This window comes from Hydractinia symbiolongicarpus, chromosome 6 (assembly GCF_029227915.1).
Source record: "Hydractinia symbiolongicarpus strain clone_291-10 chromosome 6, HSymV2.1, whole genome shotgun sequence".
In the NCBI taxonomy this organism is placed as follows: domain Eukaryota; kingdom Metazoa; phylum Cnidaria; class Hydrozoa; order Anthoathecata; family Hydractiniidae; genus Hydractinia; species Hydractinia symbiolongicarpus.
Window position 1 is genome coordinate 9,788,336 of NC_079880.1, and position 121,896 is coordinate 9,910,231.

The 121,896-nt window shown below is 33.7% G+C and overlaps 10 protein-coding genes across 13 annotated transcripts; 4 read left to right on the forward strand and 6 right to left on the reverse strand.

Moving 5' to 3' along the window:
* The first annotated feature begins 23,047 nt into the window (after positions 1-23,047).
* Positions 23,048-25,658, forward strand: LOC130646933 (50S ribosomal protein L15-like). The gene is made up of 4 exons (XM_057452606.1): positions 23,048-23,233; positions 24,244-24,404; positions 24,614-24,770; positions 25,261-25,658. Exons 1-4 carry the CDS (start codon positions 23,114-23,116, stop codon positions 25,576-25,578), a joined length of 756 nt encoding a protein of 251 aa, XP_057308589.1. The 5' UTR covers positions 23,048-23,113; the 3' UTR covers positions 25,579-25,658.
* Positions 25,659-27,320: 1,662 nt separating this feature from the next.
* On the reverse strand, positions 27,321-37,838 carry LOC130646932 (glutamate-rich protein 3-like). The gene is made up of 16 exons (XM_057452604.1): positions 37,744-37,838; positions 37,468-37,561; positions 37,263-37,388; positions 36,783-37,025; positions 36,390-36,542; positions 36,243-36,290; positions 35,846-36,005; positions 35,236-35,422; positions 34,325-34,497; positions 33,153-34,063; positions 32,817-32,891; positions 32,333-32,537; positions 30,599-30,780; positions 29,741-29,869; positions 28,798-28,892; positions 27,321-28,545 (listed from the first exon to the last, which is right to left on the reverse strand). Exons 1-16 carry the CDS (start codon positions 37,761-37,763, stop codon positions 28,035-28,037), a joined length of 3,312 nt encoding a protein of 1,103 aa, XP_057308587.1. The 5' UTR covers positions 37,764-37,838; the 3' UTR covers positions 27,321-28,034.
* A 6,788-nt stretch (positions 37,839-44,626) lies between these two features.
* On the reverse strand, positions 44,627-51,051 carry LOC130646934 (glutamic acid-rich protein-like). 2 transcript variants are annotated; one of them, XM_057452607.1, is made up of 13 exons: positions 50,602-51,051; positions 49,662-49,721; positions 49,403-49,496; positions 49,186-49,311; positions 48,694-48,903; positions 48,492-48,575; positions 48,286-48,412; positions 47,602-47,788; positions 47,458-47,509; positions 46,105-47,361; positions 45,861-45,941; positions 45,516-45,610; positions 44,627-45,274 (listed from the first exon to the last, which is right to left on the reverse strand). In XM_057452607.1, exons 2-13 carry the CDS (start codon positions 49,679-49,681, stop codon positions 44,758-44,760), a joined length of 2,850 nt encoding a protein of 949 aa, XP_057308590.1. In that variant the 5' UTR covers positions 49,682-49,721; positions 50,602-51,051; the 3' UTR covers positions 44,627-44,757. The 2 variants fall into 2 exon arrangements, with proteins under 2 accessions (XP_057308590.1, XP_057308591.1); XM_057452608.1 differs by lacking the exon at positions 50,602-51,051 and having other exon boundaries at positions 49,662-49,740.
* A 308-nt stretch (positions 51,052-51,359) lies between these two features.
* On the reverse strand, positions 51,360-56,221 carry LOC130646935 (palmitoyltransferase ZDHHC6-like). Its single transcript, XM_057452609.1, has 12 exons — positions 56,075-56,221; positions 55,586-55,827; positions 55,172-55,263; positions 54,674-54,830; positions 54,188-54,325; positions 53,771-53,824; positions 53,623-53,700; positions 53,465-53,545; positions 52,929-52,970; positions 52,565-52,710; positions 52,437-52,483; positions 51,360-51,589 (listed from the first exon to the last, which is right to left on the reverse strand). Exons 2-12 carry the CDS (start codon positions 55,805-55,807, stop codon positions 51,480-51,482), a joined length of 1,167 nt encoding a protein of 388 aa, XP_057308592.1. The 5' UTR covers positions 55,808-55,827; positions 56,075-56,221; the 3' UTR covers positions 51,360-51,479.
* A 1,263-nt stretch (positions 56,222-57,484) lies between these two features.
* Positions 57,485-62,471, reverse strand: LOC130646937 (solute carrier family 22 member 18-like). The gene is made up of 8 exons (XM_057452612.1): positions 62,274-62,471; positions 61,254-61,497; positions 61,063-61,101; positions 60,742-60,948; positions 59,910-60,124; positions 59,069-59,170; positions 58,450-58,582; positions 57,485-58,245 (listed from the first exon to the last, which is right to left on the reverse strand). The coding sequence occupies exons 1-8, from the start codon at positions 62,469-62,471 to the stop codon at positions 58,079-58,081; spliced, it is 1,305 nt and encodes a 434-aa protein (XP_057308595.1). The 3' UTR covers positions 57,485-58,078.
* A 69-nt stretch (positions 62,472-62,540) lies between these two features.
* LOC130646939 (DNA-binding transcriptional regulator BolA-like) lies at positions 62,541-70,142 on the reverse strand. The gene is made up of 5 exons (XM_057452617.1): positions 68,979-70,142; positions 63,504-63,555; positions 63,218-63,282; positions 62,864-62,932; positions 62,541-62,776 (listed from the first exon to the last, which is right to left on the reverse strand). The coding sequence occupies exons 1-5, from the start codon at positions 69,045-69,047 to the stop codon at positions 62,696-62,698; spliced, it is 336 nt and encodes a 111-aa protein (XP_057308600.1). The 5' UTR covers positions 69,048-70,142; the 3' UTR covers positions 62,541-62,695.
* Positions 70,143-72,603: 2,461 nt separating this feature from the next.
* LOC130646938 (core histone macro-H2A.1-like) lies at positions 72,604-76,848 on the forward strand. Of its 2 annotated transcripts, XM_057452613.1 has the most exons (8): positions 72,605-72,927; positions 73,044-73,268; positions 73,344-73,430; positions 73,822-73,912; positions 74,197-74,286; positions 74,637-74,811; positions 75,480-75,500; positions 76,058-76,848. In XM_057452613.1, the coding sequence occupies exons 1-8, from the start codon at positions 72,652-72,654 to the stop codon at positions 76,230-76,232; spliced, it is 1,140 nt and encodes a 379-aa protein (XP_057308596.1). In that variant the 5' UTR covers positions 72,605-72,651; the 3' UTR covers positions 76,233-76,848. The 2 variants fall into 2 exon arrangements, with proteins under 2 accessions (XP_057308599.1, XP_057308596.1); XM_057452616.1 differs by lacking the exon at positions 75,480-75,500 and having other exon boundaries at positions 72,604-72,927.
* Positions 76,849-78,151: 1,303 nt separating this feature from the next.
* LOC130646936 (uncharacterized) lies at positions 78,152-98,757 on the reverse strand. 2 transcript variants are annotated; one of them, XM_057452610.1, is made up of 25 exons: positions 98,453-98,757; positions 97,438-97,584; positions 96,035-96,080; positions 95,730-95,806; positions 94,282-94,342; positions 92,729-93,759; positions 92,366-92,444; positions 92,054-92,215; positions 90,729-90,985; positions 89,140-89,301; positions 88,148-88,258; positions 87,588-87,729; positions 86,626-86,768; positions 85,898-86,067; positions 85,505-85,636; positions 84,749-85,061; positions 84,186-84,485; positions 83,809-83,948; positions 83,071-83,289; positions 82,703-82,957; positions 81,944-82,159; positions 81,606-81,762; positions 80,929-81,087; positions 79,419-80,728; positions 78,152-78,612 (listed from the first exon to the last, which is right to left on the reverse strand). In XM_057452610.1, the coding sequence occupies exons 1-24, from the start codon at positions 98,585-98,587 to the stop codon at positions 80,519-80,521; spliced, it is 4,824 nt and encodes a 1,607-aa protein (XP_057308593.1). In that variant the 5' UTR covers positions 98,588-98,757; the 3' UTR covers positions 78,152-78,612; positions 79,419-80,518. The 2 variants fall into 2 exon arrangements, with proteins under 2 accessions (XP_057308593.1, XP_057308594.1); XM_057452611.1 differs by having other exon boundaries at positions 78,152-78,644.
* A 6,697-nt stretch (positions 98,758-105,454) lies between these two features.
* Positions 105,455-107,342, forward strand: LOC130646941 (transmembrane protein 41B-like). Its single transcript, XM_057452619.1, has 2 exons — positions 105,455-105,579; positions 105,789-107,342. Exons 1-2 carry the CDS (start codon positions 105,534-105,536, stop codon positions 106,577-106,579), a joined length of 837 nt encoding a protein of 278 aa, XP_057308602.1. The 5' UTR covers positions 105,455-105,533; the 3' UTR covers positions 106,580-107,342.
* A 153-nt stretch (positions 107,343-107,495) lies between these two features.
* Positions 107,496-113,264, forward strand: LOC130646940 (programmed cell death protein 2-like). The gene is made up of 6 exons (XM_057452618.1): positions 107,496-107,976; positions 108,253-108,419; positions 108,723-108,795; positions 110,215-110,279; positions 110,581-110,931; positions 111,826-113,264. Exons 1-6 carry the CDS (start codon positions 107,890-107,892, stop codon positions 112,199-112,201), a joined length of 1,119 nt encoding a protein of 372 aa, XP_057308601.1. The 5' UTR covers positions 107,496-107,889; the 3' UTR covers positions 112,202-113,264.
* The last annotated feature ends 8,632 nt before the right edge of the window (positions 113,265-121,896 follow it).

The window sequence follows — 121,896 nt, forward strand, 5'->3', positions numbered from 1 at the left end:
TTCTGCTTCGTTCTTTTTTATTTTGCAAATCTGTCCTAATTTTTTTCGCCAAAACTTTTGGGGATTAATGTAGCTTTTCGTTTTATTAACTTTAGGCTTGACTAACTTATTTATTCTCTTACAAAGGAGTGACTTAATTTTATTTTCTAGTATCTATATTGTATATGACCATTAACTAATGTATTTGTGGAACACTAACGGGTTGTATATTGTATATGACCATTAACTAATGTATTTGTGGAACACTAACGGACTGTATATTGTATATAACCATTAACTAATGTATTTGTGGAATACTAACGGACTGTATATTGTATATAACCATTAACTAATGTATTTGTGGAACACTAACGGACTGTATATTGTAAATGACCATTAACTAATGTATTTGTGGAACACTAACGGACTGTATATTGTATATAACCATTAACTAATGTATTTGTGGACCACTAACGGACTGTATATTGTATATAACCATTAACTAATGTATTTGTGGAACACTAACGGACTGTATATTGTATATACGCAGCAAGTAATGTATATAAAGAACACGTTAACAGCAGTGATAAATTAAAAATATTACTTTATTATTTAGTTATTCTTACTACCAATACCAAAATAATTAGACCAATAGTATTCGCAAAATAGCCGTTATTTTCCGTATTTTCTAGAAACGCCAAATTGAAATGCGAAAAAAATACTGACAGTTCGCAGGTTAAGGATTATTGTAGTTTTTATCCGTACATGTCACGAAAACGTCGTATATACCCGTATTTTCCTTCTAAAATACGGAGTGTACAATATCTCTGTATTTAAACTCTGTATACATCCGTCTTTGTCCACAAATACGGAGTGTATATAACGCTCCGTTTTTGAAGAGTATCAATACGGTATGATATGGAATAGAAAAACGGAAATAATACGGAAAATTTACTGTCCGTATTTTATTCATATACGGAATGATACGGGCAATAAAAAGTACGTATACGTGGTTATTTTGCGCAGTGTGCTGCCGCTGCAAACTGTGCTGCGAAATTGACCTTATTCTGCTAGAATTCATATACCTGTCCAGCCTGCTATGCGACTTGAAAGGGATCGTGGAGTGTAGGCATTGGAACCTTCACAAAATACTTGGTAAGCCTTGAAAATATTACGAGATATGGGTGTTGAGCACTGATATGTATATATCTTGATGTTCAATCTTGATGACACCGAGAGGACATTCTACCCGCTTCTACTTGTACGTGTACCCTTGAATTAGACAAATAAATGTTTATCCTATCTTCTACAAGAAAATGGAAGCAACTCTACATCACGCATGTCGTCAAATCCACAATCGCTAACGGTTATCTAGGTGAGTGTGCGAGAATCGCTTTAAAGACGACCAGTATTCGACCTACGTAGCTTAACATCTATAGCAACAATGACTTCACCATCAGAGATGTGACTGATCCTTTCAAAAAACCTATCCGGATCAAGATCATGGACAGGTTGTACAGGATCGACGATGTAGCGATTATTATCAACAAACAAGCCAATAGAAAGGTGAAGGTCTATTCGTGCTTAAGAACGACTTATGCAAGCTTCGTGTATATGATGGAATAACGGTGGTCATCCGCAGACTTAAAGGTCTTCCTGAGCCTCCAGTTTGGAACGTTTATCTGAAGCTAAGACTTGTCTAACACCAGCTCAATGATAACACATGCCTATTGAGGGGAAAGAACTCTAAGATTCTGGCCATACTTTCCACCAAAGAAGAAACTTGCTCACCTGGAATTTTGACACAACTGTCTATTTCCTTCTGTCGAAGCTAGATTATATCGTTGATCTAATCTTCAAAGCGATCAAGTATGACACTATGAGTTTAGCTTAATTCTGCAGGAAAAGCAACGCTATATGCTAAAGGGAATAGATGCGACATAAAGTGAAACGTATTGTGAATAACATTGATGAACGAGAGCGTGCGAAGCTAGTTGCGAGAGTTAGAAAACAAGGAAGATCTGTTCAGTATGCTTCTTTTACTTAGATGCCCCGCCAAAGTATTCAGTAGATAGTTATTGTAGATTATGAATTTCTACAAAACTACAGCATTACCATGTTCCTTCGGCACAACCGATCATTTCTCCAGCATCTTGATCTATGAGCAAATACCCATCATATACAACATGCCACGATTCTTCTTTAGTCAGGATTTCGAGATTTCGCTGCCATGCTGCTTCTACACAAGGTCTAAACATCTTCGATTTTCCTCTGATACCTAAAATAGCCGCCTCTTTAGATTGTTCATGTTTGTTTTTGTGGCTCGTAAAGACCATAAAATCGTACCATCCTGAAACACTACTACAACTTGATATTGCTCTCGTCATCATTGTCGGATGTCGCCGGTTTTAAAGGTATGGCTCCATTTTTGCGCATGCGTCATTGTTTTGATGATGTCAGCTGTTTTGGTATTTTTAGGGAACGCTGCGGAGTAGCTGCAAAGGGACTCTGAAGCATGAACTTGACCATGAAAATCAAAATCCCACTTTAAGTGATCCTTTTCTACTACTATCAATTTTTAGGGTTGATTGATGGACTTGCAGTAATTATATTAACTAGTCGATAAAGCCCGTGGAAAAATCCATTGAGGCAGGATAAATTAAAAAATAAGCATCATATGAACTTTGATAACGTCAGCAACCAATGTGCAAAAAAATTAGAATCTTGTTTTTGCGTTGCCTCTATTGTGTAGAGCTTAAAGCGCTGATCAAGAAAATGAATCTAATCACGTGCTATTGATGACAAATCATGTGGTGTTAAATTTTGTAGATAGGCTTGCAAATATGGTACATGATCATTTTCATTGCTCTTTTAAATTTCGAAATTTTTAATCTGTCTTTTCAAAAAAATGTTTTTGCCGAAGCGAATAATACTACAGAGAAGGCTAGTAACAGCTATAGAGCAAATAAGATTTATTAAAAAGTTAATTATAACTACAAACAAAGAATTATGATTAATTTTTCTCTTTCAGTATCACAAAATAAAATTCCTAAGGAGATATTTACCAAGAATTTGAGTTGGGTCATAACGCACCAAAAAACAAACAAAAAATTACTTTGTCGATGCGGAAATACGGGTAATTATCTTTGAGAGTCATCTATATTAGTCTGTCTGTCTGTCTGTCTGTCTGTCTGTCTGTCTGTCTGTCTGTCTGTCTGTCTGTCTGTCTGTCTGTCTGTCTGTCTGTCTGTCTGTCTGTCTGTCTGTCTGTCTGTCTGTCTGTCTGTCTGTCTGTCTGTCTGTCTGTCTGTCTGTCTGTCTGTCTGACTGTCTGTCTGTCTGTCTGTCTGTCTGTCTGTCTGTCTGTCTGTCTGTCTGTCTGTCTGTCTGTCTGTCTGTCTGTCTGTCTGTCTGTCTGTCTGTTTGCTTTGATGTTGCCGAAAAATGCATGTCTAATTAAATGTCTGTGCATGTCTGTTAAAATTTTTGACGTTACGTCGCCACGTCAATAATACTACTTTAACGTCAATATCCTATATTTAATTAATGAAGCCATTACAGTGCACCTAAAATTTTGTGGCCAAATAACTTGGAAACGAGGTAGTGATGTCAATGTTTTTTCACCGCGTGGGTAACTAGGGACCACCTGAAACCAATTTGGGTAAGTTTCCTAAACCTGGGTCCCCGAATCCGTTTCGGAATAAGCGGGTTAGTGACGTCATCACAAAACATTCAAATCCTATTTTCTCTGCAACCGTTTGTCAAAAGTAAATCATCCTGTGCATTTTCTTGATCAGCGTTATAATCTATGCAATGAAGGCAACAGATAAACAAATTTGTAAAAAAAAATTTGGGGTTTTGACGGGCCATTGCTGACGTCAGCAATCTTTTTATCAGCAGTTTAAGCTCTACACAATAGAGGCAAATAGAAAACAAGATTCCAATTTTTTATTGTGGCTGGGTTGCTGACGTCATCAAAATTTCAATGGCACTTGGCTTTTTTGCATTTTTATCCTGCCTAAGTGGATTTTTTCACAGGCTTTATCAACTAGTCTATACAATAATACGGAGCTTCCGTGTGTCTGTGTGTGATATTTGCAAAGTGGATTATATTCTCCACAATTTTCTTTGATAAAGTCTATCAAACATCGCCTATCAATTCGTTCTGTAATTTACCACAATTTGACTTTAAAATAGTATAAACGTCAAAGAAAAGTATATTAACGTTAGTGAAATCATTACACTGCACCTAAAACTTTGAGGCCAAATAACTTGGAAACGAGGTGGTGACGTCAATGTTTTTTCACCGCGTGGGTAACTAGGGACCACCTGGGACCCATTTGGGTAAGTTTTCAAACCTGGGTCCCCAAATCCGTTTCGGAATAAACGGATTAATGAGGTTATCAAAAAACCTTCAAACCCTAATATCTCTGCAACCGTTTGTCAAAGATACATGATCCTATACATTTTCCTGATCAGCGTTTCAAGATCTATGCGATGAAGACAACGGGTATATTTTCTAAAAAAAATTGTTGTTACTTTTTGGGGACTTTGCTAACGTCAGCAAAATTTACCACGCTTAATATCTCATTAAACGTTCATCAAGGGCACATGATCATAACATTTTCTTGATCAGCGTTTTATTAAGCTCTACACAATAGAGACAACGTGAAAACAAGGTCCTAATTTTTTTGTGTGGAAAAGTTGCTGACGTCATCACAACATCTAAAACAACCTATTTTCTACCTACTCAGAAGGACAATCCTTCTGAGTAAGTGGATTTCTCCACGGGCCATAACGACTAGTATGAATATAATTTGCTAGCTTAACAACAAAAACGGATCAATATACAGGCGAGTAGTTAAATGTCAAACTGAAATTCATTAAACTCAAATTCTAATTTAGAAGATATTTATTTTTATTATATTACCTATTTCAACTCCGTTCATGGCGGGCTGTTTGGGTTATCCTCAATACTACAAGGGGAAATTTCTATGTAAATACTTTAAAGCCTTTAGGCTGGCAGTTTAATTCTTAAACTTCGTTTATCGTAACTATAATCTACACGCAAAGTTGTATTATGTGATAATGCGATGCACCTAAGTTTTCCGCGTCATTGGTATTTAAGAAAAGGTTTGTCGTTGATTTTTGTTTCACTTTTATGCCTCATGTTCACTCACAGCGTGCTCCTTTTTTCAAATTTCTGATTTTTGTCTCAAATCACGACTGTATCTATTGTTTTATTGCGGGATTTCCACTGTTGATATCAGCATGCTGAGACCTTCATCGCTATATATATAATCTTTAGGTAACGACTAGCAAAACTTTCGCTTATGCTTTACGCAATGTTTGTCAATGACGTAATTCAATCTGCAAAGATCTGGAAACATCTGAAATTTAAAATTTGAAAAATATTTGTATAATTGCTTGAAATTTAGTCACACTAAGGAAGGGCCCGATATGAGATCTACCCAATATTAGATTTCAAACCACTATAAAATTTCGTTTTGTTTTTTTTTATATTCGTGTTATGTGAACGCACAACTGTGCATATGTGCACAATAATTTTATTTAGGGTAAGTCGTGTTTACATGGATATTTCAAAGGTGTAATCGGCATTAATGGCACCAATAGACGTAAATGGACGTAAATAGACGTAAATAGACGTAAATGGACGTAAATAGACGTAAATGGCGTTAATGGCGTAAGTGGACGTAAATGTCGTTACTAGACGTTACGTAGTAGACGTAGATAGCATATATTTAGAAAATTAAAGGAATTTCTTTTAATTCGTTACCTAAGTCACATGAGTATAAAAAATTTCTCTAAAATATTTAAATTATTTGCATTTAGAACTTGTGAGTCATAGTCATTAGGGAGTATAGTAATTACGTATCAATAAATCTGATGTTATAATTTATTGTTAATTTTCTTCATTTAATGAGGATGAATAAAATTAACAATTAAATATAACATTGTATCCCATAATGAGCGTAGCGTCTTAAAACGATTAAATATTGAAAGATTTAAATGACTCTTGTCAGTAGAAGTTCATATTTTGATAGACGAATAATTCTTCACATCAGGAGAGAACGTTTTTGGAAATAAGTAAGAACATACCTGTACAATCAACCTCGTTCCAAGGGTATTTCGTCTTGTTGGTAAGTAAGAACGGTTCAGGGACCGCAATACCCTGTGAAAAGGTTGTTGTACATTTGCGCATCTTACTTAGGAAAACGTGCAATGTGTAACACCATCTATTTGCATTTCTTACATCTGCATTTCACTTGCGTGTATGGCTTTTTGTAAATTTTTTTTGCTAAATAACTTTATAATCATACTTACAATTTTACTTATTCATACAACAATTTTATTTAGAACCAATCAATATGAAAGTTGAAATCAAGCTTCTGCTACTTCTGTTGTTAATTACAAGTTGTTTACAGCTTCAAACAGATGCTGTGAGATTTTATCGTCGCTTCTTAAGACGAGTGAATAGAGGACACCATCCAACAGGCAGAATGCATCCGCCCTTTCGTTGTCGTTACATTTGGGTGAAAAAGTTATTTCGTTATGACCGTTATAAGATTTATCGATGGGTGAGAGTGAAGCGATGCTCGTGAAGAAAGAAAGGTTAAAAATTAGTGCTTTCTGTATGCATGGACTTCTCTGCACAGTATTTATTGCCTTTTCGAATTATCATTTTCTTGTGATGTCTTGGTTTGCGCAAAGTTGCTAACAGTGACATTATTAAATAAAACAGTATGGAAAGTACAAGATTGAATACTGCGTTTACTGTGGTACAAGCACTAAAAACATGTCAATCTTTTTAAATTTTTTGAAGCTTTTGGTTAACAATTTAAATGGCATGAAGGGTAGAAAGTGAAGTTAGACAAGGAGTAAAATATAAAAATATAAAGTCTTTTGTAAAAAAATAATTATTTCTGCGATTACGATCTTATCATATCATCCGATAACAAAAACTTATACTACATAACCTTATTTTGATCTTAGTTGTAGGAAGGTTGAATTATTTTATAAAATTATTGATAATTGTAAAAAACTAATAAATTCGTTGTATTTATTGTTTAAATCAAAGTATAAGTGTTGGTTTGGGCAGCAACATTTCGTTGATTACCCTTTTTATATTTGGAAATGGCCGACCACGCCATATTGAAGATAAAATGTAACGTAGCTTTTCAATTTAACCCTATTCGGTCCGGGTGGCGGATTCCGCCCCGCTGACGGTTTATTTCTAATAACTCCTTATTGCTATGTTATATGGATATGAAACTTACTGAGTTTCAATATTTATCTATTAGACTGTATGCCAAATTTTTACATCCCATATTTTTCAAAGGCTTTGATATTGGCCATTACTCGAAACTACCCCTAAAAATCTCTATGAAATCCTTATAATGGGGAAAATTTAATAACTTCTGTTAGGATTATCCTTAGAACTTAAAACTTGCAACACGACTTTGTTTTATTAAGAAGAATTTCACATAATTTGGACACGTGATTAATCCGATTTCCCGATTTCGTCGGATTTTACCCGAAAATCTGAAAAAAACGGATTTTCGGACAATTTTTGGCAATTTTTTATGCGATCCACGTAAAAACCGGAAAATATGTTGAATACCTTTTATTTAGCTTTCCGAAACTTCAAACAGAATGCAAAAATTCGCTCTAGAACAAAAGTAATTAAATTTTAAGCAAATAGTGGCATTTTAGCATATTTGAAGCTTCTGATGACGACGCAAGCAAAAATTTATTGCTGCCATTTTGTTCCTTTTATGATGTACTATAAGCGTTTTATTCAATTTGAACAACCCTATAAAAAGTTATTCAGGGGGGGGGGGCGGATTCCCCCCGGTGATAGTATGTTCGAAAAACCCCGGACCGAATAGGGTTAAAACGGATGTGACCACAAAGAGTTAAGTCATAAATCTTTAATATCGTAGCGCTTAAAACGAAACAAAACATTATCTAAAAACGTATTTTTGTTAATTTTTCGCATACTATGCAAAAAACAAATCTTTTGGCAAAACGCCATGTAGCTTGGTTTTAGCCAAAAGTTTTATTGCATGTTTGGGGACTGACAAACACTGTGGTCAAATGTTCCTAAAATATTATTTTTTGCAAATCATTTAAATTCAGGTGAGTGTATTGTTTGCCCCCAGATGTGATGTGACCATTACCACAAGTGTGTCATTCTTTTTTTCCCTTTTCTCTATGCTATTCAAAACTTAAAAAAAATCATTGCTAGGCTAAGTGAAAACATAGAAGCGTTCAACCTTATACCGCTTCAATGACATTTAAAGTCAAAAGAAGGGCGGGGAGGCGTTACAGCTCGTCTTACTACACGGGTGTTTTGAGACGAAATAACCTTGTTACAATTTATGATATGCAATGCCACATCCAGATTATAACCTGAAAAAGATATAACGATTTATATTTCTCGACTCAAATTTGTTTTTGATTGTTTTTTTTGTTTTCTCTATAAAGCTCTACATTTATAAAAAAAGCATGCTTACAAAATAAAAAAATTAGTATTGGATAAGTGTTTATTCAACATAATATATCTAGAACAATGTTTAAAACTCGCTTTTTTCACCAGCAGCGCTTTACTCTCACCCATCGATAAATATTATAATGTCCATAACGAAACAGTCTTTTTATCCAATAATGGCGACAACGGACTGGCGGATGCATTCTAAATTTTGGACGATATCCTCCACGCACTCGTCTAAGGAAGTGATGACGAATTTTCTTTGCATCTGTTTGAAGTTGCAAACAACTTGTAATTAACAACAGAAGAAGGAGAAGCTTGATTTCAACTTTCATGCTTATTCGATCTAAATCATAAAATGTTTTTACATATAAATATTCTTAATTTTTATTTTTAAACTTTTTTAAAAAGCTGTGATCAAGAATTGACGACTGTTTAACATATTAAAGCCTGTTCTACAATTAATTCTTTTATATATTTTTATTTTTTATTTGGTTTTCGCATTGCATACCGCTTATTACTTTCATTTTTAGTGAGAAATGAAATACTTGCAAATGAAGATACAAACGTTTGACATTTTTAGTTTAAAATTATTTAATTTAAAGTTCTATAAAAAAAAGAAATACGGCACAATTATACATAATAATAAACTCGAGGTTTGTAAAATTTAGTCGGGAAAAAGGGATTAGATTTTGTACTGGTGCATTAAATATCTTTACTGACTAAGATGTTATTAAACCTTTTTACAAATACCTTTAACTGATAAAAATGTTCGAATTACGTTAAAAAAACGTGGTGGAGGTGGTTGAAATCATAGCACTCCATGTTCGACCTGGCACTAGTGTTTCCGATAGGACTTGTTTTCCCACTTAAATCCGTTGCTAGCATATATATTTCTATTCAACAATTAGTTTTATAGAAGCCTAACTTTCTAAAAATAAAACACATCAAAATCTTGGGGAGGGAGTTTATTCCGAGGTTATCACATATATTTTATTTCCTACTTACCTATACAAAAAACTTCTGTTTGTACTTCAAGAAATATTTTTCTGTCTTCAAACACCAGTAATTACTTTGATATATTGTTTCGTTACGTAATCAATTGTTAGAGTTAATTGATTTAATTTGCAGTAATTATATTAATGACTCTTAAAGATAATTGCCTGCATTCATACGGAGCGGTTTGGGTACTAGTGCAGTATTTTTGGTTTCATTTCTTGTAAGTTAATGGCCAAATCTGTTTCTTGATAAATTTTTCATAAAGAAGAATTCTTTAACTCTACTTTACCTTTAACTTTTCAACAAATTTTTCTAGTATTGTCACTATTTGAAATACTGCCCATGAAAATAGCAAGCTACTGCATATGAGTGCATGCTAATTCTTATCACCATATTTTTAATCCTTAAAAGTAATTTGATGGCTCAGGGATGACTATATTCGCGGCGAATAATCAAATGTCAAACGGAGACACTTATCTTGAAGAAAAAAAAATATCAATTTCAAGCCTATTCATGCTGGTCTATCTGGGTTCTCCTAAACGCGTTTGCAAGGAGGTGAACTCCCCCTTCTGTAATTTCTACAGGTGATGTTGATGGAACATGAAACTAATCGCAAGCGTTGTTTAGAACCACAAAAGAAAGAGCTTGAAAGAAAAAATCACAGCTACAAAAAGTTTCAGGGGCATTGGGCTAATGTTAAACAAATGTTGAGCATCCCCTCCCATGAAAGAAGTATAATGAGCTCTTTTTCCCCGAGAATTTTTTCAATTCGTTTTCCAAGTCGCATATGTAAACAAATTTCTCCAAAATATTTCAATTATTTACATTAAGAACTTGTGAGTGATAGTCATTAGGGAGTATAGTAATTACGTATTAATGAACTATAGAGATTAAGCGATTTCTAGCGCATCTAAAACAGATTAAACAAGGGGGAACACTAATGGACTTCTAAACCCTAAAAATCTAATAACTAGTACACACCAACATAACTGTGTTTTACAACTTAATATCCAAGTTCCTTTTAGCAACATTCTTACAAAGTCATGGCTTTCTGAAGTTTTAAGAAATAGTTTCAGAGTAATCCTAAATCTTTTACATACTATCTTAGTGCCAACATTTTGTAATTAACGGATACTGACCGGTTTTGATGTTGTACTGCAAAATACAAAGCCTAAGGTCAAACAATTTAACGTTGCTTCCCTCGACTTACGACATACTGCATACCTGTACTTAAGCACTCCACCTGAATGTGCGGCACAGTTTACAGATCTTATTAATCGTATCACAATACATTCAACGCCGGTTAACACAGTCACTTGTAGCTAAACCCAGTGTTTCTTAAAAAAAGTTTAATTAACTAGGCTATGTTTGCTGTGATTTCCTAATTGTATATAATATCCACCTGTAAAGTTTTGTATATATATTCAAGCCCTATTGGTTTAATGGTTCTTGCACTTGTGCAAATGAAAGATCCAGGCTCAAATCCTGGACAGCATGAAAAAGCATATTTATCTTGCATCCACAACCACTTTATATGCCACAAAAATTCCATGTTACAAATCATCCTTTAAGAATAAGACCCACTAAATATTTTCACTTGCGAACCTAGGGTACCTTGCCCCCACGGCTCCGCAATTCTTTCTATATTGCTTGCGGAGCAGAAGAAAGCCGTTTTCCTCATTAAATAAGGAAAGTAAAAGTAAGGTGGAGGGTGTACAGGACTTATATACGATTATCGCACCTTGTCCCCCTACACATCAAAAATATAAAACATTGTGCCATTTTTTTGTCAATTTTCCTGCTATTTAATATAAATAGTCGCTAGCCCGTGGAAAAATCCACGGTTCACCCGTCCTTCTTATACCGCACTGCGCCTCGCTACTTGCGCAGTTAAGCTACCATTTTGCGTGACAGACAGACAGACAGACAGACAGACAGACAGACAGACAGACAGACAGACAGACAGACAGACAGACAGACAGACAGACAGACAGACAGACAGACAGACAGACAGACAGACAGACAGACAGACAGACAGACAGACAGACAGACAGACAGACAGACAGACAGACAGACAGACAGACAGACAGACAGACAGACAGACAGACAGACAGACAGACAGACAGACAGACAGACAGACAGACAGACAGACAGACAGACAGACAGACAGACAGACAGACAGACAGACAGACAGACAGACAGACAGACAGACAGACAGACAGACAGACAGACAGACAGACAGACAGACAGACAGACAGACAGACAGACAGACAGACAGACAGACAGACAGACAGACAGACAGACAGACAGACAGACAAAGGACAGCTCCACACAAGTCGAAAGAATCTTAATCAGATTGTTAGATGTAAGTATACGACGCCACCCTTCACCACCTATACCAGGTCGACCCGCTCCGCCATTCGTCCTAATTGCGTCTTGGCTGACAGAATCTCCATCGATTTCTTTATTTTTGTTACGTTTTTGTTTACTTTCGCACTTTTTTGAAGCGTTACAATTTTTTTTTGTAATTCCATGAACATAAGGCTCTTGAATAAACAAAACACATCATGTTTTGCAAGAAAAAAAACTGAAAATTAAAAAAATTAAAATGTTTCAGACTATTCCTGTTCCTCTAAAATTTTCCACCAAGAGATCTTTAAGAAACAACAAAAGCATTCCATAGCGGTGTTGTAAAAAACACGCTGTTTCCTTTAATCAGCCATTTATGGAAATATGACTAGGTTATAATACTGGCAAATTGATTCATTATGAATGAAATGCTATATTTAATGTCAACACTGTGCAAAAATACAAACAATCCTCTCATTTCCAAAAATGAAAAAAATCTTTTGTGTTTGAGTAAGTCAAAGCTGTTTGATATCAGAGTAAATCTGTTGCGACAAGATAAGTTTAAGTAAAAACCAAACAACAGACAGAGAAGCACATACGAACCGTCAATTTGGTCAAAGCACACAACATAAAACTAAAAATAATAAACAACACTTCATCTACCATGACGTATCACAGCGATCATTTTGATTCGAGGCGACTTGCAGACAGCTTTTCTTGGCCAGCAGTGATAAACACGAACGAACATGCTACTATCCTTTTCAAACCCTTCGGCTGGTCACAATAAACTTGGTGTTGGAGCCAATATTAGTTGAACCAAGGTAAGTGAGCAAGGATAGGGAGGATTTTCCCGGACGTTTATCGCATTAAACAGGTTCGACAAAGACAATAACTTCAATGAGTAACAAAACGTTAGCAGTATCTATAATTAGTTCACTAATTTTTTAAAAATTCTTTCAATGATACTATTCTGTCTCCAGGAGAAGCCAGGAGTAACTGAGCACGCTGCTAATTCTTTATATGGACACAGAAAAATCGAAAACATCACCTACTCAATCCCACGCAAATTGATCCGGGTGGAAATAATACTTAAAAAGAACTAAAAAATCAAAAAAAGATTTTTCAGTAAAATTATTCATGCTACCACAAAAGTAGCCTTACTTACTGTAAAAGATTTAGGATAACAAAAATGGTATTTGAGGTCTTTCCCGACTGCCTATCTAACTATTACCGGCTACCATCTCACTATTTGAGCGTTTGCTATGCAAACCTATTTATTTTAAACTAATTTAAAATTCTCTTCAAAAAAATAAATAGTATTTCAAAAAACACCACTCAATATCGTCTCCTAACAGACCACTAACCAATTACCTAAACAGATGTCAATCACAGTCGTAGCTGCTGAAACGTAGCCTAGAATAAACTTACCTGTTCGTGACATGGCAATGTCTATTTTATTCATGAAAATGCCTTAGCAGACTAGTGGTAATATTTTTAAAGTAAACAGACATACTTTTCAAATGTTCACGCTTAAGAACAGAACTACTACCTTCCAACACAACGTTTAAATTTACAGGCCAATAAATGGCGGTCTTAAGGCCAAGAAATTATTCTAAAGACAGATTATAATATTAATTTGTGCACTATGAACTAGTTTGTTATACTTTTTGTGTTTGTGTGCTTGTTTGTCTTGGGTCTGGAACGACATGGACAATCATGACTATAACGAATTTATAACCAACTTAAAAGTTGGGCAGGTCCCCATAACAGTGACTTGTATATGTTCAGGTGGTACTACCAACAACGCAAGTGCAATTTTTTATGATTAGCTATCATTGCTGTAATCACAAAAATATATTAAACACAAATATATGAGAAACAAAAACATGAAACTTTTTTTTACAATTTGAGAGAAAATATTTCTGGACAATTTAAGTAATTGCACAGATATACAGTCAACGGTCGTTATCTCGACCTTCTCGGGATTTGTGGAAAAGGTCAAAATCACCCTCTTCCCATGGTTTTTTTGGTTTATTGATATGAGAGAAGACGACGAACAATACTCTGGTATCTTTGAGTGATTTTTGGGCCAATATATGGCCAGATAATGCGAACGCGTCATAAGGAATACGTTAATTTATGCGATCAAAAAAATGGCGGTTAGAAAATTTATGTTCCAGCAATAAAAAACATACTGATAATTGTATTGTCTCACGAGTGAAAAAATATAGGAAAAATTATCTTGGCAACGCAATAAACACCAAAATGTTGGAAAAGAAGTCGTGCTGTTTCATGTAAATGTTACATAATACTTTGATAAAGTTTAGCTAGCTGTGCTGAATAGAATTTTATTTAGCTAGATAGTTCATTTTGTTTAGATTTCAATTTCAGTTTATGGAATAAGTTTTTATTTTTGTGACGTTCTAAATCCTACAGAAAGAAACAAGGGAGTGAAGAGAAGAGCAGGATAATTTCTGAATATGTGTAGACAGCTTCAGATTACAACAGCCTGCTTTAGATATATAGCTGCATTTGGAATGGAAATAAAGTATATGTTGTTTTTAGTGGAGTTATGGGTCATAAATTAATTAGAAATGAAGTTTATATTATAGAACAAAAGCTTCTATGATTGGTACAATTGTTGAAGTCTCGCTTCATAGATATTCAGTAATCTTGAAATTTGTTTACCAAATGTTTTAGATAGTTTACGAAAGTTTCTGACCGTTCTGTTACGTGAAAAATCAGAACTATTAAGAAATACTTTAGGAGAATTAATTTTTGTGAGTACTAATTTTCGAAACACTTTTAAACATTTATGAGAACTATTTTTTTGTAAAGTTAGAAGGTTAAAATATCTTTTTAATTTGGATACATTAACAAGTACGAGTCTATGTACTGAAAGAGATAAAGCTAAAAGTAACCATACTTTTTGCCAAAAGTATGATTGAAATAAAGTCTTGAAACTTGGCATGTTTATAGGCTGGTTTAAAAAAATTTGAGACAAAATATTTTCACTATTATCATAGTTTTTGAGTTCATGTTTTAACCAGGGACACCAATAAACGATTTTGACAGTTATATCAATTTTGTAAGTATACAAAAATACATGTACAAAAATTTGAGTCTAAGTGTTATGTTAGGGCCTAAACAAAAAATTGTGCCATGTTTGATTGGTACAAACCAGTTTTATATTCTTCTATTTTTTTGAATCTTCCACAATTGTGTTGTAAAATTGTATTGGAGAAAGCCCATAAAAAAGGTCACTAAATACCGGCTGCGGGTAGGTTGATTTTACCTGCCCCTGCATGAATCAGTTAAGTTAGTTATAAAATTCAGGGATTTTTTAGAGACGCTAGATGATCCTGTGAATCTGATGTGAAACAAATATTGCAAGTCTTTGGGAGAATTTTTATTAAGGAACAAAGAAACAAAGTTTCTAATCTTCCCTGCAAATTTTACTATAAAAAAGATAAGCTAGCTACAATCGTGGTCACAATATGTTGGGACAAGAAAACGAATTTCGAATTTGGCTACCACAAGTAATTGCCTAGGCTCATTCTATGTTAGATTCACACATCTTGAACTTGTCAAAGTTCACTTGTCAATGTTCAGAGTGGACTTACGACTTTCATAAAATGTGCTAATTGTTGCTGACATCATCAAGGCCATTAATCACGAATTTCGGGTTCTTTGTGGTCCCCGACGTGAATTATTTTGATGTGTGAGCATGCTAAAAAATGTCACTAGCAAGTTTTCAAAGCTCTCTGCCTGGCTTACTTGTGTGCAAAGGTAGCAACTTTGCAGCCTGCTGGCTGCAGAGTATTGACTGTTTGACTCTTTCGTCCATATTTGGCCACGATTGTAGCCAATAACTAAATGTAAACAAAATACCAAGCTAAAATATATAAAGATAGCTTTCATCAATACGTCTAAATTAGGTTTTTGATCACCAACTACGTGCAAAACATATTAAAACATTGTTAGCTAGCTAGCTACATAAGACTTGTTTTTCTTATGCCAGTAGCCTACTTTATTATGCCGCTACCTTCTCTCTTAATGTGCAATGCGACATCATGAACCAACCAGTGATGTTTCAATAAATCTGAAAAAGTAAAACCAAACGTTTTTTATAAATGTAACTCAGCTTTATAACAAAGTTTTGTTGTTCACAAAATACAAAATCGCTGCTCAATGCGCCATTTTAATCTTGACCTGAAAATGTGCTGACTAAAGAAAAAGTCGTAATAATTAAGCGAAAATGTGAAAGCCAATGATATTACAAAACCAGGTCAACGATACCAGAGTATTTTTCAACGTCATCTCTCATGTCAAAAAGGCAAAAAGCCCTTGGGGCGAGGGTGGGTGGAGATAAGAAAAAAAATCGAGATAAGGAAAGTTTTTTATTAAATTATTAAAATTTTTAATTTTGGTGAAGGATGGATTATTATTCAGAAGAATCAGTTATTACTATTTTTATGCTATATGTATTTAATCATTTGAAAAAATTCAAAACGCTAATTATTTACAGAGGATTCCAAACGCTGTAATAAAGAGCGCATGTCGTTGCCATTGCCGCCAAAAAGGGATCAAGTTTTTAACGTTTCTATGGCAACGTCAATATCGATTTTTAATGGCTTTTAATGAGTTCATCTTATACTTTAATTTCGTTATCATTATTCTCCTCCTCTTTGTCGTCTACGTCTATTACAAAATGGATAAATTCTTTACTTGTGACCGGGGTAATCTGTTGCGATAGTCAATGCCAACAAATTCCTCTCCTGTTATCAAGTTGGGATCCTCTACTTGTAAATCCGCTAGCTTTTCTTTTGAATCTTTAAAGGGATCATCATTATCTTCAATAGCATCAATCTGATACTTGGTAGAAATTTAAAATAACACAAAATTGTAAATATTCAAAATCTTGATTTTGAGAAAGTTTGAGAGATTCGACGTTCGAATGTTTTTCTGATCGATTTTTTTTGTGTGGCGGAATCCGAAGTTTTTAGAAAAGGTCGAGATGACGTGATAAAATGTACTCAAGGGACCGTAAAATTAGGTCGAGATAAGAAAAGTTAGAGATAACGGGCGTAGTCGAGATATTAGACGCGTTTTAGCCTAGAGGAGGTTGAAATGCCGAGATAACGCGCATCGACTGTAATATTTTTTAGTATGTGATATCGCTAAAAAAAATTAACGCGTAGGTTGATATATCTATTGTGATGAATAGGTGTTTCTAGGACCTAAGGGGATGGAGAGAAGGAAACGAAACTCGAATTAAAAGTGCCACGAATCTATTAAATTCTCTATTGTTTTTCAAAACAATAGAAACATGAGCCCGAGGTTGGCGACCCAGTTTTTCTGCGCAAAATTAATGAGATTCCATTTTCTCCTAACTAACTCCTCAGAATAAATCATTTTTGTTTGGCTTCAATACAACACATTATGCTGCTATTTAAACTTCTAATTGAGGGTGTGCTGATTGTGGGCATGTAGCTAGGACACAGGTCTTGGACACAGTTAAACTTACAGGGTTAATAGAGAAGCGTGTACGAATTTATTCGCATCTTTACTTGTAGTAACCTTTTACTAAATAACTAAGTTAGTTTATGACACTATTACGATACAAGAAATATTTTCATGATATTAGAATGCAACGTAAAGTCTAAAACTAAAACTAGTGTAATGTCTAAAGTGGACTTGATTTGTTAACGACAACTTGAATAAAAAAAAGAACGGGAACAAAATTATATCAAAGCAAATCGTTCTGTGAAGACGCTGTCTATCATTCGTTAGATACGTGTTATATTTATGTCATCATCTCTTGAATTTGCGTATATTGAATGCTACGCGACCGAACAATGGTACAAAACCACAAAATCAAGAAAAAAATGCGCATGTAGAAAACAATTCGAGAAGCAGCGTAATCTTCAACAACATCAACGTTTAACGAAACATCAAGCGAAAGCTGCGATACAGTTCAATATAAACATTGGCATAAATGAAGCTAAGCTGATGATTATAAAAGTCAGGTCAAAGATGTGTATGAAAACATCATTTACTTGAACCAAGATTTCTTTAAACTTTTAAAAAATAGTTCAAGGATAGACCTTATTCGATAAATGAAAATGAATGGGTAGATAATTATCCGAATCATGCTGTTTGCCTGATGTTTTTAATTATTATGCCAACTTTACTGTTGACAAAGACATCCAGTAAATCAACAACATCTGAGAATAAGGTCACTCTTGTAGGACGTTTGAAATTATGGAAGTACCATTCAAGAATTCTTAGATGAAGTGATAGTTGTTATAAATCATCAAAAACAAGGCAAAATAAATAAATAATAACGATCCCGAAGAATTATAAAGACGCTTCTTATGTTTAATGATGGCTGACAAAGTTAATCCAACTATGCGTGTATTAAAAGAAAAGGAAATCATGGCATTATCTAACTAACAGAAGATATATTGGAATGTCTTCTTGCAAAACATCCAGTTGTACAACCTACACATAACACTTCGTTACTTCAGGGACCAGTTAAAAAGGTAAATGCGATGATATTTGATTGCATGGAGATTTGGTCAGAACATGTGCTCTTCAAACGACGGGCGCATCTGGTCCTTCTAGTTTGATGCAGATAGTTGGGGAAAAATAGTAAGTGAAAATGTATGTGGATTGGTTTCTAGTGAATTGTGCCATGCAGAATGACACGCAAAATTTGTTTTAGGAAACCGGAGGGAGAAAATTTATTCGCTTTGGTTTCTTTTAGACTTATTCCACTCGGTAAATCACTAGGTTAAAGGCCTATTTGAATCGGCGGAAGTCCTGCATCCAGTTATGGGGAAATCAGTCATGCATGTGGTAAAGCGAATATGCGCCGGTATTGAGGCAGGGTGTGGGGCGGCTGTTGGTGATGTGTTTCAAGACGATATTGAAGGATTCATCCAAATAGATGCTTCGAATGCCTTCAACACGATTATTAGAGCTGTTCTTCTTCATAACTTGAAAATATTGTGCCCGGAAATTGCTACTTATCTGTCAAAATTCTATAGGGAACCTGAAGGACTTTTCGTTGTTGGCGGGAAGAAAATAGCATCCAGGAAAGGAACAACTCAAGTTAGCGCTGTTGCAATGTATGCCAACGGGTTTATGTCATTGCCTACGTCTACGTCGGCCTAGGCAGACGATTTGACCGGGATAGACACAGTGAAAAATATGAGGCAATGGTGGGATCAAAATCTACAATATAGCGAGTATGTGGGATTCTTTCCTGGCTCAAACATAAGCAGATCAATGAAGAAAATCGTCATCTTGGAGGGGCGATTGGCACGTTCAATGAAAATCGCTTGTGGAAAAAAAGCATAGAAATAGTGTGCCGAATTTCGATTATTATCACAGCCACAACGCAACCTCATTCAGCCTACACTGCCAGTTGCCATGGTCTGAAGCATATTTATGTTTATGTGATGAGAACTGTACGAATAATTTTGAATCTCTTGAAGCCAGTTGATGATATTATTGATAACTTCATAAAACACCTTTTAGTTGATTATTCATACGATGCAAAGGAACGGTTAATATTTTTCTATCCCCAAAATTTGATGATCATAACATTATAATTCCATCAATAGTGCCAGACGATGACGATAATAAATGATGAAATTAACACGGGTTTCTTTTTTAATTATTCGCGTTAAGTTTATATTATTTATTCGTTAATTTAGTCACCTCTTAATTTTTGTGTTTACGTTAATTTCCCGCGAAAATTTCAAAGCTACATGTATTTAAGACTAATAACAAAATTAACTGTTGGTAACATCAAAAGTTCGAGATTCGAGCGCAACAATGATCTGACTAAAAAGAATACAATCAAACTGGAAAAGAACAAAAAGTCCGAGGAAGAATTGAACAAAATACAAGAATCTGTCTCTTTTTTCGAAAAATTTAAGTCGTTAGAAGCATCCCTAAAGAATGGATCATCCATTTGGCTGACATCATTAACATTAAAAGAACATGGATTTGCTCTAAATATACACCCCTTTGCGCTACACATTTGTGTTTGTGGCGTTGCTTTCAACGTATAACATACATTTTACGTTCCCAAGAGGTTTGACTTATTATCAGCCGACACAATAATATTAGAGATATCAATGCTGAAAAACTAAACGAGTCGTGCAAAGAGCTGACAAAAGAACTAATTTTCCAGCCACTAACTGGTAAATCTTTTCGGAAACTACCTAAGCTGACACAGTAGATGATGCGCGTGCTGCTGTTTTAGCAAGAGGTTTTTGTATTCAGGGCGTTTTCTGATATGAGGGCATTTAACCCATTAGCCAAATGCCTCCGAAGTCAAATTCTGGATGCCGTTCACAGAAAAAATATAAACGAGAAGAAAAAGCATTATAATGAGAGAATTTTCAATATGGAATTTGGATCGTTCACGCCGCTAGTGTTTCGTGTTTTGGTGGAATGTCTCGTGAGTGCAGTAGGTCCTTCTATCTAATGTTGTTTTTATTGTTTATTATAATATTTAAAAATATATATATACTATTCCACGGTTGAAATCTAACATTTCCACTATAAATCGATTGATTAATACAGTTTAAAGCAAGGTTTTTGTTGTCACCTTTTCTGTTATGTCGTAACTGGGCCACTGCATGTTATTCGAGAAAATCCATATGACAACCACTTAACCGCTTCAAAAAATTTCATTCTCCTCACCAGGGTGGGTAAATGTAATAATACTTCCATTTGATTGGTTATTTCAAAAGAAATTGTTTGCCCGTTGTTTCTATTGTGTAGGAAGTTTTTTTGTACATTGACGGGTCTTTGATGACATTATCAAAATTTTTAAACCCTTATATCTCCTTAACCTGTCGCTTAAAGCACACGATCCTGTACATTATGTTCATCAGAGTTTTAATCTCTACACAATAAATGAATCAGGTTAAAAAAAATTTGCACTGACGACGTAATTAGGATTGCTAAAATCTCCTGTCTTTTATATTGTTCTTCTGCCTAAACTTAATGCATGGTTATTCATTTACCCTTATGCGCGGATAAAACTCGCTTATCTTGTGGACAGAAAAAAATAAAGACTTGATCATTGAAAGGGAATAGAAAAAATTACATAGCATTAGATTTTTGCAAACTCGCCCCAAACACCTTTTGTCTCTTTTCTTTTTTACATCTTCTATATTTGCATCAAAAAGCAATACGAATGCAGAAATTTTGACTTTGTTATCTTACCGCTTCAAAAATAAAGAAAGAACAAATAAAAAGACAAAAGTAGATAGATGTTTGCGTTTTTTGCGAGACATCACGTTTATATCCCGGATATTTCTGTACTTTGAACGCACCTTGTGGTCCCCTCCTGGAAACAATAGACAGGGTATATATATCCCTCGAGGTATTACAGATTTCCGTTCGCAATGTAAAAGGACATGGGATGAGGTTGCTGATATTAGTGAGGCTAACTTTACCGTCGTCCTCGTTCATGACATTCGTTTTTTGCCTTTTTTATACCAGAGATAACGACGTTGTCTTTTGTCATATCAAAAAGGCAAAGAACCTTGGGACGAGGATGGAGTCATTTAAAGTCACTTCTGTCGGCTGTCGTGTACATTAGAGACTACCAAAGTTTAAAGATGGTGTGCCAGTTGCAGCAAGGTCCACCCTCGTTATTTTATTTTTATTTTCTTATAATTCTTATTAAGAGCTAGCTAGTAGCTAGCTTGATAAACTAGCAAGGTCATCTTTGAAAGTGCAGTTGAAACCTGTACCACCATTATATTGTTTATCTATATGCCAGTCCAACGAGTAGGGAACGAGGTTTAAACCAAATGATAGAGATGGATAGATAGATGTGCATATTTTACATGGCTAGCCTCACAAATATCGATAGATATACCCTGTCTATTATTTCCAGGAGGGGCCATGCCTTAGATGGAGAGTCCTATTTAATGCTCATTTTGAGCTACGCAGACCCAATTAGGGCCCGCGCTCTAACTAGACAACTCCCGGCAACATCCAATGTGCTATGGTAACATTCACTCACCCATGCTGAATCACCGAGAAGAGGAATCGAACCCCGATCTCCCGCACAGAGTTATTGATTTTTCTAATTTTTTCAGGCATATGCAAGAGTCCCTTTAAACTGTATGCATTAAAACTTAGCTATAGAATTTTTTAAAGGAGGAAAAGAAATCTAGACAAAGAATAAGGAAAATCTTTGGAGGTTATTATTTTTAGCAAATCAATTTTAAAAATACACCTCTTCACAATTTAAGTATAATATTTATTTATTATAATATTTCTCATTTTTTAAAGACATAATTAGTATGTTATTGGCAGTCCCCTTCTTTAAAACAAATGCAAAGGAATTGTATTTTCCACAAAAAATTATTTCATCATGGTAAGAGCCTTTTTCCTTTTCACGATTCTTGATTAAGAGCATTGTAACAAAACAATGGTTAACTGAAACTGTGAACTCATGTATTTGCTGAAATATAGGTGAATATGTGAAAATGTTTTGAGCTTTGCCCCAGACCATACTTACAGTGCCCTTGAGACCCCTATCTGTTCCTTTACTTTGCTGTGGCGTTTTTGTTTTCCTCAAAAATTCACCTCAGGAGTAGCCAGGAGACCCAGCGTAATTTTTCTTACCATGAGGAAATCGGAGTAGTTAAGGTGGAAAAAATTACACTGGGTCTCAAACGATTTTTCTGCAGGCAAAATCTGGCCACATTTTTTATTGGCTAATTCTATTGTTCTTTGCTCACATGGTCCATGTCGGGGAAAGCCCTTTTCATCCGAATATTCCAACGAGTGATTTCACTCACCCTAACAAACATTAGTAAACTATTAAAGTTTTTACCATAGTAAGATGTGGCCAAGCTTGGTAAACAACTCAGATAAATTAAAGTGGCCTCCGAAACGATTAGTTATATTTGTATATTTAAACTCCGGGTTTACGCTGAGTCATTCGTTCGCGTCTAAGCTTTTGTTTGAGAGAAACTCATTTTATCAACTCGAAGAAGAAAGCTTAGTTAACTAGGCTGCTTCAGGAGAAAAAAACCTGAAATGTCCTCCTTGGTGTATTCTACTTTATTGACCAAAGTTTTGCGAGTATAAAACTGTAACAGGTGGATGAAGCATTTGATACCATCATTACGAATATACAAAATTTAAACCTTATATATTATGTCTCTGTTAATTATATTTATGTAACAGGTAAAAGACAAAGGATAGTATATAGAACTTTTCTTCAACGTCATGGTATTAAATGAAATAACAAAGACAGTATGTCATGTCGAAAGAAATTTGAAATATTTAAAGGATATGCCGAGAGTGGGTGTAAACAATATCAGAGATTTCAAAGGTGCATTTAAAAAGGTAACTAAGTTATCAGCTATATATCTCTATAATAATAGCCGCCGTCTGTCTGTCTCTGCGCGGATCCCCCGCTGAGTTAGAAAATGATGTTACGGAAACACGAATATCAAATGCGATATATTTTTATCCACTTTGTTGTGACGGGTAAATATAAAGGACGGGCGAACCCGTGGATTTTTCCACGGGTAACGACTAATAAGTATAAATATTGTAAGTTTTAAACTGTGAACTTGGTCTTTTTTTGACATGGCTTATTATACATGAACGATATACAAACATATTATCCTTTTGTATTGGTTGCACGTGGTGTAGTTGGTTCGTCTCCAGCTTCCAATTCTGGGACCGCGGATCGAATCCCGCTCACTGCTTGGCAGTATGTTAGTGATGAACAAAGTAGTTCTTCTTCTGACTTACACGCATGATGCTCGCTCGTCATAATCAAAGGTCTGATCGGGGTGAAGCATTCTCTGTTGAGAATGAAATACGAATGTGCTATGATAAATATTCACCTATATAAGTAAAATTAATATCTGGTTTTACATGCATAAAATCTATTTGTTTTTACCAGTTTTTTTCATCAAGCTCATAAATTATTATTTTTTTAGTCAGCTGCATTTATTTTTTTATAAATCGGGTAATAAAAAAATCAAAACATTGAAATTGACATCCTGTGCTACTCTTACAAAAATAGTTCATTGTGTGATTAGCTCGTAATCGAACGTTTACTCGTGCAATTGGAAATAATCGAACTCGTAATTTTTTACATATACATGTATATTATACTTTGCACTCTAACCGCATACTTTTCTGCACTGGAAAATATTTTTTTATTTTAAAAAATGTTTGTGTATACTAAAGAAAAAATTGTAATAATTTGAAAGTCAATTTTTAAAATGTAAACCTAATGTTTCAATAGACTGTTTTCTTTCAGGGAAACGTATAAATATTTTGTTGTCTGTGTACTTTTAGTAAGATTCGGTAATTTGTGATAATTTTATGTTTTTATTTAGAAAAAACGCGTAGGGCGTGGTCCTGGATCCGGTAAAGGGAAGACTGCTGGAAAAGGTCACAAAGGTCAAGGTCAAAGGGGAACGTTACCTCGCATAGGATTTGAAGGTGGACAGACACCCTTTTATCGGTTAGTTCCGAAACATGGATTTACTAACAAACGGTAAGTAATCCGTTTATCCGGTTTTATTGTCGGTGATGAGAATGTATTTGTTTATAGTTGCGAAAGAGATTTTTTACACCGGTTGTAGAAGATAATCTGCTCCTACAAATGTTGACTGGATCAGTATATTCCTTCCATGTAATTTTAAGATAAGGCCTTTTTTCATCTTTAATTTTAATTTCGCGTGTACGTCACATTTAATTTTTCAGTTTCAAAAAAGAATACAATCCCGTCCATCTGAACACGATACAGTACTTCATTGATAGCAAGCGTATTGATCCGGATGAAAAAATTACCATGGAAACCTTATGGAAGTCCGGAGCAGTATCCGGACGCATTAAAGATGGAGTGAAATTACTTGGAGCGGTAAGTGCGACCTGGTGTTTTTGTATGCCTAAGGTTTTTTAAAAGGCAGACATATATTTGTTAGTTTTGTGGTTTTGTAAAACACTTTTTGCAAATGCGACCACAAAAAGGTAGATAATCAAGGCACAAATATAAAAAATGGCGGCGTGTTGATAATATATTGCTTTGCAATGCTATGTAGCTTCGGTCATTGCAACAATTGGATTAAAATTAAAATATTTAAAGTCACGTAGTACACTTTCGGCTGCATCTTCCATTGTATTATTCCATGTAAAAAAAACCCGTAAATTTAAACACTAAATGATACCAATATGCATTTTAAAGGTACTATATGCAGAAAGTCGGATGCTTTAAAAAAAAAGCTATCGCGGTTCTAATGTAGCTAGATTTGCTAAGTAAATGTGTATTTATTCGTTCGCAGTGTATATATTCGCTCGAGAGTGAATTTTCTAAAGAAAAAATAAAAATTAGATTTAAATTCTCGTTATAGGGTTGCACGTGGTTTGATGGAACGATTAATATCGAAGTGAGTCGTGCATCACAAAACGCCATTCAAGCAGTCGAGCGAAACGGAGGAAGAGTAAAATGCGTTTATCACGATCGAATCGCACTTAGAGCTTTACTTAAGCCGGAGAAATATGACATTATACCAAGGCCTGCGAGACCTGGAAATAAACATATTTTATTTTATTCCGATCCAAACAATCGAGGTTTTCTCGCTGACCCAGTTGAAATAGAGAAGAAGAGAAATGAAAATCTTAAACTTGGACGAGTTACAGAACAGCTGTCGAATGTAAAGCTAAATTAAATATAATTGAAATTTTGGCATTGTGCATAGATATTTTTGAGTACTTCTAAAGAGAAACACAGTCAGAAAATATACAATAATCTCTATAATAATAAATGCCGTATTCTGTCTATCTGTCTGCAAGAAAAAGCTCACACTACAGGTACACGAAATAGTGTGGTATTTGAAATATTTGTTTTCTATACGTTGCTATACGGATAAGGGGAAAAGTTGAACCACTTTGCTGGTCTCTTGAGCCAAATTACACACTTATAATTAGAACTTTTACTCGAATTTCAAAACAAATTCCGGAATTCCAACGTTTAAACGTGTTTTTTCTTTACATTCGAATAACGGATTTTTTTAAAACTAACACGTGCGTGTGTCACCACACATTACAGACGCACACATTACAGCTAAATTTGTAACACCAACATGGCGTCCGTACATGCATCGAAAAAAAGATTCAATCTAAAAGTTTGCTTAAGTTCAAAAGAGATTAAAAAAGGAAGATCGCCTCAAAAAAGATTAAAGAAGAAGATCGACTCAAAAGAGATTAAAGAAGAAGATCGCGTCAAAAAGATTAAAGAAGAAGATCGACTCAAAAGAGATTGAAGAAGAAGATCGCCTCAAAAAAGAGATTGAAGAAGATCACCTCAAAAAAGATTAAAGAAGATCGCCTCAAAAGAGATTGAAGAAGATCGCCTCAAAAGAGATTGAAGAAGATCACCTCAAAAGAGATTGAAGAAAAAGATCGCCTCAAAAAGATTAAAGAAGAAGATCGACTCAAAAGAGATTAAAGAAGAAGATCGCGTCAAAAAGATTAAAGAAGAAGATCGACTCAAAAGAGATTGAAGAAGAAGATCGCCTCAAAAAAGAGATTGAAGAAGATCGCCTCAAAAGAAATTGAAGAAGATCACCTCAAAAGAGATTGAAGAAAAAGATCGCCTCAAAAAGATTAAAGAAGAAGATCGAATCAAAAGAGATTAAAGAAAAAGATCGCGTCAAAAAGATTAAAGAAGAAGATCGACTCAAAAGAGATTGAAGAAAAAGATCGCCTCAAAAAAGAGATTGAAGAAGATCACCTCAAAAGAGATTGAAGAAGATCGCCTCAAAGGAGATTGAAGAAGATCGCCTCAAAGGAGATTGAAGAAGATCGACTCAAAAGAGATTAAAGAAGAAGATCGCCTTAAAAGATTAAAGAAGATGGACTCAAAAAGAGATTGAAGAAGAAGATCGGCTTAAAAGAGATTGAAGAAGGGCAAAGCTGTATTTTAACTGCTAAATCAGTTTTTTTACGGAATTAATTTTTTTAAAAAACTTTTAGATTTAGATTTAACGTTCGCTAAGTGGAACCTATTTTTTTATGGTTCTTGAAAGTTCCACTTATCGAGCGGCAAATATATTCCATAATGGTAGTACTAAACTAAAAAAAAGATTTGCAGTAACAAATTCCGCCTATGCGAACAAAATTTTAATTTTTTTTACCCCATGTTTGTCCCTTGTGTTTCTTGAAGATAATCGCATAGTAAAATGAACGTGAATTGAATTAGTTAATTATGCTTAAATACTACTAAATGCATGCCATGAAAAAAACTCAAAATCGCAAAAAATCTCACTTTTTCTTAATGCTGCCGATACCATTAAACCTAATATTTTAGGGGCCAAAAAGGCTGTAGTTTGTCCCTCACTTTCTCGTGTTCGTACTTTTCACACCCTTACCCCTGCCACAGGGCGCCATAGTAATACAAAGCAGTTTGCGATTTACATTTTCAAAAAAAATATATTACTTGTGTTAGCATTATGTACAATTATGTGGAAAATTCAATTCGGCTATTTAAAGGGAAGAAATCCTATGATTTATACATAAATACTTACACATAAACCTTCTTAGGAAGGACACACAAATGTAGTTAAACGACAGAGAGACAATGCACAGGGGGGGGGATAGATGACACAGCGTAAAACGTTATGAACATCCACGCGGCATTACAATTTTTTTCCTGACCATTCTCGTACTGTCACTGAGCTACACAAATTCGCGGGGTTGTTTTATATCCAGTAAACTTTAACATATTCGTTTTAAGGGCTAAAGTTGAACTTAGCGTAAACTTTCAAATCACCCTCTCCCCATCCCTGACATTCAGAAATATTCCTCATAATGTTAATAGTATTATAAGTACACTCACCGACATAAGATATTTTATAAGGCCGAAATACGAACTCTAATGTTTTACCCTCAAAATGATTTTCAGTAAACTCTGCTTAACCAATCTAGCTTACAGTTGACTATAGTTGGAGAGGTTTCTTATGTGAACGTGCACTAAAGAATAAATATATATACAATACTAAATGAAAATCGCATTTGCGCGTATACAAGAAATGACGTAAAAAGGAAAAGCAAAAATGGCGGGAATTTGCAAGTTTGTTTGAAACCACCAATGTACAATAGGTTCCAATACAGCGGAATCCGATTCTCAAGAATTCACTTTCTCCTCCACGCGTGTATAAATTACCGAACGAATTTTGTTAATCATCTCGTCCGAAAAATTATTATCTGGCAGCAAAGTCACATCAACTAATGTCTCACATCTTTTTATAGCCTCGTATATCATTTCTCCAGCTACGTCATCTATGAAATTTCCTTCGACGTCAAGCGACACTAAACTTTGGTTCTCGCTTATTCCGTCACAAATAGCTTTGACTCCGTCATCCAACATGTTGTTGGAGTCTATTGATAATGTTTTTAAAGAACGATTTACTTTTAAAGCATCTGCAATATACTGCCATCCAATGGCAGTCAGCCCGTTTTTACTTAGCGTTAAGCTCATAAGCGACTCATTTTCTTGAAGATATGCACCGATCGCCTCTGCTCCTTCATCGTGCACATTACAGTTGGCTATATCCAGGTTGGTTAATGTATTGTTTTTACTTAACGCATGCAGCAATGACGTCACACCTTCGTCACCAAGAGGATTTCCATCCAACCTAGAAATAAATCCAAAAGATTACAACACGAAAATTAAGTATGATAATATACACACAAGATACTATTAATCGGACAAAATTTCGCGCAGACAAATTTTGGTGATTTTGGCTAACTTTGCCAAAAATATTTCGAAATAGTAAATTTTTAAACATGCTAAATTCGCGAAATAAAATCTTCGAGAAATACGATTTTTTGACTTCGCGAAATAAAATTCGTGCAAAAAATTTGTCTAGTTAATAATTTCATCTTACATCAACACTTTGATTTGATGATGTTCGCCAGACAGACTTTCAGCAACATGTTTCCCATCCTCAGCATCAATGTTGGTCAATGTTAGATTTAGTATCTAAAAAAAGTATCAAGTTAAGACAATTTCCAACCAAAAAGGAGACAAAGCGACGATTCAAACCCTACCCAAGTCATGCCATACTATAAAAGTGTGAATCGATCCTTACACTAATACTTAGCGTGAGAATAGGGTTGATATCTTAGGCAGTTGTCTAGTTGAGAAGCTGTTGTACTGGCACGCCTTCCATAGCTCAAATGGGACCTTTAAATGGACCAGAACCCCCTCCGCAGGAACATAACTGATAACAGTTCTATTAGGAACTAGAGACGCTATTCTGAGTACATAATAATAATAATCCATATACATTTTGTGCGCACGTGCGAATTGCAATTTGGAGCAGAGTGACATGCATTAACTGGATTAAAGCTACATAGATTTTTGTTTATTGTTTCGATTCGATGACAAAATACATTATATTTCGCAGGATATACTTTTGCAAATCAAATATCAAACTTTTTGCGATCGTATGTTGTTACAGATAGGCGGTTTTCACGGAAACTTTTGCAGAAGAACTATTTTTCTTATTTTGACGAAATTTTTTTAACTTTGCGAATATTGAACAAATTCGCAAAATAGGTCCAGCAAATATTAATTCCGCAAAATGTAATCCAGCATTAACGACTTAACGTTTTCAAGCTTCTTACCTTTGTGTCCATGTATGTACAAATTGATATACAAAAGAATTGCTGACACCAAGAGTTTTACAACAAAACATTTCTTAAAATGTTAGAAATAAGTTTGCCATAAGATAGTTTTCAGAAAGTGTATTTTTGACAGAACAGTAACTTTTAGGATCCAGTACCATGAAAATTTTAAAATCAAAACAAACAACAAAAGATTATAACCTTTAAATTGCCAGCCTTTGAAATGACATCTTTCAGTTTTTCTACGCCACCATGGAGAAGAGTGTTACGCAAAGATATAGATTGAATTTCCCCCAGGTTGTCGTTCATTAACATCAACAATTCATCGGTCTAAAGATGAAATAAAATTAAATTTCTTTTTCACATATATTCTTTGTTTACATTTACAGGAAAAGGCGATATAATACTAACTGAACGGGCGAATAAAAAACGCGGACGACAAACCTGTTCAGAAGAAAGTATAAGATTTGACAACTCGATGTTTATATTAAATTAATGAAGCCACTACAACGCACTTAAAACTTTGAGGGCAAATAACTTGGAAATAACTTGGAAACGGGGTGGTGACGTCAGTCATTTTTCACCGCGTTAGTAACTAGGGACCACCTAGAACCAAATTGGATAAGTTTTCCAAACATAGGTCCCCGTATCATTCTCGAAATGAACGGGTTGATGACGTCTGTAAAAAGCCTCTAAATCACAAATTTCCGTAACAGTTTGTCAAAAGTGCACGATCCTATACATTTTTTAAAGCGTTTTGAGATCTACACGATCTAGGTAATGGGTATACGAATGTCTAAAATAATTTTTTTGTACTTTAGGGAACTTTGCTGACGCCAGCAAAATTTTAAAACATTTATATCTCCTTATACATCTCCTTATATTTGATCCTATACATTATTTTAATCAGAGTTTTAATCTCTACATATTACAGGCAACGGATAAACTCAATTTCGCCAATTTTTTTGTATATACATTGCTGACGTCAGCAAAACACCGTAAACAACCTATTCTTATGCCTCAGTTGATTTTTCCACGGCCCTATCAAATACAACAAACCTGTTCAGGTGAGAGTAGAAGATTTGACAAATCTATGTCTTTCAAGCTCTCAACCAATGACTTTACTGGACCATCATGTACACTGCGTTTCGTGATATCAGAATTATTGCTAACTTTGTTTGCCTCAAAGCCATCCTCAGATATATTGTCAGGATCGTTGCCTTTGTCCATATACTTGTCATCTAAAGAAGATAAAAAACACGCTCATAATGACATTAGGTTGATGGACACGGTGCTAAAAACAAACCTCAAATGAAGCAAAATTTGCGGAAGAAATTTCGCGAGAATAAAAATTTCACGAAATATTTCCCTTATTCGCGAAAATAAATACTAAAAATGCCTCCATTGAGAAAAATTCTTTTTTGCGAAAAATGACATTTCCCTAAAGAAATCTTCCAATTACAATAACATAGCTTTCTAACATATTTTTGAAAATATAAAAAAAATAAATGTATATAAAAAATATTCCCTAAGTTTTACAATTTTTTACAGCTTTGAGACGCAAAAATTTCTTCCGCGAAATTCGCAACTATCAGACCCTTGGTTCGCAAAAAATTTTTCTCGCGAAAATACCTTCCCTTAAGGTAGCCTTCCGCAAAAGATATAACGAAAACGTAGTGTATGTAGTGTAAAACAAATATATTGCTTTAGAAAGCGATACTTCAGCTTAGTGTCCGGGAAAGATTGCAGTAAATAAGTTCAGTTTCAAATCATTAAAACAACAACAACAAAAAAAAAAAAGTCCCTATGTTTAACAGCACAACTCAAAACATGAAACACTAACAACAAAAAGTAAAAACACAAAACATAAAAACAAAAATAAAAAATCTTACATTAAAGCAGCACACTTTGTTTACTTCTATTCTTTTCTTTAAATGTTATTTTTCTTTTTTGTGTTAGTTTTATTAGTAGCCATATTTATTAGTCAGTGTTAGTTTTAATTTAAATACATTATTTAGTTAATTACGTAGACAGTCGCACCACTTAATATTTAATGGACCAGTAACACATCCTCCTGTGCAAAGTTTCTATCAAAGAATATCAGTAACAGGTTTGAAAAAAATGTTAGTAATGAGATTAGTAAGATTAGTCAAAGATTAGTGAAAACGTGAATTTTAAGATTTCGCATCAGATAGCAACAGCCGGCATCATGCAAAAATAAACACAAAAAGAATTATAACATTATCTATTTTCAATATTTATGTAGTGTACATTGTATGATAAAATGTTCTCCACGGCGGAGAGTATTCCGACTCTCTTCCGCATTGTTAATTATTCGGATTTATACATCTGCTAAAAAATTATTTGAGAAATTTGTATACAATATTTACAAAAAAAAAATAAAAATGTTGACACGGAATCGAATTAAGAAAAAAAAGTTAGAACTTTTTACCCTTACTTTAAGTTTCAGAAGCATTAAAAGATTTAAACCATGAGAGTAGGTGAAAGGTTTAACCTGTTTGCTTACACGCATACGTAAACCGCTGTCAACATTTTCATCAATAACTTACGCCGCAATTTTGCATATTATCATAAATCAAAAAATAACACTAACGAAAAATGTTAACTAACGACAAAGGAGGTTGCTAGTATGTGTGTTTAACACAAGATCTTTACAAATCCAAGAGGTTTATGTCTCTTTAAGTTTTGGAAAACAATTACGTCTTATCAACGATTATTATCTCACATGGCGAAAAAAAGTTACAGCAAGAAAATTATGCTACTCTGTTATACCTTCGTCTACGTTCTTTTGTTCTATTTTCTCAACATCAATATCAATATCCTCCTCATCATCATCATCGTCATCATCGTCACCCAGATCTGTCAGCATGATTTTTTGACTAATATGTTGCATGGCGTCAAAATCTTCATCAGAGTCACTCACATCAGAACGAGGCGTGCTCTCGGGTGTTGGTTCCACAACCACTTTCTCGTAATGCTAAAAAAATTAATCCCTCGCGAGTTATGTAATCCACATATTGCTACAGTGGTTTTTGGGTGGTTGTGAGTTACACCTGCTTTGCCACCACACTGCTTTGCCACCAGGCCACACATTGGGGTACTCAAAGCAAACGACGTAAATTACATCAAAAAAATCCTATATTCTGTACAGTTGCCAACTTGAAGTAGATTGTTTTGTGCCTTAATCGGTCTCAGAGAATCCAAAACCGTTTTGTGCACAGCTAAAATACTAATGGTGAAAAATAAAGTCACTTACAACTACGTCAACTTCTTCGTTAAACTGTATTGTTTTATTTTCATTTTCGCATTCACCATCTTCATTGCCAGTCAACTAAAAAAAATTGCAAAAGTTTATACGCAAAAGACAGTCAGACACGTGCACAAGCTGTGAGTGTTTGTAAAATGACGTGCGCAAGTTGTGAGTGCTCGTAAAATGACGTGCACGAGTTGTGAGTGCTCGTAAAATGACGTGCACGAGTTGTGAGTCCCGTAAAATGATGTGCACGAGTTGTGAGTCTCGTAAAATGACATACACGAGTTGTTAATGCTCGTAAAATGACGTGCACGAGTGGTGAGTGCTAATGATACTCACCATTGTACTCTCTCGACTGATGACGGATGGTAGACTGTCATTCTTTTCACCAGCGTTCTCATCTTCCTCCTCATTGTTTTCGTCATCATGTGTAACATCTGAATGCTCTACAACGACTTCAGGACCTTCTTCGTTATGCTCATCTTCCTCCTTTTTATTAGAAGTGCTTTCGCTTTCAACTTCTTCTACTTTCGCCTCGGATTTCTCGGAACTGCTTTCTTCGTTGTTTTCTACATTGGCGTCATTTCTATCTTCGTCAACATCTTTTGGTTTGTCGTCCTCACTGTCACTATCGGAACTTTTTGATGATCTTGAAGACTTGGAAGAAGTGCTGCTATCGCTGTCACTGTCACTATGAGAGTCATCTTTAGCTGCATCATCCAAGTACACGTGACTTACAGTGTCTTCACCCTCCTTCGCATTATCGCTTTGTTCTGTAGTCTCTTCTACTTCGGTTGATTTTTCAGCTTCACTGCTCACATCATCTGTGGAGTCTGGTTTCTCTTCATGTTTTTCACTGCTGTTATCTTCTTCACTGTCATCTTTTCCATCAACATCACTGTCAACTTTCTTATCCTCGTCTCTATCACTCACATCTTCACTTTGAATTTTTCTCTCCTCAATGTTTCCTTTTGTTTCTTCTTCTTCCTTTCCCTCTTCTTCATCTTCAGATGATGAGCTTGCACTACTGCTGCCAGTATCCACATTTTTACCTTTTTTGATCTTTTCTCCATCCAATTCATCAGCAGAATCAGAATCTGACGACTCACTCGAACTTCGCGGGTCTTCTTTTAAATCAAATTCTTTCTCTTCTTCCTCTTCTTCTTCTTCAAAATCATCATCTTGATACTCTGCTTCATTTTCATCTATATTTTCGTCTTCGCCAGTTTGTGTTGTAGCGTGTGCAGAAACTAATAGATAACAACATAAATATGCATTACATGGGCTTTTACCTTTATCTAACAGACAAGAAAACAACATAAAAGCAAACATTTACTCCGGGACTGTCACTGTGGGAATACAGGATTAATGATAAATTAATGTAAGAATAACAGATTGGTTATTTAGAAACACAAAAAATGAAACCTAATTTTAAAAATTTTAAAGCTACGCTTCACAAAAATCATATCAATTTTTTTTCCTTAACCAGAAGTTGCATAATTGGTCAGTACCTGGTCTCTCTTTTTGTTTTGTTTCCTCTTCTCCTTCATCTTCTCTTTTTCCACCTCGACTAACAATAATGTCATAACTTCTAACAGCTTCTTCTTCATCACTCGACGTGTCTTCTTCTTTATCTTCTTCTTCTTTATTTTTCTCCTCGTTCATATTAAGTCGTACTTGACACCTTTAAATAAAAATTTGTTGAGCCATAACAACAACTTTGATCAGTTTACAGTAAGAATATTAACAACATAGTACATAAAGACGGTAATAACCCTAAACGAGTACTATATGTTTTGAGCTTTCCATAAACTTCTCTGACGTACAGTTTAAATTGTAAAATAAATCCTGAACATACCACAAGAAAGTAGCAAGAAAAAATTGAAAGAAAATAGCTTGCTAGTTTAGTCGAATGTTATTTCCAAGAATACCATTTCGATACACCAGAAGTAAAAAAACAATTTAATAACCCTAAATGAGTACTATTATGTTGTATTTTTATATGCATAACGTCTTAAACCATATAAAGGCTTAGGTTAAGTGAAAAAATAAGCATATGGTTAGCACATCATCAGCGAGATTATTCTCAGTTGCGCTGAATCGCTATTGACAATCACTGTAATATTTAGGACTACTTTTACAAAACTTCAAAGCAGCTTAATGATTAAGCACCGAGAAAAACAAGTGTGGTGACCAAAATCTACCTGGTTAATTTTATTACAAAAGAATATCGCAAGCATAATCTGAGCCTTTTTTGGAAATTAGGATTAGGCTTACACGAGCCTGATTTCGAAAATTATGTATGCTTATGAAGAAATAACATGTATATGTTCTGAGCTTTTCACAAACTTTCCTGAGATAAAGTTTGAGTTGTGTATAGTACTTGCCGAGCTGGCACTAAAATGATAGCATTTCTTTTTACCTATAACAAGGTGCTGCTCCCTGCACAGAAATCAAAGCAAACTGGCTATTCTTTCCACCAATCTTGTTTCCAGGTTTGTGTTTATACTCACAACAGGAACTGACTCTAATGTTGATAATGCCATTTATATAAATCGTCAATCCAAAGGGAGATCCGCGATGTCTTCTTGATACAAACGTGAACACAGCTACAATAATAATAATAATAATAATAATAATAAAAAATAGTGAATGCTATTTTTCATCGTTGGTGGGAACAGTTTGGATCTCAGTTAGAGTAGTGAGTAATTTTACTATCCCATTTATGTGCCATTCGTTTTTTAAAATTAAATTCCCCAGAAGTAATTCCATGTTTCTGATCTATTTCCAGCAGTAATCTCGTCCGACAAAAACAGAAATTGCTATCATAAATAGAAAATGCAAACAGTTCCCGTAAAATGACGACCAAAAAAATGAGAACCTAAAGAATACATTTAGAATTTTTGTTTTTTGTTTTTTAAGAGTTTTTGCAACAATTTTACGTAAAGTCGTCAACACAGTTTATTTAAAACAAAGGATACCAGCAAAATTTTGGGGAATCAAGTCATGGTTAAAAAGCACAACAAACTTACTGTTAGCAGGTAACAATTCTCTAAACACACAGACTGTGCTAGCTCCACAATGTTGTTGAATGACTTGTACTTCACTTAACTTGCTTGATGGAAACATATCATTCGTCAAATTGAGGGGTGATCCAAGGAACTTCATTGTCACTTCAGCCATGGACTGAACCTATTGGAGATAGCAGTTATACTTCAGTACAAAGAACCATAAGTATTATTCACGAAATTAATACCTGTTAAAAGGTAATAAAAAAGTTTGTGAAGGTTTTAAATATTTGACAAAATTTTTATGTCATTTGCGAAAGTTAATACTGTTGACCTTCTATCTATATATATTCCTAATTAACAAATACTACATTATTTCTTGCAAAAAATCATCAGTAAAGATTTTAAAACAAGAACATACTTGAACACGATGTGCAATTAGTTGATCGCTTTTCGCCAAGATTAAACCCTGAAATTAAACATATTTATATGTAAATGAAGATAAAATTATCATAAAAACAGAGCATGTCAATAGAAAAATTGAAAAAAGTGAAAGTGAAAGACTCACTCTATGAACTTTTCTTTTCTTTTTCTTCTTAGTAGCAGGTGGATGTGGAGTGAATGCTTTTGCTGTGCTTGAGCGTGGTTTTTTTAGTCTTTGTTCAGGGAAGTGTTGATGTCGATCTGACATTACACTATCAGAATAAAGGGATTCATTTGTCTAAAAATGAATGAAATATATATAAGGCAGACGAATAGAGCTTAGCATCGTGAGGGAACCCAAAGAAGTCTATGGCACACCGCAGAAGTTGTAAGAGGAGAAAACGTGTGATGCTGGACACTCAAAATTAAAGAGCAATAGAGCCCTTGCCCTTGTTTTGCTAGATGTTAAAGTTATAGACTAGAGAGATGGATGAGTCAAATTCCAGCCACATGTAATTATCAGCATCAAGTTACTTACATCATAATAGAGATTTTTAGATTTCCCATCAAAGTAAATATCAGGCAGTTTTGTGTTACGATCTTCTCCCCTCACTACAGCACTTTTTGCTTTACGGTGCTTAGCACTTTTCTTTGATCTAGGGGAAAGCAGTGCTATCAATTCTTGGTTCGATTTTTGACAACGCTCTGTTCGTACTTTTTGCACCAATTCAATTTTGTACAACTCGTCCAGTCTTTTTCGGATTTCATGCTGACGCATACGCTAAAATAATCAAAAGAAAAATTCTTATCAAATTAAAAAAGAAACATCGTTTAAAAATACAAAGTAGCTAAGGTAATATTGGATTTAACACTGCTGTCTTTGCCATCTCAGCAGTTTATTTGACATATTTAGGCACATCCTTTTTACACCAAAATAAGGCTAAAACTAAGAATGCACTAACCTTGCAAAAAGAGTAAAAAGCAAAGTAAAAATAATAAAACAGGCATAGATACACACCTCCATGTCCAGGGCCTTTTCTACAATTGCATTGGCTAGGATATCTCTGACATGTTTACGGTGTTCCTTCTTCGCCATTTTCAAGCGGTATGCATTCTCACTAGTAATGTGACCAGATTTTGTGATCTGTAAAAAGATGTATATATCGGAAAAAAACTTGCCAGAAATAACCAAAAACAAGATAGCAGGAATTCTTAAAACTTACCAAGCCCGATTTCACAAGATGCTTTTTCATTTTTGTATTACCGAAGTATCCACTTAGGTTTTTATCAAGTAAGCTGTTGTAGTTGGCAAGTGGACTAAAAAGAAATACATCAGGGCAGTGTTCACATTAACATTCGCCTTTATATTTGAGTTTTGACTTACCAACAACAATCAGGCTAGAAAGTCAATCACACACACAATCATAATGACACAAATCAAGCCACCAGTTTTAACATTGAGTGTTAGTCAGCAGACAATGAATGTACAGTTCACTTACCCTGCATCAGAGTGACTCATGTTGACTATTTGCTCTTATAACTCAGTTTTATTTTTATATGTGTTTTTATTAATCTAAAATAAAAAAAATTTTTTGAAAGGTAAAAACATTGTGGCATAATGATTTATTCGGGAAATTTTAAGACCAACAACGCAATTTTATAGAATAATATATTTCCAGTTTTCGTAACTCATCATCAGATTTGTTCTGTATAAAACAAATAAATACAGTTTAATAACAGTTTTATTAAAAAATAACCTAAGAACAAATACTAAAAAATGTTATGACACATCTTAAATCAGATTTTAAACAATAATTATATTAAGCCATAGCTAACATCCCTGAAGACACCATTAATTATATTTTAATAAGTAATGTATGATTTTTATATTTATCCTTTGTGTTCAAAGTTAATTTAATTTCACAAATATAAAATGCTTCCAACACCGTTAAATGATGGGACGATCTGCTTGATGAAACAAGTATAATAGCGTCATCCATTGTGAGTGCGATGTTGCATGATTTGAAGTGACTACCAACGGGACTTGTTGATCTTGTATGCTCTTTTACGCGGGTTAGTAAATGCCGGGTTGTTTGCATTGAAATCTACAACAGAGAGAGAATCCAATGGTAGTCTTCCATTTCTTGACATTCTCATTAAACAAATTGGGCGCAAATTGTCCTCTACTTGGTACACCAAAGCCACTGATACAGGTCCAGCTATGAATTTTCATTCCCTCGCAATGCGCAAGTATAAACGACCTGTAGTCTCTAGTATGGTATGTCCACGGTGTAAATTGTGCTATGTCGGGAAAACAATCTGGCATTTACTAACCCGCGTAAAAGAGCATACAAGATAAACAAGTCCCGTTGGTAGTCAATTCATATCATGCAACATCGCACTCACAATGGATGATGTTATTATACTTATTTCATCAAGCAGATCGTCCCATCATTTAATAGTGTTGGAAGCATTATATATTCGTGAAATTAAACCAACTTTAAACACAAAGGACGAAAATAAAAGTCATACATTACTTATTAATATAATTAACGGCGACTTCAGGGATGTTAGCTATGGCTTATTATAATTATTGTTTAAAATCTGATTTAAGATGTGTTATAACATTTTTTAGTATTTGTTTTTAAGGTGTGCATATATTTTTTAATAAAACTGCTTTTAAACTGTTATTTATTTGTTTTATACAGAATGAATCTGATGATGAGTTACAAAAACTTGAAATATATTATTCTATAAAATTGCGTTGTTGGTCTTAAAATTTTCCGAATAAATAAATTTTTGCAACAGAAAAAGAAAATATGTACATTAATGATAATAATATATTTATAGTAAAATATCTAAATCTCTTTTACTCCTTCTCCCAAATAATTAAAGAATATATTATTAAATTTTGTGCTCCCAATTGAAGATTTGAAGCTCAGATGGGCTATTTTTTGAAAAGAAACAGCAATCAAACTACTCGAATGGACTTAAATTATTGCTAAAATGTCAAAATAACAATATGTTTTGTATTTAAGCCATAACAGAGAATTTAGTAACAGGGGCATTTCTGGAGATAAATAATGAATCACATTGCTTTTATTACAATTTTATCATTAGTCTCTATGTCCTTTACAAGTAACAAAATTTAAAAATTAAATTGTTACTTTTTATAATCAGAGGACCATACAACTTTGAAAATCAGTATTGTAAGAGTCCATGAAAAGCCTGTTTTCCTTCAAATTCTTCTCAAAAGAGGTAAAATGAATTATAAGAATAGAAAAATAAGATATTATGAACATGTCTTTAACAATATTTTATCAGATATAGCACATTATTTTGATCAGTGATTCAAGGTTTATACAATAAAATGGACCGTCGCAGATGTGATTAAAGCAAGGATACAAAATCAATTTAAATACATTATGGAAATTTGTTAATCAACCATCAACAGGTTTGTTTCACAATTTTAATAATAATAGAAACTTCTTTTATATCTTCGTATCTGCTTCTGCATTGCATAATTTATATGACGCTAGCATAATTCTAAACTTTACACGTGTGTCTCTGCTTTGCAGCAACCATCAAAATTATCGTTCTTTATAAGTGTGTGTCTACGTTGAAAATTTAGAAAATGTACACAAAAAATTTTAGCAAAATAAAAATGCAACGCAGATACACACTAACAAAGAACGTTGCATTTTTATTTTGTTAAGTTTAATTGAATGTTTGTATAGGTTGCGTTAAGTGTTTAATTGAATTTCTTTGTATGCTGCTTAAAACAAAACATCATGTAGAATCAAGTCAGAAACGTTGGCTGTATTAATTCAACCCTACATTTCGGCGGATGGAATTCTAAAAATAACCCTAAAAAAGTTTTCACACAATAATAGAGAAACATTGATAAGGAGTTATGGGAAATAAATTATGTTGGTCAACATATTTACCTGAAACGTATCCCGTCTTAAGAATGCCCAACCTCTGCTGATTATAGCCAGCAAGCCTTCTGAAAAGATTGCAGTCAAGAATGACTAGTTACAGATGTTCTGCCATTCATTTTGGGTAACAGTTAGCAAACTAGGCAACATACTATAATGTACTACAAATTTTCTAATAGAAAACTATATATGGACGAATTCATTGTTTACATTTTCAGTGATAAGCTCTTTCGAAGCAACTAAGCTACGCAGCTACTTAGCAATACAGCAATGTGGATGCTCAGCTACACAGCAACGCAGCTACTCAGCAATACAGAAATGTAGATACTTAGCTACACAGCTACTCCGCTACACAGCAATACAGCAACATAGATACTCAGCTACGCAGCAACACAGTTACTCAGCTATGCAAAAACTCACCTACTATTTAGAAAACTATTTAAAGAACAAAAAATTTGTCATTACAAATGTATACATGAAAGCGAAGTCGTTATATTGTGAAATGTTTAGTTATGCTTGTTGATATTTTACTTTAGTTTAATTGTCCAACTGTGTTTTAATCTAGAAATAGTGAGCTTTGTGTAGCTGTGTTGCTGCTGCTATATTTGTTAGGTTATTTATTTTTTATTGAGTTGCTGGGTTGCAGAAATTTATAGTCTTAATTTTTTTACCGGGGGTTTCTATAGTTTAGCCGCTCTTTCGCCTTTGGCATTTGCGTGGCAGGAAAATAGATGGGGGCGCAGGTAAAGCACACAAAGACATTCTTAGCATTTTCAATGAATTCAAATAAAGCAGAAGGCATCGACCTACATGGATAATAAACCCTAACGATGTTCCCGTTGGAAGAAATCGAAAGTAAAAGACATTTCTTCATCAAATCCTAGTATCTTTTTTTCTGCTATGCAAATGCCAGAGCCAAGGAGCTTTCAGTACCGCTGAAAAGTAAACAAATGACGTTGTGGTGGAATTTATCTATACATTTCCTAGCAAGTTGATGGTTTCCCTATGCATCTTCAAAACTGATCCTCCAACCTAAAGTTAGGAAATCACATTAATTATGCAGTCTCCAACTACCCCAAGAGAGTGGTTTAGTAGTCAACATTAAAAAGTCGAATAGCTAGCTAGCTAGCTATAGCTAGCTAATACGTTTTCATTATATAAAAATCAAAAGCAGTTCTTAGTCCTTCCAATCGCAAAGAATAAAGTCTAAAGTGAACTAAAGTAACAGTGCGATGACATCAAGCGTCGCATAAACCCGTCAAGAGAAATAAATTAAAAATTATGAAACACCGTTGTTTTGATTTCCCATTCCTCGTCAACAAAATGGCCATGTTTCTTGAAAATAACCTCGTTTTGCGGTTGCTATGAAAGTTAATAAATATTTAATTTCACCGAACAAAAACACAGTAGATATTTATTTATTCATGAACTTAACAACTTTGGTTTCATACCTCTTTCTTAACAACTTTGTTTTCACACCAGATCAAAGTTCAATGATTTATACCAGTCCAAATCAATATTATTTTTTCAATAAATTTATACAATTAATTTAGACAAAGGCATCGTCATGGAGTGTGGTGTGTGCGATTTTTCCGTAATATATTCTCAAGTTGATTCTTGTTTTGCCTTAGCCTTATTTTCTCCAACAATTTTATGTTTGCGCACATAATCAAGAATACAATCTGCGTTCGTTTTATTTAAGTACTTTATCATTACTGAGTCATTATTTAAAATATTTTAAGGACTAAAAAAATTCCCATTTCAACAGAACACAAAAAGCTACAACAAAAAGTGATTTATTTGATATTTTTTATTAGACTCGCGATGGAGATTTCGTTCTTTTAGGAACCGAAACTTTGTCGTCATCAAATTTTAATTTTATCTCTTATATAAAAAGTGACTGATTTTTCTTCCCATCAGAAAATTGGAAGAGTAAGATTGGGGGATGAATAACACTGAATTCTAAACGCATTTTTGCGCAACATTAAAAACACACAGAACTTCACGACATTTTAGAAACCACACAAATTTAGGCTGAGCTTTAATGTTGCTTAAATTTCTGTATTATACTATTGCTATTTTCATGATTCATGTTGTTTTCTTTTTTATATTTACTTTGTTGGCCGGCTGTTGCTTAGCTACAAGTTGCTTCGTTCATTTTAGGAAATTTAGCGCCCCATAATGTTTACAAGCAGCCATTTACAAAAAATGTGTATTGTTCTACGCTTACATCGTAATTATAAGGAAACCTTTTCCTTCTTCGATGTTTTGAGTAAATAGTCGCGATCAAAAAACAAATGCTCGCGCTGTTTAAAAGAGTAAATATGTGGCCACATTTGATTTTTACTTAGCCAATTTAAATTCAGGGTTTGACATGCGAAGTAAGTTTGTGTTCTTTGGTTAACAAGAATTTGGAATTTGCTCTGGGTCATTGATTTTCATCTCTTAGTTTGAAGAGAACTCAATTTTGATATTTTTGTGCTTTTAGACTTAACGCCATGGCAACGTGAGGGGGGCTTTTTCTCTTTTAACGCTAACCAAATCGCACTATCCTTAACGCCAACCGAAATATGAAACATGTTTATAATAATCAAATCCCGCCAAAAACGGGTCCAAAAAGTGTATAATGCGTCATTATCTATTAAATCCAAAACGTTACGCTTTTCTTAAATACTAATTTTAACACAGTTTCCATCATTCAAGAATTCACACAACCTGGTCCCCAGGGCATGTGGAAATTTTTAAACAAAAACTTAATATTACTTTGAAGAAAAACCTTGATGATGCAGAATGTAATTCCAGCAACACAATTTAACAATCAAGGTAATTTGATACCACTTATGCTGTGATTTTGACAACAATGTGTGATTTTTGTACTGTAGTTCTTACAAGGCGTGTTATTGGTGCGTGGTGCTGTAATTTTGACAATGTGTGTTTTTCGTGTTGTAATTTTGACAATGTGTGTTTTTAGTGTTGTAATTTTGACAATGTGTGATTTTAGTGTTGTAATTTTGACAATGTGTGTTTTTAGTGTTGCAATTTTGACAATGTGTGATTTTAGTGTTGTAATTTTGACAATGTGTGTTTTTAGTGTTGTTATTTTGACAATGTGTGTTTTTAGTGTTGTTATTTTGACAATGTGTGATTTTAGTGTTGTAATTTTGACAATATGTGTTTTTAGTGTTGTAATTTTGACAATGTGTGTTTTTAGTGTTGTTATTTTGACAATGTGTGATTTTAGTGTTGTAATTTTGACAATGTGTGTTTTTAGTGTTGTTATTTTGACAATATGTGATTTTGGTGTTGTAATTTTGACAATATGTGTTTTTAGTGTTTTAATTTTGACAATGTGTGTTTTTAGTGTTGTTATTTTGACAATATGTGATTTTGGTGTTGTTATTTTGACAATGTGTGATTTTAGTGTTTTAATTTTGACAATGTGTGTTTTTAGTGTTGTTGATTTGACAATATGTGATTTTGGTGTTGTTATTTTGACAATGTGTGTTTTTAGTGTTGTTATTTTGACAATATGTGATTTTGGTGTTGTTATTTTGACAATGTGTGATTTTAGTGTTGTAATTTTGACAATGTGTGTTTTTAGTGTTGTAATTTTGACAATGTGTGTTTTTAGTGTTGTAATTTTGACAATGTGTGTTTTTAGTGTTTTAATTTTGACAATGTGTGTTTTTAGTGTTGTTATTTTGACAATATGTGATTTTGGTGTTGTAATTTTGACAATGTGTGTTTTTAGTGTTGTAATTTTGACAATGTGTGTTTTTAGTGTTTTAATTTTGACAATGTGTGTTTTTAGTGTTGTTATTTTGACAATATGTGATTTTGGTGTTGTAATTTTGACAATGTGTGTTTTTAGTGTTGTAATTTTGACAATATGTGATTTTGGTGTTGTTATTTTGACAATGTGTGTTTTTAGTGTTGTAATTTTGACAATGTGTGTTTTTAGTGTTGTTATTTTGACAATATGTGTTTTTAGTGTTTTAATTTTGACAATATGTGATTTTGGTGTTGTTATTTTGACAATATGTGATTTTGGTGTTGTTATTTTGACAATATGTGATTTTGGAGTTGTAATTTTGACAATATGTGATTTTGGTGTTGTTATTTTGACAATATGTGATTTTGGTGTTGTTATTTTGACAATGTGTGTTTTTAGTGTTTTAATTTTGACAATGTGTGATTTTGGTGTTGTTATTTTGACAATATGTGATTTTAGTTTTGTTATTTTAACAGTGTGTGATTTTAGGGTTTTAATTTTGACAATGTGTGATTTTAGGGTTGTAATTTTGACAATGTGTGATTTTAGTGTTGTTATTTTGACAATATGTGATTTTAGTGTTTTTAGAAGCCAGTCTAATATTGAGACAAAAATTTTAGCATTATCTCGATAACATATGTAATTTTTTTTTCTCAATTTTATTCCCTGTACAACAAATGAATCCATTTAACAATATTTGAATGTCAAACGGTGGTGAAGGAAAAAAGATGAGAATCTTCTTTATTAAATATGTTTTTTATAATGAAATAAATATAGATATACTATATACAAAATGATCTTTGCTATGAACTAGCTTCTGTCTTTTCTTCAATACGTTCATATATTAGTTTTCTTATTTTATTTAAAATTTGGTCCGAAAATTTATTATCTGGCAGTAAAGTCACATCAACTAATGTCTCACATCTTTTTATAGCCTCGTATATCATTTCTCCAGCTACGTCGTCCAAGAAATTTCCTTCGACGTCAAGCGACACTAAACTTTTGTTCTCGCTTATTCCGTCACAAATAGCTTTGACTCCGTCATCCAACATGTTGTTAGAGTCTATTGATAATGTTTTTAAGGAACGGTTTACTTTTAAAGCATCTGCTATATGCTGCCATCCAGTCACCGTCAAACCATTTTTACTTAGCGTTAGTTCTCCTAGAGACTCATTTGCTTTAAGATAGGAACTGATCGACTTCGCTCCTTTATCGCTTACATTGCAACCACCTATGTCCAGATCAGTAATGCTGTCATTTTTGGTCATTGCTTCTAACAATAGTGTGATTCCCTCGTCTCCTAGAGGATTTCCATTCAACCTAATGTACACAAAGAGTAAATGACTGATTTTTTTCCCACGGTTTTTCTGCCTTTTTGATAGGATATCAAAAAGACAAAAAACCCTGGGGACGAGGGTGAAAGCTTCTTAAAAAGCTCCCCTTTCGTGTGTTTTTTTTTTAACTTTGTTATTTTTATTTATATTACTTTATGGAACCTTTCGGCATAAATTTTTCTTAAATTTCTTACTTTCTAAATCTATGTAACAAATAAATAACTTACGCCAGCGATTTGAATTCGTGCTTTGGATCTGATATAACATCAGCAATGTGTTTCACATCTTCTTTCGTTATACTTGTTGATGGCAAGTGAAGTTTCTAAAATGCAAAGAATACCTTAAAATTGCTTAAAAATGTTTTTTAGTGTTTTTCAAAATATGGAAATACAGAATAAAAATGAGGAGTCCCTTCACTTTGGCAATGGGGTAGGTAATGCCGGTGTTTACCAAATCTATTTTGAACACAGGGCACACGTTGAAAACAGTTTTGCAACACTGAAGTGGCTATATCCTTTATAAACAATTCGGAATAACTATAATAATAATGAAATCTAAATTCAACAACTAACTTCAACTTTGTTGACATCTTTAAGAATATCTTTTAACTTTTCTATTCCGCCAGCCAAGATTTCATCGCGTACATCGTTGGTCTACAAACAACAAGAACAATTAAAAAGTCCATTGCAATGATGCATAGGTAAAAAACTCGTCCAGTGGTTTTGAAAGCTCTTTGTATAGATTCTCCTATCGTCATAAACCTATGTCACCATCATGTCACTGTTATGTCACTGCTTTGTCAGTAAAAGCACTTACTTTTTCTTGCGTTAGTGTGACATTTGAAATTTGTAAATCCAACCAACTGTCAAGAACTTTTCCAACACCACTTCCATTTGCGTCCTGTTCTTTGTTATTATCCTCTACGGTAACCTTTTTACCAATACTCTCTTCTTCAGTAGAATTTTTTTCTGTACTTTCTTGGGTACCTTCTTCTTCTTTATCTTCTACTTTATCTTCTTCCTTACTGATTTCTTCTGTGCTGTCCTCCTCAATACCCACTTGATCGGTATCTCTTTTCTCCCCACTTTCTTCTTCGCTGTCCTCCCCAATACCCACTTGATCGGTATCTCTTTTCTCCCCACTTTCTTCTTCGCTGTCCTCCCCAATACCCACTTGATCGGTATCTCTTTTCTCCCCACTTTCTACTGTGCCGTCCTCTCCAATACCTCCTTCAACAGTATCATTTTTCTTACTACTTTCTTCATTATTATGTTCGCTTGCATCCTCCTCTGCGGTATCTTCATCGTTACCATTTTGTTCAATAATCCCCCCTCCGCTACCCTTTCCTTCCTTATTTTCCTTACCCTCCAGTTCTGTATTTTCTTCATCTGTACCTGCTTCCTCGTCTCTATTACTTAATTTTTCAATAACTTTTTCATCATTGGAGACTACTTTGGTAGTCTGTACTTCCCCATCCTCTTCTTCAAGACCTTCTTTTTCACTGCCTTCTTCTTCAGTACTCTCATCCTCAGTATCCTCATCGGGGCTCTTTTCATCATCTTCAGAGTCACTTGTTGATGAAGAACCATCTTCAGTTGTGGTGAAATCGTCATCATCAGAATATTCGTAGTTAGCTGAATCAAGTTTATTTCTTTCATTATCGGCATCCTCATCTTCTGCTTGTTTCGCCACTACGGCAAGCTCATCTTCAGCTTTCGTTATGTCGTCGTCCTTGCAGTCCTGATCGAAATTATCCTGTAAATCCTCTTCCTGATGTTTTCCATCGCATGGTTCTGTCACAAGTACCTCACTATCATGTTTGTCCTTCTGGCCCATATGGTTAGTACTTTCTTCTTCCTCTTCTTGTTCTTGTCCTTGTTCTTCTTCTTTTTCTTCTTCCTCTTCTTCTATAGCCAAATTTCCTTCTTCTTTTTCTTCCAACTTTTCTGTGGCTTTACTACTTTCAACGTTTTCTTGTCCCTTCATCTCTTCTTCATCATCAGAGTCTACATCAATGTTTGAGGTGTCCTTCTTTTCTATGGGTTTGTTTGATTTTTTAAATTCTTCTGAATCCTGAAACAGAAATTGTATTTGATGTAGAAACTCAAAGAAGAAACTAGATTTGTATTCAGCATAAGAAAATCGATGACACATTAAGGTAAGGTTAACCTTTTCTTCCTCTTCTTCTTCTTCTTGTTCTTCATCTGCATACAGTTGGCACCTGAAATAAAATATATTCCTATTTAACTTAAACTTGTTTGTCTCAATTTTGTTGCTGCCCAATAATTCTTATGAATATCTTCATTTATTTACCTAGAACAAAATACTGGTCCCTCAATCGACACGAGATGAAACTGACTATTTTTGCCACCAATCCTGCAACCCGGCTGGCATTTGTATTCACAGCAAGCATTAAATCGCACGTTTACTGCAGCATTAACAGCGATGGTAAAGTTTAGTCGAGATTCTACTGGGCGTTGTAACGTGAATGAAAACACACCTAAAGATGACGAATTTCTGAATCTTTGACAGCAATAAAAATAACAAGAATAACAACAACTAATAGCAACAACAACATCAATAACAGTAACAACAACAACAACAACAACAACAACAATAACAACAACAACAACAACAACAACAACAACAACAACAACAATAACAATAACAACAACAACAACAACAACAACAACAACAACAACAACAACAACAACAATAATAACAATAACAATAACAATAACAATAACAATAACAATAACAATAACAACAACATTAACAACAACAACAACAATAACAATAGCAACAACAACAACAACAATAATAACAATAACAATAACAACAACAACAACAATAACAATAGCAACAACAACAATAACAACAATGACAACGACAACAATAAAAATAACAATAACACCACCATCAACAATAACATTAACAATAAGAACAACAACAGCGACAATGACAACAACCATAACAAAAACAACCACAACAACTTACTTTTCGTTGACAAGGATTCTTTGAAAACACAAGTATAGCTCGTCCCGACTTGCTGTATTACTTGAACTTCTCTAGGACTTGTTTCCAGTGGACGTGATACGTATTTAACTGTAAATTCAGATGATAACTAAAAAAATCATGATTATGAAATTTGATAACGTATTATAAATAAAAATAAGAACAAGTAACTATAATAAATCTCTTACGCCTTTTTTCTTCTTGGATATTGGTGGTAATATTGGCTTTGAAAAAGTTTTGTTTCCTGATGTTTGTCGATGGTTGTCTTTCTCCTAAAAACAAATAAACAAAAAATAAACAACAACTATCCTACAAACTACAAAATTAACCGCTATAACTAAAGTGAGTACTGGGTACGAGTTTTGAATATTTAATTGGTAAACAACCTACCTTTGGAGTTTTCTTTTTAGCTTTATTATTCGCGCCTATTTTAGGCAACTTAGTACTTCTTCCTTTTTCTGTACTATCGGGTCTGCCCTGGTGGAGATATGAAATCAATTCCTTCGAACTTTTGCACTGTCGTTCTGAGCGCATCTTCTTCACCAATTCAACTTTCAGTGCGTGTTCCAATTCTTTTTGCGCTCTATGTTCACGCATGCGCTGAAAGATTAAAAAGATTACGTACAGCAATGGAAGTTATCTTTGAAAACTGTAAGTTACTTGAGATATCTGAGAGATATCCATCTTTAAAGTTTTTTAACCCCTTCCGCATGTGTCAACCTTATTATCAGGGTCACTTATCGCCGTTCCGATGTCAGGCGTCAGATGATATAGGGTATCTCATATCATCTGATATCGGGGACGGGGAAAAGAGCACAAAAAGTTATAATTAATCACCGGAGCAAATAGGGCTATGATTACAAAACATCTTTTCCTACATACTTGTTGATGTAATGCTCTTTCCGTTATTTGTTTTTCTTGCAATAACCTCATTTCTTTTTGACGTTTTTTGAGTTTCAACCTCAAACGATGTGTGCTTTCGTCTGTGATATATCCATCCTTAGTGATCTAAAATTGAGTGTGGCCACGTTGAGTCAGACCATGCTAGTTTTTCTCTTACCAATTGGTTTATATTAATCACAAGCGAGGTCATACTTACCAGGCCAGCTTTAAGAAGATGTTTTTGCACTGTTTCGTTAGCAAAGTAGTGTGCTAAGCTCTCATCTTGCAAACTGTTGTACTGGTCAAGAAGTCTGAAAAATATTTGTTTATGGTAACAAGAAGAAACAAGAGGAACAGTAAAAGTTGTTGAAGACGTTTTTGTTGGGAAGGAAATCAGTAGAGGGAGATGAAAGTAGCAAACACAGATGTCCTGTAGAAGAAACGGAAAATCAAAAGCTTCAAAATATTTGATATACCTTCCCTCCTTATGATTCATTGTGTTGTGGAAATCTTGTTTCGATATTTTCACATTCAACCTAAAGATAATAACATCAACTATTCTTGGAAATTTTTTGAAAACTGATTTTACCTCGAAGACGAGGATATTTCAAAAGGGTGGCAACAGTCATGGGTGTTATAGTTGAACAAAATATACTCATTATAAAACTCTTATGAAAAAATGTAGTGGAATATGCAAATCTTTGGAATCCAATCTATTTTTTCAGATTTGCTTCATAATTAAATTTTACATCTAATAACATCTATCATTAAAAAATATTTTCATTCATTTCTGCTAGCAATTAATATCTGGAAATTATAATCAGTAAATTTCCACCAGTTAACTTTTTTAAAAACCATATATTGTACGTTCTGGCTAATTAAGTTCTTGTATCCGATTGAAGAGAGAAGCATTGTATTCGGTAAATTATTCATTTGATGTTGTTGAACGAATCAAATTTTATTATGACGTCTTCAATATGTCTTCACAGTTTTTAAAAAATATTTTCTCTTTGCTGTTCGCGACAGCACTGTTGCTCGTGTTGTCATCACGACTCTCACATAATAATGAAGGTTTTTGGACTTGGACAGGAAAGGTGATGTGACAAGCAGGAAGAAAGAAAAACCATGGTGGCAATATATAAGTATTGGTGTTTGCAAAACTAAAAGGTTTTTCGTCAACAATTTTCTAAACTGTCGCAAATTGCAGACCAGCCTTCACCAAATATAATTATTTAAATTCCGTTAAACCATTGAAGTATGAGAAAGATCTATTCGAATTCTGTAAACGGTTTTTCTTTATCGGCCTTCTTTTTAGCCGATAACATTTTCTATGTAATGGTATCCAAAGTTTCGGCAATCGGTTGAGCATATCGTTACATAAATACATACCAAAATGAAAACAGTAATTATACATGCCTTTAGAAAAAAGTATGAAGTAAAACTCGAGGTTTCAGCCAGGATAGGAAATGGTTGATTATGTTTTACACTGCTTCTGATTTTCAACAAAGTGATTTCGTTGCATTGCTTTGTGATGACATTGCATTGGAAATATTTTTTTTTTGTTTTTCGCGCTTTTGAAGTCGTGTTTTGTGTGAATTACTGTGCATTTTCTACGGTATTTAATTTTTTGCAGAAAATAGATATTTAGGGAGGCAAGACAATTTGCCGAGAACGCGGATTGGAATTAATTTATTACGACGCCAGCTACTGGCATTCATGGGTCACTTTCCGTGGAATACAATAATATCAAAGTTGTTGTTGTTGGGGAGAGTAACACTTTTTTCTATACCAATATTATATTTTGTCGTTCGTTCTTCAAAGTGTTGATCGTTTCTAATTTTACCTCGACACAAACTTAAACGCAGACGTAATGCAGACGCATGCAAAATTAGTTTTTGCTTGGGATGTTAATTCCAAGTCCTGTTAGTTATTCATAAAATCAGGCAGAATATGTTGAAATAATTTCCTCTTCTTTGCGCCCAATGCCATAACATAAGTGTTTGGCTATATATACCAGATTTCCAACATTGTTTGCAATTTCAGCAAGGAATCCTCATTTTGCATAACCTTGAAATTTTCGCTAGAATAATTGTTAAATATTTAAGCATTTCTGCTAACTCCAACACGGGGGCCAAATTCACCTTCTCACGGACAAGCAACATAAAAAACATACGAACAGTACATGATGTTAACAATACTTCAATTAAATACAAGATATATAGCTATAAAAAATTCGCCTAGGATAAAAAATTCAAAAAAATATCAGTGTCAGAATATTCTACGCATGCGTGGCTTCAACTCGTTTTTTTGATCAATGTGATACCATCTTCCACGAGTTCTTCTACACAACATCTCGGAATCCATCCTTTTAGTCGATGTTCTTGACCAAGAGTAAAGGTTTTGTCTAATGAAATAAAAATGTATCAGTGCTGTCAAGGGTATTGATAGTCCTTTCTCGAGAAGGCCAGGTGAGCAAAAATTTACCTAAGCAACTAGTGAACACAACTAGTAAAAAATTAAATTTCAAAAAACTTTTTTTAAAACATATAGCTTACACGAGCTCTGCTTTCGAAGTTACAAAATTAAATATATAAGATCTAATCGTTAACCAAGAAAAAAATCCACGCGTTCGCTCATCTTTCAAATATCGCCTTTCGTGTGTTCGTAGCATGGCTATAAATTGTGAAGAGACAAAACACGGGTATTCATGTATAGACTAGTCGAAAGCCCGTGGATAAATCCACGGGTTCGCCTGTCCTTTACATACCGCATTCCGTGTGTTTCGCTACTACCGTTACCTTTTTGCGCAGAGACAAACAGACAACGGCCATTTAATACTTTAACATACAAAGAAAATGGGGGAGTAGGGTCAGAAAGATTGTGAAAAATGACAACCGGGTCAGCTTTCCCTCTCCCAACCTTTATACTAAAACGCCAACAAAATAAACTCCGGCGGATATTTTTAAAGATTTTATTTTATAAGGCGAGGGTACACTTAAGATAAAAGACCGAAAGCAAAGTATATTTTTCGAAACTTGAAAGCGAAAAAGGAATTTTTTTTAAAAGGAGCGCTGTATGGGTGAGATTAATGCTTCAGAAAGGGGCGTGGTGGTTTCCAAATCACTCGCAATCAGTTTCTTGCACGTGAATTGCGCAATTTTTGTTAGCTAAATGGGAATAAAATAAAACATTGGAAACGATAGGGCGGTGTTTTGACGCCCGATTTAAGAAATGAAAATAAAAACGCATACTTTTCGTTTTCTGAAAATCCTCTTGTTTTTCACCATATACCCAATATCTGAAAATGAAATGGCAGAAAATTTCACGAAAGATTGAAAACAAAAGAACGAAAGTCAACTAAAATGAGAGAAGTTCTTACTTTTTGAAACGTGTTGCATGAAACACATTCCCCACTTCGATCGGAACACGAACTTCGTCCGAACACGGTATGTCACAAAAAACTCGAAAACCAAATTTTAATGGAAACCAGGTCCCAGTGTATGGCTTTATTACTTTATAAATGATCTGAAAAAATGAGAAGCAAATAATGAACAAGCAACAAACAAAACAAAACAAAACAAAACAAACAAAAAACAAAAAAGAACAACGAAACAAAACAAAACAAAAAACTAATAAACAACAGTAAACAAACAAAACGAAACAAGCAAACAAACTAAACAAAACAAGCAAACAAAACAAGCAAACAAAACAAGCAAACAAACAAACAAACAAAAATTACTCACAGTTCTATCCCTTTTAATATCCTTTTGTTCCAACTGTTCTACCTAGGAATGAAAAATTCCGCGTGATTTTTATTTGGGTTGTTGATTTTTGTTGTGAATTAATGTTTGACGGATACAAAATTTGAGGTAGATTTGATTTGGCTAGTGACGAAAAACGTTTTCTTTAACTTTAGTTATATTGGCAAAGAAAACTTTAAAATCTCATGTTCATTTTGCTTAATCGATAATTTTGTCGGGAAGGATTGTGCCCAAAAATCCACTTCAACAAATTGTTTTCGATATTGGCAGGAATTAATGACTTTTGTTTTTAATTCCACGTATTTTAACAAAATCCTCTCCAAATTACTCCACGTCAAAATTTCTCCACTTAAGTTATTTAGAACTACACCATACAACGACAACAACCACTGTAAAGTGGTAAAATGTTTTTGACATTTGCGGTAAAAACCATCAGTTTTAGGCCAGCGTGAACTGTGTGCTCACACAAATTTTAATACAAGCAAAATAAAGACGTTACTAACTAATGAGTTACTTACAGTTAAATCGTACTTCCCGCACCCTTCAAATACTGGCCACGTGATTCCATCTCCAACATAGTCATGTGACCAAGTTAGAACCTATCACAAAGGTTCATAACGTGATATAAAATAAAGCAAAATAAAAAAACGCATGCTCAATGAAATGTTTGTGCTACCTGCGAGATGTTTTCTGTGAGACCAAGATCGTACGGGTAAACAAACACTTCTCCATCATAACGGTTTCTAGCTGTCGCCTACAAAAAGTAACGTCTTATATTAGCACTTAAAACAATGTTAAACAATAAGAGAGTTGAATTTCCTTACCTTTTCAACTATCCAAGATTCAATGCCTGTTTCATTTCGAAATATATTTCGAGCCTGAAAAAATACGGAAAAAATAAAAATTTCCACAATGACGTTGAATTACCAGCTTCATATAGTCGGATATTTCCTGTTTTTACAATTTTTCGTGGAACGAATTTTCATGGTCCAGAGATGTAAAAAGGAGATAGGGTTTAGCAAGGCATTAAACTATTTGCCTCGTTTATTTCCAACGTTTATATTAAATCTTATATACAAATTGTTTAATTTTTGTTAGTACCACCTTTAATACTCATCTTAATAAACTCTCTATGTCAAATAAAACATCGGACCACACTTCTTAAGGGATCGCTGTAACAATTAAAAATACATCCATTGAACACGCTCATGGGTGTCTTCACAACATAGACACAACATTACCTGATAGAACAGGAGGATAGCAACAGCTATAGTCACTCCGAGGGACAGACCGATACCAAAGAATAAACAAAACATAATGAAATGGCTCATTGGAATGTTAGCAGAAGGATTCACTTCCAACAGCAAACGACCTCGTATCTGAAAAAATAAAAAAGATAGATATGTAAATCTTTTGTATTTTTCTGAGAGGGTGTGTATCCACCCCAATTTTTATTTTCTTTTTTAATAAAAAATGTGGTTTGTTTATTGCTACGTTATGGAATATAATCACGCAGCGAATGGACGCTATTTCGTGTGTCTGTTGCACGACACCTTTCTTGCGGACAGACAAACAAAATACGGCTATTATTATAGAGACTAGGCGTATATTAGTTCTGTATTAGTTTTATTTTCACTCACAAAGCATATGTCAAGTAGAGCATGGTACCAAAATCAAAGCGAACAATAAAACGACAAACAAAACAAACAAACAAACAAACAACCCACCCAAATTAAATGATCAATGACACAGAACAACATCATCATAGCAGCATGGAAACAACCAAGTACAACAAAAAATAAAAACAATGTGAAACTTTTGTGGTTGTAATGGCCAACACAGTTGTTTATCCATGGACAATGATGATCCATTTTCATGATACAGCTACATGAAAACAGAAAGAAATAACTTCAGCAAAAAGTACTAGCTGGAGAAAAGTAAAAATTTTTTTTTGGCTTATACTTTAATTGACGCTTAAGTTGCTCTCATTAGAAGCCAGATTATATTACATAATTGACTTTTAAAGTTGTTATTTTATTCAAGAAATAATCTATCGCATGATTTACTAGTTATTTTTACAGTCCAAACTTATTTCTCCTGATTTTAAAAAACTAGATTATAAAACAAAGTAGTGCTAAAGACAGCCGGAGAGGGTATTGTCCAAGTAAGGGGGGAGATAAGAATCCAATGTATGCATACTTGATAAGAGAAAATTAGGTTCCTACCTTTTACACTTTTTGCAGTGATGAGCACGAGGAGCCTTGTAGCCTTGACAAGGTTTACAATATTGAAGAAATTCTACATCTTCTGCATTCTCCTAAAAATCCCCATTCTTACACAATTTTTTATGTTGGTCAACTTTAAACAAACATCCAAGAATCATTTTTATGAAATACATAGCAACTAACTAACGCCTTCTTAACAGTACAAAAAATATCTCCAGGTTTTTCAATTTTTTTGCTGACGCTAACATAGCTTTGAATCAGACTAGCAACTATGTTGTGACTGTGGGGAATCATATATGTTTTTTTAAATGTCAAAAGATACAGCACTGAAATGAAAAACAATTCCCAATATTCCTAAATCTTGATTTATACTCTCCGTCACAAATAAATAATCAATCAAGTAAACATATTTACCGGTTTCCATTGATACGGAAGGTGACCAGGACCAAGAAACGCTGCTTTCAAGAAGTTTTTCAAAATCAAATAAAGCCATACGCACAATAATATCAGGTTAAAAATCCCAACTGCATTATCAGGCGGAAACCAAACGAACACGGTCAGTAGTGAAAACAAATACAAAACAATTATGATCGTCAGCGCAACGATAGGGCCCCAGTGGAGCAAACGATGGCCCATATCTTTCAAAAGGTATGTTTCTATAACAAAAAAATTGTAGTTGTTTAGAAAAATTGTACCTTTGTTTTAGAGAATACTATTCAAACGCAAACTTTTTAAGAGTATGGCAAAAACATTACGAGACATAAGAACCCATATTGAGTCACTTTTTGGAAATGACTATTTATGAGTTTATTTAAAAAAAGACACATAATCAAAAAGGGCTACCACATTGCTCAAGTAGTCTGTTTTTTGCACAGTTTAAAAAAAAAACAGTTTTTTACTTACTGATATGGTAGAAGAATTCATTTGTATAATCTGTGTTTAAGTTTTTCTTTCACATCTTTATTATTATTATTATTGTTACACTATCTTTTCTCAACGTCTGAACAAAAAAAAGAACCAGCACTGGAATAAGTTACAAGACACGCAAATACATAAAAAAATCATATTTGGCATTTCATTGCAATACAGTCTGGGATTCTTATTTAACTTTGACGTATTAAAATATTTCGAGAAAGTACAGCAAAAAATCATAAAATTAGCATTCGTATGGAGTTAAAAACGTGAATTATTCTCAAGTTTTTTTTCGATAAAAATTTGTATTGTAGATTTTCAATAAGGGTATTCTTATTACAGAACGTCCTCTGTGTAATATTTTGAGTAAAAGAGTGAAAGTTTTAACCATGAGAGTATAATGCTTTAAGTTATAACATATAAAACATCTTGTGCACGCAATTCAAATTATATTGCTTAAAGATACAATAAAAAATTGTTCCATTTATATATATATAAATATTTTTAGCTTAACATTGCTAAAATAATTTATGATCTAAATACACTAATATATAAAACACATCTGGAAAATTTGCACAGATGTCTTTACAACTTGCACCGCTTACTTTTGATTTATATTGTAAAACTGCTCAAAATAATATTAACGTAAGTTTAGTGTAACAATTTTTTTTGAAAAAAATCTAATTTGAGTGGTATGATAGCAATGTGTAACAAAGTTAGAAATATATATTCGTCTGTCTGTCTAACTAATAATAAAAAACGGCTTGTTTACAAATGATGTCATCCATTTTTTGAAGATTTTTACTTTGTTCGCCTCCATCAACTTGTGTCATCTTTCCCCTTACCCTGAGTTGATGTCAGCTTTTGGATAAATACCCCTTATAATAGCAACTCATCACATTCAATGTAAACATTTTCAAAAAAAAAAACTTTTGCTTGATTAGAAAAATCAAAGGTTTAAAAATTGTAAAGGTTGACATCAACAGTATTGTAACCTCCCCACCTCCCCTATCCACCAGTGTTAACTTTAGCATACTTCCCTCCCAACAACAATTGACATCATTTTGTAAACAATCTTCAACAAAAGATGGATAAGTAGACCTAAAAAATCAGTTGAGCAAATTCATTTGTGTGAATGAATTACCAACATTATTTTATAACTGTTATGTTCCTGTTTGTGTTTTATATGCTACGTGCCATATCTGCTTTGTATATTACATGTATCTATATGTGTATGTGTGCACGTGATAGAAAAGATAGAGACTTCGTTTGGTATTCTCACTCGTGTTTTTATCTCTGTGACACATAATAACGACTTTCCACTGGATTGATTTAGTCAACCACTACTTCAATTATTTCAACAATAAAGAAAGAAATAAACAACATTTTGTTAAAAAAAACAAAAAAAACAATTAAATTAGCTGATCATGCCACATAAATAAAACAGCTTCGACAAAGACTGATAGAAAAACAGATTTAACAAAAACTTGTAGTGTTGTCAATGGGACTATGCAACAAAATGCAAAGTTTTAACACTGTACAAACTTTTGCGTTTTTCACAGGTAAAAACAACATTACTATAAAAAAAATACATCTCATACATACAATGCAATATCAAACTTTTTACGAGGACAATTTTCGGCATACTTTAGATTACTAGTCCATAGACTGTAGCAATCAACATTTCAAAAGAAAAACAGTCATCTATTATTTCAGATTGTTTTAAAACATATTTAAGAAAAGTAATCTGTACAATTCAACATAGACATTCTACCTTTCCTACAAATAAATTTTACTTTCATTCTTCAAAAAATAGTGCATAAAAATAGAATAATAAATAAATACAATAAAATCAGATTTCATAATGCGCAACTATACAATACAAAATTTACATCAGGTCTCTGAATTTTGATTGTTTGACGAGGTGGTTATTGTTGTCTGTGATAAAATCTGAAATCGTTTTTTTATGAAAACTCACCATCCGACAAAAATCAGTTATGATGATAAGCTCTCTTTTCCATTGACAAATAAATAAACAAATAACAACCCATTTACAAGCGTGCCACTAACGCCAAACACAGGAAAACCAAATGTAGTATACAATAAACCACCTATTGTTGGTGAGATGGTTCGAATCAATGAATTAGTTGCCATGGATAAACCTAATAAATATAAAACAAAAACAATCTTTAAATAATTTACGTTATAAAAACTATGAGACAAAACGTCCAACCCTTTGTGGTTTCATAAGAAATTCACACAAAAAATCAAAATATTACGCAGACATAATACATGCTTTCTTATTGACTATATATTTGTCCTCGACATAATAAGTTTGGGCTATTATTATGCATTTCAAAACATACCAAGAGCTGCACCAGTGTCTGCAGATGGAACTGTTTTCGTGATCACACTTGTTATAATAACAGTAAGAACAGCACCTCCACAAATTAACGGTAGTAAGATAACCATGAACACATAAATGTTTTGAACAAATGTCTGTAAAAAAGAAGGGCATGCAAGCGATACAACAACCTGCTGTGTTAGTGCTCTCCAAGCAAATATTGTGACACATCGCACACATAGATTTTTATGCAAACCCTTAAATTTGCAAGATTATAATTGAATTAAGAGCTTACGAGGCAAAACATGTATATAGTTAATGTTATCATCATAGTTCCAAACACCAACTGGTTGGAAGAATGCTTTACTGCAGAAACTTATATATGGTAACTACCCAATTAAAAGATACTTAACGTAAAAGATTGCAAATCAAACATTTTGATTGCACAATTTTATTTGCTATTTAATATGCAAAACAAGGATTTTAATCCTTTAAAATAAATACGTGAATTTAAAATTTAAAATGCATAAATTTTAATGGATTAGACCAGTCAGGAAGATAACTAAGGAACATAATAACTTTTGCATACAATCAGTACTTATACTTTAAATAACAAGTATATTAGAGCATAAAAAACCTACCAACAAGAAATACCCAACAGTGGTTGCAAGAACCGAATATTTTATCAGATTGGATTCTGAATGATTTTTTGTAAGAAAAGGAATGCCCACACCTTGAACAATCTAAACCATTTGAAATAAGCATTATCTAAGGGTATTGTGTAAAAATATGACACACATTCACACGAAAATCATTCCTGTTCAAGAACACTTTTGCAATAACTTCCCATGGAAAAACCTATTGGGATTCGCAGGTCATTGCTTACAGCTACCCTCTTGACTATTTATCATGTGTGTGGGCGTTTTTTTAGGATAAAAGGATATCACAATAATGAGATTTTCTAAAAATTAAATTTTACTGTCTTTTGTTTCCATTTCCAATGCAGGATGTAATCTAGAAACTTAATATAGGAGTCGTTAAATCTCAAATAAGAATTTAATTAAGATAGTTTAAAGAATAAATGAAATCTTATTCTTGCCTAATTTCTATGAATTGGATTATAAGTCCAATATTTTGGGAAAACCTTCTGTAATGAATTGGGAAATTTAGAATAAATTTCAGTTGGGAAATAGCTGTTTAACAGATACTGATAACGCTGGATAACACCCTGTAATGGCCCAAAAATGTCCCGGCCCAAACCATGGAATTCTTCGGATCAGTTACACAAAGAATAAACATAAGAGTGACATTAACTGTAGGTGAAATGTGAATAGTTTGAAATTGAACATGTAAACAAGTGCTCTTCTACAATTTAAATTGGGTTGACCAAATTGTCATATTTTAAAATAATTGTACCCCATAAAATAATTGACTGATTGAGCAACGACCCGATAACCAAACTAAATGACAACAACACCTTACCATACTCATCACTCCTACATAAGATAAAACCATTCCATTATGTTTCGCTTCGAGATGAAAATAATCCATTGCAAAAATTGAGAACATTGCTTGAAAAATGCCAATTGGCAAGCCAGTAATAATTTTTATTGCAAACAGATATGTGAAGTGTGGTACTTGAAATATGCTTGCATACTTTTCATAGTCGAATAGCGATCCAGATGATTTTGATTCTCCTAAATGCAGTCACAGTTAATTATTTCTACACTAACTGGGAAACCTCACCTTTTTATTTCCCCAAGTTTTAAGATTTTTAACTTGCACAAAAGCTTGTCTCACATTAAAAGAACTGCACAGATTTATAAATATTTTTGAATTTTTATACAGGATAGCCACATCAGTTTTAGGAAAACTGTTATCAATAAGAATGTATACAGTAGGAATACATCACCACTGACAACCCAATTTCCCCCCACAGGGCATGGGTCAACCTGTTTTGGTTGGAACTACAGACCTCATGATTACGAAGCAAACATCATAATCACTTAGCCACACTTTCTTAGAATTTGGAGTGTATTTTAAAATGCACCTCATTTATTAATCAATGCATAGTTGTAAAAACATCAGATTTTAGTAAAAACATTTTTCATTTTCTGGATACTTATTAATTCAGTTAAAATAGTTTCTGTGATCAAAAGGCTCAGTAGAAGCAAAAAAGCTTTAGCTGTCAGAATTAGGATTTCAGGAAGTTCATTCAGACTAAACATAATTGCATCAAATTACCAAGGAAATAGAAAGTGAAAATTTTTTTTATGTTTAATTTCCCAAAATAAAAAATAATTTAAGCACTGACCCTTTTTTCTGTTATCTGGATTGTAATCTTTTGTGTTCTCCGGGACAGTCCAAATTACAATACCAATACTTAGTACTGAGCCCAAAGCAGCCATAAAAGCAGCTGCTTGTTCATTAAAATGATCAGTTATGAAGCCACCGAGAAGAGGACCTATGACCATCCCAATGCCGTAAGAGATACCAAGTTTGCCAATACCGCTGGCACGGTCTATAAATATAAAATCAAGATCTTTAATAAAGAGAAGAATCAAATGCAGTTAGACGACAAATATGTTGTTAATATTTAAAGATTTATTAAATTTAATCAAGGATTATGAAGCACCTTCTTTTGTAGTGACATCGGTAATAACCATTTGAGCACCTAAAAATGGAAACAAATTGATTACTTTCGCAAACGTCATAATACATACACAAAAATAGCTCTGCCTTCACAAAATGTATTGTTAAGTTGAGAGAATACACATATAAATTTACATAATTATTATTTTCTTTATATCAGTAAAAATTATTTACCTTGCATGCAGTGCATTAGAACAGAAGGTAATCGAGACAGAAACAAAACAGGAATGGTAGCTGCGACAGATAATAATCCAAAAGACGCAACGCATGACATAAAAGCAATAATAAGAGCGTATTTTCCACCAAATAAATCACCAAAACGTCCATATAATGGTCCACCACATAACTGGACAAATGCAAAAACTGACTGAAGATATCCAAACATTTTAGCATCAACACCAAGATTTCGTGTCAGGTACTAAAAAAAAGGTAATATCTTATAATAATATAAAACTTTAGTGTCTGACTGTGACTTTTGTAAAGTGGATTAATATTTTTCATAATTTTTTTTAACAAAGTCTATGAAACATTACTTTATAAAAATTTTCGGTCATTTACCAAGTTTATTTAGATTATTGAGGTTATTACATAGCATTTTTAAGTTCAAAGCAAAATAGCTTAGAAATAGGTGGAAATAACTGAGGTCATTTCCTGTGTGAGTAATTAGGAACAACCTGGGACTAAATTAGGACCAATTTCCTAAAGCTTGGTCAACCAAAACCGTTTTGGAAGAGACAGGTTTATGACATCATCAAAAACCCTTTTCTCTCATTATCTCCTAAACCGTTCGTCCAAACATACATCATCCAAACATACATCATCCCACACAATTTCTTGATCTTCATTTCAAGCTCTACACAATAGAGGCAATGAGTGAACAAAGTGGATTTTTCCACACGCTTCATTGACTAGTTCACTCTAACAAAATTAATACCTTAAATTAAATTATCACGCAACAAATGCAGAATTTCACATCAGACAAAATTTTTTTGTTACCTATTCGTATTATGCGTTTGTTTGTCTGTTTTTAAAATTTCTTTAGACTATAATTATTATGCTAGTATTTTAATAATCAGACAAAATTTTGTCACCCCAAAAAATAATTTTGGCACTTGTTTCAAATATTATTATCTAATGTTATTGCCACTTGGCATTTCAAGCTCTACTAAACTATGTCAATATTTAACTACTTACTGGCATGACGCCAATTTGTATCCAATAGCATAGCGCATACAAGGTTATAACTGCATTAGTAGCCAAAACAATGTTTCTTCGTTCTTCTTTAGAAGGTTCATTTCTAACAGGTTCCTGTGAATCGATTTTATCATTAGATTTTGTCATTCTTTTCATTTTGTTATTATATTTTTGTATTCTAAAAGATAAAAACAACATAAAATATAAAAGGGTATTTTTATTATTGATATGTTATAAAAAGTACACAAAATCTAATAAGGCTTGGTATATAGTTAACTATTTTTTCACAGTATAACGTAATTTTTTGGCTCAAAATACACTAGCTTAAATAAGGACCAATGAATTTAAAATGTTCTAAAATGTTCTGTCTCAATAAAAATAATTTTGTTGTCTTGGAAGTGGTTGAGATAAGATTTAGTCGACTATTTTTTACTTCCACCCATACACTGTGGCGATTGAGACACTTTGTTACCAGTTTTCTCCCACTGCTCTGGAGTTTTTGCCTAAAAAAATAAGGATTTTGTATCAAAATTAAAATTGTACACCTTCTGTTTTAATACATTAAGTATTTTTCCAGGATGTATTTTTACCTGTATTGATAGCGCATGTAAACCAGCATCAAATTCTTCTTTTAATACATTATTTACAAGGCGATGACGCTAAACAAAACAAGAACAACATATTGTAAGACTTCACTTAGCACATCATAAAATGCTATGGAAAAGGCCCAACCATCCACATGTTGGAGAAAAAATGTGACAAAAGCAGACTGCCTGAACTCGAAATCCAATCTCAACAAAAAACTTTTTCACTTAAATTTAATGTTTGTATTAAGATTTTAATTATATTTGAAAATTTTTAAACAATAGCATACTGACTGGTTATTGTGCAATCACTGTTGTGTGCAATTACTGGTTGTTTCACGAGCTAATGAGAAGACGTACCTGGATTAAAGGCTTTTCTTTAAATTCATCTGACACGATTACAACTTTGAAATGTGTTTCTGAGTCTAACGAAAATCAATAAACAAAAGGAATATATAGTCGCGTCCACCTAAAGTTATTTATTAGTGTTTAATTAAATTTCATAAAGTAATGGTTTTATATTTTTGCATAGTTATACATCAAAATATTGGTTAAACATCCTTTTAAATCGCTTTGTGTATTTTTGGGTGATTTCATGTCACCACCAATATTTATTTCATTGATTTATTCTGAAAGTAATTCATACCTTTCGGTACATTATGCATAAAGCTCTCATTTATGACATCTAGATGGGATGGCTAAAAAACAACAAGAGAAACATTACCAAACAAAATTATAATTTTACAGTTTTTTAAAATGATTGAGTGACGTTTTATAAATGCTTTGTGTTGCTTTTCACATTATTTCTGTTTTTTTATAATGTTTTAACAAGAGGTTTCCTTTGTGGATGTTTAAAAACCACCAGACTAACATCCTACCTGTAAGCTCAATCTTCATATTCATAATAAATTTATATTTTCCCCCTTTCACCCACAGCTCCAGTAAATCTGAATAAAATCTGTTTAACATGTCCAGGGTTTAAAATATTGGGTGATATATAGCCTGAAATAGATATTTGTGCTTGCTAACTTTTCTCTAAAAAGAATTTTCTAGTCTTTTTCCTCCCATATTATGTCAAATGATTATTTGAAAGTGAAATCTTTTAAAAATAAATTTGTCAAGCCATAGAAGGATAAAGATTTGAATGAAGGATTGGAAATTAAGAATTGATATGTACATATGTATTCAGATTTTGTCGATTCAACAACATGGGCACAATTCTAACAAGTTCTCTAAATACATTTATTTTTTCTTTCTAGCTACGTGATTTTTTTCTGGCTGAAATATAAGTAGCACCTGTAAAACTTAAAATATATATACCCTAAACAAATTTTGGTCCCAAAAGGCAATAATTACATCATTGCTGATTTGTGACATTAGATCAACAAGATTTGTAAGATGATGGATGAAGTCTCACTAACATCTATCCTCCTTGCTCACATTGAGTAAAGAGTTCACAGTTTCTTATGCTCATGAACCAGAATATACCAAGTAGTTTAAAAGTGCCAGGATGCCTAATTTTAAGAAAAGTGATAATAAGTATAGATGAATTTCCATGTGACGTCATTTGTTTACATTTTTGCGGCGTGAGAGGAACTGCCAGGGATTATAACAAAATTAGGTTAAGCACGTTTAATGCGACCTAGACATGTGGAAGAGATCTGAATATTATGCCTCTATGCAGGAGGATGATAGAAAACAATATAAAAATAAAATAACTTTATCAGACAAGACAATATTGCCTGATCCTTATATACTGGAGAACTGGAGTAATAATGTTGCTTTAAAGGGATCCCAAGGTACTTTTACAAGTTGGACTCATCTGAAAGATTTGCATGAGAAATGCTAAATGATATATTTACTTTTTGTTAAAACTTTATGTAACTCCAGATATAGCTTTTTAAATATTTGTTTTTCTTGTCGCTCGATCGTCATCTTGGTTATCTTCGACCTTCTTCTTTGTTAAAAATTTTCATTCTAGCTCCAGTCTTCTTTAGTGGCATGTGACCCTGTTACATATTATTTCAGTAGCGCTTTAATTATTACTGACTGCATAGCCAGAACATATACCTTCGCACTGCAAAGTGAAACGAAATCTCTCTATGAAAAATTATTTTATTAAAAAAAATAAAATAATTCTGCATAAAGTTCTTTATGAACAATTATTTTTTTTACAAAAAATAGAAATAATTCTGCATATGTTCTCAAATTTCTGAGCAACCAAACGAAAAATAAAATGTGCATGATTTTTATTTCAAAGGACTTTTTATTTGAGACACAAGTTGTTGTGCATGATTCTTATTTCAAAGACTTTTATTTAAGACACAGGTTTTGAAAGTTACTGATCATTCAACATGTGACACATTTGTGTATGGTTTTTATTTCAAAAGGATATATTTTGGAAGGCGAATATAAGTAACAAAATATCAAGGTGTGACTATAAGCCCATAAAAAGTTATAGAAAAAGTTAAAGGGGGAAGGGAAAGGGGGCTGCATCACCCCTCACCTTCCAGCACGAATAGGATTAAGGGCGGTTACCGCCTTTGTAATTTAAGACGGCATTCGCATTTGCTGAGGTAATTACTGACATATTGTCAAATTATGTATATTCACGTCTGCAATTATTTGATGTGGTAAGATTGCAAATAAAAAGTCCGTAGGCCTTGTTCGATCAGACGTGCAAAAAATAGCCAAAGATATAACAACAGAAAAAAGTATTTGTTTTTCCACAGCATAGTTCAGTTGCCTCCTATGGCAATGCACGAACAACAAACTCTTAGCAAAAAAAAACAGTTAGTTTTGCGCTTCAACTGCATCATTAAAAACAGTTTGTCACCAATGTAGTTTGATTAAATCATTGCAGAATACTCTAAAATATATTTAATAAAATGTTGTTTTTTCTGCATTGAACTTTAATATTTACGCAATTAGCTATTATTATTTTATCTTTTAATTTTCTTTGCTTTTTTCCGGTAAAAATAATATTTTTTTATTTAGGAGGTAGCTAAAACATTTTTTGTGTTTTGTTAAGTTTAAAAATTTAGAAGCTGCCACAGTATTCTAATAAGTGCGAATATAGCCAGCAGTTATTTGTCGATGCTAAAAATGGCGAATAACGAGGGTCTCGATGGACATTAATGTATAATGTATGCTTTAAAAGGTCTAATCATGGAGGTGTAGAGCCGCGTTGATGCTAGACAGGATACCTGTCTTTCTTTTCTGCTTTCGCGCTATTTATATCTAAGAGAAATCTTTTAATAAAACATATATCCATCTACTGAGTAACTTAGGCAACCTCGTCATCAAGAATTCTTGAAAACAAGGTTGACAATACTCACTTGAGCATCATACCTCGCCTAGGTCGACAGGTTATAGATCAGTAATTTTTACAACCTGTTTGTTGAAATAAATTTTTTAAATTTGAATATGCTAATATATTATTTTTTTGTTTAATTGCTTAGATGGCTAGAATATCATGTTGAATTATTTTTTAAAAAAAACAACAAATCATTCGCATAGAAATCAATGTGGAAAGTATGTTGAATTTTTCTAACTTTGCTGCGACAGTATATTAATTTTTTTTTTGGCTATGAAAGTCATTAATAATAGAGAGTGAAAGTCATTAATTTGTGAGCGCTACTCAAATGCTACGTAAAAGGGTCACGTGCCACTAAAAAGGACTGGAGCTAGTCTGAAATTTTTAACAAAGAAGATCAAGCGGCCATCAAGGCGACCAGAAAAAAAAATATTTAAAAAACAATATCTGGGGTTACATGAACTTTTAACAAAAAGGGAATATGTCATTGGGAACTTCTTATGAAAATCTTTCAGGTAAGTCCAACTTGTAAAAGTACCTCAGGATCCCTTTAATGCCTGATTTAACTTGGGCTGATATGTACCAATATCTGATCAATACTTCAAGTGAATTTTCACATGAAGCTATGAAGGCATACAGGTCGTTGGAAGCCTATAACTTTTATGTAAGTGGTCATGCACAGGACGTATTTTACAATGCAATTGACAATAATTGTAATTATTATTTTACTAAATCTGAGGTAGGTATCCTTTCTAAATACAGCTAGCTAGCCATATGAAACTAAAAAATATTTTAAACATGTTTCTTTTGACTTTCAAGTATCGCCTAGTCAGAGACAAGGACAGAAACAACAATGCTACGAAGTATGAGTTGCAGTAAACAAGTCTGTAGGGTGGATCTATACTGCTTATTGCAAGTGTATGGCAGGGTAGGCATGGCAAACATTACTGACAATTTATCTGCTTCTTTTACATCACATAAAACATTTAACAGAAACATAACTTGAAAATGATCAATAAATTATATTTTATAGATTAGGATCAGTATGCAGTCACGTGGCAGCTCTGTTATTTAAAACTTAAGCATGTACCCAGTTGGGATTAAATAAAGTTGCTTGCACTAGTACTCTATGTAGTTGGATAAAATCAAGGAGACAAGTAATTCCTGCTCAACTGACTGCAATTAATTTCTCCAGGCCAAACATTGCACAAAAAGTTCCAGTAGTAGTTGAAAATGAAAACAGTCAAGATGAATATAGCTTCGACGATCCCATGGCTGGTTCATGTGAATTAAAAAAGAGGAAAATGTTAGAATTAAAAATGATTAGCAAGGAATCAGCTATTTTAAAGGCTATAGATATACTTCGCGATGCTTATGACACAAGTTCAACTGAGGAGCATGACAATGAAAACAAAATTTGTAATCTGCCAGAACCCCTTACCACTCTGTATTTACCAATAGCAATAAATTTTATGATATTACTTTGGATGTTACAGGCAAAAAAAGATTTATTGATTTTGAAATGACACAAAGTCAAAAAATGTACGACAATTTAATACAACAGAGAAATAAACACTGCAGCTACAAATTACAGGAGAAAAATGGAGTCCCTTGCATTAGAACACTATAAAAAATTAGTTAAAAAAAAATCATGAAAATATTTTAAAATGCAATCTAAACTTTTATATTAAATTACTGCAATTAAAATTTTCAAAAGAGTTCGCGCAAAATAGGTTGCTAAAATTGATCTTGCAACCTATTGTGATTAAACAATCAATCGCGTGGGGTCATTGTTTATCAGCGAGGCAATTATTTTCTTAAAAAAACAAAAGCTATCGCAATGTTATTATTCTATGTAACTATTCATGCGAGTTTCGCGTCCGCGGTAGATTACATTCAGACTGTACTGTACAAAAAAAACATCAGTACTACTTTCAAGTACAACAGCAACCATTGCCATTTTTTATCTGGACACAAGGAGACAAGTCAGGTGACACAAATGCTTATCAATATTGAAAAAGATGAAAAATTCTGTGAATTACTGAAATAGTTAGCCGTACAAAAGATGCCAAAAATAAAACGCTTGTCAAGTTATATTGCTAATGGCAGCGTCCAAGTTTCCCAACAATGATTGCTTGTGATGCTAAAGATTGCCAAATAGAGTGTTACAGCTGTGCAGGAATTAAAAATGCTCATCTACTAAACTATCTGGCTACAGCACAGTCTATACCCTTGTTGTTTCTACGTACGTTGTGGTTTCTTTCCTGCCATTTAGTGTGCATGCGAACAATAATGTAAACACAGAATTCATCTATTGTTACTGTAATGTGGCCAAAATGATTTGAGCTTTTTATGTTTCTATTTATGTGTTATTAATTGTTGATTTCTTACATTTTGTGAAAACTTTGAGAGGGTTGCTGTATGAATACTGAATAGCTAATTTTGGTATGACGTGTTACAAACTATAGATTATGTATATTTTGTAATATCCTTTTTTTTTGACCTCACAAAATATGTTTGAGTTTTTGAATGTCTTTGGTAAAAATTTTTCCTGGAAATATCCCTTGATATATCTGAGGCTAGCCATGTAAGATATGCACATCTATCTATCTATCGTTTACATGGATTTAATGAAAGATACAGTGGATTACATCACGACATATATTATAATTTTCTTTATATGATCGAAAATAAAACTTAATTGCCAGGAAATTTGCACGAGAAAAGATTTATTTACCAGGGAAATATACATGAGAAATAATTTTAATAATAAGGCGTCTTACTGGTTCTGTTTATTTGGTTTACCTTGAAAGAGTCTGTTAATTTCCTCAATATTATTTGGCGAACAGTTCCCACAGTTGAAGCAGCCATCATGACCTTCGTTCGCGTCGTGTAATCGGGACATAAATATAAGGGTCAAATTATACTACCAACACTCATTTAAACGAAACGTGCAACTAATTTCCGCAACAGTTTGATTGCCGATGTAGTTCATGCCTTAAGGATGAATTGGTTTGGCGACCCAAGATTCTTTCCTAGAAAAACCCAGAAGCGCAGGCGCATTATGAAATTTTAAAACCACCTGCACGAAAAACAGCAAGACCTCGCTTCTGTTGCGAATGCAAGAAGGCTTTCTGGATTTGTGTTTATTCATTCTTACGTCACTCTTCTTGGTCGCCAGGAACATTTAATTTTTTTCCACCTATTCACTTAATGTTTTTTCCTCTATGTGTCATCATGCATGTTCTATTTTGTCCAATATATGAAAATGGGAGGCTGCAATATTAGATAGATAGATAGATAGATGTGCATATTTTACATGGCTAGCCTCACAAATATCAAGGGATATACCCTGTCTATTATTTCCAGGAGGGGCCATGGCGTAGATGGAGAGTCCTAGAGTATTTAATGCTCATTTTGAGCTACGCAGACCCAATTAGAGCCCGCGCTCTACTAGACAACTCCTGGCAACACATCCAGCATGGCTTGGGTTAACCCGGGGCTATGGTAACATTCACTCGCCCATGTTGAATCGCCATCAAGAGGAATCGAACCCCGGTCTCCCGCACAGAGTACGAGAGCTATAAACACTAATCTACAGCGCCACTGTTAATTGATTTTTATATTGTTTAAAAAATGCACTGAGAATCATTATTATAATCTTTTTTTGTTTATCTTCTCCTAATCAGAAATGTTGATTGATTCTCGGATCCATATTTAACATTGTTAAAATTTTCTAATCTTCTTCAACCAAAATGGGCAGTATATATATTTGAATTCAGCATCAAAATGTGGCGAAACACGCAAATTTTATAGTTAATACACTTAATACAACTGCCTCTATTAGTAGCCAAGCTTTGCTGTTTTACGAATTTCTTCACCACACAAATCAAATATACAGATATAAACTTTAAATTACAATAAATCATGTTCTAACAATTGCATGGTCTTGCAATTTTCTTGTGTATTTTTTGGTCATAAATCCAATATGCCACTCATTTCACTCAAAAGTTTTTTTCCTTTTCATTTTCAAAATTTGATGTTGTTAACCCCCAACCCACAAACTCTGCAGCTTAAATGCAACTCTTAAACTGCTTTTGTGGCTGGATAGTTCAACTGGATAGTTGGTGGTTATAACTTTCGCACACAGATATCCATGGTTTATTTTCCCTTGGGTGAGTATGGATGAGTGAATGTTACCATAAGACTGAAATGTTGCTTGTGCAAGTTAAATCAATATTTTAGACATGCTTATTTAATAAAATTTTGTGGATTATTTGAAGGAAAACAAAATGAATAACAAATATTCAGAACAAATTACGAGAACATCATGAGTTTGGCTGTTATATACAGTTGCAATTAGTCCATAATGCTAAATTCTTGCACTGTCAAGTCTTTTTAAACATTTTTTTTTGTTTTCCACCTTGTGAAAGGTTTTATGGCCTAAAGTAGCAGACTTATCAAGCCCCATGTAATTCGCATAAGTCATTGAACAAAAGCAACCTCACAATAACCCCTAGCAACATTAAAGGCGCATAAATAACTATGTTGTTTTTTTAAGGTCCCTATTTCAGTATAAAAACTGGCAGATATAGATCAGAACATGTTCAAATGTTTTACTGAAATTGCAAAGTTATCCTAATTTCTATCTGCCTACAGAGCCACCTTTGCAATTCATTCCTCTTTTCACACATATAAAATCACACAGCAAAATCAACAAGGAGCTTGCTGGATAAATTTCATCACTCAAAATTTAATCAATGAGGGAAAATGTGTAGCTGCATATCCATCGTAATCCTTTTAGTAAATATATCAACAAAGTTCCGACTATGATAAAACAATCAAAGTTTCTGTGTTATTTTCTATAAATTAACATTTTAAATTACTCAAATCAGGCTTCTTTGAAACACCCAACTACCTCTTGATGTTGTTTTCAAAGACAGCTTTGCTTCTCTTTTGTTCTATAAGTTGCTTTCTTATGGAAAAGGTATTGTCTGTACATTTTGTTTTCTGAACTTTTCTTTTTATGCTTTAAACTAGTTATCTCCATAGTTCTTTTAACTTTCTTTAAAGTGTCGCTTTGCGCACTCACCCATTTAAAAGGTTGGCCAAAATTATGCAATAACCCTGGTCATACATTTTAAGAAATGGAAGAGCGTGATAAACATTAATTATTATATAGTGTTTAAAGCAAAAGGAAATACCTACAATTTTTTTTTGTTTTACCCTTGATTTATTGTTTTCAAAAAGCAATTTAGCAATCTCTGCCCCATGCTTATAATAAGGCAAGGCTGTCTGTGTATCTAGAACAGAAAAAAGATTGTTTTGTGACGCTCCACTTCTTGGCTGGGAAAAACTGATCAAGGATATCGTTACACATATTGTGAATTAAAAAAATCAAGAAATTTAAGAAATTACATCAAGTGCAATTGTTTTCAGTTCTAGTAACTTTTAGATCTTTAGTATTTCAGGATAGTCATAACTCATTCTGGATTTTGAAAAACATAAATATATATAAATGTGTTAAATTTTTCTATTGTGATTAAACTTTTATACTTTAAACTCTTATAATAGTTTATAGTATTTTGAATTGCTAACCCTGGTCTGATAGTTACATTATGAAGATACTATGGCAGTTAACAATTTAGCTAACCCTTGTTTTTACAATATTCAGTTCTTGTAATAAGTTGCTTGTTTTGTACATTTTTTTCAAAAATAATTTTTTATATGCACAGACTTTATTTTATAAACTCTAGACTCTCCTAGCTATATAAAAAGATTGAAAATTCAAATTTAAATAGTTTTTTAAACTCAAATTTAATAGTTTTTTGTGTTCGATATATGTAAGACTAAAGGCTGACAGAACAAACAGGCATAAAAATGCTTCAGAGCATGCGATCTTTAAATGTTTACATTGCATGAGTTGAAAATTTTCCTTTTCATTCCATTCCAGAAAAAGTAGAAGTAAGTTCAACTTTTTCCTTGTGTTCGGTGCAGAAATGACAGGTAGAATATTAGACTTGGTTTCCATTAGACGATTTAGTGAAGCGTTGCGTCTCAAAAATCAATGCAATATTTTTGTTTAATGGAAACAGTTTCTATAAATTCGTTTTAATACGGTGAGTGCTGTTTCGATTAGACGTCTTCTATTAGTGTAAGCACTATGATCATTTTCGTTAATGTTCTCCACCACATGGATACTATTGTCAAATAACACGTGTTTGAGTACCAGTCGAAAAATTAATTAATGGAAGAATCCCCATGATTCGATGATTTTTCTGTTTGATATCTGTTTAGAAAGTATATATTACTTCTACCAGATCTTGCCCAATATCTTGGAGGTTTTTGTTTCTTTGTTTGAAATAGCGATAAACGTCCTTAAAATAATTTCTCTTTTGCGTTTAAATTGAAGTCACCGTGGTTTATATTTTGTTGAACATCTTATTTAATCTTGTTTTGTTACCTAAGCAAAAATAATATGTCCGGAAGAGGAAAAAGTAAAGCTCAAAGAGTTTCCATCTCAACTCGAGCAGGAACAATATTTCCTGTTAGCAGAATTCGTCGTTATTTAAAAGGATGTACGCATCACCAAAGAATCGCTGTTGGAGCACCAATATACCAAGCGGCTGTTATGGAATATTTATCAGCTGAAATTTTAGAATTAGCTGGAAATGCAGCTCGAGATAATAAGAGAACAAGAATAACACCAAGACACATTTTATTAGCTGTTGCTAATGATGAAGAATTAAATAAAGTATGGATTCAAATAAAATTTGTTAAAAGCCTTTATTGTCGTTCCTTAATCTTTTCTAATTCTATATCATCTTATATTATGTGTACATACTTTTCACAACTTCTGTTTTGTTGTAGCTGTTAAAAAATGTGACAATTCCAGCAGGAGGAGTCATGCCTCACATCCAGCCTGAGTTGTTGAAAAGAAAAGATGGTGGCAAGTTTGTCGTTCCAAAAAATGATGCTGCAGTTAGGGCAGCGTTGCAAAAAGCTAAGAATGCTGGAATACAAAAAGCTAAAAATAAACCAAAACCAGTTGTAAAAGCCAAAGCTCCTGTTGCAAGCAAATCACCTGTTAAAAAGGTGTTTATTTTTAAATGTAGTGTTTGTGAAATGACATGGTTTGTAAATTACATCTTTTGCTTGTTTTTTTCTTAGGTTACTACTCCGAAAAAGAAGGCAGAGTCAAAAGGCAGCGATTCAATTGCTGTTCTCTCAGAAAAAACTCTGTTTCTTGGACAGAAGGTTGGTGTTTCACCTTAAGGATAAAAATATTGCACAAGAAAAGATTTCAGAACAAAAGATTTCCAATTTGGTCGCAATTCGCAATCTTTTCTTCCACAATTTCTAGCCTGGTTTGCACTATTTTCTTCCGCAATTTCTAGAAATATGCAATTTGCAAATTTCTTGACACAATATCAGATTTCCAATTTGCAATCTTTAGTTTCGCATTTTACGATTTTTCCGACCATGAATATACAATCTTTAATTCTGCCATCTTTTCTTACCCAAACTTTTCTTCCCTGAAGGTAACCTTTTCGATTAATAAAAAAATATTTGCCAGTGTAACAGATACAGAAAGACAGATAGTATGAAAATTATAATGTGTAATATTGACCACTGTACCCCTCTTTAGCTGACTATAGTTCAAGGTAACATGGAGAGTTTGAAATGTGATGCTCTGGTCCATCCTACTAATGCAACATTTAATACAACTGGGGAAGTTGGTATGATTTCATAATTGTCAGCTTAATTTTTCATAAACGAGTCATTACATGTAAATATGTATACCTTATTGTCCTATTCACTGTTGCCCCTAACTGGTGTATAACAAATTGATTGTTTTTCGTTTGCGATCTATATAAGGCTGTGCCTTAAAGTAGAGAGCATTGACCTAAAACACCAATTAACATTATAGACAGTCTAGTCTAAAAGTCGCACAACATGGTTGACCTGCAAAGCCTTAGCAATTTTTAGCTGTTTCATTTATTTACTTTACTTTTCTTTTCAGGTGCTGCACTGTTAAAAGTTGGTGGTGAGGATTTAAAAAAGAATATCATTGCTCTTCATGAATCACATGGTGATTTGGCTTATGCAACAGGTAAAGTCTGCTTGAACAACCTTGTAGGTAACAATATGATTTTTTGGAAAGTAGAAAGGGGGCAATGATATAGTGTCTTGTCTCTGATTTTCTTACTATTTTAAAACAAGTTTAGCTAAGCTTACATGTTAATTCAAAGATTCAGAGCTATTGGCAAAGGTTTGATCAGTGACACCCATCTTGAATTAAAACAGGTTGTTTTTTTTGTTGTTTTTTTTGCATTGACGTTTCAGCTGTTCTTGGTTAAAGAAGATTTCGAGGTTTTTTCTTTCTCTAAGGATGTTTCTCATCTTTGAAATTAGGGCAAAATATTTCACAAGTTTTACACTAATGTGACCTTTTCTTCACAGCACTCGTTGGAGAGGCACCAAACCTTCAGGCGAAGCATATCATTCACGTATACAGTCCTGTGTGGGGTAAAGGAAAAGCAGAGGATGATCTAGAAACTGTTGTAAAAAATGCTTTGACACTTGCTGATGAGAAAAATCTGACAACAATTGCCTTTCCATCAATTGGAAGTGGGGTGTACGTATTCATTTTTTATTGCTTTTTTCTTCGATTTTAAGAGAAAATGGTAAATTTTCTTGAAACCCTCACAGAAAAATTGGACTTTATGCAGGCTTAATTTCTTAGTTTTTCGGTATTTCCAATTTAGCAAAATTGCTTTTCACATGATCGTTAGAATGATGGTCTGGGGTAGTTACGTTTTGAGTAAAACTACTTCCTGATAAATAGGCCTTAACTTGTGCATTTCTTATTTATGTCAAGCATGACATTTCTGTTGATTTTATTGACTTGTAACTAACTTCGTATAGTTTAACAACACACTTGTTTTTTTTATAACGCACATTCAAATTTTAGACTAGCTATATGACAGCACTTTATGTTTTGTATTAATTATTTCTGTATATCATGAATGACAGATTTAGAAAATATCATTTGTTAGTTTACGTTACGTAATGTCGAAAAAAAAATTGAGCGCCGTATTTACTTGAAAGATTCAAAGTAGCTATATTTACATTAAATAGATGGGAAAGACGGGAGATTTGGCAAAGATTCTCAAAAGATACTTCTATCCTGATTTTAAGATTCTTATTTCGCACGAGTATTTATCAACAATGCGTGCTGAATCAGTCATTTATGGTATAGCCTCTCTGTAACCTCTTTCTGATGTGTTTGTTTTCTTTTTGTAGTGGTCCTGTAAAGAAGGAAAGGTACGCAATAGAGTAGCATGTCAAGTTATGCATTCACCATGAAGTTAGGAAGGCCTAGTTTCCACTGGCGATTTTTAGCTCTTATAGTTACGAGATCACCAGAAAGTTGGTTGGTCTACATATTTTTGAAACCAAAATTGGATTTTGTATGTCGCTATTGAAAATGTGATGTGATAGCTAGATAGTTGCACATGCGACTTGTTTGTATATCTATGTTAGCCAGTCCACTTCAGAAACTCCTTAGACCTTAGATTCATTACGAATGTTTGGCGCGTTCCTCATAGAACAGAAGTTTTTTTTCGATTATTTTACTTGGAGGAGCATGTTTTCGAATTTTATAGGGACGATAAACAAACAGATCATTTTTTTTTTAAATTAATTAAAGTCATTTATTGTTATGAAGATTATATAGTAAAAAAAACAATTTGTTTAAAAAGTGCGAAAAGGGCGCTAAATTAAAGAACGGGTGTTAATTTCAGGGAACAGGGCGCTTTTTATGACTTATTTTTCCATTTTATTGAATTTTAATTCGTTATTTTACCTGACTTTCTTTTTAGCAATCAATTCCCGAAGCAAACGGCTGCGCAGACCATATTGAAAGCCATCTCAAATTATTTCGTCACTGTAGTGACGTCATCATTGAGGCAAATTTACTTTGTTCTTCATGACATGGAAAGTATCGGCGTATACAGCTTAGAGTTGGCGCGATTGGAAACTTCTGAAAACAAGTGATTGAATTTGGCTACTAGTATATTGTCGTCGATTTGTCGGTGTTGTCGGGTTTTTAATGGTCGTGATGAACACTTTATTTTATTGCACTCCTCCTGTGTGTTTTTTTCTAGACGATATTTTATTTCACCTTTGTTTTGTTTATTTTTTAGTAGTTTTATATTAATTGCTTTTAATATTCTATATTTTCTTAGCTTGTTTTTGTAAGCTCGTATTGTATATAGCACGTGATGTAAGAAATGACGTGTACATAGTCCAGTGAACGTCAAATTTAACGATGTCCTATTGTGTGTTTCATGAATTGACGTCGTTGATCACGTCATTCCTCATTATTGATGCCATCGAATTAATTTTGCTATATATTGCGTCTGGCTTGCTTTTAGATCCATTTTCATATTATGTTGGTTGCAGGCATGACTTTTAGATTAGCAAATAGACATCTTCAGCGCCCTCTTTGTACATAAGATGTTTTGATTTGTTCAACATTGTTTTTTAGTTTTTAGTCGGAATATTAAAGTGATTTTATTTTAGTATGTGTGAAACAGTACGGTGGTGTGAACATTTGGACTTTATATTGATTTGCTTTAGTTTATTCTGAGAAATAGATTTCCTCAGCAGATTTTTTAGTTTTAACTTCTGTCAGCTCATGCGTCGATCCAAGAGCCCTTATACTTTAGTTCGAACTTTAACAAAGATGCATGTTTGAAAATTATATGCAAACCTTCCTCCTCTAAGATGCAAAGGAAACGAAACAAAAAAAAGACCAATTTCTTCTCGTAAAAATTTTAACTCAAAAGGAAAAAACTTTGTATCCCCTTATTTTTAAAACCATGATTCTTATTCCATCACAAAAAAATAAAAATAAAAGTTGGTAAATAAATTGAAAAAAATAATAAAGTCGCTAAAAATAGTTGATTGGGAAAAGTATTAGTCACTCGGTCAAAAAATTTTTTACCGATAATATCAAAAAAATGGTCAGAAAAAAAAGAAAAACCACTTCTACATGTTGATTGTTTCAGTAAATATTCAACATGCAATGCACTACGGTAACATAGATGTTGAATTACGTATCATTCATTTATCGGATTATAAGGCGCTCTCAGACGTGTCGTCAAACTTTATCCTTCATATGTGTCGTTGAAATTGATAAATAATAGAAAATACTGGCGAAAAAAAGTTTATCCCAAAGAATTTTGGAGATGAAAATGTCATTAGATTCAGTGGAAAAGTTACGAAGTTTCGCGAGCTATTTTGAACAAAATTTTATCATTTTTGGAGTTCGGGCCAAAAAATTTAGGCGATTAAAAACTGCGACAATAATAAAATTACTTACCGACGAAACAGACGATTACGAAATGCAATAATTCTGCATTTCACAAGTTCACACTAGTGTGTTAACAGGTTTAATTAGGGTGTAAAAAGTTAACACGATATATGTACGTGTAAATGGTCAGTGGTAACTAAAGCTATTTTTCACCCAATCTGTTACTCTTAACCATTCTAAAACCATCATCAACGCTAATGGTTTGCACAAAATTATGAAAGAATCTGTTGTTTTCCTGCTGACTACTAATGCATATAGATTTTATTTAGGTTATTTCCCAAACTCGTCCCCAGGGCTCTATGCATGCAGCTGCCCAGGATAATAATAGTAACTATTACAAAGCCCTTCAGAGTATTTAGGCCGTAGAAGAAAATTACCATTGGATATTTTAGCCATTATTCTCCACAGTAGTGAGTGTTGCTGGTCTGCACAGAATTATCAAGGAATCTGAAACCTTATTCTCAACAGATGTACTTTTAGTTATCCTGCTAACTCTTAAAGCAGATAGTTCTTATTTAAGTTATTTCCTGGGACCCGGGTCTGGGTAATAGTGACCATTACAGAGCCCATTCAGAATATCATAGCAGTAGAAGAGCACTGGGGACGAGGTTTGTTATTTCTCGATTTTGCATATGAAAATAATAAAGAATACAATTATACTTTTGTTATGCGTGTGTAGTAATTAATAAAAACAAATACGTGTATAAATAAAGAACACGATTGTAATTGGACAATAATTTCTTCACGTGACCAACATCCAATATGATTGTCCACCACGAAATTCAGTCACGGTGTTTTTGTCACTCACGGTAAACATTGAGCATGTTTTGCGTTCAAATGAAACAAAATCACAATCATGCTGACATAAGCACTTTAAATAACAAGAGAATCTGTGACTCGTTTTCACTTCCTTAAAAGGAGTAACACGTGACGTTGTGGATATGAGTCTGAAGTTTCCATTCTTCTGTGTCGTTGGACAGTTTTCTACCAGTGTAAGATAGAATGCCGGAATGAGCAGAAGGATGAACCATGTTTGTTTTATTTCTTCCATGTTTCATTCTAAAGATAACAAACCAACACCCTCTGATAAACTAAAAAAAATTTTTAACATAAGTAATGGCGGATGTTTCTAGATCGTGTAGTTTTAATAACATACTTTCGATACTTACTACTATTGTTCCGCGTATTTATTCAGGATATAACCACTTCAGTGTTGGAAACACTGTTATCAACGTTGGTCCTGTGTTCTGAATACATTAGGTACACACCGGCATTGCCTACCAAATTTCCCTCACATGGCATGGGTTGACCCGTAGCTGTGGGGAAGACACTTGCTAAACATGCCTGCGCTGTGAACCGAACCGCGGACCTTGTGATTGCGAAGCAACTCCGTAACCACAACGCCACACGGCACAAAGAAGACTCCCGGGGCAATGATGGTCTTTAAATTTTTGTCTGATAAAAATTGCTTTTTAGGGGCTTTTTTTTACAAAATGCAACAATGACACTTCGTTAAAATCTGCATGCTTATTCATTACGCCGAGATGAAACTCGTTTCGTTTTGTGTTCTTCGTTCGTGCGCTCGGCAATAGCTAAATTTTTAACAAAAACTCACTAGCTGCTGTTATATGAGCCTATTCCACTATCTATATATTAGACCACCAAAACATGAAGAATTTCATGCACCAAAAAATAAACATTTTCATATAACAAAACACAACCTCGTCCCAAGGGCTTGTTAAGCTTTTTATATTTGGCTTTTTATATTCTTTATTCATATTCGAATATAAAAAGTCTAACAAGCCCTGGGAACGAGGTTGACAAAAACATAAAAAATTTCATGCACGAACACACGGTTGGCTTACCTTAAGAGCTCTCGTCCATCTTACAACATGAAAACAAGCAAATATTTCTTATGAGCACTTCTCACGTTGTTTACCATTTCACACAATATTCGTGACAAAATTACACGAACTTGTTAAGTAGAAAATAAATTGTTTACCACGTATCAACCGTTGCTACTGGTGATGACTCTTAAAAGCTCTTCACCAGACCCCTGTGTTTTTTTAAATTTAGTACACAGAAGCTTGATAAAAAAACAACAACAATATTTAGATCCACAGGTATTCCAGATACCGTCATACAAATGACATAAATTAGAATATATTATGATATCATTTGTCAGGAAGCAAATTAAACTCCAGTATTTGTAAAAAATGTGGCGAGTAAGAAAATACATTCTCTTCTTTCGATATTATAAGAATGACTTTTTTTAAAAAAAAAACTGCATATTTTATCGTCATGTTAAATTTAATTGTCAATGTCATGCTATGCGAAGCGGAGCTTATGTGTAACGATTTTTAAGCTTTTTAACAAAACTGTGCACATGGCTACATAGAGCACAAAATAAATTATGTAAACAGAATAATTTACATATGATCAACATAATTAAGTATATTTACATATCAATATATAAATATTTATAGCAACACCACACAAATTATATTTGCGAAATTATGTGAAAAAAATCGTGTTTCATCTTCTAATAACTCCCGCATGTGCATGGAGCGCCGTCTTGATTATAAATACAAAACTTTCAAATAGTTCAAATATATACAAGATAAAAGTACGTTAAAAACATCAACATAAAAAATCTTGTGAAAAGCAAGCAACAAATATTATTTAAGTAAGAACACATTGCAGTGTAAATACCAAACAAGAAATGTTCCGTTGATTTGTTTTTTGAACGACAAAGTAACTCTTGTTTTTTACACAGTAGTAAATGAGGCGTTGCTTGCTTATCCAAATATAATAAAAACACATCTTGTTAAAGTGTGTTTTAAAAATGTCCTTTATAAAGGGGAGTCCCTGGTTCCCACCAGCAGAAAATCAGTAGCATTTGTTACACAAAACACTTACGCTACGGTGGACACCAGCTACTTATAAAAAAACAAACTCTAATAGATTAAACAAGTGAGCTACTTGCTGGCACATCTAAAAACGAACCCGAACTCTTTCTTCCAGGTTCGTCTCGCGGGACTGACGATGTCGAACTACCTCGTGACGGACGTCGTTTTCTTGCTCCGTCACCCGTCATCGTTTGAAAAGTTGTACGTTTGATTAGGGCCTGTTTTACACCTTCGTCGATACCAGGAATATTCATCTCACCAAATACCTTTAAAACGGATTAAAATATCACAGCCAGCTTAGAAAAGATTACCAAGCTATTTAAGGCTTAAAGTGTACAAGGAAATTTAAATTTCGATAGATATTTTGAGCAATGCTTCTCTCTCATGATTTCCCAAAATTGTCATAGCTTCAGTGAAATTGTGTAATAAAAAACTTCCCCACCAAAAGAAAGAAAATCCGGATTACCTCCACAATAGCACCATCGGGAAGCTTCAGGAAATGTCTGTACAGTTCTCTCAAGCCATCAAGATGCAATGTGTGAATGGAGACGTGTGTTGTCGTCTCACGTGCTCCTGTCTTGCGACCATGTGCCGCCGTCGGATTGTCCCAATCTTCATCCGCCATCTTGAATAAGATAAAAATTACGTCATCATAAAGTTCTGTCTTTAGCATGTTTGTTATTTTTACTTACAACCTCCTTTTTTAATTGAATAAGTAAGACCATAGAACGTTTTAGGATATTTAAGATTTTAGCAGTTTTTTTAGGAGATTTTTTCAAAAGCGGGGAAAAACATGCAAAAAATTAGAAGATTTTGGGAGAATTTAGTATAGGATAACTGATGCAGAATATAAATATTAAATATTTATTATGAGATTTTTAGCAGCATTTGCAAAAAATCAGGAAATTTTAGGATTTTTAGGATTATTTAAGAGGATTTTATTTGTTTAAGATTATTTAGGATTTTTAGGAGGCGTGGGAACCCTGAACGTACTTATTATATCACATGGTAGATTTTAACGGGCCATATAAATAAATAAGATTTCGTACAAATTCGTGCAAAGTTGGGGAGATACTATCTTCAAAATTTTGCAATTTAACACTACTAGGAGAATCTTTTCGAAAAAAAAATAACAATTTCTACCTCCTCTTCCTCCCAGATATAATCATATACAGCAGTTTTTCTTCGCTCTCCTTCTTCGCCCCTCCACCGTTCAGCTTTTGAACATACAAAATTTAACTCTTCATTCGATATCTCGAGATCGTACGCCATGAAAAAATCACCATGTTTTCCGTGTAATCTAAATGTCCAATGAATAAGACCCTGATCACAAGAGATAACTGAGTAAACATCACGATTACCGTGCGATTCAGTATCGAAGATTTACGACAATGTCAGTACTTTTCCGCGATGCCAAATAAACCAATGAACAAACAATACAAAAACAAATAAACGAATAAACACAAACAAACAAAGCATACCTCCAATAGACATCCATCAATCGACCGTTGTTATGGATACGCAAAAAATACATATACAAAATGGTGCATGCGGAAAACATGGTGACGGTGTATAGGAAAACCGTCAATGCTATACTGACGAATAAAGTGACGTTATCGTTGTTATAGTAACGACTAAAATGCCAGTAAAGTTTGAACGCATCTCCAATTGGAAAGTCACCACCGCGATTACGAAATCTAAATAACAAAGGACACATAAACTCTATACATTTTCTACTTCGTACCATTATTGATTTCTTGTCCACCGCCTGCTGGTTTTACACAGAGTCAGTTTTTTGTTCAGGAAACTATAAGGATAGATTAGCGCAGTCGCTTCGTAATCATATGGACAGTGGTTCGGTCCACAGTATATCATTACCGCTGTTACGAGTCAATCATTGTCTTCTCAATGTCCTTGCGTGTGACACAATGAGAAGACAATGCTAATGTCCATCTAACTTATACATTAAAACTTTTACAAAGACAGCAGTTAACGCTAAGTCTTTTATAATATCATGTCACAAATCCAAAATGTTATTTTATTTCTCTGAGTCTTACATAAATAAAAAAAATAAGTGCTTTATTTAAAAAAGATTAATCCTTGCATTCGGTTTAACACTCGTTACAATTTAATCAAACCTTAACACAGTTCCCCCAGGCAGTCCAGTTTTCCTTGTGTCTTATGTAACTGCCCCCCCCCCCCTGTGTCCATACCAGTCCCAATCCTTAAATAGCACAAACCTTTCTAATGCACTATCTGTAATTAGAATCCAGATCGGGTCGAGTAAACAATGAATTCCAAACGCGATAATAAACCGTGAAAAGATGTTTGAGAATCTTCCGAATAAAAACTGGATAAAAGCTGATATAACGACCATCATTAAGAACAATATAATGTTTGTAAACGGACCAATCACAATCAAAGCGATCTCTTCACGCGTGCGTAGTAGCGTGTTTTGATAATTCAAATTCACTGTGTAGGGTAGAAACTCAAACCTGAAACAAAAGCAGAAGATTAGCAAGTATAAATTTGAGGTACGAAGCTAGCATAAAAAAAAAGACACCAACAATGGAGTATATAGCATGGAAGACAGTCATTGTACACTCACTTGTTGAGAGGGATAAGAAATCCCAGCAACGCCATCCACTGACCAATATAATGACAGTACAATCGCATCCAGTAGGTTATTAACAACATCAATATCATCGCCCAAAACTCTCGACTTTTTACTTGTGAAATACCAAGCTCAGATAGTAACATACGTCCCATGTATTGCACCTTCTTTGTTCCTTTATGTTGAATGTGACCTTTGTTTGACCACGGAGATCTAAAACAAAAGCAGCAGGGTTGGCACAAACAACTAAAGTATAAGGAATTCTGTAACGCTGTAATGGAGAAAGGGAAACAGTCTTCGTACTGAACCATCTCAAATCTTTTGTACGTCGATCAACTGTGCGAATATACTTGCAAATCTGGTTTAAGGGTAAAGGTGGTTTTCTAGACTTCGTTGAATAGGTACACTAACCTTATCCACAGGCCAAGTTCCTGATCAATTGAGAATTTTATTCGCTGTTATTTCCTAATCGCTTCTCTATACGAGTTACAAAAATGCTATACTGGACTCACAATGAACATTCGATTAAAATTGATTTTGTATTCGAGTTGAAAATAGTTCATGGCTGAATTAATGTAAAAAAAATTTTCTTTGTTCGAAATGGTGACCACAAAAAAGTAAAATCTTAACTTCGGTTTTAACAGAGCTGCGAAAATTAATTAAACATTTTTTTCTGTCTGTCATATATATATTAGTTAAATCATAACTCAAAAAGCTGAAAGATTGACCTACTTAACAGGAAACGAATGTGTATCCAGCTCTTCTAAATGAGTGAGTTTCTTCTTTCGCTTTTGTTTGGATAATAGAGCCGTTTTGGGCATCATGGTATATATTTTCTTAGCATAGACATCAGACGGAGTGTTGTTATGTATCTATGAAGTAACAAAAAAATTTACAACAAAAAGCACAAAAAATTAATCGAAAAAAGTCGAGTTGAGAAAAGTATATTTCAAACAATAGTTCTCTTGAAAATACAGTAAACCATCATATACCAAATCGAGTAAAAAAATAAATTATTCTCATCAAAAAGTGCGCAAATGCGCAAATCTTGTTTTTAAAAAGTAAGAAAGCAGATCAAGAAGATAACCAATAAAAGTAGATTTATATACCTTGTAAAACATTCCTGGTTGTCCTTTGACGGGTTTAAAGCCTTCGTTTTTCTTCAGTGCTAAAATATCATGCTCACCATAATCTGTTCCACTCGAGTCCCCATCATCATCATCATCCGATAACTGCAAACCTTTCTCTTCCACCAGTTTACGTGAAGCTGCTACACTAGTCATTGGACGCAGCAACGGATCAGTCACAGCTACAGTATCCTGACCGACTGAGCTCTTTCGTTTCCGTAGATTTGCTGATAAAGATTCTGCGCGGAACATTTGCACCTCGGAATCAAGAACCATTGAAGACTAAGAAAAAGGTGAGAGCTTTTACAAGTTGAATTGACAAAAAAAGAGATTATGATTTAAAAAAATCACAAATAACCAAAAGAAGGCATAATTCTACTTGCTACCCAGACTGATAAAAGTTCGTACGAGGGAGACGCAACAGATCTTAAACATATGTACTACGCTTATAAAAAGAAAAAGAAATGCCTCCACTATTAATGAATACTTGGTGACAATAAAAAATGAAATGCCTTCACTGCTTGGTGATAATGACTTATCACTACCTTTCGTCTGCTACCAGTACTGCCACTGCTTCCTGCTTCTTCTCCAGTATCAACGGTCAATATGTTGGGGATAGCTGTTTTCTCTGAGTTAACGTTACCATTCTCGTCCAACGGGCCTACATGCGAGCTTAATATACTACCACTTCGATATGACGCGCGTGATAAGGCGGGCGAATTAATATCGGATCTGGAACCAAACACGGCTTTTTCGCCGTCGATATTTTCTTCGCCTGATTTTGTGCGGTCAGGAGAACTTAAAAGTCCTGATGTGAATTGTAACTCAACTTCATACTCCTTCTGTCCAGCCATGTATCTACGGCAAAATAACCAAAACTAAAATTTCACTTGCTGTTATATCTTCCACATCTATCGCGCCATGTTGAATTTGTAACTTTAGCGTTTCAGAAGAAACATTGTGTAGAGGAGAGAGGAAAGGAAAAAAGACAAAGAATCTATTTTGCTCTTTGCTTGACTACCTCGGCCAAGAGAATGATCTTACTACCAGTATGATCTTCCACATTTATCGCGCCATGTTGAATTTGTAACTTTATCGTTTTACAAGACAACATTGTGTAGAGGAGAGTGGAAAGGAAAAAAGACAAAAAATCTCGATTGTTTTTTGCTCTACTACCTTGGACAAAGAATGTTTAAAGAGGCCTGCTTTTTGCAGGAAAGAAAACAATGCAGTACAAGTTGCAAGATAACATTCCTAAACAAGAAATTTATTTATGTGTTTAAAAAATTATGTAAAGATACCTTGGTAGCTTTATAATTTCGAAGTAAAAATTGCAAAGCCAGTTCTCAAGATCTTCAGCCATTAGTTTTTCGATGATTTCAAATTTATCGATACCTGGGTCCATATCTCCACGCAGCATAGGCGTTTTGTACCTAAACAAACAGACAGCCGAACATAAAATATGATATGAGTGGTAGATTCTTTTTCTCAACGAAAAAAAACTTCCTAACTCAAGATATCATATGTTTCGTCCTTGAAGAATGAGCTGTTCTTTTTCTTAGCAGATGACTCGAAAAAACCGGTTCTCAAAAAAATTGTTCTTGGTGGTGGGGCAAAATTTCAACGTCGAGTAAGCTTTTGGCATACATTTTTAAATTCTAGAGTTGTTCTTATAAGAATCTTTTTATACGTACTTTCCCTCTACGACGTTGAATTCCGCATCACAGATGGGGAAACATCCCCACCCAACAACTTTATCGGTTGGTGTAACGGAACCACGAAGTATGAACAGCTCGAAGATGAGCACCATACCCGGACGAATATCCGGACGTGATGGACACACTGTAAACACGCTTTGGTCGATCTAAACGACAAATAGACTGTCAAAATAATGGCGCTGGATTTACTGATTTATTATGTACATCAGAAGAACATCTCAAGTGTTTGTGCACGCAGAGTTCCTGGCAGAGAAGACTTTTCCCTACTTGTTCCTATCCTTACCGTCGTCTATATTCATAGGAGATATTTGAGCAGATTCTATTAACGAGTAATGTAGCACAACAACAACTCCGTGCAACGTATGTTGTTTTTACAATTATAACAAAGTAGCTGAAATATCTTGTAAGCATGTCTGAGAAGATTGAACAAAATAAACAAGAGAAGGACAATGCAAAATGATATTTTTAAAGTTTTTCTAACTATACCGGTGCTCATAAATTTATTCAGGCGTGGCATGAATTAATGAGTAGCAGGGAAAAATTATACTACTGCTTTCAAAACTTCGTAGATAAAAAAATAAGACTATCTAAAAGAACGAAAAAAACAAGTTTACATCTACTTGTAGCCGAGGAGGGTCTCAAAGTCAGCAATAAATACCGTTCTACAGCTGAAGTTCTAACACAAGAAATACAAAACGGTATACCTTTAGTTCAATGTTGAAAAATTCTCCGGCATGATATATTGGTAACGTGGCCCCTCCCCATTGCTGTCCTTTCAAATTAGACCATTTCATGACGTTTCCACCTAACCGGTTGTATAGCGATACCATGAGTACATATCGACTCCCTAAGTAAACACAAACTTATTTCAGCACATTTTCACTTGAAACAGAACTTGACTAGCGTTACCCTTTCTTTAAATTCAGCAGTCTGAAAAAATTACGTTATCTACAGATTATTCAGTTAGGTTCACACTCATTCGCCGTAGCCTACTCTCCTGCAAATGTCAAAAAAACTATTTTAGATTCATAGCAAGTCACCCGTCGGGAAAATCCAAGTGCAATTTGCTCCACGCTACTTACATCTACCATTTTTAGAAAGTCGACTATTTTAATATAGATGCAATTCACACTGGCGCGCAAAAATAAACTTTACGAAAAACCAAAGATAAGACAAAGATGGGTTTTCAAACAAATCAAATTTTTAGCTTCTGCTGTTGCTAAAAATTTTGACAAAGAGACCTGAGTACGTCTAATCTTTTTTCCCAGAGGAAATTTCGTCAGTCCTTATTAAAAGATTTGCTATGCTCCACTGATAATGTTCATTCAATGTTTACATCAAATATTGCCGCTGAGAAGGTAAAATTTAGATGTATTGTAAACATTAAAAATCGCTTCCAAATATCGTAATTGGAAACCGAATTGGTTAATAAATTCCCATTACCTGTGGTTGCTAAACCTGACCTAACGTCTGCGACAAATGCAAGAGAATGACAGCAAACTACGTAGTATGCTAAAAGTACGCATTTCACATCTGCAAACGCATGGTCGTGTTATTGCGAATACGGCGAATGAAGTGTAAATTCACCTTTCAACAGAAGAATAGTGTTCACGACAGACAGCGTTAAAAATGTCAACAAACTTACGTGAGCACCTCATCAACATACCTGGCAGTTTATCTTTCACACCTCGTAAACACTTTAATCGTATCTGTATCGGCTGGGGCGCTCGATTCCAATCGATTTTCCATCGATGGCCCTTACTTCCTCCGTACTGCCCATCAGCAAAGATCAAATCTCCATACATGGTCTAACGTACAAATAATACATGTCAGACCATCTGGATTGCGTTTGAGACAATTTGACCACGGTTGGCCAAATTAAAACCGTCATGAGCGAAAGTCGAGGGAGGTGAAATAAACTACTAAGACGAGCCTACGCATTCATTTAAACACCTGTGTCTGCCGCAAAGTAAATGGAAGAAAGCGTTCGTTTTTTTTAAAAAAAAAATCCCGTGTAACAAAAATAAATCACATTCAAGTGGTTAATGAATTATTTTGGAGAATTTAGAACGCTAGAAAATTATAAAAAAATAAATATTAAATTTGCACTTATTTTTGCTAACTAAATTAAATAAAATCCACCCTCTCAAACATTACAGAATTGACACGATACGTTCAAGAGACAACTAACGCTGGCACGAAAACAAAGTAAAAATCACAACAGACCTTCACTTCAGCTTTCCTTCTTTTCAGAGCTTTTCTTAACTGACTCTCAGAACGGCGAAAAGCTCGATGGATTTCATCTTTATATGTTCGATCTCTTTGCATCAAATGCTCCTATAAAGAAAGAAAAACAATTTTTTTCAAACTATTTATCAATTCATCTGATTTGACCAACTAAAGTATATAGAATACATAGGAATAAAAAAAGAAAAAAGAAGAAAAAAATATGACGCGAAATAAACACAATAAAACAGTTAATAATTTATTGATTTATTTTGATTTTTTTTTTAAAAAAGCCCAAAGATGAAGAATTAAAATAGAAGAAATGAACTTTCGAAACGTCAAAGCTGTTTAAGTATACACTATATTAAAAAGAAAAAAAATACATAGAAAACCTAAAAACAAAATAACTTTTGAACCGAGTTGTTATCAAAACTTTTCAATTTTATATTTTCTCACCGGCAACGCAAATAATGTTAACATTAAAAGACCATCCAACCATTTTTAAGATTTAGGGCAATTCACATCACTGAGGAATATCAAGTCAATTTTAAGTTACTAGTCGTTGCCCGTGAAAAAATCCACGGGTTCGCCCGTCCTTTATATTTACCCGTCGCAACAAAGTGGATAAAAATACATCGCATTTGATATTCATGATTCCGTAACATGATTTTCTAACTTAGCGGGGGGTCCGCGCAGAGACAGACAGACGACGGCTATTATTATAGAGATTTAGTACATGGAAGTAGGATGTATTGGCTTGGTATATAAAAATAAAGGAATTTCACGCTCAATGCATCTTCAGCTTAACGAATGGTTACGTGAGCTTTTTGAATGGTCACGTGTGTTTACAATGTCCTCGCAGTGTGTTCTACTCAACTTAAAAACTGTGTGTTTTGGGTTTCATGCAGATAAATAATATTTTTTAAGTTGAGAGAAAGTTCTTACCCTCAAAATGTTAAGTAAAATATTTTCCATCAAACAATTTTTTTTACCTCTCTCATTCTCAGTTCTCTATATTTCTCCTTATACTTGCTCATGACATATTTCTTAGCACGCTCCATAGCTTGCAAGATCTCCTGCTGTCTTTGACGTTGAACCTTCGCTTGCTGTTGTTGAAACGAAATATGCTCTTCTCGCAACCGTCGTTCTTCATCCTGCGAAACAAAAAACAAAAAAATGAGACAGTCTGTCTAAAAATAACAAGACACCACACAAGTTTTCATAAATAACCAAGAAAATAGGAAAAACAAGATATGTGTTATGAACAGAAACCAAACTGCATATAACTTCTTAACCTAACAGGATTGAAAAAATATTCTGTAACTTTCTAAATACCTGCAGTTATGGTAGGTTACAACTATTTTTCATTTGAGCAAGGTTGTCAGTAAGAATCCCATTTAAGGAGTACATTAGTACCCTCATCATATCCTCTTCATAAGAACAATAACCAAATCAATCTATAGTGTATATTTTTACGCACAACCTCTTTAGTTTCAGTGCCATGTGTTTACAACCAAAACAAACTACTTGTGCACGCAAACAAAAAAATATATGAAAGTTTGCATATTCTCTTTCATGTTTGGCAACAACATCTATAATGTTGCAATCTTTAAAATAATAACATTTCATAGAGAAAATAGCTGATTTGTTTTCCCAGGTTTATTTATTTTCATTGGAAAGCCACAGGCTTCATGCTAGAAATACTAAATAGCTGGAGAAGTTAATAGGATTTTTGTTTGCCTCCTAAAACAACATAAAATAATCGGACAAATCCAGAAAAAAAGACAGAAGATACAGAAAGGTATTTTTACTCCAAAATTTCCTTATTGATTGTAGCACTCTTCCAGAATCTACTATATGGACATTAAGAAATGTTTGGTATATATTTTTATGCAGTGTGATAAGCATTGCACTCAAGGATGCTAATTTTTCAATAATTTTACCACTATAAGTTGCTGAAAATTGCTCACAATAAGTTTTTTTTTTGAGCAACTTTTAAATTTTTCTTTTTTCTTTACTAAATATCCTTTTTATTTTTTTATAGTTCCTAAAGTACAAATCTGAACACTAAATTTTGCTTGTTGGTTGCTTTTAAAAATGTGCATTTCTATTTCTTATTTGTGTTAAAAACAATAAAAAAATTTAAGCATTCAAAAAATATTGTTGCACTTGTATACAGTAGGATTTGAAGTGGAAGCTCGTTACCAGCGTATTAAGTGCTCAAAAAACTTAACTATTTTAATATTTAATGAGGAATATAGCTAGTCTATTATAATACTGCATTTTTTTGCTGTCCAAAATTTTTAGCAAGGATGTCAAGATAAAAAATGCTCACTAGAGATGAAAATTTTTTTTCAACAGAGAGATGACAAAAATAGAGAGACTACTGCAAAGGCCGTATTATCAAGAAAGTGGGAATGGTAGAACAAATATCGTATTTTATTAAATGTAATTTGAGTGTACACAGGACTATGACAACATTTAGACTGCAAGAAAAAATGTTTTGAAATATGGTAATGACATGACAACTTGCAAGCGTTCATAGGAAAAACATGTTCTAACAGTGTAGCATGCAGATTACCTGTACATCTTCCAATGAGATATTCCCAATCATCAATATTTCTTGTTCCACTTGTTTTTCAAACTCATCTAGATAAACTTTAATTTCTTCCTCTGCCAAGCCTTGTTTTAACTCCAGCACTTGTTTCTGATGTATTTTCTGTTGATCGGATTCCATGATGGAGGGTGGGGAAGTCTTTAAATTTAACTGAATCTCATCCGTATCCAGTGAGCCCATTACTTCATACAAATCAGGTAAATCTTCATTTGTAGGTGGAACTATAAATAAATATATTTCGGATGTGAATTAATTTTTTAAAAAAGTTTAGAAAAGACTGGGACAGGTTAGGAAATGGACCTACTTTGCGAATATTATGGTATTTTCTTCAATATGCGCTTTGCGCGTTATTAAAAAGGGCATTGATAAGAAAGGGACGTTTATTGGAGAAAAAACGGTAGTTTTGCAAAGCTGTTATGTATGAAAATTCACGGCGTGTGAAAATTTACGAAATTAGGTAATAAGAAAATGATAAAAATCAACTAGTGAACTCAACCAGTATGTCTGATAATGCTTACAATGGTTTCAATGCATAGATGTTAAGTGCATGAAAAGACGCCTGCAAAAGCATTTCAAAGCATGCTTCTTTTTTACATTTCTGTTTTAATATTTGAAAGACAATGAATTTTAAGGGTCCAAACTTTGGATCCAAACTTTTTAAAAATTTTGTTTGTGCATGTTCTATTGTAAAATTGTAAAAAGCCGTCAAATGATGAATTAATTGTAGGTGTTTTTTACTAATACTGTTGGGCCTACCTTATTTCTCAAGCTACTCATTTGTTTGTTAATGGAGTTTTATATGTATAAATCATCGTATGATTAGTTGGGACTATTATAGAATTGCATTTTTAAAAATTGAAAAGGAAGTTGGAAATGAAGATAAAGAAAATCGAGGTTGAAATGATGACATTACAACACAGGGTTAAGTAATTGAAAGTTTTGAGTGTTAAGTGATTAAATGCTCTGACTGTTAGAAGTGAAGTAGTTTTAAAATTACTTGTTTGTGATGCCCATTTTGTTACTCAGTTACTAAGCCGGTTTAAAGGAAAGGAAAGCATAACACCAGTGGAAAATCAATTCAAAGAATGTTATGACACTTTGAAAATGTATGATGTTGATTTACTATTAAAAAAAGCGTTTTTTATTAATTCAAAAGAACCTAAAATTATTACAAAGGAAAAATATAAAAGTCCGACTTTGACAAAAGAATTTTCTTTTCTAAAATTTTTATCTAGCGCTTGACAACATCACACCCCAGTGTCAGCAGATAAAAATACTTTGTTCCTCACCATATTTCTGGTCATCGTCTGATTCAGATTGTTCAGCCATTTCATCTTCTGCACTCTTTTGTTTTTCAACCTCCTCCTCATTACGATTCTTCATCTTAGTGTACATTGCCCATGGAAGGTCTCCTTCCTCTGGAGGATTTATAACTTGAGATTCTTTTGACTCTAACGAAAAAAAAAATTATATATACAAAAACCATTTAACTGATTTGTTTCATACACAAACATGAAACAATATTTAATCAAATGAAACGTAGAAACAACAAAACATTAGTAATCAAATCTACTACCAAAAAATAATTTCTGAAAAATTACCAGTGTCCGGTGGTTGCATGTCTTGGCCTTCAATAGTTGCATCTTCTTGTGAGTTAGGCTCTAAGTTTCTTTGACGTACCTGTTTAAAATTTAAAAGTCAATACTGCTTACTCTCAACTTTAAAGTTCTTTGAATTGCAAGATTGAATAGAAATTGCACTTTACATCTTTTTTTTTTTCTTTTAACAAGCTTTAAAATTGTTGCTGGAATAATATTCTCGTAAAAAAGACGTCTTCAGCATACTCATACTCAAGTTAAATTGAAATAATTTGTATAATATCCTCCAAACATTTCTTATCTAGGGTTTCTTTACTTTTCAAACATGAAGCTTTTTATAAACGAAGTAGAATTTAATTTGCTTACTTCTTCATCCGTCTCGGCACTTCTCTCGATATTCTCACTTGCCTCTAATTCACTTTCCTGAATTGCTAACAGTTCACTGCTCTCTTTATTTGCTACTACAACTTCTTTCACATTCTCAGTATATACGATTTCCTCTTTCTCAGGCGATTTTGATCTTTCAGCCGAATTAGGTCTTTCAAATACGTCTTTCTGTTGAGCTGAACCTGGCCTCTCTGGAGTGCCAGACCTAATTGCAGAACTTGGTCTTTCCGAAACACTATTTCTTTGCGCAGAACTTGGTCTCTCAGGAGTGCCAGTTCTTTGTGCAGAAGTTGGTCTTTCTAATATACCATTTCTTTGCGCAGAACTTGGTCTTTCAGGAGTGCCAGTTCTTTGAGCAGAACTTGGTCTTTGAGGAGTGTCTAGTACTTGAGCAGAATTTGGCCTTTCCGAAATACTGGTTCTTTGACCGGAACTTGGTCTTTCCGAAACACTATTTCTTTGAGCAGAACTTGGTCTTTCAGGAGTGCCAGTTCTTTGAGCAGAACTTGGTCTTTCTGAGGTACTATTTCTTTGAGCAAAACTTGGTCTTTCCGAAATACTATTTCTTTGACCAGAACTTGGTTTTTCAGGAGTGCCTTTTATCTCAGCAGAACTTGGTCTCACAGGAGTGTCAGTTCTTTGAGCAGAACTTGGTCTCTCAGGAGTCCCTGTTCTATGTGCAGAATTTGGTCTCTCAGGAGTGACTTTTCTCTCAGCAGAACTTGGTCTTGTAGGAGTGCCAGTTCTTTGAGCAGAACTTGTTCTATCGGGAGTGCCTGTTCTCTGAGCAGAACTTGGTCTTTCAGGAGTGCCTATTCTTTGAGCAGAACTTGGTCTCTCAGGAGTGCCTGCTCTCTGAGCAGAACTTGGTCTCTCAAGAGTGCTGCTTTTTGGAGCAGAACTTGGCCTTTCAGGAGTTCCAGTTCTTTGAGCAGAACTTGGCCTTTCTGCATACTCTGGTTGTTGCTGTTGTTGCTCTTCCATACCGATTGCTTCAGTATTGTCATTATCTAAATTATGTACAGCGATACAAAATGCAGCATATCTCAGATTGTCAATTCTTCTTACACCAACATTACAACAAACTATTTTTTACAATGTACTAATTTAACTTGACCAGAAAAAAACCTCTAGTTTCTTAGTAAGCATAACGTTTACAAGCATATCTAAGCTGAGATTCCTTACAATTTAAGCATAACAAAGGCACATTCTATAGCTGAAGAAAAATGCAAACATTGTTTATTGAACATGTTTTTTTCCCTAAAAAATCTTAAATTTCATCATATGATTGCTTCAGTCAATTTAACTAAGATGAAGTTCTACTACCACGCACATGTGTTTACTAGAACACATGTGCATGTGGAAAAATGAGCACAAGCATACTGTTAGCAAAAAAATGTAAGCAAACTGTGGCTGGGCTCAAAATACATTGTGAAGTTAAAGAAAAAAGAGTGTACTACAAGTATTCTGATTTTATTCCTATGTATCATTCAAAAAAGGGATAAAATTGAGGAAAATGCCAGTAACTTTACCTTTTTGAAATTCTGGCTCTTCTATGATTTTTCGTGGTGAATCAGGAATATCAATAGCAACCTTAATAAAAAACAAAGATGGTTTAGAAGATAAAAAATCAGAGACGCACCAGAATGTAACAAATGAACTTTTTAACCAAGGTTAAAATTACATGTTGAATTTCTTTGTGTAAAAAAATGGATATAGAGAACTGTCAGACGAAAAGAAAAAAATATTCAAATTAACAGACAATAGAAAGTATAGAACATTTAAGGCAGATTAGCAGATAACTTTTAAAACTAAAATAGGCTCAGATGTAGTTTGAACTGTATGTGTAAATTAGGTGTTCTAGGTCTTACATATAAATTTGCAGACTGATCTAAAATACACTAACACTATTTTGGCTGAGAAAGTACACATCTTAGTGCATTTTTCCCTTTCAATTTAAACCCAAAACCTGAATAAATCAGGTTAATTTTTTTGTATTGATTAAGAATCCTCTTTTTGGGCAGTTTTAGAAAAAATAAGCCTTTGTCCTGCAAACTTTTAGTATTTCTATTAAGTTCAACTGGTGTAGATTCCTCATTTTACTGGGTGATATTTTTCCAATGTTTTGGGTAATGTAAATTATGAACACGGAATCAGTTAATAAAATACTTGATACTCATCATAGTAAAGTTTACACCATATAGAATTCCTTTGTTTACAATATTTTGCCTTTTTTTTTGAAATCTTACTGTTGGCTCTTCTGTCATGAATGCTGGTATACGAAATGAAGAATTACAGCATAAGAAATAAGAACTGAGAAAAATTATATAGTATAAATTTTCTGGTGAATGTACCCGAGTGTCATGTTATTTGCTACATTTTATCAAATTTCTCTTTGTTCATTAAAAATCCCCCAAATGTCTGGTCATGTTGTACGCAATTAGACTTTGGCTGAGTCAGAATGTTGTTCTTTATAAACTATAAACAATCAGATAGGTTTACAAAACAAACAAATTAGTTTAAAAAACAAAATAAAATGAAAATCTTACAACTAGTTAATAATGCTACGTTTTCCGAATTTTGTTGTTGTTTTTTTATGTACAAAAGAAGCTACTACTTAATGTACTTAAAAATACTTGATGTATTATAGTTTTTTCTAATAAAGCCAATAAAAACAAATGTTCATTGATGCATACAATGTTAAAGAAACTCCAAACCACCAATTAAAATATAAGCAAGTTTTAGTAATAATAACAACCCAGTACTTAAATAAATGTAAATGTGTACATGGCTTGGTGCTTCCCAAAAATACTTCAGAACAAAGTTAAAAATACATTTGATGCAAATAAAAACAGGTAAACATAAAAATTGTACAAAGTTTTAAAATACATGACCAGGCAAGCATGTCAATATATATAGATATAATGATCATGACAATTTTAATAATGATTATATTAAAGATTATGGCGATTTGACTTACATCAGGTGACTGAGCTCTTGGACTTTCTACAACAATTTCCTTTAAGGATGAAGATCTTTTTTCTATTGATGGTCGTGCTAGAAGTGAAACATTGTAGTGTTTTTAATAGCAGTTTTCAGCTAAGGAGCTCACCCATCATATATATTTGGGACATAGCTTAGCACTTATTTCGTGCATTTTTAGAACAAATTGTCAATTTGACAACCATTTTAAACAAAATATGGCTGTTTTTTCTTGTATAAAGACTATAAAATTTATAGATTTACCTAAATTATAATTAAATTTAAGAACTTTACAACTTTTACCTGATTCGTCTTCCAAATTGATTGATGTTTCCTGCTTAGGTTCCTCCTATGCATAAAAGTTTAATATAAAACTGAGAAATATTCCTCATCATCAACATATTTAAACATTATTTACATTAAAGCAAACAGTTCATGGATTCACAGTTTTTAAGGAGGTTATTTGCATAATTTTGTAAGAGGTTCTTAAGACTTTTCTTTATAAATTAAGGTTTTACATTATGCTGAGTCAGCAAGTCTGACTTGCACAGTGACTACAGCTCTAAACATAATAAAGGAAAAAGGAATGAGCTTCAAAGATCGAATCACAAGCAATTAAAAATGTCATTTCTTTATTTAAGAACATACACTCTGAGCTAGTCAAAACTTACTTGTCAATATTCATAAGAGAGTTAGGAGTTTATATTTTAGGTTATTAGTTTAGATTTAAAAGCTTAGCCAGTACTAATTTTTGGTGCAGTACCCCAATTTCTCTATTTTTTGCACCCTTACAGGCTATAAAACTGACTGTACCATAATGCAGACAATTTAGAAAGTGCAGCTAGCACATTTGTGACATTGCTAATTGACCTACGACACAATAATTGCAGCCTACTTGCTGCAGAGAACTAGTCAAGTAATCAGGTTGTCTATTTTAAGAAAGACCATAAAAATGACAATTTTCCAAATATTATTTCCAAGGTGCAGTTAATTTAACTTTTATAAAATTTTGAAATATATGTATATATATATATAAAATAATTTAAATATCATCACACAAAACCTTTCAGTATTGTTGCATTTTGTTTTAAAACATTTGAAAACATTTGAAATTCTATCATATGGAACCTAATTATGTACAATGAGTACTTAAAAAATTTCAAGTTGGACTTAGGCTGCAAACCTAATCAATCTCACTTTAAAAATCAAATCGATGGACATGAGAAAGAACTTTTTTATAAATCGTGATCGTGAGGCACTTTCCAAGAAAATGAAGGAAGAAGAATAACAAGATGTTATAAATCAGATTGTTAGTTGTTTTATGTTCTACTTTTGAACAAAATCTTTAAAAAATTCAATAAAACGTAGAAAAGTGTATCTCAGTCTATAACCAATACAGTGATAAATAAGTGCCCATTGTTTTACAATTTTAGGGTAAAGGGTAATAATAGTAACACTAATAATAGTAAAACTATTAAAAAAAAGTATAACAGTAAAACTCACTGGGTTTATTTTTTGAGTATCAGCATTTCAGAAAATTCATATCAATTAATTCTATCATTTTCCCAATTACTTTTGGGTTAATTTTCATAAAAAGGGCAAAAATTTGTAAAAAACTGAAGACTTCTACTGTCACCTTTTCTCTAATTAAAGTAGTTAAATGAACTTAGTTTTCGCACAACATTTATTAATATTTATAGACCAACCTGGACTAAAGAATCGTTTTCGAATGCAACATTTTCAACGCTATCAACTTTTTCCTTTTTCTTTTTTTCTCTATCTTTGGAACGTCCTTTCTTTTTACGCTTTTTTCGATCACTTTCTGATTTCTCCTCATCTGTCTTTGAAGCACTCTGAATATATTAACATTAAAAAAATTAAAACAATTCCACAAGAAACAAGTGGTCAGGCCTTTAAATTTTGGTAAATCAACATTTAAAATTAATTTTTTTAGCAACATGAATTACAGCTAAATGAACTAAAACCTTGCTTCTGGGTATATTCTGAGGAAGGGAATCTAAAACCACACTTTTAGGTAGTCAAATTTCGGTAGTCAAATCATTCTTTCTTTAGAAAAAAATTATGAATACACATTGCCTGCAAATAAAACAACTTATCATAAGCTTTATTAATTGAAATTTCTCATGTTGTTTTCCAATGTTCATAAAAAACTTTATCTCTAGAAGATGTTTGGTTTGAAGTTGCAATACCCTGAAAACTCACAATGCGTAAGCTTACCAATGCCAGCCTATTATACAAATAAGTTAGTACTCAGAACATCACACATATTGTAAAAATAATCATGAGGTTACACACAGTAGTAAAACCTAGCAACATATATAACAAGATTGCTAATACTAATAAAATTAAATACAATCTACTAGGACTATTGATCTTATGTAGGGCAACATATTATCAAATAAGGCTACACAAATAAAGACTTCTTCTAACTACTGGATGCACTACTGTCATATGAATGGATTTCATCGTCTTCACAAAACTAAGATGACTTAAGACATAGGAATATCTCTATGGAGAAATTTGTGTTTAAAATTTGCTATTTCACACACTAGTAACATTCGTGATGTTTTTAGGTTAGAAATAAAAATTGTTGTTTTTGTGCAAACATGGGATCAATTTTATAATTGGATACAGAAATTTCTTCATCAAAATAGAAATTAAAGATCCAGCAAAATAATTCCTCTATTTTTTTGTTTTTACCTGGTTAACAATTTCATCTTCATTTTCTTCATTATTGTTGTTGTTATCATCATCATCAGCGGTTCTCCTCTTTGACTTTTTACCTTTCTTTCCATCCCTTTTCTTTCTCGGCTGTTCTGCACCATCTACATCCATCCTTGTTTATTTATTCTGAAAATATTAATTTTTAATTGCAAAATGATTAAAACTGGATATTAAATAACAATAATCTTCCTTTAAAATTTTTACAAGGCAATTCCAAAAATACAGGTGAAGTTGATAGTAACTTACGGTCGGTCAGTCGGCAAAATAAAAATAATCTTATCGAGAATGTATGATCGTAACAAAAAAAAAAAATAAAAATAACAACGGAGGAGGGTGTTACAACAACAATTTTTTTCTATGTATTTTCACATAATATTTTCGCATGTATTTTTGAATAATAATAATTTGTCTCACTAAAAAATATGTAATTAGTTCTCAAGGTGAAAAGATAAAAATACTTGCATGATCAAAAACTTGTTTTTAAAAGTTATACAGCAAGAATTATTTTTGTGCTATTTTAAAAGTTGTACAGAATATACTTGTATTGTTTTGAAATATATACAGCAAGTTATACATGCGCTGTTTCGAAACTTATACAGCAAGTTATTCTTCTCCTACTTATAACAAAACAAACAATTTTAGTTTTCTTTTAATGTTTTTTGCGCAGTTTGATAGGAAAGTCTAAATTTAAGTGCAAATTCTTTTTCAGACTATGGTTGTTTAGTTGAGAATCTTTAAAGTCTTTCCCAGCGTTAAAATCATTTTTTTTTTTAATTCATAACTGAGAAGGGTGTTATGACAAGCATATTCTATCTTGTTTTAATTATTTTTCCTAAATGATATCGATGGTGGTATATAAATAATGGTATATAAATGGAGGGTGTCATGACAATAATCTGTCTTGTTTTTCACTTGTATTATAACTATTTTTGCGAAAGTATAAATCACATAAAAGTTTAAACTTCTGTTTTAGTTTTATCGCAACAAATTACCATGAACAAAGAATCAACTTCCAGTGGCGGTGGTCCTAAAGTAACGTTATTATTGATTCGTCTTGTTTAGTATAATTGTAGATGGACATTCAACCAACAAAAAATAACATCATTGATATCTTCTATGCTCATTATATTTTCAAGAGATTGGATAAGAAAATGTTTGTTTGTTTTTCATGTTTTTTTCTTAAAACTTTTTTGCTTGATATTATTATTTTTTTGTTTTCGTGAAAATTAGAGTCAGTCGGGCCCGTAGAACAACTAATTAAATTGGAGTCACCTAAAAGAACAAACATATCAGAATTTTTAATTTACAAACAATTATTTTAGAACTATTTTATAAAAAAAATATTCCATATGTCATTTTAACAAAAATTAAGCAATTACACTTCCTCTTATTCAAAATCTTTATTGTGCAGAAAATACTCCAACTGCGTTACAATACATCCAGTATTGGAAAATATATGCTGTTGCAATTGTGCACTCTACAGATAATTATTTAAAAGATAATTTAATTCATTACACAGACATGTTTCTCTTATTCTGCCAGGGAAGGAGGGGGAAAGAGATTGAAATTTACTTGCTCTTAAATCCATTTTTAACATTATTCTACATGAAATATATTATTATAAAAGTTACATGTATCTACCTAAATAATAATTTGAAACTTTTCTGTGACCCACAACAACAGAAAGATAAGGAACACCACAAAAACTAGGATTGGATAATGTTTTTGTTTTATTTGATCTATTGTTAAAGACGTTAAATTTATAGTAAAATCTACTAAAAATGGTCCTGCAAATTCTAACATTATATACAATAACAACTTACTAACTTCTTTTACATAAAGCATTTTTCAAATTGACCCTTTATATATATTTATATTTGCGTTACTAAAATAACTTCTTTAGCGTGGTCGTTTTACATAGCAAATTGTTTAACTCTATTAGTCCCTATGCGTCATCATTATTCACCCCAGAAAGAATGTCTTAAAAACATAAGCATTTTGTCAACAAAACATTGTTGAAAAGAAGTTGAAAAAGTCAAAAATAATGAATGTAGACAGCTTTATAAAAAACTAATCGTTAGAAATTAAATAAAACTAAAGGGATTGGTTTAAAAAACATATAGAACATATAGATATATATAGAATATATATAGTATATTATATTATTATTATATTATATTATATTATTATTATTATTATATTATTATTATTATATTATATATAGTATAGAGTATAGAACAGAATTGATCTTTCACTAATTTAATTAACACTGGCATGTGCGGATTGCTGGTTTTGCCACAATCATTAAAGAAGGTATATAGTAAAAAAATTAAAGTACAATCTTTGACAGAAAAGTCTTAAAAGTTGTTATATATATACGTACAGATTGTGATCCAACTATGGAGCAAAATTTTACCTAACAACCTTATGTCTTCATATGTTTTGTGTACACATGAACTTAACTAACTAATTGCCTTCTATTGATATCATCCTATTCCCCCAGTCGGCAAATGTCAAGTGGTACTTTTAAAGAATTACAGGTTCTATATTTTTTAAGCAGCCATTATGATTTAAGGAGGAAAACAGGCGATTCATCTAGTCACCTCTTTAAACATGGGGCTGAATTTGTCATAAAATCTATGTTTTCTTACTTTAAACCTGTTTAGGAGAGTTTATGCTAGTTTAGCTTTAGTTTGATTAAGATATTTACTTGTAGTTCTTGTTTAATCAAAGTTTCTACTGTGAAAGTGTGACCATGAAAGGTCCATGCTTTCCTTCAACCAAAAGTTGAACCTAGTGACATTCCGACCAGAACAATACATATGCTAACTGCAAGTGCAAACCGTCCTAATTACGTGAACGTTTTAATTCTGTGATTTCACCTTTCTCTTTTCACTGGTAACAATTGATGGCTAGACATGATATTCTGAGCCTTACTTCTAAGATCTATCATATTACCATTTTCAATGGCACCAAACTCGTGCATTTTGCAGAGCAAAGATCCTAAACATTGCGCAGGTAGATCATCATCATCATCATCATCATCATTCTCGGCTTAACGTCCGTTTTCCATGCTAGCATGGGTTGGACGGGGTATATTAATGACCCAATCTGATCTAGACTGTGTTAGATCTAAACTCAACTTCCTCTCTATCAAGTCTGTCCTTATAACCTCCTGCCAAGTCTTTCTCGGTCTGCCTCTGGGCTTTGCCCCAAGAACTATCAAGTCTCTACACTTTCTTACCAATTATCCTCCTCCATTCTTTCCAAGTGCCCCAGCCAATTCAATCTTCTTATCTGGATAACATCTTTAATTCTACGGAGACTTAGCCTGCTTCTTAGCTCATCTGAACTCTTTCTGTCTCTCAGACTGGCATTACACATCCACCTAACCATTCTCATATCATTCCTTTCTAAACGGTCAAGATCTTCCTGCTTCACTGCCCATGTCTCACTACCGTACAACATAACACTTCTTACACAGGCCTCATACAACCTACCTTTTACCTCAATTGACAGGACTCTGCTAGTCAATAAAGGAAGTAACTCTCTAAACTTTTTCCAAGCAGAACCTATCCTGCAAGTAACACTTCTTCCAACACCCCCTTCACTGCCCAACATATCACCTAAGTAACAGAAGTTCTTAACTATCTCTAACGAGCCACTGTTGTACATCATTAAAGCTGGAAATACTTCATTCTCTATAATCTCACCTTTGCAACGCTTGCATACAAACTGTATGTCAGCTCTTAACCTTCCACTAATACTACTGCACTTCTTATGTACCCAATGCTTGCAAGTCTGACAAAAAATTGAGTTACTACCAACCCCTTTCCTGCAAACTCCACAAGGCCACTTTCCAACTACAAGGTCACACTTGGCTGCAATGCTACTTATCATGACTTTAGACTTTGCTGTGTTTACCTTCAGCCCTTTCTCTTCTAGTCCTTTCTTCCACTTCTCAAACTTTTCAACTAATTCTTCCATCGACTCTGCTATGAGAACCAAATCATCTGCATACAATAACTCCCATGGACAACCTGTTCTGAACTCCATCGACAGCGCTTCTAAGACTAGAATAAACAACAAAGGACTAAGTACAGAACCCTGATGTACACCAACTTTTACACTAATTTCATCACTAAGTGAATCGTTAATCCTGACAAGACTTCTAGCATTGCTGTACATAGACTGAACCATCGTAACTAGCCACTCATCCACACCTAATTTTCTCATAGCCCACCAAATAACTTTACGTGGCACTCTATCAAAAGCTTTCTCTAAATCTACAAAGGCAAAATAGAGATTCTTTCTTTTTCCTAAATACTTTTCCTGAAGCTGTCTGAGTAAAAATATTGCATCTGTAGTGCCACGCCCTGGAACAAAACCAAATTGCATCTTATCTATATCAATTCTTTCTCTAAGTAACTTATCAATCACTCTTTCAATAACTTTCATTACTTGATCAACCAACTTCAAACCTCTATAGTTACCCCGTTCTAATGCATCACCCTTGCCCTTGAAACAGTTCACTATTACACTCGACTGCCACTCACTCGGAATAGCACCATCCTTCATAATCTGGTTAGCAAGACTTGTAATAAGCTCAACTCCAATATATCCAGATGCTTTTACCATCTCTGCAACAATACCTGATAGTCCTGCAGCCTTGCCAATCTTCAATAATCACAGATAAGAAAATTTTTGTGAGGGTATGAAATTTCAATTTTTTTACCATGTGATTACCATGTGAGTTCTCCTTCACAGATGCCATTTGGCAATTCGCTTCACTAATTTTCCTAATATCACGTCTGTGTTTGGAGCATCAGAAAAAAGTGCATGCTGATGTTTAATCTGAGACAAGTCACCAAGTATTGCAACCATTTTAATCTTAAATTAGACTTTAGAAATAACATACTTCTTCACAGTTTAAGTTGTTTGCTCATTTTCTGTATTGAAAAAAGGAAGTAAACAGAGTGAACTTAATAAGGTTTTGACACCATGGGCATTGTGATTTCTCATTTTCTAGAGAAATAATTATCTTGCAGCATGTTATTGTCAGTAACCCTTCTTAAATCATATGTAAAGGAAAAGTACCTTTTCTTTTTAAAATATTTCACAAAAAAATTATTTCACTTTTCTTCATGGTCATAGCCTAATCAATTCATAACAGTTTATTTCTGTTTTTCAATTCTCAATAACAGCGTTGTAACAAAAGAAAATAAGAACAAAAGGCAAACAACTACTGCCTCAGAGAAAAAGGTGTGAAACTTAAGCGTACGCGTACGCTTACATCTGGACTGTACTGTAGCTAAAACTGTGAACTTGTGTATTCCAGTGAATCTCATATTGAGAAAAACACATCACAGAATTAAGACATAGATAACTTAATAAGACGTAAATCACAGAAATAGGACGTTGTAGTCGGGTTTTTTTTCTCGCTCGGCCCTACGCAAGCAGGCACTTTTGTTCACCAGCACTTTTGCAAAGTTCTTTTTAGGGATGGCTTATAGTCAAAACCATGAAGATATGTGGCAAGCGGAGTTACCAGATCTTCGCTCTAAAGCCCTTTGTTTATAAAATCACATAATTAGGATGGTATATACTAAGACCACCATCAAAAATATGTTATGTTCACGTCCTCCAACCGACTCACTTTTGGAAATAAAAACTTGAGACGGCAAGTCGGAAAAAATCCGGAAAAAACTTTTTGATCCAAACGAGATATATTTGAAAAAATAATTCGTGAGAACTAAGTTTCCCAAAATTGACAAAACCCGCAAAAATTATATAATTCCTGTAAAAATTAATTTCTTTAAGGCACTTATGGCAAGTTTACAGGGAGGCGAAAAAAGGGTCTGCATACGATGTCGAGCGGCACTATATACCGTTTTTTGGCCTTGGGAACAAATTTTGCGCCTATCTGAAATTCCCGAGAAAAAATACGCCCGACCAACCGACTCATTTTTGTGGGGTCTTCAGGACGTATGCAAACATAACATATTTTTGATGGCGGCCTAACCATACCAATATAAGATTTGATGCCTTATGTTCTCACATGTAACATGCAAGCTATTGTTTAAAAGTGCTAACGACTATTGGCTTAAAACAAGCAATTGTAATTGCTAAATTTCCAAAATGTTTAAAAGCAACTAGCTAGCTAGCAGTTGTAAAAGCGTAGCTAGCTAGCTACTAATCGATTTGTGTATCATCAGCTTAAGACTGCTTTTAGCAAGAGTATATTACGGCAAAAAAAGGATGATTTTGTATCCAGTCGAAAGACAATAATACAAAGAATAATAAATGAAGTTCCGTAAATCCAATCCACCGCATCAGACACTGATTACCCCGATCAGCCATCTTGTTTATTTACGAACGATAAATCAATAAATTTTTATTATGTGCTTGGCCACACACACTATGTTCATACAGCCCGCTAGGCTAGCACATCATCCTGAAGAAAATGAAACAATTTTATTTTTTTCTCTACTTTCCTGCCACATATCTTTTTGTAAAATATATATTATTGCCATTATCGATCTAGTTTTACTTGCTATAATTGTTATATTTCGATGAAATATCTAGAACGCGTATAGCCAAATATATATATAGCTAGCTAACCAGCTAGCAATTCTTGACAATATTTGTTGAGAAAAATCACTTTATTAATAGTTCTAGTCTGTTTTTAGTAGCACTACACAGAATGGTGTAGCTAGCTAGCTAGCTATAGTACCTATGAAGTGAAATTGGGCTAAAATTTGGCATTTGTCTGTATAGTTAGCTACAGTAGTAGACAAAGCCAATTAACCAAAGGCAGTTTTTTCATCATTTTCAAATTTTTCAAACAGTCAAAAGGGTCAAATGGGCAATGCTCTGCAGTCTCAGCAGGCTGCAACGTTGCTAATTTTGTGCACAGGTAGAGAAATTTAGGACACTTGGAAGACAAATTTTAAGCAATTATATATATACAGCCTGTAGTATTGTTCACTAGCTATAGTTTTTATTATAATATGTTATTATATTTAGAACTCATTTTTATAATAATTATATAAGCAATATGTCACATCGTAAGACTGCACAATCGAAGTCCAAGAAAGAGGAAGGTATGCACCTGCATTTTATCAAGTTACACAAATTATATATTCACTAGTCGATGGCTTGTTGATAAATCCACGGGTCCGCCTGTCCTTTCTATACCACATTTTGTGTTTTTCTACTGCGGTTACGATTTTGCATGACAGACAGACGTTTACAGGTATTATATTATAGAGTGCTAATATCTAGGATATACAAAATTGCAATTTCTTTTTAGGTGATTTCTCATCAGCTAAAGGTGGTATTGAAAATGTGATACAAGAAGAGGAAAGCGACAACACTGTTTCAGCTCTTCTTACAATTTTCATTATATTCACTTTCGCTTTCATTGCAATGTTATTTTTATACTTAAATTCACCACAACTATCCACAAATGATGCTGCTAAAGTGAAGCTACCAAAAAGTCTTGATGATGCAAAGGACTTGGGTAAAGTAATATCGAGTTATAAGGACGATTATTATCCACATGTTTTAACTGCATTCACACTAACATATATTTTCCTGCAGTCATTTGCAATACCTGGTTCTATTTTCCTGAGCATTTTATCTGGATTTTTATTTCCATTTCCACTGGCGCTATTTTTAGTGTGTTTTTGTTCAAGCTGTGGAGCTTCGTTTTGTTACTTATTGTCGTCTGTGATTGGCAAAAAAGTAGTAAAAAAATACTTTCCCGAAAGGATTAAAAAATGGAAACAACAGGTTGAAAAACACAATAAAGATTTGTTAAGTTACATAACATTTTTACGAATCACGCCATTTTTACCAAACTGGTTCATCAATATTACATCACCAGTCCTGAATGTACCCCTTTTACCGTTTGCTTTGGGAACGTTTATTGGTGTGGCACCGCCGTCATTCGGTTTTATAAGTGCTGGTGTTGAATTGTATGAATTGACCACAACTGGAGATGCATTTTCCTTTAAATCTATTGTAATTGTTATTGGCTCTGCTGTTGTTTCGTTGCTTCCAGTGATATTTCGCAGAACACTTCAGAAAAAGCTGGATTAAATAGTTATAAAATATTTTATTGATTTTTGAAGTATAGTCCTTTCTGCAGATTTTTTGATGAAGGGTACATGAATTAAATTAGGCATATTAAACATTTTATTAATTTTTTTAAAAATTAAGAAATAAAGTTGTTACAATGCTTTAAAGACGTTGGAGCGAACAACTGAATATTGATACTGTCTTTAATAAAGAAAGACATTACCTTTTTTCTGTTCTTTCTTAAATTTTATTGTCTGGTAAACACAACATCTTAAGAAATATTAAGAAAGTTTTGCATTTTATTTTTTTTGTAGTTTGTGGCTATTTTAAAGAAAAATAACATATTTTGATTTGTTAAAATCAAAATTACTTTTAGCAGCTAGCTTCCACACGCTCCAGCAACTGCTCGACCAATCATACTTAGAAGAAAAATTGTCTTTAGCCTCATTTTAATTCATTCTTTAGTATTCGAAAAAACAGTCAAATGAAATCTGAATAGACTGTAGTAAGTTACCATATTTACTCTTTTTTCATTCCCGCATCGGGAGTAATATATAAATACAGTTGATTATTTAAGAAGCAACCAAACTAGTTAGCAACATTTATAAATTACTTGATTTTGTGTACACCAAACAGCAAGGTCATGTTTTTATTTTGTATGTTATGAAAAACTATTAGTCTCTGTAGCCTAACTATCGAAACAACTATCATCAAATTTCGTTGTGAATTTTATTTATGGTGTTATTACTGGTTGTTATTTTAAAAAAATATTTATTCATTGTCATTTTTCAGTTTTGTATTACATGTGTTATCCCAATTACAAGATGCGTTACTTGTTATATTTGAAACCGTACGACCTTAATTAGAAAAATTAGATTGAAACAGTGTTGTTTACTGGAAAGGTTGCTCGATTTTAAAGCAAGAGTTGCATTACGGAAGATCTATTTTTCTATGAAATTTTATAGCTTTATATGCCTCAATCTCTAAAGCAATTTTTGTGCAAACATTTGCTGTAATTGTTATTCTTAGGAGGTTAGGTACAGGACATATGCTCCAATCGATTATTTTGGATTTGACATTTTTAGGTTATATTCTGTGTTTGTGAAACTTAAAATGTTGTAACATAGCAGACCACCTTAAAAACAGTCTTTCAAATGGAAAAATTGGTGTTTAAGTGTTCTGTTACAGGTTATAAACTATTTGGTTGTATACTTTATCAAAAATTTATCAGGAAAAATTACACACTTTAAAGTTAATTTAGTCCTGATCATAGAAAAAATAAAATAAAATTGTTTTACATTGCATGCTTTGAGATAACAAGAAAAAAAATAATGTCAACTTTGCTTGGTCTGTTGGACTGTAAAATTAATCAAGACACAGATGTTGATTGGACTTGCAATATGATTGGTGGATATCCGGTATTGTGTTGTTGCATTATTTTCTGTGATGTATTTTTAGCAGCATAATTCCTTTTAAAAAAATTGTTAAAAAATTGTTAACCAACTTTTTTAGCTCTATAAGTCTAACATCATTTTATATCTCGGGTTCCCTTCAAGAGAACATGATTGAATCAAAATTACAACAGTGAAATTTCAAACAACAACTTCAAATAAAATACGTATTTATACAATGCCACCACTGTTTTATTTTACAACCTTTTTGCAACATTACATTTCGTATTTGACATTTAAAAGATATGGATGACAGATGTCAGTGAGGAAGATTATCCAAGGTGTCAATTATGTGGGACGTTGTTGTATCCTTTGACACAAGTATATTGTCCACTTGAAACTTCCAAGTACCACCGTGCATTGTATGTTTTCGCCTGTACAACTCGAAGTTGTTGGAATAAACATGAAAGGTGGGTGTTTACAGAAATGAGGATTTTCTTATTTTGATTGTTTTATTGTTAGGAAATTTAGCATGTCTTTCCTTTTTTCATTTTTTTATTAAACATTACACTTCTTCATTTAGAACTCACCTAGTACTATAACATTTTTACATTCTTCATACTATTTTTGGGCATTTACACAAAAACAGATCATTAGTCCGCAAAATTTATTATATACAGAAATTACATTTCAAAGCACGTGTTTATGAACCCTTTATTTCGGCTTTCATTAAAAATAGTTGATTTTTGATGTCTGGCTATTTTTTGTTTAAGTGTTGTGGTGTGGAGATGTCAAAAGTTAGACATAAAGGAAAACAATGTTGCAAACAGTATTGCAACAAAAATTGTATGTACATTTTTTTTATTTTATTTTTTCATGTTTACACTATTTTTTCTGGTATGGGAGGGTGTTAGTAAAGTGGGTGGATTTTCATTCTGGATTGGAGTTGAGGATGGGGTTAGTATGCCTGTGTTCCTTCTTGGAGGAAAGAATACGGAAGGAGAAACAACTCTTTTAATTCTATTGAAACACTGCGTGAGGTTCTAGCAGGTGTGTGTATAGAAACTTAATTTAAAATTTTGGCGGTTGTGTGACTAAATTATTCGTGAATAACAATCCGCAACTATGATTGGTTATAAAAACAATTAGATAATTTGATGATGAATTTGATAATATTATCAAACAAGAAGCCATATTGAAATCGGTAAAATTTCTTTTGTTTTTATGTTAACATAATTAGCGAAGAAGCACATGCTCGACACTTTTGTAAACAAAAAGAAAAAGTTTATATCTCGTTTTAAAACGACGTTCTGTTATACGAAGTTATTTCTTTAGTTAGAATAAACATTAATCCAGCACACATTTTGTCGGCACTCGTCCGGCGCATATCTATCTATATTGTTTTTCATGATCAAAGTGGTATACTCAAGCCTGCAAAAATAGGTTAATATCATGGTTAAACGCTTATTTCCAAACGTATTGTTGAAGTTTTTAACAGCAATGTTTACCGACTTATATTAGGCACACTTTCCATACAATAATCACTTGCCTGCAGCGTGTTACAGTCAGATTTCAATAGAAAAAAGTTAGCCCCTATTAAAGGAGAATATGGAATTTGATCATTTTTTTTGCGAAAAAGACTCGGTCGAGCACCTCACGCACTGATTCTTTTGAAATTAAAAACCATAGAAAATTCAATACATTTAAAGCGCACAGAAATGAAGTTGTTTCTCCTTCCGTATTCTTTCCTCCAAGGTTCCTTATAGAGATGTTAACACAAGCCATTTTTTTAATTTTATTTTTTTTTTCGAATTCTGTTCAATCTAAATAATTGGGCTCTCATAAACGGGGGAGGTTGATCTTTAATTTTTTGGTAAAAGATAGTTGTTTTGATCTTAGTTGTCTGAAATTTTTTACATCAAAGAAATCTACATTAGCACTAAAAACTTCAGACATCGTCATAATTGCACTAACGCACCACATTTAAAGCTATGTGCTACTATTGTGACAAACACGGATGAAACCACTTCGCCGCATAAAGCACATTAACAATACCTTAAATGCTCTAATAAACATTTGCGGCGTTTATTTAGTTTTTTAAAGGGAGAGGAGCGTACATTTGAGGGCGTAAATGAAGACTGGGCGTAAAATTGAGACTGCGTTTTACTTAGAGCATTTACGGTATTTTTATCCATCCATATTTTTCTTACTTTCAGTTAGTCAGGGTTAGCCTTCCAGCTTTTATTTTAGTTGGTGTTTTCATAGAGCACAGATGATTGGGGTGTAAACGACTGGAGTGATGATGATGGTGATGACCACAATCAACCAAAGTACGTTGTCTAATACCTGATATTTCCATCTAACGTTCTTTAAAAGGTTCATCTCGAAAGTTTAAGAATCTAGAAGTCCAGCAATGGAATGTTTGTGAATCAAACCTTTTTATTTGGCATGTGAGATTAGCCGTAATATTTTTGCAACAGTCTTGTCTGTGCTTTTGCGATTTCTCAATCTTTAGCAGCGACGGTAATAACAATAGAACACTCTTTCTTTTTCTTTTTTTTTAAATAATGCAAATAAAAGAACAATAGCACTGACGTTGCGTGATTCTAACGTCATAGCTTATATTTTCAGATGCACCAACAACGAAGCAGTGGATACACTGTCGAAAGATTTAAATGCACAGTTAGCAATCAAGCCGGCATACAAACCCGCACAACACTTTGTTGGATATCACATGTATGTGATCTCCGAAAAAGATGCCGTGGAGGAAAGCTCAAACGAGCATGAAATGCGCTTGTATGATGAATATATCAACCGGGTGGGAGATCGACCTGCTCTAAACGGGGCGGCATCGAATACGAAGGAGAAAAACGAAAACAAAGCTAATGGTGAGAGGTATGAGAAGACAGAGTTGAAACACGGCGACCGTGGGTTTTATCAATTTCAGAAAAGAATAAGAAAGTCTCCTGCTCAGTGTATTAGGTATATCTTGATCATCTTGATTGTGAACAAGTTTGTTTTTGAATTATTGTTAAGTAGCTGTAGAAATTGATAAGATGGCGCAAGATGAACTAGAATCTCAACCATATTATAGGACAATTTTTATTTATTTCTGGAAACAGCCAACTGAATTATCTGGCCACAACTCCGTAACGGCAGGCTGTTACAACGTTAAAGAAATACGCTACTGGCAGTTGTGCCATTTGAGAATTACTAAAACAATCTACGGGACAGTTTGCTATGGTAAAAAAAAATTGGAAACATGATGACGTTAGCAACATTAGCGAGGGTTTTAAAACTTAATAAATAACCTAAGATTTTATATCGTAAGCCCTACGTCCGTTTACGATCATTTACAAGTTTGTAGTGCGTATACGCCTCCTTAAAACGCCTTAAATCTCTCCTAAAATTGGATTTTTTAACAACTCCTTAATTTTAGTTGTTTAAAACTATGTAGGGACAGTAGTATAAATTTATTTTTTACTCGTGACTCTACTATAAAAATCTTCTCAAATCTCCTCAATTTCTTTGACAAAATGTCCTAAAAATCTTTTCATTAATTTTTTTAATGCCGCCATCTCAAAAAGGGCACAAAATTCTCATCAAAAGTCCTCTAAAAGACTGGCAGTTAGTATATCTTTTATAGTAACGGTACTTATAACTGATTGTAGGACATTCTCTTGCAATTTATTACGTCTGAAATTGTTGACAGTGTTTTGGTTTCCGTTCTCCATTCCATTCTCATCGATTAAGCGGGTAAATATTTGATCTTTTAAACGGGGGCTTCTTTAAGAGGGGCTCGGTCTACACAATACCATACTTTTCCTAAGTCGCAAGTACAGAATGACTTATCAATTATCTACTTGTTTATTGTAGATATGAGTTAAATGGTGAAGCTTTGTTCTTATCTTCCGTTTCTCCGGTCACTAACCACGTTCGAAACTGCCAGTACTGCGGATTGGAAAGAGTATTCGAATTACAGTTGATGCCGTATATGGTGTCATGTTTACACCAAGTCGAAGAACAACCACGCGGTAATGGAACTTCTCCCGTGATAGATATGAACGAAACAAAGAGAAAACGAACAGATTCCGGTCGATTTTGTTTTTCGGACAGCGATTATGAAAATCGTGTTGAGTTTGGTTGTATTTACGTTTATACTTGTAAAGCTTCTTGTTGGAGTGATGATGATATTTTTCGTCAAGAGCTCGTTTGTGTGCAAGCGGATCCGGATGACGCCATTTTGACATAACACGGCTATACATGGCGTGTATCATCTCTCGAGAGGAGTGTCAATCACCATGGAATGACGTAGCAACAGCTTTAAATGTTAAACGAAAAAAATCATTAAACAGCTTATTATACACAACCTTTTTTTGCAAGCGATATTTTGTCAAATAGATGCAAAGTTGTTTAATCAAATTATATCAGATCTAGCTTGGTATTTTGTACTTCCGTAAACTTGATGGGAGTAAAATGACGTCATTCGTGGCATGCGCAAATTATTGATAAAATCTGAACTTTGGTCATTTCCGAAACAATTTATGTTATCCGTGAAAAGAAACGTTTATTTTCTTTCCTTGTATCCATGGAAGTTCAAATGAGGTCATTCATTTTCTTTTTCTTAAAGGCATTGTTAGAACACATAGATAACATGGCTCAGACTCAGGTCGCATGATAAACCGACTTCGTTATCAAGCGCCAGTAATCCCGCTTTGGCGTAGTTGGTTCATGACCTGAAACAAAGCGATAAATATAATTAAATGCGTCTATTGGAAAGGAGCGAAGGCTTGTCAAAAAAAAGTAGGCGGTAAATTGAAGCGCGCTAAAAAGTTGGTCACCTATGTATCGCATCTTACTAGCTGCCCGACCTCGTCCCTAGGGCTTTTTAGGTTTTTATAAAACAGGACAACCTTTTTTTGGTTGAAGAAGAGAATGGGGTGGGTTCACGTTCTTCATACTGCAATGTTTACTCGACGTCCCTGACAGAAAGAAGTTCTCTTGTTCGATATTTTTTTTTACTTACCAATTAAAATTAGCTAAAAAAAGTGGAAAAACGACTTTGACCCAGACTACTAAAAACAACGCCAGAGAGAATCCCTGGGTACGAAGCTGGCATACTGGTTACCTCTGTGTAAAATAGAAATATTAGATTTTATTTTCACATGTGAGTAGTTGTAAATAATCTTGTTATTTTGAACTAAGGTGATCTCGTTAATAATTTAAAGGTGACGAAAAATTAACTCGATTATCCAATTAAATTAAACAGATTATGTTTAGATATGATTGTCCGTGAAAAAAAAACGACGGAATGATGTTGTTGTTGTTGTGTTATGGCGTATATTTTTCTTCAAAGGTATTCCGTACAGTGTTATTGATTGTTGATATCTGATTGGTCAAAAGTTTCACGCTTCTTGTGTGTTCATATTATACAACTTTTATTTAATCAGTTTATTTCATAATGTTCGTTTTTGTCATATTTCTTAACTATTTAAGTTTCTATTTACTTGCTGGCTATTACGGCCTCGTTCTCAAGTAGAACATCTATTCAAGCCTCGTTTTTAAGTACAACATCCATCCCAGCCTTTTTCTCAAGTAAAACATTCACTATAGCCTCGTTTTTAAGGAGAACATCCCGCTCTAAACAACAATCACTCTCCTCACTTGTTGTTTTTCAATGCTTGACTAAGATACGTCATGACGGCCGATTCTACTTGTTTTTAAGCTCATGCAACCTGCCAGTTTCTTACCTAGTAGCGATCATGCTTCTTGCATGAAACGAAGTGTTTGTTGCATGTGTTTTCGTGATACGCAAGAGTTTGGAAGCGAGGTTGCATTTGTTTGTGTTTTTAAGAGGCTGCAGAGACTGTCATTGCAAGCCAAATCCAATTTAACTTCTTTCGTATCAGCCGGCAGTGATAACACTATGAAATAACGTAACATTTGTTTTATTTGGAATTTATTACAAAGTTTTATTGAGATTTAAAGGTTTAAATATAATACGTACGTATACGTATAAATATGCAATATATTTTTGTCGTAGTTTTAAAAAAGCTGTCCCGTGGCAAGTCGTGGGAGGACTAAGGGCTCTACAGGCTACCTTCTTACAACAATAAAGCAAGCAATTCTCACGTAGTGGTAGGAAATTGTTTGGTTTTAAGAAGTTTGCTTTGTTTTAATTTCAAGATCTTATGTTGTGGTAGTTATGAAAGAAAATATTTGGTGGCTGTAACTTTCGATCGAATATCTTGTGTGAAACTTGATACATCACATCAGAGGTAAAAACAAAGTTTGATTTTATAAGAAAAGAGAATCGTTTGAAGAAAGTTTGTTGTTTAAAATGGACCCAAATAGTAACCGACTTTTGAAATATAATAACTCTCGGCGCCGCAGCAGTGCACAATCGACTGCGAAAGCGAAACGACAGACACGAAAACTGGTCATTCTCGGCTCAACGAGATGCGGAAAAACAGCGTTTCTGAAACGTTATCTCGATGATACATACATTGATGAGTACACTCCCACTGTTGAAGATTGTTATAATCGAGACATCGAATACAAAGGTTTTACTTTGAATTTAGACATGATAGATATGTGTGAGTTATATATGTTTCCCGCCATGAGAGATTTACATTTGAGATCTGCCAATATTATTATGATTCTCTATGAGATGGAGAACGAGCGCTCCATCAAGGAAGCTGCGGACGCTTACGAGCTGGTACAAAAGTTTCAAATAGATCGACCGTCTATTATTCTTGTTGGTACCAAGTTAGATTTGCATGGGAACTTTAAAAGTTCCGAGAGCTACCCACTGGAAAGTAAATATTCCAGTATATTGAGCAACTTAGACGAGCAGCATTTTATAACGTCGGCAAAAAAAAATATTAACGTCAGAGAAGCGTTTGAGGCTGGTTTTGACGGTATAATTCGCCGTGTCGGAACTTTGTCCCTAAGCCGAAACAAAATACTAGAACTGCAGAAGAGTGAGAAATCGTGCTGTATTATTTTGTAAAGCTTGTTTTGATGTCACAAAAACTTTTGTGGTATGTTTACATGAGAAAGTGGTGGTATTCAAAACATTCAGTTTGACAAAAAAAATTCTAAAATTCAAATCAAAACAATAACAATGAAAAACTACCGCTGAAAAACTATCAACCTTGTTTTCAATCTCTTCGAAAGCTCTACCTGCGTATGACAAATCAAGAGGGTTGGTGACGAATTGTTTTTATCGCTCTAAGCACCAAGACTTTACCTATGCAACGCCAACTTTGTTCCTAGAGCAATACAAAACAATTGTACATAGCGAAAGACCTTATAAAAACATTATAAATTAATTTCTTAAAGTATGTTGTCGCATTCACAATAAAAAAATGAATCTAAAAATACGTAAAGCATTTACACCCTTTTAGCTGCCGAAAAAGCGCCTTTAAAAACCATACGCACCTTGAATTAGCCGCCCACTTAATTAACCGCCCTTCTGATTAGGGGCAAAATAAAGCTTTCTCTTCCTTTCATGTTTCCACACTTTTTTTTCCTTAGGCGAATGGTAAATTGGGTGAAGGAGACTATAGGCTGTTACAAATTTCACAACATCTGTTTTATCGACATTGTACTAAGAAGTATGTGAAAATTGGTAAAAGATAGATAATAGAGCTCTATTACACAAGCAAGCTAAGCCTTCTAACAAGATGAGTAGTACTAAATATAATATTTTACTTTGTGCTATGCGACAAAAAACAATTTTCTTATTAAAAGATCAAAGTAGACATTCTCCACAAATTTGTATCCTATCCCCAGGCTTTTTTTTATTTACCTATACTAAGACCGGCGGCAAACAAACGCGAAGAAAGAGGCAACTATGAGTTGTAACAAGTTTCAGAATTATCTCGGCAAGGATGTTAAGACACGTCTAACCAAGATGAGTAGTTTAACGTGTCTGAACAACAATGTTTCTCTTTTTTTACACGATAGTTCACAGTCTTGTGGCCCCTGAGCCGTTAGTACAGAGCAGAGTGGCCTGGAGACGAGGTTAGTGACGCTTACCTTGCTATTATTCTCACCTCACATTCTGCAAAGAAAGTCGTTTAGCAAGATATGTGTCCTTGTTCATTCTCGTCTTCAGAACTTTTTGGGATAAACTGCGAGGTTTGAAGACTCTACAGAATTCCATGTGAAACCCTGAGCTATTTGATTACAAACAAATCTATGGTAGAGCAGTTCAATGAGGTGGCAGAAGGGTCAAGAACAATCCATGTAACTTCGAATCCGTCGCAAAGGTTTTGCCCCAAACTCGGATTTTTGGTCGCAAATATTTGAAGTACCCCCTTCTAAAGATAGGCACTAGAAAAAATCCAGTCGACGAATTCTGTATTTGTGGGCGCAAAATTAACCTCGCTCTCCAAGACCAGTAATGGAATTCCGCAAAATACAGTTAATTGCTGTTCCATGAGGTACGGTAGTACCGTCAATCCTGGGCGTAAATTAAATTGACGTGAGGGCGCAAGAATTGCGGCTATGCAAAATCTAGTATTGATAATAGAAATAATTCTTCCCCTCGCATAAAATTATGCGTAATGTATGTAATGTAATGACATACTACTATTTGTGGAATAAGATTTCAGTTAATTTCAATGATGAGACATTGGCTCACACTTTTCCTGCGTGATAAAGATGGAAATGGATTCGTTGTGTATGAAATGATCTTTGCAATATAGTTACCCAAGTCAGGATATCACTTAGTGGTAATTATATGCTAGTTTAAAAATAAACGGGGATGAGCCTAAACCAAGTGTGTTGGTGTCAGCTTCTAGTTACAAATATCCTTCTTTCAAATACCTTTGCTTCGAGCGACCGATTACACAGGAAAATGTTTTTGTTTAATTATTAATTTCCCACAAAAATAAATAGCAGTAAAAAAGTGAGAAATTTTTGTGTTTATTAAAAACCAATCATTTTCTGGTTTTATAACTATGTGTTATGAATGATATAAAGTTTTTTGATATTCACATTTCGTTTAATCAATTCACGGTTTATGATTTTTCGTGAATTCTTTAAATAACATATTGAAAATGCATGACAACAATGTAAACAAGAATTATATCAACTTTGTTCATTGCGTGTCTATTGTGGTCATACTTGTTAAAACGAAAAAAATAGAGTTGAACCAAGTTAGCACGGATACGATATTTTCTCTTGTGTAGAGAGGCTATTCGCGGGATTTTTAACTTTATAGAAGTTTTAAACTAACTTTTCTTACTACTTCGTACTGGAAATTCTCACGAAATTTATTTTATAGGTCGTCCAAAAACGTTCACATCCCAATCAAACTATGCTGTTCGCAATCCAATGCTGTAGTAAAGGCTCATCTACACCAGGAGAAATATTCAGAGGAAGATTTTGCACATTGATGGCGGAAATTGTAACCTTAAAAAGGCTAATCAAAACTTTCTTTCTTTTACTCAGCACAGAATATTTCACAAAGAAAGAAAGAAAAAACGAATAACAAATTAAACTCTCTTCATTTTTATTTTATTTATTTTGTTTATTTACTTTTTTTAGTTCCACGGTCCATGTTGACCACAGCTTAGTCCCCAGATCTCTTTTTTCTGCTCTACGTGTAAGTTTGTTCAAAAGATAAAAAGAGCTCTGGGGACAAGGTTGCATTAAATGTATTTGACACTTTTTAAAAATACTTTTTGCTAGATTGTTTTTCTACAAGTCAAACGAAATAACGTCGGGAGAAAACCGCGTTACTAAGTATAAATTTCATGTAGAAGACGCAACAATGCATTCTGTTCTTAATGACTTATAAACCGTTTGGACGGGCGCTACGACAAAATAGCGAGTAAAGTCGAGCCTAGTCGAGCAAGCAACCTCGGTTGTTTGCATGGACCCCACTGTGTTCGGTACATGACGTCACAACCTTGTTCGATATTTTCTAAGTCTAACAAATTTTTCAAACCCAAGTAATTTATTTCGAACTCGACCTTTTCCTAAGTTTATAACTCACAGCGCATACGTTTGCTTGCGCATGCTCCGTATACACCGGCATCCGCTTGGAAGCGTCAGGAAAAACGTTGCTGACTAACTGTGAACATTGGAACCAACATGTCTCATAAAATGGTCTTCCTTGTAAAAAACAAGGTTTATTCAAGCAGATATCTACCCATGGATTCAACTTTTTTCCATATGGAAAATAGCCGCGAGGACAGCATTCTGTTTGGACTGAGAAAAACGGTTGTTTTTTTAGCCCAAACATGTTTTTGGTTGTAAATTAGGCATATCACACGAGCTAGATACAAGGAGGCTAACTATACCGTACTGCTGTGCATGAAAATAATAAAAAAACAATATTTCTAATATTTGTAGTTTTGTATTACTTGACTGGAAGAATAGAAAGGAAAAGACAGTATAAAACATAATTAGAGTTCATTGCGTTTTACTTACCCCGACGTACTGCAAATTAAATGTCACGGACATGATCATAATTACATGGCTATCCATAATTATGACGTCAATACAAATGATGATACTGAAACTTTATTTCCGCTATGCGCCAATATATGTGGGTTAACTTTTTATGAAGTCATATCGATGTCGAAATCGATTAGCCATTAATTAATTCTACTTATAAAATGCTCTCGTTCGTCGATGTAGTTGTTCCTTAATTAACAGTTCTGTTTTAGTTTCGTTCGTCGATTCACTAGATGTGTTCTAGTTCGTCGAAGTGCCCTTTATTAATCCGCTAGTCGTCTTATCGTTCTTTCATATGGTCACCGGCTGTGAAAGGACGACCAAATCTTACACAAGTAAATAACCTCGTTTTTAATGCCTACGTTATTCTCAACGAGGCTACGTTTTCTGAGGGAAAAAAGTGCTTAGGTTATGCATAGGGTCGAGCTTGATGGATAACGACCTCGTTCCCAGCACCTGTTGTCTCTTTTTTTATCTCGGGACGGCGAGATGATGTTCGTATCGCCGCCCGATGTTAGAAAAAATACAAGATGCCCTGGGGACGAGGTTGGATGGATAACTATAACTATAACGAACATTCAAATAACCAACTAATTAATAAAATATAACATGTTTTTAATATCCCTATCTTCGTACAACTATTTCCGTTTTATAGTTTATTTGTTGAACTTGTCGCAAACACTTATCATAATAAACGTTTTCCTTCCCACGATTATCGTTGACCTTTGCAAACCTTTCACATTTAAAACCTTTGTATGTTTGTCTAAAAAGCAATGTCAAAACGGAAATATTCTATCTTTTCTAGAACTATGTCAAAAAACTCTCTGTTCATAACTTCGTGCATCCTTAATGGCCGTTCATCGCCGGCCATATGTTTACGACGGCCCGTATTGAAGCTTTTTCTCAGACAATGGCCGTCAAACTTTCATAAACACGAAACGCACGATTTCCAGTATTTCTTTCAGCGACAATCTTGTGCTATTCTATTTTACTCGTATCCGCGAGACTAAATAAAGTCTTCTAGCGGGGTTAGAGAAAACAAGCTGGTTGATCGAGGCTAATATGCGATTAAAACATTCAATGAAAACACCAACAATATTTAATTGCGCAAAAGAGTGTCCGATATTGTATAGCGAATTAATATTTTGCATATTTCGAAATGGGGTGGATTCTAACCTTTGCAGAAATTATCTTGTCATGCACAAAGGTTGTGTGTCATCAAATTCGTTTAAGTAGAAGTTGACCTTTGCAAGGGCAAACCCACCTGAAATGTTTTTTATCTAACCTTGTCGAATCCATTTGGTATTGCCATTGAAAAGTGGTAAAGTTTTCTGTTTCACCTACCTACTCATAGAAACACAAAAACGACAACTAAACAGAAAGCGTCAATGTTTTATTTTTGTCAGAGCAGTTTATTTGTTCAGAATAGAAGTAACAATTAATGAAATTCACGTGCTTTTTTGTGTGAATGCAGTAGTTGTTCATACTAAGAGTTTGTTCCCGTGAATAGGAAGCGCACGGCGTTTTTATAGATTATTGCCATGAAGGGGTAAAATTTACTCTCTCCACAACCTCGTCCCTAAGGCTTTTTGTATCTCACCGGCGCTGCGCTTATTGATGCCGTCAGCTGTACAAAATGACACAACAGGTCCTGGTATCGAGGCTGAGCCTCTCTGTTTATTTAGACTCCCATTGGAGTAACACATTTAGCGAAATGACTTAAACCCAGACTCCAAAACCTGCGTGTTTAAAACAAATAGCATACTACTTGTAAGCGAATTTGCATTGTGAGAGATTGTTGACGGAAAGAGGGCGAATTTAAATCTGCAATCTCTCTCTTACAGAAGAACTTCTTGTCTATCAGGAAAAAATAATGTTTTTTGAAAAGCGTGAGCAACAAATTTGAACACTATAAGGTTCACTTCAGAGGAAAATAAAGTGGGTTCAGAAAGCATATATCACGTTCGATAATGACAAAGTGACGACATTTCTGAAGTTTTCATTACATTATGCTTGACCTTTAATTAATTCATCGTTACATAATTATGAGCTAATTAAAATGAAATAGAGATGTTCCAACCGTTTCCTAATTTACCTCCGACCACATTTCTCAGTAGTATATAAAGGGTAGACATATTTCACACTCTTCATTCAAATAAAATTGATAATACCTCAAGTAGTTGTAAATAATGAAAGATAAGATGGCGACTACAAAAATGATTTTTATTGTCATATTCACTGTAGTTTTGATGGAGGGGTCATCAGGTAGAATAATTAAAAAAGATAAAGGTTTTGGTGAAGTTTGTGGCGGATTGGAGAACAAGTATGGTGTGTGTGAACATGGTTTTGAATGCAACAGAGAAACGGTTAATAAGAAAGGGACATGTGGTATGACTATACACATTTTGTGGGTTTTTTCCTTATTTATCTAAAAAAAAAAATATATAATATTAACTAGGCATTATTCTTGAATTTAGGCTGTTTTAGAAGACTTATACCAATTGGATGTATCGCTCAATACGATAGCTATGGTTGTTTCACCGGTTGCAAAGAGCGAAAGAATTCCGTTGATTGGTGCAATCCTAAAAAATGCGCATCTGTGAACTGTATAGGTAGGTATTGATCTTACAATCTAAAAATACTTGGTTGTCCTTTCTTGACAGAAACAAAACTTCTTCCTTCAAATCATTCAGAACTGTTAACCCGGCTATGTTGGCTTCTTCTTGCTGAGAATTTAGAAGTACATCTTCCTAATCATTCGTTTTAGGTGGAACAGTAAAGGACAAATATAATTGTTGCGAAGTGTGTGCTCAAACGATTGGTGAAGATTGCGGACCAGGACATAATCCGTGTGATAAAGGATTGAGGTGCGAAAAACGCAAAAACGAAACCTCTATGCGATGCGTTGACGAACTGAAGAAAATTAATGAGCCCTGTGGTGGAGATCATGGAAAGTGTGAAGAAGGATTGAAATGTAATATCAAAGCAAATGAAACGATAGGAACTTGTGGTATGTATATTGTAATCGTTTTTTTTTTATCAACTAAGCGCACTTTAAAGCAGAACAAAAATATTGAAGAAGGTTTTGAGAGCAAACTAAAATTATATTTTCACTTTTACAGGATGTCTTAGAACTCGCATCCCACAAGATTGTGGAGCTTTGTTTGATAACAATGGTTGCTTCACTGGTTGTCGTCCTTTTGTTCCTTTTCTTGGGGGATGTAATCTGGCTGAGTGTACAAAAGTAAATTGTGCAGGTATATACAAAATTAATTCGTTATTTTCTTTTATCGATACTGTACACCCCAGAACATAATTAATTAAGAGGAAAATAAAGCAATACATGGTTTGGATATAGTGTGTAAAAAATTATAGTTTTGTGAAAATTAAAATTAGTAAAATTATTCATTTTATCTCTTAGGTGGAACAGTAAAAGATGAAAACGATTGTTGTGACGTGTGTGCTCAAACGATT

Bases quoted from the DNA above. Each gene is read 5' to 3' on its own strand.
- LOC130646933 (XM_057452606.1), top strand. From the start codon at position 23,114: ATGGTATTAAATGAAATAACAAAGACAGTATGTCATGTCGAAAGAAAT. The intron at 24,405-24,613 runs GTAAGTAATCCG...TTAATTTTTCAG, and splicing joins CATGGATTTACTAACAAACG to TTTCAAAAAAGAATACAATC. The intron at 24,771-25,260 runs GTAAGTGCGACC...TTCTCGTTATAG, and splicing joins GAGTGAAATTACTTGGAGCG to GGTTGCACGTGGTTTGATGG.
- LOC130646932 (XM_057452604.1), bottom strand. From the start codon at position 37,763: ATGAGTCACTCTGATGCAGG. The intron at 36,543-36,782 runs GTAAGTAACTTG...ATTCATTTTTAG, and splicing joins CTAAAAATCTCTATTATGAT to ACAAATGAATCCCTTTATTC. The intron at 29,870-30,598 runs GTTTGTTGTATT...TTTCATCTTTAG, and splicing joins TTCTACTCTCACCTGAACAG to ACCGATGAATTGTTGATGTT.
- LOC130646934 (XM_057452607.1), bottom strand. From the start codon at position 49,681: ATGAATCATAAGGAGGGAAG. The intron at 47,789-48,285 runs GTAAGTTGTTGT...CGTCATCTTTAG, and splicing joins AGAATCCTTGTCAACGAAAA to GTGTGTTTTCATTCACGTTA. The intron at 47,362-47,457 runs GTTAACCTTACC...TTTCTGTTTCAG, and splicing joins AAGAAGAAGAGGAAGAAAAG to GATTCAGAAGAATTTAAAAA.
- LOC130646935 (XM_057452609.1), bottom strand. From the start codon at position 55,807: ATGGGCCATCGTTTGCTCCACTGGGGCCCTATCGTTGCGCTGACGATC. The intron at 54,831-55,171 runs GTAGGAACCTAA...GTTTTCATGTAG, and splicing joins CACTGCAAAAAGTGTAAAAG to CTGTATCATGAAAATGGATC. The intron at 51,590-52,436 runs GTATGCGTTTTT...TTATTTCATTAG, and splicing joins GGATTTTCAGAAAACGAAAA to ACAAAACCTTTACTCTTGGT.
- LOC130646937 (XM_057452612.1), bottom strand. From the start codon at position 62,471: ATGTTGTTTTTATCTTTTAGAATACAAAAATATAATAACAAAATGAAA. The intron at 60,949-61,062 runs GTGCTTCATAAT...TTATATTTATAG, and splicing joins CGATGTCACTACAAAAGAAG to ACCGTGCCAGCGGTATTGGC. The intron at 58,246-58,449 runs GTATGTTTTGAA...TATATTTATTAG, and splicing joins AGACACTGGTGCAGCTCTTG to GTTTATCCATGGCAACTAAT.
- LOC130646939 (XM_057452617.1), bottom strand. From the start codon at position 69,047: ATGATGGCTGCTTCAACTGTGGGAACTGTTCGCCAAATAATATTGAGG. The intron at 62,933-63,217 runs GTACGTCTTCTC...TGTTTTGTTTAG, and splicing joins AAGAAAAGCCTTTAATCCAG to CGTCATCGCCTTGTAAATAA. The intron at 62,777-62,863 runs GTAAAAATACAT...TTATTTTTTTAG, and splicing joins TACATGCGCTATCAATACAG to GCAAAAACTCCAGAGCAGTG.
- LOC130646938 (XM_057452613.1), top strand. From the start codon at position 72,652: ATGTCCGGAAGAGGAAAAAGTAAAGCTCAAAGAGTTTCCATCTCAACT. The intron at 73,269-73,343 runs GTGTTTATTTTT...TTTTTTTCTTAG, and splicing joins GCAAATCACCTGTTAAAAAG to GTTACTACTCCGAAAAAGAA. The intron at 73,913-74,196 runs GTATGATTTCAT...TTTTCTTTTCAG, and splicing joins TAATACAACTGGGGAAGTTG to GTGCTGCACTGTTAAAAGTT.
- LOC130646936 (XM_057452610.1), bottom strand. From the start codon at position 98,587: ATGGATGTAGATGGTGCAGAACAGCCGAGAAAGAAAAGGGATGGAAAG. The intron at 86,769-87,587 runs GTATGTTGATGA...GTGTTTACTTAG, and splicing joins TGTGAAAGATAAACTGCCAG to GGAGTCGATATGTACTCATG. The intron at 85,062-85,504 runs GTATCTTTACAT...ATTTTGCCGTAG, and splicing joins GAAATTATAAAGCTACCAAG to ATACATGGCTGGACAGAAGG.
- LOC130646941 (XM_057452619.1), top strand. From the start codon at position 105,534: ATGTCACATCGTAAGACTGCACAATCGAAGTCCAAGAAAGAGGAAG. The intron at 105,580-105,788 runs GTATGCACCTGC...ATTTCTTTTTAG, and splicing joins GAAGTCCAAGAAAGAGGAAG to GTGATTTCTCATCAGCTAAA.
- LOC130646940 (XM_057452618.1), top strand. From the start codon at position 107,890: ATGTCAACTTTGCTTGGTCTGTTGGACTGTAAAATTAATCAAGACACA. The intron at 108,420-108,722 runs GTGGGTGTTTAC...TTTTTGTTTAAG, and splicing joins TGTTGGAATAAACATGAAAG to TGTTGTGGTGTGGAGATGTC. The intron at 110,280-110,580 runs GTACGTTGTCTA...TTATATTTTCAG, and splicing joins GATGACCACAATCAACCAAA to ATGCACCAACAACGAAGCAG.